This window comes from Misgurnus anguillicaudatus, chromosome 13, assembly GCF_027580225.2.
Source record: "Misgurnus anguillicaudatus chromosome 13, ASM2758022v2, whole genome shotgun sequence".
Classification (NCBI taxonomy): domain Eukaryota; kingdom Metazoa; phylum Chordata; class Actinopteri; order Cypriniformes; family Cobitidae; genus Misgurnus; species Misgurnus anguillicaudatus.
Window position 1 is genome coordinate 2,685,160 of NC_073349.2, and position 144,179 is coordinate 2,829,338.

The window sequence follows — 144,179 nt, forward strand, 5'->3', positions numbered from 1 at the left end:
AAAGTCATAATCCATCCGTTCTCATGTTTGTAAATTATCTTCACCAAGCAATCGCAGTATGACATCAACTTGCATTTGTAGTCCACAAAGGTAATAAATCTAAGAAATGTTCATATATTCTTAGATGTTTACATCGGCTTCATGGAAGAGAACGATCCGCGATTGTTGTTTCCACTAAAATATTCACACTGCGGTGTACACCCGTGTTAAAACTCCATAGTATGTGTGAGCTCGCTTTTAGTTTTAGTTTCAGTCTCTCTGTATCCGAACAAACAATCCACTCGCTCTGTGTCTGTCTGACAAAACAATCCACTCGCTCTGTGTCCGTCCAACAAAACAATCCACGTAGCCTACTCCGTTTTCTGATTAAATATCTTCCTTTAATCCTGTGTATCATTTAAATCCAACAGAAAACAAACAATATATGACCAAAGAGCGCAGTCCCTGTGTTCCAATGCAAGGGCTGCACCCTACTAAGCATGCGATAAAAGGTGAACACTCTGCTTTTCAAGGCGCTCAGAAGTTTGCGAAGAGAACTGAAATGAGACGGTCTAACCTTTGGAGGACCCATAGTTTGCCTCATCTGCTGCACGCGCAATCGCGCCTGTCAGCAGGACACAGCGGAGACGTTTCGAACTTATTAAAATAAATATGAAATCAGAAAAATTATAATTTATTTTAGAAAATATGACATGTTGACACAATTGTCTCCAAGTTTTTAAAGAGACACTACACAATTTTAATACATTATATATTTTTGTAAACATGCAGAATATTTGTCTAAATGGTCTAAATGATATACATAAATAAACTAAGTTTACATATTAAGATAATTTCTAACAAAAATATTCAAAGGTTGAATCTAAAGCAAAATAGGCTCCTACAGTATGTGATATATTAGAGTCTTACGTGTAAAATAGCCCATCCATATTATTTTATTGTTTGACTGTTCAGTACTGTTCATATTTACATTTAAAAAGCAGACATAAAAGTAACGTAAAAGTTATTTTTCTAAGTAACTAATTACTTTTGATATACAGTAAATGGTTAAGTAATTCAGTTACTTTTAAAAGAAGTAACTAGTAACTGTAACTAATTACTAATTTTCAGTAACTTGCCCAACACTGGTGACTATTGACATGTAGATGTGTTCAGTCCAGGACTATATTAATCATGTGAAGTTAGGGAAAGATCAGACATTGCATAATCAGTGTAAACATGTCACTTCCTGTTGCCAGCTGGTGGCGCTATAACCATAAGTGACTATTGAAATGTAGATGTGTTCAGTCCAGGACTCTTATTAATCATGTGAAGTTTGGGACAGATCAGACATTGCATAATCATTGTAAACATGTCACTTCCTGTTGCCAGCTGGTGGCGCTATAACCATAAGTGACTATTGACATGTAGATGTGTTCAGTCCAGGACTCTTAGCAATCATGTGAAGTTAGGGAAAGATCGGACATTGCATAATCATTGTAAACATGTCACTTCCTGTTGCCAGCTGGTGGCGCTATAACCATAAGTGACTATTGACATGTAGATGTGTTCAGTCCAGGACTCTTATTAATCATGTGAAGTTTGGGACAGATCAAACATTGCATAATCATTGTAAACATGTCACTTCCTGTTGCCAGCTGGTGGCGCTATAACCATAAGTGACTATTGACATGTAGATGTGTTCAGGTCAGGACTCTTAGCAATCATGTGAAGTTTGGGACAGATCGGACACTGTATGCCTGAGTTCCAGCAACCCGTTTCATAGCGAAACATCAAACTTTGGCTGGCCGAAACAGATACAAATTTTAATATAGAATCAAATCCTTTGCAATTTAGCATCACAAAGGCCTTAAGATGAGACTCGCCAAATATGATGATGATCCAACGAAAACTGTAGGAGGAGTTAGTTAAAGTATGACTGCTGGAAATGAGAAAAACTGAGCCAAAATCTGAGAAATAATTCAAAATAGCTGACTTCCTGTTTGGTGTAGGGCATTGCTCTATGAGACTTTTTTGTAGGGCTTGTAATAATACATGAGCATACCGAAATTCGTAATTGTAAGTTAAACACAGTCCAAGGGCTGCTTCATTCAATATTTGAAAGTGGCGCTAAAACATGTTCCTTCAGGTTGCCAGCTGGTGGTGCTATGGCTATAAATGAAAATTGTTATGTAGATGTGTTCAGGTCAGGACTCTTAGCAATCATGTGAAATTTGGGACAGATCGGACATTGTATGCATAAGTTCCAGCAACTTCCTGTTTCATGACAAAACATCAAAATTTGTCGGGCCAGAACCGACACAAATTTTTACGTAGAGTCAAATCCTTCGCAATTTAGCTTCACAAAGGCCTTAAGATGACACTCACCATATATGAAGACGATCCAACGAAAACTGTAGGAGGAGTTAGTTAAAGTATGACGCCTGGAAATGACAAAAACTGCACCCAAATCACAAAAATAACTCTGAATAGCTGACTTCCTGTTTGGTTTACGGCTTCGCTCCAAGAGACTTTTTTGTAGGTCCTGTCATGCTACAGAAGCGTACCGAATTTCGTAATTGTACGTCAAACACAGTCCGAGGGCTGCTTCGTTGAAAATTTGTAGGTGGCGCTATAGAGCCATTTTCCCACGCTTAATTCCAAATCCTACACCACATGTAAATTTTCATCACTCTTGACATCTGTGCAAAATTTCATGAGTTTTCGAGTATGTTTAGGCCCTCTAAAGTCCCGCTGAAGTCGGAGAAGAAAAAGAAAAAAAAAAAAAAAAAATAACTCCTTGAAGAACAATAGGGTCCTCACACCCCGGTGTGCTCGGGCCCTAATAAGAGTCATTTAAAAAATGCAGTGTATAAAACCTCACTCCAGGGGGACACTTATTTTTTTAAACTTATTATTTTAAACTTCATCATGAAAAAGGTAAAAAACATAAATCTTGGTCTATTTTATGTACAAACATTTGACCGACTTTCCCACTGTACACATACTGGTATGCCTCTGTGGCATAATCTAGAGAAGACTTTCTGCTTAAGATGTCATGAATGCTTGGATTCAGGTCTTCCTTATCAAACACAAAGTCTTGACAAAAAGTCAGATGGGATTTCTACCAAACCACTGCACCACCGACCACATTTACACACTACACACGCTAGTCGTCATTCAGTACATTGATCATAAAATCAAAGTCAAAATATATGCATGTTTCATAGATTTTAATAAAAGCATTTAGTCCGATATGGCATGAAATTCACTCACTTCACTTTTTTGCTTATTTTTTGCCATCAACCTTTTTTTAGTGTTCCTTTTTTCTGGGGCAATTTGAACATTGTTCTTCCTCCATTCTATCGCAATTTGTGCCACCTTCCATGATGACTACAGTATTCTGAAAGGCTTACCATTTTTGTCATCTTTTTGTTTATTTTTAAAGAGCCATGTCACGCACGCTGAAGCATTTACAGTAGGCTATTACTGCATCCGAAAGTAATTTGTGGGTTTTGTCGAACATGGGCAGTCATTATGCGCAAAAGGACTATCCAGCAACAGACTCACTGGGAGAAAGTGTGGCTGTCACTGCCACAGCCGAGCCCTTCAGAGACAGAACTAGAATTTTATAAATGGGGTTCCCATGGGGTGGCCAAGGCGACTTTAGGGGCTCAATGCAATCCATGAAAGAAAACGATGTGTAATATCAAAAAAGTATGAATGTTTTAGTCTAATTGGTAATTATCACATAACCCCACATTAGATATACAGGTGCGCCTCATTAAATGCGTGGTATAGTGTAGGTATACTGTTATTAACAAGAAACACTACTGTACTAACAAATGCATGTTCAAGTTGCTATAACTACAGATTAGTTGTTATAGCTTTATAGTTGAAAAAAAATCAGCTTGTAGCAACTCATCTTTTGCCAAGAAAAATAATAGTAAGTTGACATGACTTGTAAATCAGTTGATTCAACAAAAAAAAATAAAGGCAGCAAAGACTTTTTTATAGTGTGGCATTGTGTCTACAAGACATTGCAGAACAAGTGTGCTGTTTGAGACAGAGTGCGTCCTTTAACTGCATGATTCAGTCTATTCAAATGCATTCAGATATGGGGCAAAAAATATATTTAAATCATTTTATATAGGTAATATATTTTCAAGAAGAGTACAGTTTATTTTTTCTAAAAAAAATCTGAATAATTGCAAATGTGACATTTTGTAATTTTTGTGTATTTCCCTTCCTGTTAGACTGCCTATCCAGGAACCATTGCTGGGTTTACAGCCCAAGTTGCAACTAGGACATGGTTGTCCAGTCCTGCTCCTGGAAGACCAGTGACTCTAATCTAACAAATCTGATCCAGCTAATCAAGGTCTTCCTTGGCAGACTAAAAACTTTCAGGCAGGTCTGTTGAGGGAAGTTTCAGCTAATCTCTGCAGCACATCGGTCCTCTAGGACAGAGTTTGAACACCCCTGCACTAGGAGAATACTAAAATTTATTGTGCATTATTTAGCCACTCAAATGAACTAAAATGGCTCAAACCAAAAGAGATCTTTTCAGAACTTGAGGCTTGAGGGTTGAAACAGATAAACTAGCATGTGGTATATAGCATATATACCATACAGTGGTGTTTCATTTAGGCCTATTTGCTTTTCAGAGGCTGTAAGACCATGCTCCTTTCAGCCAAGTCATCCTGATTCTGAAGTTGATAGTGAGATAAAGGTGTGGATGCAGAATTCAAGACCGAGCGGGTGAAGGAAAGGAGCACTACCACCGTCTGTTTAGTTGAGAGACCTCGGAGGAAGAGTGACCTCTGTTAAAAAAATGTTGCGGGGACTTCCGGGAGGCAACATGTGAGAGCAGACGCACGTGAAGGCAGCTCCACAACTTTTATGTAATAGCCTATACATGAGCAAAACTAAATAATATTATACTTTCACATCAGCAAGTGTTGATCACATACTCAGGATGCCAAATAAACACAAAATGACTGCACTCTCTATGGAAACTTTACCTCTGATCGACCGCGCTTACAGATCATTGAGAAAACGATCGGATAACACCTCATATCCCGAGTCTTTATTGTTAAGATGCACTACTATCACGACTGGCAGGACATCATCCGAAAAGCAGCTCAGCTCAAATCCATCACATACAACGGTGAGAAACTTCTGATATTTCCAGATTTTCCAGCTGCCATATTGAAACGTTTTAATCAAGCGAAATAAATCAGGTGTCCGCTTCACATTTTTTTTTATCCAGCGAAGTTGTGAGTCACATATAGCGGAGAAGAAATGTATTTCATAGACCCCGTAAAGGTGATTGCTTATGCGGAGCAGCATTTTGGAGGGAGCAACGTGTCAACTTCATAATCTTTCTATAGACTGACACCAGAGCCGGGATATTATAATAATGTGAAGTGCCAACTGCATGTTTACAATTAAGTACATTCTCCCTCATTATTTTCTGGGTTTGATGTGACTTGTGTTGTATACGATGTTTATTATATACTCACACCTTGAATCTGAAAAAGCTGAACTGCCTATGTGCATGAGAACATTATAACACTTATAGGAATTGCTCACTAACTCCTGATAGTCAGCTAATGCAATTAGGCTGTTTATTTTACAGTCAAGTTTATTGTTTCAGGAAAATTCTGTTTTGATGTTTAACTTCACCTGGTTTGTCAGGTATGTTCTTTTTTACTTTTTTGTTAGATTTGTGATAAAATGTTGAGGGAGGGGATGTTTAATATGGTTCTGTCTGTGGGTGCGTTCTGTGGTGGAAGGTTACAATAAATGCAATAACTGGGATGGCTGCCAGTCAAAGTAATACACCTGATAGAGGGGCAGAAGCTTTGACTTTTGCATCTTGGAATGTTAAAGGGTTAAACCATCCCATTAAACGTGGTTAGAAGTTTTCTCATTTGAAATCTATGAATGCTGACATTATATTTTTACAAGAGACACATTTTAAAAACGACTTTCATTCCAAATTAATAGTCAGGTGGAGAGGCCAGTCTTTTTTCTCTTCATTTTTATCTAAGGCCAGGGGCAGTGCTATTTTAATAATAAAGGGGGTTCCTTTTAAACATGTCTACAACTACAGATAAAGAGGGACGTTTTATCATAGTTGCGGGAGAAATATTTTCCATGTCTATAACTTTTGTTTATATTTACTAATATCAATTTTGATGATCCATGCTTTTTTCAAAAATGATTTTCCCATGTTACTAATCTAATTATAGACCGTTTAAGCAGTAACAACATAAACAAGCGGCTGTCGCGGTCCGCACGTAACTTCCGGTAAACTCCGCTAAGAATAAATAACAACAAAGTTCATTAAATGTAGTTTATTTATATAACAAGCAAAAAAACAACACATAGATTACTTAGGAAACCAAAACATTTGTTATTTTCGACGAGGCATTTGTTCAAGAGATCAGTTTAGCAACTAGTCAGACCATTAAAAAAACGAAACCGGAAGTAAAGTTCGGATCCAGACGTGTATCACGTGCGTCCGATGAAACCGTCTATAGGGGGAGACTTCAATTGTGTTTTAGACTCATATTTAGACAGATCGTCTGCTCAGTGTGCTCCTCCTTCCAAAACTAGGGATTTCCCTAATTTGTATATTAAAAACTGTAATGTTGGTGATGTATGGAGGCTAGTTAACCCAACGAGGAGAGACTACTCCTTCCAATCACAGGTTCATATATATATAACATATATAGCTGTATATATTATTTTCTGGTTGAGTCAAAGTTAATTCCCTTAACTTCAACGTCTCATCAATACTAACACAAAAATATTAACAAGACTGTTTGACTGTTGTCCATAAACACATGAAAATAAAATGACAAACAATGCAATACCCTCCAAATACACAAAAACATGCACACTGTTAGATGATTGTTTGTTAAGTAGTAGAATGAATGTAAATTCCCTTACACATACACATGTGCCACACAAATGTGAAAATTTGTCATTTTTGTGTAAACACAAATAAAATGAAAAGAATAAATAAATATTTTTGTGCAAGGTGTGTGTGTGTGTGTGTGTAAGCATTTTGTTTTGTTTTGTCTTTTAAATACTCCAAACATGTTTTTTCCTGGAAAAAAATAAGAATTGATGCATTCAGTGCAGAATCATCATCTTGCTTTTTTAACCAAATTCCAAAACTTATAAAACTGGACCCTTGTGTGTCTTGTTTGAAGGCTGTTTAGTACAGCACAGAGACACAGAGGAGTCAGTATAAATCCTGAATCCAGCACACAGAGGTTTTGTGAATGTAAAGTTAAATGTGTGTAAGTGTGTGAGTTTCTTCAAAACACTGTAGAAAGACAGAGTGCCGGCCGGACAGTCCAGATACACTCCCACTCTTTTAGAAGCGGTTAAAGGAGAGTCGACATCAGTGCTGTTTTTATTGTGCCAAACAGTGAATCTGTAATCGGAGCAGTCAAGACTCCAGGACTTTTTATTAAACCCAAATCTACATCCATCATCTGCTCCTCTCCGGCTGATTTCTTTATCCATCACTGATATAACAACACCTTTACAGCCGCTCCATTCAACCTCCCAATAACAGCGTTCAGTCAGAATCTCTTTACACATAACCTGAGGCCAATAATCAAATCTCTCTGGATGATCGGGATATGACTCTCGCTCCTTTTCCAAACGTGTCACCTTCTTGTTCTCCTCAGACAGACGGAGATGAGGGTTTACTGTGTTTGGATCCAGTGTGAGATCACAGGCATCTGTACACCAAAAAAGAGATTAGAGAAGACATTAACAACATAAAAATGACTGTGTGTATTTGGGCCAATGTTGGCAACGTTACTTAAAAAAAGTAATTAGTTATAGTTACTAGTACTAGTTACTTCTCAAAAATAGTAACTGAGTTAGTAACTGCGTTACATCATTATAAAAGTAACTAATTACCAGGCAAAGTAACTATTGCGTTACTTTAAAAAAGTTCAAATATTTCAAATAACCTGAATGCCCCCAATATAAAATTAGTTAAATGAATGAATTGGACACTAAAGGCGGGCGTACACGGTGCGATTTTTGCTGTCGTAGGGGCTCGCATGCGATTTTTTTTCAGGAGCAAATCGTTCATGCTCGTATGGTCGTGGCTCGCACCGCGTGAGAGGAATTACGAGCCGAGCCGAGCAGGTTATGAGCACCTTACGACCTCCCGATAAGTTTTAAACATGTCAAAAAAGTTCGGGAGCTGTCGGTATAAATTCGTAGTGTTGGTGCGGGTGAACGAGACGATCTGGCAAAGCACTTAAAGTTGACCAATCAGAATGTACAAAACACAGAAGAAGAAAGACAAATGTGGCACTGCTACCTCAAATCTGGACGACAACTCTCTATAGCAGGCTATGTTTCGCGCACACATCGGTAACCGGACATCATGACAAATAGTGACGACCTCTTGATCAGCTTCTTTGCCTGAAAAACCTGTCATACGTGTTTTTGTTATGTCCGGCCACAGCTTTGAATGTGTGTGGAAACAGGAGAGAGCGTAGTTGTTTTAGGCTATACCGCTGTTCTGATTATAGAAAAAAAAATTATTAGACTCCGTGCAGAGACCACTGGTGTAAACAGTACAGGATATACAAAGAATGTTGCAATTTTTGTGTAATCCAAGCTGTGCCAAAGTCGCTGTAGTACAGTTTCATAAATGAATGGATATTAAAAGGGCTGTCGCGACAGAGGATAAAAAGCAAAGGAATGTCCATGTTTAGTAGGCTATAAGATATGCATTTATTGAGAGAGTACATTAAACATGGAGACAACGTTTTCCACATTATGGAGCTTCTGCTTTAACAAGTGAGCTTAAACGTTTTTGTTCTGTATTTTTTACCCACATATATATATATATTTTTAGATATTTTCGACCAAAGGAACACATGATATAGCCCAATGTAAGTTGTTATGGTAGCCTTAGGTTGTTCTGAAATGATGAAACATTTTTAATGACTAAAAATAGAGCCCGACCGATATGCATTTTTTGGGGCCGATGCCGATACAGATATTAGAGAGTAAAAAAAGACCGATAACGATATATCGGCCGATATTCATTATGTGAATATTATAGTACAGTACACATATACTACAGTATATTATAACTACTACAGTACTGTACATAGAATACACTATATACATTAACAGAATATACTATATATAAATACTTTTTGCAATGATCATTCTATGATCACACCACAAATGTGGTGATCAAACACTTAAAATGACATGACAAAGACATGTAATATAGGCAGGTGTGTTTTACAAGTTAACAATAAACTTTATTATCCAAAATGATTCTGATATAAGTGCACAAAACAGTAAATTTGACTTATTATAAATAACTTTAAAACACAAACAAAACAAAATACATATAACTTAAACCATTGTCAGTTTTAACGAGAATAATGTTATATTGGGCTTATTTTAAAAAATGGAAACTTATAAAGTCATTGTTTATTAGTTTTAGAGTAAGTTATGGACTTCACAAATTAATTAAAAACTTACCGTTAAGACGACAATGCTTGAATTACTGACAACATACTGATGTAGGCTAATGTTTAATGTACTGCACAACTTTTTTATAACACGAACCCACAGTGTTCTGCCGGGACTTAAAACTTTTATCAAACTAAAGCGTCTGCTCTCCGCGACTCCGCCTCTTTTATTCAAGAAAGGGTGTAAAGTTGCGCGAGCTTATTTAATCAATTGCTTTGAAATGAGCATGTAACAGCACAAGCAGCTGTACTCCCACAGACTGCGCGTCAGTTTAAGCGCGTCCTTTCGCCGCCTCGCGTCATTTCTTCCGCTTGCGTTTGAAACAACTCGCAAGTGGACAAAAAAGACTGATTAAAACCACCAAATGTAAACAGGAATGTGTCTCTCTCGTCCACTTATAATCCAATCGACCAAAGCGCGTCTTAATACCAGGTGTAAAATGTATTGAAGAAACCGCGTGACTGCCGCGCCCGCCACCTGAACTGAGAGACTGAATGAAGTGGAAGGGGTGGGGGATTGGCTGATGTCACTACAGTGAGTGACCTGAGTCGCCATTAGCAACCAATAGGGCGCACTCTGCTGGACAAACAAGTACTTACATCTTTCAAAAGCATTTAATGTGTTCTGTAAGGAACGTTCATACCGGCTTCATATCTGCGGCTTATACGCCGATATAGATATATCTGCGACATGCTCATATCGGCCGATAAAATCGGCAAAACGATAAATCGGTCGGGCTCTAACTAAAAATGTCTCTGAAACTATTTAAATAATAATTAATTTGTTTTCATACTATATTTGTATTGCTATGTATTCATTTACATAGGCATACTGTGAAAATGCCCTATATTAATATGCAATGCCTTCTGTATGGCATTTATTTTGTGCAGTTACATGAGCACAAATGCTGCTGGCTCACTTTTACTTTAAAGAGCCACTAAAATGACCACAAAAAAGTTTATATATTTGAAGAGTTTGGTTCCAAAACGCGATAAACGCCATTTTTGAAAAAAATGAGTTACTGCCAAAATCAGTATTATATCAGGTCAGTAGTTAAAAGTAAATTCTTAATTTTACGCAAAATCCAATATCCGCAGTGTTATTCTGTCATCTTTTCTCCCTTTTTCCCAAAATGCGATAAACGCCACTCCTCCTTTTTTACAGAACGCAATAAATACAGCCCACCAGTCACGCAATGTAAACAAACAATGGCGGCGCGCTGAGTACACAGAGTCCTAGTTTTCCTCATCTACTTTGTACTTCGTGATCAACAAACAAAACAAAATTATACTTTAAATGCATTGATAAAACTGTGATGGTTTTCTGTGACGGGAAAGAAACGTAAGCCATCAACATCTAATAATTTCCGCGAGAGGCACTCGGGTGCTTGTTCTCCCGACAGCATCAAGCTTCTCATGCTAACACATTGACCCCAGAGGATCTTATGAAAAACTTTACATTATTTTACTCAAAGTCAACGAAAATCGAGCAGGACCAAAACATTTTACAGCTGATCGCTTTGAAAAATGTAAAGAGACGACGTCAAGTATAACCGCAGCTGTCAGGGAAAACTCAGAGTCGAGTCTCATGCGAATGAAAGGATGTTTATTCAGAAGAGAAGAGAAAGTTAGATGAGAGAAAACACAATAATCCTCAGTCCACTGGAGGTGACGGAGACCACACGCGGCATCCAGCGAAATGATCTTCACTGAAGGCAGGGATTCCGACGGAGAGGTAATCCACACAAATCAGCACGAAACTCCTCAGAAAACCGGAAAGGCTGGTGTTCTGCCTAAAGACGAGGCAACCCAGCTGCACCGGAGAAGGACAGAGTTCAGATGAAGACAAAAAAACAGTCACACACCGGCTGAGGATCTCGGGCAGATGCAAGCATCCAAATGTCGGCGACAGGACCTGAGACAAGAGCAGAGAAGAGCGACAGAAACTACCAAACGACTGTCTGGACTGGACACGTGACTACGATCAACCATGACAATGAGCGCGTGATGAGAAACAGAACAGAGGACTAAAAATAGAGATAGGAAACAAGACAGAGCTGGCAAATGATTACAGAAACGAGCGGGAGGGGCAAGTGCACACGTGAGGAACCATCACCAACCGGTAAAAAACAAACGCACACATACTTCAGCTTCAACTTCAGCTTTATTTATATAGCACATTTCTTAACAGCCACATGGCTGACCAAAGTGCTTTACAGTGCATCTGACATTACACACACACACATAGACACAGTAATAAGAATAATAGCAGCAAGGATAAAAAATAATGGTAGATAGACTGTTAAAAAACACGGACAGAAAAATATAATAAAATACACAATAAAAAAAAAAAGAAATAATAGACCATAAAATGAACAAACATGAACCCCTGGGTAATCATTAAAAAGCTAGAGAGAAAAGATGGGTCTTTAACCGGGACTTGAAACTAGAGACGGTGGGTGCCATCCTAATTTCTAAAGGCAGAGAGTTCCATAAGCGCGGGCCAGCCACAGAAAAGGCACGCTCTCCTCTGCGCTTTAGCCGAACACGAGGGACCACTAGCATAGCCTGGTCAGAAGAACGAAGATGTCTACTAGGGGTGTAGAGATGAAGAAGTTCAGATAAATATAGAGGAGCAGTATTATGAAGAGACTTATAGACAAAAAGTAAAATCTTAAAATCAATTCTTTGAGAGATCGGCAGCCAGTGTAAAGATTTGAGAATTGGAGTGATGTGTTCATATTTACGAGAACTAGACAGAAATCTTGCAGCAGCATTTTGAACTAGCTGGAGACGCCTGACCTGAGTTTTTGATATACCACAGTATAAGGAGTTGCAGTAATCTAGGCGAGAGGTTACAAATGCATGTACCGCCATTTCTAGAGTCTTAGGGGTGAGAAAGTGTTTAACACCACAGATCACCCAGGAGTCGTGACAGTACCCCCCCCCTCCATGACCAGCACACGACGGACCTGAGGGGGGCTCACCTTGTCGCAGACGAAAGTCCTCGATCAGAACTGGGGGTCCAGTATATCCCGAGCCGGAACCCAACACCTCTCCTCCGATCCATAGCCCTCCCAGTCCACTAAATACTGAAAACCTCTGCCCCGGCGGCGAACATCTAGTAACCTCCTAACCGTATAGACAGGGGCACCATCCACTAGATGAGGGGCGGGGGGGTTGGGGGCAGAGACAGGAGAATTCTTGCAGGCAAAGATCACAGGTTTAACCTTGTATACATGGAAAACAGGGTGAACCCGACCAAGAGTAAGTGGTAACTTAAGCTTAACTGCTACCGGACTAATGACCTTAATAATGCTGTATGGCCCAATGAAACGAGGAGCCAGCTTACAAAACTGCTGCCAAAACCGAGAGACAAACTGAGGACCCCTATCTGAAATCACATCAGACGGAAGACTATGCAACCAAAAAACATGGTTAATCAGAACCTGAGCCATCTCTTTGGCAGAAGGGAGCTTAGGTAAGGGAATGAAATGAACCGCTTTAGAGAAACGATCCACCACAGTCAAAACGACAGTGTTACCATCAGACGCCGGTAGCCCGGTGAAAAAATCAAGGGCTATGTGTGACCAGGGGCGGGAGGGGATGGGCAAAGATTTAAGCAGACCAGCGGGGGGTTGATTGGATGCTTTATTACGAGCACAGACTGAACAGGCTAATACAAACTGTCTGACGTCCGTGGCCATAGAAGACCACCAAAAACGTTGACGATAGCAGCCAACATCCTCCGAATTCCCGGATGGCCGACAAACCTGGATTCATGACCCCACCGGATGACATCGGAACGTAAACACTCAGGTACCCATAGACGACCCGCTGGACACTCTTCCGGCACTTCCCCCTCTCGGCCGGACTCCCTCACCTGCTGCTCGATTCCCCAGACGAGGGCACCAACCACCTTCCCCTCCGGGAGGATGGTTTCGGTCCGCTCGCACTCGGAGCGATCGAACAGACGAGAGAGAGCATCAGGTTTAGTATTCTTAGAGCCAGGCCGGTACGAGAGGGAAAAGTTAAAACGTTCAAAGAAAAGTGCCCAGCAAGCCTGTCTAGCTGTTAATCTTCTGGTCGAACGGATATATTCAAGATTCTTATGATCCGTCCAGACCAGAAAGGGTTCCGAGGTTCCCTCCAACCAGTGACGCCACTCACCCAGAGTCTTACCGCCAGCAGTTCTCTATTCCCTATGTCGTAATTACGTTCCGCTGGGTTTAACCGGTGAGAGAAAAAGGCACACGGGTGCACCTTCCCATCAATGGAAGACCGCTGAGATAAAACGGCGCCTACTCCCACATCAGAAGCATCTACTTCCACAATAAATTGATTAGCCGGATCAGGAATAGAGAGAACCGGAGCAGAGATAAAACAGGACTTTAACTTATCAAAGGCTTCCTGAGCCTCTCTATCCCATTGGAAATGCAGCTTAGTGGAAGTGAGAGCAGTAAGGGGTTTAGCGATCTGACCAAAGTTTCTGATGAAACGCCGGTAAAAACTGGCGAAACCCAAAAATCGCTGAAGCTCCTTACGAGAGTCGGGTACTGGCCAATCTCTCCCTCGGCAATAACAAAACCCAGGACGAAACCGACTGTTTGTGGAACTCGCACTTCTCCGCCTTAAAAAAGAGCTGGTTCTCTAAAAGCCGTTGTAAAACTAGGCGAACATGCTGGGTGTGTATCTTCATGGATGGAGAAAAGATGAGAATGTCATCAAGATACACAAAAACAAACTTATTAATCATGTCTCCCACAACCTCATTTACCATAGTTTGGAAGACAGCCGGTGCGTTACAAAGCCCAAATGGTAAAACGCGGTATTCCCATTGTCCTGATGGTGTATTAAAGGCTGTCTTTCACTCATCGCCCTCTTTGATGCATACCAAATGATAAGCATTGTGCAGATCCAATTTGGTAAACACGCATACTCCCTGTAATAACTCGAAAGCTGAAGACATTAACGGTAAGGGGTACTTATTCTTAACAGTAATGTCATTAAGCCCTCTATAGTCAATGCACGGACGAAGAGACCCATCTTTCTTCTTAACAAAGAAAAACCCAGCACCCGCTGGAGACGATGAGCGACGAATGAGACCGGCATTAAGTGCTTCATTTATGTATTTATCCATAGCCTCTCTCTCTGGTTTAGCAAGGGAAAAACTTCGACCCTTAGGCGGAAAAGTACCTGGGAACAATCATATGACCGGTGAGGAGGTAGGGATGTCTCACTGAACACTTGATGCAGATCAGAGTAATCCGCCGGGACCCCCGAGAGATCGGCAGCAGGATTCTGAAAAGTAGAACACAAAGAAGCAGAAGAAGCTGGACCAAGACATGAAACATGACACGAAGACTTCCAAGACAAGACAACACTGTTCTGCCAATCAACGTGAGGATTATGTTTGGACAGCCAGTCATGCCCTAAATGACTGGCGATTGGGATGAATCCAACAAATAAAATTAAATTTCCTCACGATGATTGCCAGAAACAAACAAACTCACAGGGGGTGTGCGATGGGTGATCATAGCCATGTGCTGTCCCTTTAATGTCCAGGCAGAGAGAGGAGAGGTCAAAGGGATAGCAGGAATATCCCAGGATCCAGCCAAACCGGCATCCAGAAAACTCACCTCCACACCAGAATCCAGCAAGGCCTGCGACTGGAAGTTAGACTGATTAAAAACCACAATGACAGGGAGAAGTGCAGTTTACGGGAGGTTTGAGAGATGACATGCCCATCGAAACTCCCGAGGTCATCGGCGGGCAGTACCTTTTACCGGACATGAAGCGGCGATGTGCCCCGCCTTACCGCAGTATAGACACAATCCACTCGACGCTGTTTCTCAGCGGCGGTAAGGCAGAGCTTACCCAATTGCATAGGTTCCTCTGCATCAAGCAATGATAATGAAGCCAACTCCTCAGATGAAACAGCGATTTGGCGAAACGACCGGCGGAGCTCACGCTGATGGTGTCGTGTTTCGATTCTCAACGCCAATTCGATCGCCGCCTCTAGAGATGTAGGAGGATCCCGTGCAGTGACTTCGTCCTGGATGGAAGGGTTGAGACCCTCGAGGAACTGGGCCCGAAGCGCCGTATCATTCCACCCACTGGTGATGGCTAGCGTCTTAAATGAGATGGCGTAATCCGTTACGGACGACCTTCGTTGTTGTAGCCTCACTTGCTCGGCTGCCTCCATGTCGCCTCGGAGTGATCGATCAAAAAGACTCAGCATTTCCATCTCGAGAGCCTCAAATGAAGCCGTGCACGGGGCCTTGGCCCCCCAAGCAGCCATTCCCTCGCCCTCCCGGTGAGTAAAGTCAAAACAAATGCTACCTTGGACGTAGCGCTGGCAAATCTCCGGGGTTGGAGGGCGAAAACTAGGGAACACTGCTGCAGGAAGGCCCGGCAGGTGTTGGGGTCGCCATCGAAGGTGGGAGGAGTCGCCGCGTGAGGCACACGATCAACGTTGGGTAGAGTTCCGCTAGGCGTAGGAAGAGATTGCCCTCCGATCGGCTGGGTGATCTGGTCCAATCGGATACTTAACTCTGAAAACCGTTCTGACAAAGTGCAGAAGTCTCTGGCAGCCACAGTGAGCAGCGATGAGTGCTGAGATCACCCAGGAGTCGTGACACGCAGCAATATGACAGTGTTCTTAATATAACAAAGTAAGTGTTTTGGTTAATGCCATTAATGTTTATTTTTTAATCATTGTATACCACTATTCAACTAAATAAATATAAATGGTAAAGATGAATGCACATTTATACATTGATTTAAAAGATTTATAGCATTTTGAAATAAAAAACTGTCATGGATTTATTGCATTTTGTGGAAAAAATAATTCGTTTTTATAATAAATCTTTGAAAACCAAGTTATAGATTTGAATTTTTTATGTTTTTATAATCTAAAGATGCTATGTGAAAGTTTGTAACAGAAAATAGTGGTTTTCATCTTGTCACTTTCTTGGTATAGAAAACACGTTTTTACCAAAATTTGTCAAAATGGATTTATTGCGTTTTGGAACCAAACTCTTCATTTATTGTTGTGGTCTACCACAATACTGTTGTTTGAATTAATGTTCAAAAAACGCATTATTATTCTTATAATAGATATTTGCAACATCTCTCTCTAAAACGCTTGATTGCAGCGCGTGTCTCTTCAAAGCCCCACCCCCACAAACGCCAAGTATACTCTGATTGGTCAGGGGTTCTAAACGATTGTGATTGGTTAATCCTTGTAGCATTCAAAATGTCCATTACCATAATAGACCTTTCTCACAACTTCTGTATTTATGCCCGTAAATACGCAATCGTCACGGAAATCTACTTCCTCCGCAGTCATTGCAATGTAAAAAGCCGTATCTGTTCCATTAATTCCCTGTTGATGGTGAAGTTAGACAGAAGTGGATTCAGGCTGTCCGGCGAGATTAAGGACCTAACTTCACCATAAGAAAGGGGAGCACTTATGTATGCAGCAGACACTTCACTTAAGACGACTACATTTTAGGGCTCACTGGTCGCCGCTTGCAACCAAATGCTGTCTCTACCCATTTTTCTTGGAACGAGTTCACCCCGACACACAAACATACGATCACAGACATTATCAGACAAAAATGTTAACTGATGATGATAGCATCCGGCTAACGTTATTGTTGCTACACACAAGACGTTCACTTGGACAACCATAGGCAGTAATTGAAGGTAATTGGTACCATAATGCTTCATACAAAGCAGACTATAATGTTTTAGTAAGGTAGTCTATATCATCTACTATACATACATTATGTTTAAGTGGACACTCTAATAATGTGTTGTTTAGGTTAACAGTTCAGAAACAGTTAGACTCGCTCTCTACTTGCCTTGATATTTATAGACAAATTCTTCATGGAAAAAGATTTCTCTATTAGTCGTGTCACATCAGCAAATGTAATATTTGGCAAATCCGTTAACGAAGTTGTGTAGACTCTTTGATCCATTTTAAACTTGCCCGGGTTTGTGTTTTTCTAGTGTGTTGACGCCTGACAGGAACTCCGCTTTCACGACGATTACGTATTTCCGGTTACTGTGAGAAAGGTCTATGGGGTTTCGGCTTCTCATGCGTGTACAGAAAATTGTCTCTGTAAACTCCCTCTAGTAGGCTATTGCATCGGTATTGCCTTGCAGTTTGAGTCTGAATCAGATTCAGAGTTTGCAGAAATAAACAAATCTAACAGAAACTCCTTCCCAAGGACGAATTGAGAAGGATGCTTCACAGTGCTAATTTTGTAACCACCTTACTTTACACTTCGGATGTGTTATGGCTGAATCAACAGGGTCACAAAAAATGTAGACCTCTGTAAATTTTCCATATTCGGAAATAAAGATAAACCCCCTGAATAAATAATCAGTGTATTACAATTCTTCATTTAAGTGTCTGCATATTTAATAGATATTTAGTATATGTAATGTAAAATCGCTTTATGTCACAGCGGGGCTTTAGAGTAAGTGAGAGCACAGGTGCAGCAGTCTGATCGTGGCAACTTGTCATTTTCGGTGAAGCTCTGCTGTGTACTGAAGAGAACTGGACTAGTTGTCTGTCACATAATAACCTGTTACTCTCTTTCACTGTGTAAAAGCATAACGGCAAACATTTGTGCTTTATAATAAGAATAAACACAGTCGATGTCCAGACACCAAACATCTGCCCTAAAATAAAATACCATACACGCGTTCTCCGCAGCGCAGACCAAACTCTCTCGTGTAAACACACTACATTTATCTGAGTGTCGCGCATGGGATTTAACACAAAGTGCAAGATAATTTCGCGCCTACTGTTGTTGTACAACGTCAAGTTTATTATGAAAGTAGCCAAATACTTTCTTGCCAAAAAGGCGCAGCGAATACAAAATATTTTTTACTCTCTTTGAATAGACAATCTATCTATCTATAAATAAGTATGAATACATGCCTGTTTGAAATATGGATCCAGAAAGATCGCTGTCTACCAATTCAGCACTATTCCCATGGACAGCAGCCGCTAACATCGTAAGCAAGAAAGGTTTTAAAGTCTTCATAGCACGCTATGTTCAATTAGAAACAACGTTATTGAGAAACAGCACAGAGTATAAATGTTACAGGTGTTATGAGGTTTATAGAAGCTCCGTCTCTCTCCACTTAACAGTTACTCGCACTTTTACCGCGGCACGGATCTTGTCAAATGAGTTTGTATAAGCGAGAACTGCTTCATTCGTTTTATACACCAACAATAGTATTGTCGTTGTTTATGCATTTGCTTGTCGAATTAGAGCTACACAGGTTTAAACAGCGGTTGAGTTTAGAAATACAGCAGGCTTGTGAACAGGCTTCATTTAACGTGCAAGCACAGGAGACAATCTATTTTACAGTCCTCTGAAGTTTACAATGTAATACTGCATGATTTGAAACGATTACACTGTAACATTGTATGGTTTTGTATGATTTACTGAACAACATGGCACAAATACGCATGAAAAACTCACATATATGATGTCAGTTTATTAAATTTTTTTAAACTATTTGTTATGTTTTCCACAGCATCGCGATCGTACACAACTAATAAATCTACACATATTAATGTATACTGGTTGTGATCCTAAAGCGCTAGGTTTCAACAAATTAGGAACAGATTAATCATTTAGGTTCAAACGTTGCACAAATCCAGCCTCAAGCTCTACATGTTTAAGGAAGCAGTGATCCCAAAAATGACGAGAGGAGAAATATAGTTTCTGGTTTCAGTGCGAAGGAATTACATTGCAACTGTTTATTGCATAAACTGTAACCACTATTTAACTTACTCTTCATACTGTACATTATTATTTTACCCTCACATAAAAAACAGCTTCTTCTAGACATACTGAAATCAATAACTCCGCAATAGCAAACAGACTTGGGCCTAGCTAACAAATCAGGTCTCTTTGATAACAGCAAGTGGGCGGGTATAAGCAGTTAGTGGGCGGGCATTATTCAAATGCCACGTCCACGTCATCAGGTCACGGAAATAACTGTAGAACTACATCTCAGGCGTTTACGTAGTACATTAAAAATGCCTTCGGTTAAAGGGAATATCTTCCTTTAAATTGGACTGTGAGCTTTGTAACTCTGCACATCCCTTTTATGCTCAAAACTGCTACATTATACTGTAACTAGAGTTAAAAAGTTGAAATCCATGAAAGGGGCTCTTTAAGACACGGCACTGACCGAGGGTCCGTACATTTGCACTTAACAAGCCTAGACAATGTGCTTTATATTAAATTAAATTATTTTCATTTTACTAATTAATATTTGGCTGTAGATGTATTGGGTTAATAATTTAATTATAAAGTGAAAGACGTGTAATGTTAGCTTACCTTGCGTTTTACCTCATTGCTCCTCATTCTGCATGTACAAATAAATAAATAGGCCCACTGAATTTTTTTTTTAAACGCTCATATTTAAAAAAGCAACAATATATGTAACATTAATAATAGCAATATAGATATTTACTTGGCACTACAAACATGATATATTAAGTAAAACTGCATATGCGCTAGCACGAAAAATCACTGCCAGAGAAATTCCTTCACCGCCACAGCACTAGACCTATATTGCAATTTCGGAATCCATAAACAGAAATACAAAAGAACAGAAATTCCAGGCTGTTTTCTGCACTTACGCCAATATCTTTACCGTATTCTTCTTGTTTTATTTTTGTACATTCTGCCACAACGAAAGGTAGCCTACTTCATCCTCACAGGTGCAAAAATGCTTACGTCAGAATTCGTCAAGTCTTAAATCTTGTCGTGTGTGACTGGGTCCGAATTATTTTTGCATTAACTCACTCGTGTCGTGTGTGAGAGCTCACGACGTTCCGACAGTCAGAATTCGCACCGTGTACGCCTAGCTTAAAGAGAAACCACTAATTTTGTGGCAGCATGTGAAGATGTGAGGTGCTTTATTAGATCAGAATTGCAGACATGAAGAGGCTCTTTCCTACTCTGCATAAGATGCACATTACATAAACATTCTTGCGTTTTACCTCAACGGTGGAAAAGAAGTGCTTATTATACTTTGTATTTGCGACTGCTACCTTTGAGTTTGATGTACTTGTCATCGCGCTGTCGTTGCGGGTGTGTGGGACTCGAACGGACTGCAGGGCGAGGACAGCTGCCTGTGAGTGGCTAGCAGCAGCATCCGCTGCTCGTTGAGAAGAGAGAGCGATACATGCTCCCGCATCAGTCTCCAACCACGCCAGAAAAGATCGCTAGATTTGTCGCTAAAGGGGTTTATAAAGTTGCTAAATCTAGTGACAAAGTCACCAAGTTGGCAACACTGCACTGCACTTCTCAGACTGTGCATGTGTTTGTGTATGAACTCTGTCTGCCTCTGGTTGGCTAACGATGGAAATTAAGCCAATCATCATCGGTTATGTAGTTGTCCCACCCCCTTTAACACACACACACACACACACACACACAAACACGCACACACACACACACACACACACACACACACACACACACACACACACACACACACACACACACACACACACACACACACACACACACACACATACACACACTATAGAAACACATAGCCTGTCTGGATGAGAGAACATACTCTGGTGAAAATCGCTTTAGTGAGATTAATTATAGTAACGCGCAGCATTTATTGTCAGTAACGGCATTATAATGGGGGGAAAAGTAATTTATTTGATTACTCGGTAAGGAAAAAAATAACGCAGTTAGTAACGCTGTTTATTTATAACGGCGTTATTATCATCACTGGTGTGGGCTGGTATATGTGCTTTATGTGGACATGAATAGTGACATGTTTACTATGCTATAAACATGGTTTAAGGAAGTGTCCCCATAAACTGAACAGCTACAAAACATACTATATAGTACTTTTTCATAAAGACTTGTTTTTGTGACTGGGGACTGGGGTAGGTTAGTAGAATAGAATGCACAGTTTGTTCAGTATACAATACAAAGTGTGAGTGTGAGTGTGTGTGTGTGTGTGAATAGTGAATGAATAGTGTATAATGACATGTTAACTATGCTATAAACATGGTTTACGGCAGGGGTCTTCAACTACTCTTCTTCCGTGGCCAGATTTTAAAATTGTAAATATGACGCGGGCCAAACTTTTACCCCTATTTTTACTTTTGATATATGTTTTATTTTTACCATATATGTGTGTGTGTTGTTGTCGTTTTTGTTACTTTTGTTGTAGTATATTTAAAAAAAAACATATTAAAACATGCATTTTAAAAAAATGAAATTTAAAAGCCTTTTAATTACTGAAAATTCATATTTTCTTTATTAATATTTAAAAACAATTGCGGTTTAACATGTAAGAGCCAAATGTTAATAGTAAAAGTGTAAAAGATCAACACTCTTAAACATATTTAGTTTATAACTGTTTCACTTTCATTAATTGTTACATGTCAAGTATTCACAAAAATTCTCCTAATGACTAAAATTGCACTACATGTTTTCTTTTTTAATATTTTATAGATATATAGCTAAACAGCATTTTTCATTGTACATTACATACAGATATAAGTGTCGGGAGTTCGCCTAGTGGCAGTCGTAATGAAAATGTAGTTTAATCGTAAATCTGTCATGGGAGAGAACCTTTAATCTACGAATATATGTATAGTTAATAATTTACTTACCAGTAATTACAGTATTCAAGTGTTACTGATAAAGTAAAACAAAAAAATAATTCATAATTTTAACTTCGCACACAGTGAAACACACTGAAATACATCACTTCCGGTCGCCGCGTCACATGTGGTGTGTGGTGTAATGCATCCAAAGCTCGAATTGGATCAGATAATTACGCACCTGCAGATGGTTGGCACCCCACTCAGCCCCTTTCTGTGTTGTCTTGTACAGTGGAAAGGTAAAAGTAACCACGCTGAATTTAAATCAGACTATAGACGTTTCTCAATAAGGCTGCAGCCTCCGGAGGTCGCATTTCCAGGCTGCATACATCATTAAGTCTTATTTCAGAATTTTAACAATTATAAAATTTACTATTATTCTTAGTTAATCGTAAATTGTTGTAATATGCTTATGATTTGTGAATGTAATGCTCAGTTGACTTAAATTTGATGACGTATTCAGTCTGCATATGTGACCTCCGGAGGCTGCAGCCTTCCGTTTGAGAAATGGCCAAAGGTGACCGGCGGGCCGGATAAAGATGATTGGTGGGCCGCATTTGGCCTGCGGGCCGCCAGTTGACTAGCCCTGGTTTACGGGGACACAGGAAGTGTCACCATAAACTGAAACACTAAAAAACAAACTAAATTGTAGTTTTTCATAGATTAAAGACTGTCAACAGGTTTTTGTGACATTGGGGTTAGGGACTGGGGTAGGTTAGGGAAATAGAATATAACAGTTTGTACAGTATAAAATGCATTGCGCTAATAGAAATGTCCCCATAAACCATGTATGCCTGACTGTGTTTGTGTGAACATGTGTGAGTGTGTGCGTGCATGTCCGTGACCTTGTCTCTGTCTGTGTACACTTACACTTGCGTGGTCCTGCTGTGATCATGATCTCTCCAGCATGAGCCACACTATAAAACAAGAAGTCACATTTTGCTGATGCTTGATGAAAATTGTATATGAACATGCAGCATACACAAAACGTCGCTGTCCGATGAAAACCATGTCCATTTTGCCAATTTTGAGATTTTTTCGACGGATTGAACGTCCAGGTTCATTTCCGTATACAGTATGCTTCACATACCTAAATGGCCAATGAAAAGTTGTGAAATCATGTCATCTGATTTTCACGTATATCCATTTGGTGTCAAAGTGTAAATCACGCCGCATATCTCCCACCTGTGAAGCGTCTCGCCGGTCTCGTAAAGTTTTATGGAAGCTCAGCACTGGATATAGCCGAATACATATGTTGCGTTGTTATGGTGGGTTTTCTTTTACATATGTAATGAAATTCATTGTAATCATTGACTAAACGCGCTGCTGTTTTCTACTGTACTTTGGCACTGTTCGGTTGAGCTGGTGTTGCAGGGACTGTTACATGTGTGCAGTCGACATTGTTGAGGGTTTTTGCCGAGTATTTTCGTGTTGTTGACTGGCCTACGCTATGCCCATTTTTGATTTTGCCGTTATTCAATATTTTTCTTATCCTGCAGTAATGTTTTTTATCTAATCTTTTGTCCCCACCACTTTTCAACACAAACTGACGCCACTGCTGTCTAGCATTACCATGTCAGTGTATTGATTCATTGTCCCTTCATAGTTTGCAAGAGACATTTAATAAATTTATAATTAATATTAAATAAAGTAAGCGTATTTAACTAAGGCATAGGCTATTTAAACTGAGCGTATTCATCTGTCAATATAAAACGCGACTTGGCCATTCTAATTAATGATCGGAAGAACGCGTATCGACCACCGTTCATTTAAACTCAATTTTGGTCAAATGTGGATTATATTATTACACTGGCAAGAATATGGTTACATGTAAAGATGCCGTACCAAGTATGACAACACTACATTCAACTGCTTTTGATATACTGTGTTTTTTTCACTTCCTGAAAAGTAACCGTTTTGGACAAACGTGAGTTTCATCGGGCAGCGACAAAAAAAAAAAAAACATAAATAAATCAGATGCAAAATCCTCTGACATGTGCATCTGACATGTTTTCTTGTTTTTATCAGCCTCTTATATTTAGGTTCAGTAATTTCTGTTTAATGGCAATGAAAAGATTATTACTCCTTAATTTAAAAACCTTATTTTCACAAATCTCACTTTAGTCATTGGTATTTAACCAATTTGACTGCCTTTTGCTGCAAAACCCTCTAAGTGCATGACAACCCTCCTAAATTCACTTCTTAGCACAAGACATAGTAAACAGTTGCAAAATAAGTAAATTCCCAGGTGAAAATGAAGTACACTTCCATAGTGTACATTTACTACATCTGGTACATAAATAGATTTTTTAAATACATTTCAATCATATTTTAGTTCACATTAATGGTGTCTTAAAGGCTGCTTATACATTGCATGTTTGAAGTAACACATTTTTTTCCACATGTTGGAACAGATCGGATATGACAAAAAAACCCAGAAAAAATCAGATATGAATTGGATACATGCATTCGCATCCACAATGTAAATGAAGAGACTGGATATTTCCGTCTCAAGAAGTGCCGTACGTTATTGATAAAGTGACGTTGGTCAATGACGTCAACTCAGGTGGACACTACACGTGATCACATGACTTGCAGCGAAATGGGTGACGACAGCTTAGTGGAGTAATGCTGAAGTTTTATGTTTTGTTACAGAAGTAAAGGGGGTGAATTTATTCTCTTAAATATATCTTGTATTTAAACATTGTATAATAATTTTTGTCTAATGCATATTGCAACGTTTTACTTCCTTGGTGGTTTAAGCTGTTCCCAGTCAGTACGTCTACCTTGAATTGTTTTGCCAAGTGTTCAGTTGGTGAAAATGTTGATATCGGATATGAGTTGCTTTTAAAAGATGATGTAAGCTGGTCGTAGGGGTGTGCCATATCATACCGTTCACGATAACACCGGTATAATTTTTTACATGATAAAAATGTCATATAATGATATCAATGATATAGCGACGCGATGACGTATGCCATAACACCTGAAAGCAAGAGTAGCAAGGGGGAGATACTAGCAGCGGGTGATGTGCGGCCAAAAAGTAAACTAATGACTCAGCCGAGCATCACTGCCTAAATTACTTTAGTTACTGTTAAACTGAAGTGTTAAGGAGTTGTGTTATATAGGGAAAACACTGTACCACTGTGATGACAGTAACTTACTTAACTGACTGAATTTAAATCCAAAAAATGTTCACAAATGTTAACATTCTAGTTGTACTGAACCCCGTTTACTTAATATTTAATTAGACAGATCTATCTTTTCTATTCATTTTCCATTAAATGATGTGATCTGATGAGTTTAAAGCTCCGTTTTACCCTGTTTGTTTCTTCATCAGCATCGTCCGCTACTGTGTCCTAAAGTACACCCTATTTTCTACAACATACAGACCATAGATACAGACAGATGTCTTGCTGATTTCTTCTGTGTTTATATGAAAATCTGATTTATTCAGTTGTGTTTTATTTTAACTGGATTAACATTTATCTCACGACCCCAAATGTGCCATGATTAATGTTAATGTTATTTATTTGATGTTTATGCGAACAAAAGTGCACGTACATGTAAATAATTTTAAATTCAGTGAATTTAAAAATCAGTGAAATAAAACAAAGTGAAAATTACTGAAAATGTGTGGTAGTGTCATAGTGATGAGTTTTTTTTTACCAATTCATCTCTAGTTTGTACTTTGTTTACATTACGTCGCTGTCGGGCGGAAACCTCGTATGTCCAAATTTTGTCAATTTCATATTTTTTCACAAATCGATGCTATTGGTCAGTCCCCACGTGGGTCTGTTACTTTTAAAATTTATTAACCAATCTAAAGTCCTGAAAAAGCTTGAGCGCAAACCTCTTAACTCATTAAGATTGGACATTTCAACTGTCTGAGAAACCTCGTAACTTCACCTCTTCTTCACTCCGCGGGAGAGCTTCGCTGCATATTTCTCTTCAAGATTGAAAATCGCAACGAAATCCTCGTCGAGCAACACGTCCACTGAGGTAAATGTCCTCAAAACACTGGTTATTTATGTTTCAGTTATATGAATTATATAATAACAGTTTTTATATTATGTATGACAGTTTTATTTCGAAATGGTAGTGCTAAAGTCTAATGTATCGTTTCTGAGGCTGCTAGATTTTTCTTTACGCTATTCACGTTTCTGAAGTCAATTTAAAGCACAAATTGCCTGCTGTTGACTTAGTTAGCCACTATGCATCGGTTTTGTCATCATGTTTGGTGAGATATCTAACATGATTTTCGTGGGGCTTAAACAAATCTTGACCCCGCTAGTTCAGCCATTGCAGTCATGAATCATTATGCAAGCTAACTGTTTTTTTTGCTCGCTATTATACGTAAACATGCCTTATATAACGTAGGGAAATGATCGTTTGTCCTTTATAATTTTTTTTTTTGCAGCAACCTTGCTTGTGTCCTTAAAGGAACTCTGTCAGTTACAACAACAATGGAACGATGAACTTGAAAATCAACCATTCTGATGACTGGCGTCCCCATCTGAGTCACCAACTTTGAAACTCCACCACAGACAACAACACAGTCACAAACTCACAAACACAAATACACACAGTAATGGGCTTAATAAAGTCTGTGTTAATCTATGATATCAGTTATTGATGTATTTTAAATATTTATGTATTACTAGGCTTATCATACATGTGCACTGAAGTTTTAAAATGTATCTAATATAACACTTGAATTAAATTGAATGTTTTGGATACCACCATTAAATTATTTTGTGCATGTAAAACACAAGTAAAAGTTTTTATTTATTGGAGAAAAAAGGGCTGTTTAATTAATATAATAAGTCTGTTTGTTAGACACTAACAAGGGAAAAAGTTAGGTTTGAGTACATTTATTAAAACTCGATAGCTCTAATGCTTCTGTGCAGAAGGAAGCCTGTGAGCCACGAAGGTAAGTATGCGAGCAATATAAGGCATAATAAAAACTTTAACGATACAATGTTTAACAACTTAAAAAATATGGCGTTTTTTAATTTCCTGAAAAATAATGCTTTTGGAGATACGCAGATTCCTCCCGACAGCGACGATTTGACTCATTCTGTGTGATTGTGTCCTTACTACTGAACTTTAATGCTGTTTTTGCCTCCTTATGACAATGGATTTAAACTTCGAATTAGGTAGTCTGTCATCAAGGGAACCAGACATTGTGTCTCTCATGGCACAATGTTGACTGCCCGCTGACCTGCTGGTCTTTGGATTGGCTCCAGTCCCTACCAGGCCTTTTATATCCGGTGCTCTGGGCGGAGTCACGGTATGGACATTTCATTAGTACTTCTTTTGCCAAGTTGGCTTATTACATAGAGAATCAGAGTGATTGGTCTCCCAAGGTCGAACCCCTAGTGTCACTTCATCCACAAAATGTCTCGTTCTCTCCCTCATGGAACGAAGGTTACATACATAACCAAGACATTTGTATAGTGTGAGTGTGCCCTAAGCCTCACTCCCAAGAAGAAATGCCCTTTAGCCTCCTTGCCCGAATACCATTCTGGACCAATCACAGGTTTGAATCCCGCTACAGCTGGGTTCGAGTAGGCATGGTTATAAAGGGACAGCTTGACTGACAGTATACAAGATGGTGCCGAACATGTTTACCTTCTTAATAATAGAAGTCAAAAACACATGAACTCTGTTTTAAAATGCACCTACGTACTTGAGTATCTCCAGCTTACAGTGTGAATCCTCCAACAGATCAGAGAGCAGCTTTATTCCTGAATCTCCTGGGTGATTGTAGCTAAGATCCAACTCTCTCATGTGTGATGGATTTGATCTTAAAGCTAAAGCAAGAGCACTGCAACCTTCCTCTGTTACCATACAGCCAGATAACCTGCAAAAACACAGACAGCATTATATAAAACACTCTGAAACAAAACAGAGAGGAATTTTGTAATATGGTTTTGTGCAATATAGATCTTATTTATTTTAATATTCATGCAGATGACAAAGTAATCCACAGTACATTCAAGTTATACATTTGATCAGTATGTGTGCTTACTGGGGACCAAACCAAATACGTTTTGCGCTTCTAACGCAATGCTCTACCAATTAAGCTACAGAAACAGTACTGACAAAACCACCAACTTAAATCTTAGGAGACTTCATAGATTCACAGGAGATTCAGTAAAACACAGAAAAAGGCAGAGAAGTAAATGTCCTGAAATACCTCAGTATCTCCAGTTGACATTTTGGGCTCGTCAGTCCTTCAGAGATGAGCTTCACTCCTGAATCCCACAGGTCATTGTTACTCAAGTCCAGTTCTTTCAGAGAAGAGTTTGAGGATTTTAGGGCTGAAGCCAAGCCTTCACAGGAATGATAAGTGAGATTACAGCTGGACAATCTAAACAGAAGAATATAACATTGAAAATGACCACATAACTCTTATTTATTCACTTATGTTTGTTACAACCAAATTTGTTTCAACTTAACCTGAGAAACCCCCTACACAATGTACACTGATGAGCCAAAACATTATGACCACCACCTGCCCAATATGCTGCTGGTCTTCTGTGTGCTACCAAAACAGTGCCAATGTGCCAAGGTATGGATCCTACAAGACCACTTAAGGCAGGGGTGTCCAATCCGGCCCGCATGATGATTTATACAGTTTTATTAAATATTAAATACATATTTTAAAAACCCTTTCAGGCGGGTGACTAGTTCGTTTTTTAATATGAGAGACTTGCGGAAAGCAGCAAAACGCGGAACATAGACTAAACACGGTGCCCAAAAATCTTGCCGTTTTATTGTTACCGCTCCGCTAAAGATCCACTGATTCCGGCTATCCACTTTGTGTTTTCCCGCCCGCTCCGCAGCATCTCTGTGTCCACTCTCTGCCTGGAGAGCGAAGACGACAGTTTCCGAAGTTCGTTGCATTAACAGGTAGATTAATTACATTATATCAGTTGTTAAACCGCAGACTTAGTAATTTGTAAGTTTGTTTATGTATTTCTTCCGGTAATGATTTGCTGTCGGTGTTCTAAAAGTGCTAACAACTTAGCAAGCAAACAACAACAACAACAAAACATCCACATTCTAGGTATTAACGTTACAATGCTTGTCTTATCAATTTAATGTTCCCGATCAGATCTAAGTTAATATAAACACTAAATTTGCTGTTGTTGGCACACTCTGAGTAAAAAAATACAAAAAACACCAATGCCTTCACAAAATAACGACAGAGAACGGAAAGAGAGGCTGCTAAAGGCAGTTCAACATTGCAAACATGGATTCAAAGCTCCATCAAGCCAACAGGTAAATCATATTGAATGGTTAGCAGACTTTAATTCTTGTTATTATATTTCCCATTATAATCACTTAAGTTGATGCTAGTAATATAACACATCATATTTATAATACTTCATTAAAACCATAATAATAGTACCACCCCCCAAAGTGCCCTTTTTGCTTTTGGGCCACTGCCCCATCTAGCATTTTCATTTTCTAAATGACTGTTCTCATTACAAAGAAAAGTGAATGGTTTATAAAAAAATTTGGCATTAAGGCAAAAGAAGTTAAATTAAAGCTTTTCAACCTAAGGCCAGTGGGTTTTGTACAGATGTAAATTTGTGTGTATAATATGTACAAAATGAGTGTGACTTATGAAATGTAGTTTTCACAGAGCTGTGTGTTTCTCTGGTTTTCTTGCTAAACAAACTAATGAATTGGTTTGTTTAGTTAATTTTAAGACAATTACCAGCACACTAAGGTTTAAAAAAATTATCCGGCCCTCACTTTGTGGCGTTATTTACCATCCGGCCCTCAGCCTAAAATGAGTTTGACACCCCTGCCTTAAGGTGCCCTGTGGTATCTGTCACCACAATGTTTGCAACAGATCATTCAAATCCTGTATATGCTGTAGTTTGAATTTGTTAATCCAGCACATCATTCAAATCCTGTATATGCTGTAGTTTGAATTTGTTAATCCAGCACATCCTACAGATGTGAAGAAATCTGATTATTTGTTAATTACATGATTGCCCAGACCTTAATATGTGGCATTGTTAGAAGATGATCAACAATATTTACTTCACCTGTGACTGCTCATAATGTTTTGACTCATATTCAGTACTGTAAGTAAGCGCAGGGATGCCATATGATCAAGCATATCATTCCATTGTTTTTTGTTCGTCTATGACCATTAAGAAGTGGCTCATGCCAAGAGTCCAGCATTTTTAACTAGGGATTCAAATTTCCTTTGATCTATTGAAATATATTTACTTAAAAATAGACTCTAAGTTTTAGAAACGTTCTTAGCCAACCATTTATAACATGTGTGTAATTCAAACTAGTTTACTGCATACAGTATATCGCCCAGCACTACTTTTTGTTTGGCTTTTATTACAACCAAATTGCTCAAATTGAGTTGGTATTTTCTTATTAGTCTGAAACCTTGTTCCTTTTACCTAATCTCATCTTTGGCTACTTTTTATTGAACTACCTCAGAATCTCCAGTTTACAGTTTGGATTGTTCAGTCCATCAAAGAGCAGCTTCAGTCTATAAAGAACAAAGTACAAAAACTACATTGCATCATCACAATCATTGCATTCCAAAACAAACAGAGTCAGGAACAACACACACATCTCTAATTAGTGTAGAAACAGTATTTACTTTTTATTCAGGTTCTAGACCGTCAAGAGCTTATCCGCCATATTTTAAAAGAGTGGTAGATTCTGATTTACATATACATTATATTGTGTCAGTGCCTACATATTTTGTGATGAAAACTCCCAAACCTCAGAATTCCCATCTGATAGGGTCGATTGTGGACTCTGGAATCCTTAAGGTTATTATAACTCAGGTCCAGCTCTCTCAGGGGGGAGTTGAATGACTCTAGAGCTGCAGCCAAACTTTCACAGCATTCATCAGTGAGACTACAGCTTTCAAATCTACAGTGTAAAAGACAAAAGTTCAGATGCAAAATCCTCTGACATGTTTTTTTTTGTAAATGAACATTTGTGGCTCTTATGTTTTGGTTCAATGATAATATATAAACAAAATGCCTTGTTTTTTTTTTTTTACAAATGTCACTTGGTGCATTTAGCCTTAAGCGCATGCAAAAATCTCCATTTCTAAAAAAAAGTCTCAAGTCACTCTTCACTTTGCAAAAAAATGCAATGTGCAGTTTAACAGATTTTGCAGACAAATCGGTGTCTTAGAAACAAAACAATATCATAATCTGAAGGTGGAATTGCAATTTTCAATACTCACAGAGCTTTTCTGCAGTTAATCACAGCTGGTACAAGTCTTCTTATTCCCTCTTGTGTTGTGTTGTATTTTTTTAAGTCCAGCTCATCTAGCACTTCCTCAGACATTTGAATCATGTAGGCTATTGCTGAACAGTGAGCAGCAGAGAGTGTCTGTGATGGCAAAAACTCTTGAATCTGTCTGTGCAGAGACTGAACCTTCATTTCAAGCAGACAGAGAAGCAGATTGATGGATCTTTTGGGTAACAGACAATAATCATCATTGATTTTGTCTTTAATGTAATTTGTGGTTTTTTTTATTGTCTCCAAACTCTCCTCTGTGTGTGGCAGTAAATCCTGTAAGAGTCTCTGATTGGATTCCAGTGAGGTGCCCAGCAGGAATCGCAGGAAAAGATCCAGATGTCCGCTTCTACTTCCAAGGTTTCTATAAACTGCTGATGTTAGTAACTCAAACAGAGAGCTGTCCTCAGACTTATATCTGACATAATTACATCCAAGAAACAAGTGCAGTGATTGTTTGTTCTTAGTTAAATGGGAATAAAACACATAGAAAGCAGCCAGAAACTCCTGAAAGCTGAGATGTATGAAGCAGTAAATTTTCCTCTGATGAATCACAGATTCCTCCTTAAAGATCTCAGTACAGATCCCAGAATACACTGAGGCGTCAGTAATGTCTATCCCACAATCTCTCAGCTCCTCCTCATAAAACATCACATTACCCTTCATCAGCTGTTTGAAAGCCAGTTCAGACAGTTTGACAATCATTTCTCTGTTAGACTGCAAGAGTTTCTGTGGATCTCTCTCATCATACTTCTCATTCTTTATATTCATCTGAATCAGCAGGAAGTGGATGTACATTTCAGTCAGAGTTTTGGGGATTTCTGTTTTGTGATCTTGTTTTAGGATGTTTTGAAGCACAGTGGATGAGATCCAGCAGAAGACTGGTATGTGACACATGATGTGGAGACTTCTTGTTTTTTTAATGTGTGAGATGATTCTGCTGGCTTGATGTTCATCGCTGATTCTCTTCCTGAAATATTCCTCCTTCTGAGGATCATTGAATCCCTGGATTTCTGTCAGACGATTGATGTATTTAGATGGGATCTGATTAGCTGCTGCTGGTCTGGAGGTGATCCAGATGTGAGCAGAGGGAAGCAGATCTCCTTTGATCAGGTTTGACATCAACATAGCCACTGATGAAACACAAGTCACATCAGAAATCTCACTGTCTGAAAACATCAGTGTTATTCTGCTTTCATCCAGACCATCAAAGATGAACACAACTTTACACTCATCATAAACCTTTGAGTCCAGATCTTGAAGTTCAGGATGAAAGTCAAGCAGAAGTTTGTGAAGACTGTACTGATCATCTTGAATCAAGTTCAGCTCTCGAAATGGAAGCACAAACATGAAGTCTATATCTTGATTGTTTTTTCCTTCAGCCCAATCCAGAATGAACTTCTGCACAGAGACGGTTTTTCCAATCCCAGCGATGCCTTTAGTAAGAACGCTCTTTATATTAGTCATCTTTTTTCTCTTCTCAGTTTTATCTTTTGGTTCAGGTAAAGGTTTAAAGATGTCATTGCAGTTGATTCTTGTGTCTTGTAATTGTTGTGTTATGGGTGTTCTCTCCATCTTTATGATGTACAGCTGTGTGTAAATTCTGTTCAGGAGGGTTTTGTTCTTCTGTAGTTTGATTCCCTCAAATAAGCTCTCATATTTGTTCTTTAAGATGGATTTGTGAGTATGTTTGAGTCTCTGTTGTCTGAAGAAGGTCTCCATTAAAGCAGTGCATGTCAGATGGGATTTCACAGAGTTGCTGGAATAATCTTTCTCCTCTCTGTTCAGACAGCAACAAGTTAAGCAAACACAAAAAATACATTTAAAGTACAATTTTAATTTAAGTAATTTAATAACATGAGATGCCCCAAATATAATTCAAATATATTAGACTAACCTACAGTACAATGTAGTGATTCAGGAAAGAAAGATTATTTAAACACTACTCCATACAGGGAAATACATTTAATTAATTGGAATTAACTTTACAGATCTGTAGTATCTGATCAGCTTTAATAATGATCCACTTGTTGTACTCGTCCAGTGAATGCTCATGTTATATTAACTCCAAGGAATGTTAGCTTCCTGAGAATGTAAAAAAAAAGTTCCTCTGCTTTAAAGTACTTTAAAGCCGGTAACACACTCAGGCAGTTTAAGTGAATTTGTTTGTAAGCAATTGAAATGGAAGCATTCAAGGTAAATACAAACATGGTTTATTAAACTAACATACAAAAAACATAACATCTAAAGATGGCTGCTTGACTTGGAGTGTGTGAAGCAGGTCCAGGGGTTCTCTGATATAAATTGGCTACTAACCATTGATACTCTGCATTTTTGATCGGTCTGTGAAATAACCAAACAACAAAGCTCCTTCCTTAATTAAGTAAATTTAAGGCAACTACACTGAGAATACCTAAGACCACGATAGCAAACAATGGAGCACGCCGCGGATATTACACTTAAGAATATCTGGGATGCAATCATTCAGATTAAAACTGACATCTATGCACATATTGATGCAAAAATTGCACCAATACAAGTAAGCATTGAAAAAATACAAGGCTCCATGTCAACAATAAGTGACCAGATAAATATGCTTGAACAAAGAGTGAGCTCCAACGAGGACAATGTCGAAGATCTCAACAAACGCGTGAAGTTACTTGAAAAGGAAAACATTTACCTCAGAGCTAAAGTTGACGATGCTGAAAACAGGAGCCGTGCTTGTAATCTCCGGTTCATAAATATTCCTGAAAAGTCGAAAGGCAGGGACACCATTGCATTTATGAACCAGTTTATCCCACAGCTTCTGGGTAAGGAAAGTTTTCCGACTTCGGCTTCTATTGAGAGGGCGCATCGTACTCCAACTTTCATGCCTGGGAATAAAACTGACAGACCCCGGCCGATTCTGGTGAAGTTTCTCAGCTTCCAGGATAAGGCTCACATCCTACGTCTGGCTAAAGAAAAAAAGGAACTGCTTTTCCAGGGATCGCGAGTCCATATTTTCCCGGATTTTAGCGCTGATCTGACAAAGAGACACAGCGAGTTCGATGCTGTTAAAAAGAAATTCCGGGAAAAGGGGATCAAGTATTCAATGATGTATCCATGTACTTTGCGGGTACTTGAGGATGGAAAAGCCAGAAGCTTTCGCTGTCCAGACGACACGGAGAATTATATTTGTCGGGACGAGTCTCTTTTATCTACGGAGTAGTGAGTACTATGAAAGGTCAATGTGGCCTTATCCATTAGGATGCGATACTGAACTTGTTTGGAGACTGAACACTGTAAATACTTGCTTCCATTAGAAAATAAGCCATTATTTCTATTTTTTCCTTTATTGATACCTAGATCTGCTGAAACGTTTAAGATTACAAAATATGTCTCACGCAAGTCTTGTCTTTGTCTTTGTATGTTTATGTCAGAATGTATGTCTACGTTTGTTTTGTGTGTGTATGTCTCTCTAGGTTGCCCTGCTCTCCATCGCCTAACTCTTATCCCAGTGAAATCCCACCTTTTAAGAATATATTAAATTAGATAAACCTTTTACTAGTTCTATTATATTAAAAATAATTCATTTAAATATAAGGAGTTTACCCTCGGAAATGAATCTTCTACGGGCCTGGGTCACTCTCTATAAACCAAATATCATAACAATTTCTACAACTTGGTTACACTCTAATATTGCAGATACTGAAATAATAATTGAAGGATTTACAGTATATAGAGCTGACAGAGGTACTAGAGGAGGTGGGGTAGCGATCTATGTGGACATGAGCCTCAGTTCCAACCGTATTGTATCTTCAATTGAGCCAATTAATTTTGAAAGTATTTTTGTTAAAATAACATTTTATGCCAATAAGTCATTAATTGTGGGTAGTATTTATAGGCCTCCCTCTGCTCCAATTGACTCATTGTCAAATATCCTAAGTACAATTGGCTCATTAGAGAAAAGCAATACTAAAGAATTAATAATTTTAGGTGACTTCAATAGGAATTGGCTTGACCATTCATCTACTAAGGACAAAAATTTAATTAAAAGTGTAAATCTATCACAGCTAATTAATGAGCCTACCAGGGTTAATGGCCAATCATCATCACTTTTGGATTGGATTTTGGTCACCAATCCAGAACGAATAATTACTTCGGGGGTAATGTCGGATTGTATGAGTGACCATTCCATTGTATACTGTGTATGGAAAATTAGAGTACCAAAATTACTGCCTAAATTTATAAAATTTAGGCAATGTAAAAGATTTAATTTAAACCACTTTAGAAATGACTTGCTCAATATACATTGGGATCGTATGTCATTAATTCCTTCAATTGAAGATGCCTGGGAATTTTTTTATTCTGAAGTAATGAATGTGATTGATAAACATGCTCCATATAAAATTCAAAGGGTTAAGGGAAGGACTCTGCCATGGTTGAGCTCTGATTTACTGAGCCAGTATAAACTAAGAGATAAAGCATGGGATAAATATCATAACAGTAAACACCCTGATGACTGGGAGATCTATAGGCGCTTACGTAATGACTGCAAAACTAGGACTAGAAATGCTCAATCCAATTATTATAAAAATAGCCTGTCCCAAGAAACCAATCACCCACGGCAATTTTGGAAAAAGCTAAATGCAGTTCTTAATCGCAACAACAAAAATCTGATTAAACAGATTTGTTTAAATGATGATTTTGTCTCTAAACCAGAATAAATATCTCATATTTTTAATGAACATTTCTTAAATATTAGTCAGTCCCGACCAACCCCGTATTGGAATGCAACTTACCAAAATGAAACACTGTCACATTCTTTTTGTTGTAATATGACTTCACCACAGGAAGTGCTTGAAGTTATACGTAGGTTGAGTGCTGGGCCTGACGGCATTGAAGCAAAATGTATAAAATATGCTGATTACATTCTTATGTATCCCTTGGCAGAGCTCTTTAACTTGTCTCTTATAACCAATTCACTGCCATCTATATGGAAATGTGCCAGAGTAACACCAGTGTTTAAAGGGGGGGATTCTACAGACATTAACAATTATAGACCTATCTCAATTATATGTGCTGTTCAAAAGATATTTGAAAAACTAATCTTTAATCAACTATCATCATATGTCAACAATAATAATATTTTATCTCCCTGTCAATCAGGGTTTAGACATAACTACTCCACAACAACAGCTTTACTTAATCTCACCAATGATATCTATACAGGTTTTGATAAGCAAGAGTCTACTGGGGCAATTTTTATAGATTTTACCAAAGCCTTTGACACTGTTGACCACTACCTTTTGTTGGACAAGCTTTATTCAGTTGGTGCCTCCAGAGAAAGTACTACTCTGGTTCAATTCATATCTACATTGTCGAAAACAATTTGTTATGGTACAGGGTAAATCTTCAGAGACTAACATAATTACGAAAGGTGTTCCATAAGGCTCATCTCTGGGGCCCTTACTATTTTCAATTTACATAAATGATATGTCTAAAATAATAGAAAAATGTAAAATCCATCTATATGCTGATGACACCGTTATCTATAGCTCAAACAAAAATGTATATAATATACAAGAGTCACTTCAGTTTGATTTTAATCAAATACAATCTTGGCTCACTCAGCATAATCTTATTTTAAATAATAAAAAATCTTTCAGTATGCTTTTTTCAAAGTGCCTGGGTCTAAATCTGCAGAGCATGACCATATACTTATCAGATGGAAAACAACTTGAAAGTACAAACTCTTTTAAATATCTGGGGGTGTGGGTTGACCCAGAACTTACATTTAAACCACACATTGATTATATAACTAAAAAAAAGTCCATGCATGTATTGGTCAGCTCTACAGATCAATCAATAGCTTTACACAATTGATTAGGAAAAGAATAGTACAACAACTTATTCTGCCAATAATTGATTATGGGGATGTAATTTACCAAAATGCAACAGAGTTTGCTCTTAAACCTATAACTATATTAACTAACTCACTATGCAGATTTGTTTTAAAATGTCATTACAATACTCATCACTGCTTAATGTATAACTCTCTTAATTGGCTGCAGCCGAAAGAAAGGAGAGTATTCCATTGGTTAATTTTAATCTTTAAGTGCATTTATAATGATTTTCCTTATTATCTGAAACAATACCTGGTACCATTTAGATCATCACATGCTCTTAGAAATTTAACATCTCCTTTCTTTCAAGTTCCTTCAGTTAAAAGAGAAACTGGAAAGAAGGCCTTTTGCTTTAAGGCTGCGTCTGTCAGGAATAGCACAGATGAACCCAATAGCGTACGATGAAGGGGTTAACAAAGGATTTTAATAATAAACAAGACGGGGGGAGGAAGATGGCGTCGTAGAGCGAACACGCGTTTTGGCGAGCTCCCGTGACATTTGTTCAAATATTCGTTTCAATACATATTTTCACTCAGTGAAGTCATTCTACTTGATTGGAGGGTTAATGTGCCATGTCTTTAGATCAGTATTTTTTAAAAGGATCTGACAAAATGCCCAGAGCCAAGAAGATTCCGGCGAAAAGTTCTACTATCAGCGGCGCCGAGCAGGACGTCAATATGGACGAAGCGAGCACGAGCAGTCGTGAGGAGGAAAGTTCCAACTCCGACTTTGCTCAAGCTTTGGACAAATTAACTGAAAACATAACTAAGGTAATTGATGACAAAGTCAATACTGTCCTATCCGCGATAAAGGATCAGACGGTTCAGTTCCAGACCTTGGTCGAACGAGTGGGCGAGGCGGAGGAGCGGATCGCAGGTGTGGAAAATTCGACCGAATCCTTGCAAGCGTCTGTGGCTGATCTTCAAAAAAAATTGAGCGAAATGACAGAACATAGCGACGACCTGGAGAATCGCGGGCGCAGGTGTAATCTGCGCCTAATCGGACTACCAGAGGGAACTGAAGGCAATGATCCGGTGCGTTTCTTTGAAAAGTGGCTGCCCGATTATTTGAAGATTACAACAAAAGCAGGGAGAATCAAGCTTGATCGTGCTCATCGCTCTTTGGTATCTTTGCAAGGACCCGCGCAACGACCCAGACCTGTCATCATAAAGTTTCATAACTTTACGGATAAGCAGCGAGTGTTGGACGCAGCTCGTCATGTTGGCACGGATCCCATGAGAGGCGCCAACGCAGGTCCGAGGATTTCATTCTTCAACGATTATTCTGCGATGGTGATAAAGAAACGTAAAGCTTTCAACGATGTCAAAAAACGATTGCAGAAGATGAAGATCGAATATGCACTGCTGTATCCTGCAACTCTGAGGCTGACCATTAACGGAACAATGAAGCGTTTCGCTACACCAGAGGATGCCACTACCTTCCTTGACAGCCTGGGCTGAAATGGTAAACTTTCGCGAGGGCTTGTGCGGTACATGAACAAAATAGTTCACTGAGTGAAGTTGTTCACCATGTTGCTGGGAGCTTGGTGAGGTTTGTGTTTACCCTATGTTAAAGGATGTGAGTGGTGTTTGGAGGGGTAGGCAGTTGCCTACAGAAGAAAAGAGTAAGAATAGTTCTTCCTGCATGTTTGGCAGGTTTGTTCCCTTAAATAGTTTGTGTCTTTTTTCTGGTATTTTGTTTTGTTTTTGTTTAAAGCTCAGATTTCTGAAAGTTACACTTACAAGAATATATTTTATGTTTATCTATATTAGGGCTCCACTGACTGTCTGTACAGCTTTTAATGTCTAGAGTGCTCAGAATTTGTACTTGGAATATTCGAGGTATCCATAATCCTGTAAAACGAAGAAAGATACTTACTTTTTTGAAAAAAGGAAATATAGAAATTGCTCTTTTACAAGAGACTCATTTAAGTGATGTGGAACATTTAAAGTTACAACAGGGTGTTTTTGGGCAGATATACTTTTCATCTTTTACATCTAGAAGTAGAGGGGTTGCTATTCTCATTAAACGTAATTTACCATTCAAAGTTCTAAACTGTATTAAAGATAGGAACGGTCGTTATGTTATTATTGAAGGTTTGTGGCAAGGTAAAACTATTCTTATACTAAATATGTATTATCCCCCAGCTCACCCATCTGAATTTGTTACTAAAGTGTTTTTGGACATGATTGCCAGGCCAGCAGATTTAATTGTTGTCAGGGGGGATTTTAATTGTGTTATGAACCCTCTTGTAGATAGGTACCCACATAGCTCGGCATCTCTAACCGCTCAGGCGAGATCTCTTCAGAATATTTGTAATGATCTTGGTTTTGTAGATGTCTGGAGAACTCTTCATCCTGCTGATAAGGAATATATTTTTTTTTCTACTTCCTATCATTATCAGTCAAGATTAGATTCCTTTTTCATGCCTAAAACAGATTTGCATTTAGTCCTATCTTGTAATATAGATAGTATTTTACTATCAGATCATGCTAGTGTCACTATGGAGCTTCAACTTGGGAACACTGTGGATTATTCTATACAGTGGAGACTTAATATTGCAACTCTTAGGGACAGTGCATTTTCGGTTTACTTTTCTTCTGAATTTAAATCTTTTCTATCTATTAATTCTTTATCCACAGATAACCCATCTTTATTATGGGAAACCTGTAAAGTTTATGCAAGAGGACTAATTATTTCTTATACTTCTTCCAAAAAACGTCAAAGAATGGCAAATTAAAGGGCCTTGGAATCTCAGTTATTGGTTAAAGAAAAAATGTATAACAGCTCTCCTTCAGCAGAATTGTTGAAAGAATTACAAGCAATTAGAGCAGCTTTGGACTGTCTTCTCACTGTAGATGCAGAGAAGAAAATACGATACTCAAGACAAACATTTTATGAGCACGGAGACAAGCCCGGGAAATTTCTAGCATATATTGCTAAACAACGTGCAGCATCTCAGTACATTGATACAATTGTTGATTCAGGAGATAATATTTTCCATGATAATAAGAACATTTATAATTCATTTAGGGATTTTTATATAAATCTATATTCTTCTGAGAAAACAGATGATTATCTTAAAAAAAATGGAAGACTTTTTTTCTGAGATTAATCTTAAAACAATCTCATTTACACAAAAAGAAGTCCTTAATGGCCCTATTACTACACAGGAGGTTATTAATGCTATTAATGCTCTAAAGAATGGTAAATCACCAGGGCCAGATGGGTTTTGCGGAGAGTTCTTTAAGGAGTTTCAAGAATTACTGGTGGACCCATTGCTTAATATGTTTAATTATTAATTTGTGGTTAAAGAATTGCCAAAGACTCTTGGAGAAGCTTATATCTCGCTCATATTAAAGAAAGGTAAAAGTCCTGACACATGTTCTTCTTACAGGCCAATTGCATTACTGAATGTTGACCGGAAATTGCTTTCAAAAATATTAGCAATGCGCCTTGAAAAAATTTTGCCTACAATAATTGGAACTGACCAAACAGGATTTATACAGGGTAGAAACTCATCTGATAATGTTAGACGCCTTTTAAATATTATTTACACCTTTAAGATGAAGTCCATAGATGGGTTAGTACTGTCTTTGGATGCAGAGAAGGCGTTTGATCGGATTGAATGGTCCTATCTTTTTTTTGTTTTGGATAAATTTGGTCTAGGTGAAAATTTTGTGCAGTGGATCAGAGTGCTGTATACAGACCCATGTTCTGCTGTATTGACAAATGGCTTAAGATCAGACTATTTTCATATGAATAGAGGCACCAGACAGGGTTGCCCCCTATCGCCGCTTTTATTTGCGATGGCTATAGAGCCTCTGGCTGAAGCTATCAGATTAGCAATATCTATTTTAGGTTTACAGATAGGACATATACATCATAAGATTGCACTATATGCTGATGATGTATTGCTTTTTTATCTGAGCCTGAAAAGTCAGTTCCTGCACTAATTGAGTTGATTAGCTGGTTAAGTACGTTCTCCGGTTATAAAGTTAATTTGACCAAATCTGAAGCTATGCCTTTAGGTACTCTTATTTCTAAGCCTAATATAGTGCCCTGTTTTCCTTTTAAGTGGTCACCTCTAGGTTTTGTTTATTTGGGCATTTTTATCTCTACATCTTTGAAACAGATGTACGAATCTAATTTTGTTCCTTTATTTGAGAAAATACGGCAGGATTTAGAACGTTGGAATTCCTTGCCAGTATCTTTACTAGGTTGTATAGCACTTGTAAAGATGATTGTGTTACCCAAACTGTTATACCCTATTCGTATGGTTCCTATACTGTTTTCAAATAGGACATTAAAAGACCTAAATAGCTGGATGACTTCTTTTATATGGAGTAAACGTAAACCTAGATTAAAATTATCAGTTCTTTATCTACCAAGTTCTATGGGGGGGCTAGATTTTCCAAATATTAAGATGTACCAGTTAAGTTCCCATTTGAGATACATTGCAGAGTGGGTTAGGAATGACTCTTCCTCTACTTGGTTAGATATTGAATCCTCCTTTTCACATTTTCCTTTAAGAGCTCTTCTTTTTGTTAAAAACTTTCAAAACATAAAAGAGATATATAATAACCCAATTATAGTTAATACTCTGAAAGCATGGAGATCGGTCTGTAGCCTTGAAGGTACATCTAAATTGACTTCTTTCTTCACCCCAATATTAAACAATCCGGATTTTACCCCAGGAATTTTGGATGATGGTTTTAAACGTTGGTATAATTTGGGACTTACTAGGCTTGGGGATATGTTCTTAGATAATAAATTGATGTCATTTGTGGACTTAACTCAAAAATACCAGCTGTTTAAACATGATTTTTTTCGATTCCTCCAATTGAGACATTATATTACTACTAGCACAACACTTGTTACAAACTGTGAGATATCATTTATTGAGAGGTTATTATTTTTATCTTCGGGAAAAATGTCTTTGGGAAGATTTTATGGTGCTATGTGTTTAATTTCTTCTACTGATACACAGATTACCAAAACTAAATGGGAGGAAGAGTTAGCTATTGATATTGATGATGAAACATGGGATGATATTTGGTCTTATGCTAAGAGGATATCTGTTTGTGCACGTACGAGAGAAATACAATTTAAAATCATTCATAGGCTTCATATTTCTCCACATCGCAGGCATTTTTTTAATTCCTCTCTATCGCCCATGTGTTTAAAATGTAAAACTGAAGTAGGCACTTTAACACGTTGTCTGTGGTCTTGTCACAAACTGCAAAGGTATTGGGGTTTGGTGATGGAGGTAATGGAAAAGATTTTTAATAAGCAGGTGGATTTTGACCCAATCTCACTGATACTGGGTATACCTAATAAATGCATTGTTTCATCTGCTAACAAGAAATTGTATAATATTCTTTCCTTTGCTGCCAGAAAAAATATTTTGCTTAATTGGAGAAAATCCAATAAAAATAATTATAAAAAAAAAAATAAACAAGACAAAAACAAAAGCCCACGTGGGGGCATACAGCATAGACAGACACAAAACACTAGACTGGACTTGACAATAAAACACTTGCCTTGACAATTAATAGATATTTGACTGGAAAACATCCAACTTGATAACATGGACAATACAAAAAATGAACCTGCACAGAACTAAGGACAAGAGAACGTTATATAAGAGAAACTAAACAAGATAACGAGGAGGGAACAGGTGATGGGAATAAGTAATAATTAACAATAAGCAGGAGAATGAGGGGGCGGGGACAAATGACAAGACACCGGAGGCAGATGCCACAGTAAACAAGGCATGAGCCTCCACATAAGGCCTTGGACTGCCAGAACTCTGCCACCATGACAAAATACAAATATAACACAAGACTTCAAGGCAGAGTCCTGACAGTCCCAGGCCTTATGTGGAGGCTCATGCCTTGTTTACTGTTCCCTCCTCGTTATCTTGTTTTCCAGTCAAATATCTATTAATTGTCAAGTCAAGTGTTTTATTGTCAAGTCCAGTCTAGTGTTTTGTGTCTGTCTATGCTGTATGCCCCCACGTGGGCTTTTGTTTTTGTCTTGTTTATTATTAAAATCCTTTGTTAACCCCTTCGTCGTCCGCTATTGGGTTCATCTGTGCTATTCCTGACAGACTCTGTCATGGTTCTGCCATCTTGTCCTTTGTTTAATCTAGTCTTGTGGCAGAATCATGACAGACCCATGTTTTGTGTGGGTTCACGTGGTCTCAGTATTGGTTTACTAGACCACGTGTTCCCTGTGTCTTGTCTCTTTTACCCCGCTCCCTTGTCATCCTCCTCATTATTGTTTGATTCTTATCACCTGCTCCCCTCTTGATTTGTTACCCTATTTAATCCTCTTGTATTTATTGTCCTGTGCTTGCGCATTGTGTCCATAGCTGTGTCCCAATTCAGGGGCTGTGACCTTCTAAGCATGCAACCTTAAATATGAGCACTCGGTCTTTCAAGGTGGCAGCCTCAGAATTCCGCGAAGAAAACTGAAATGAGACGGTCTAACCTTCGGACGACCCATAATTGGCGTCATCTGCTGCGCCTGTCAGCAGGACATAGCGGAAACGTTTCTGACTTATTAAAATAAATATGAAATCAGAAAAATATTAATTTAGTTTAGAAAATATGACACGTTGATGTAGATTAAACTATTCAACAGTATATTAAATTAAATTAATCAACCTTAGAAATATATGCATCATAAAAAGAATAATATTAACACAAAACATAACTTGTAATACTAAAACAGTGACAAACTTTTTTTGATAAATACACACTTTTATTTAATGAAGGTTTTAATTGTTTATTTTAGAATATCCAGCCGCCGTTGCAGGCGCGCAATGAATCTTCAGATATCCTCGGCTGTTAAGGAGCCATTCGTTCTATCCTTAACAGCGCGGAGAAATGAGGACGCATTTTGAGGCTTCATTCTAAGCATCCTTCGAATTGGGACGGCCTTACCAGCCTGAAGTCGCGCTGCTGTGACGCAATCGGTCTTAAAATACGTCCTTAGAAGGTCGCAGCCCCTGAATTGGGACACAGCTCATACCTGTGAGTACATTGTTAAGAAGTCTTGTCTAGTAGAGTTTAATGTATTTAGTCTAGTTCATTGTTTAGTGTTTAAGTGTAGTATAGTTCTTGTGTCTGTCTATGCTGTATGCCCCCACGTGGGCTTTTGTTTTTGTCTTGTTTATAATTAAAATCCTTTGTTAACCCCTTCATCGTCCGCTATTGGGTTCATCTGTGCTATTCCTGACAGCGTCAGACTGGAATAATTTGCCAGTTGCTCTTCGTTCTTTAACGACACTACAATTGTATAAATCTTCATTATATATTTTTTTAAATACGCCTTGCACTTGTTACTGATGTATTATATCATAAATGTCATGTTTGGTATTCTTTCTTACTACAGATGAATGTCTATCCTGTATATGTATCAGAAATATGTATATGTTGTCTTAACTCATACTAAATAACTTGTCTGAATTATGTGAAATCTTATAAAGAATAGTGACTTAATGTTTATGTAATGTAAATTATTATATCACCATTAAAAGGCGAGGATTCTGAGGGAAGAGGGTTGGGGGACGTGTTAAGCAGGACAATGGTAAATCGTTTATTGGGTATGTGTTATTGTTATGAGTTTGTTGTATATTGTGGGACGTATTGTGATGTTGTACATGAAACAGCTATCCTTGTGCTTCCCCCTCGAAAAAGAGATGGATCATCTCAAGGGGCTATCCTTAAATAAATAAATAAACTAGACCAAAACACATCAACAAACATTAAACACATCTAAGAGTGTAAGGAAAGCATAATGACAGGGAGAGAGAGACAATTAAACAACTACAACTTTTTTTATCTCAAGGACTGACGTTGCCTACCCCTGCTCTGGACCTGCCTATATGATTTAACCGTCTCATAATTTATATTTCTGTCGTTACTGCTGCTTCCTGAAGGGGCACTTATTATGTTTTGGTCCGCAGGCTAAAATTGCACTGAACACGCGCCTTCAATAAGCCTATGCAGCCGTGCACTTGCACAACTTAAAGGGAACATGTAACGTTTTGTTCATGTTTTACATTTTTAATACAAAAATAGCTTGTGATTAAACAACATTTGGCAGACCCCCTGTGGGCCACGGACCCCAGATTGAAGGCCCATTGTGTAGGGCATTAAGCACCTTAACTTCAATATAATTATTGGTTATATTTACTGTCAAACTGTAATTCATTGTGATTTAGGAGGCTTCAATATTAAATCGCTGTTTATAATAAAAACGGATACAGTGGGAGTAATTGCACTTATGATCAGAAGTGGAAAGGAAGGTGCTACTGTCAGGATTCTGTCAGAATCTTGTCTTGTTTTAATGTCTAGTTCTATTTGACAGGATTCTGACAGTACCATGTTCTGTGTGGGAACATGTGACCATGGTGTGTTGATATCAGGCCACGTTTTTTCCTTGTCTCGTCTCTTTTACCCCGCTCCCTTGTCATTCTTATTGGTTTGATTGTTTGATTCCTAGCAGCTGTTCCCCTCTTAATTTACTCCCTAATTTAAAGCCCTTGTGTTTCTTGTTCTGTGCTCGTTCATTTTGTATTTGCTGTTTAAGTCTAGTGTCAAGTCAAGTTTTGTTTTAAATCTGTCTAGTGTCTATTTACCCTGTTTACTGTTGTCGTCGTCGTCCCCGACATCGCTTGCTTTTGGGTTTATTTGTCCGCTGTTCCTGACAGCTACATCTACTTCATTACATTTACTTGGGTAAGATTTTGGAAAACATGTACTCTTAAGAGTATCAGCATTATCAAAAGTTTAAAGAGGGTACTTTTACTCTTACTCGAATATATTTTAAATGGAAAATGTGTAATTTTATTTTGTTAGACTATGTGGCGTTCCTAAATGTTTATAAATACATTACAAAATGCGTATTTTATTTTAAAATTGCTGTCTCATGTTCCCTTTTTGTTGTCCACTTAACGTACGGGTGTGCTCTTCAGATCCCTTCCTATCTTGCCCCCAGTCAGGTCCCCACGGGGGCCTGGTGCCCATCAATAAAGAGCATTTCCATCTGTCCTCCCTGGGCAATGTTTTTCTTTTCTTTAAAGCACTGCATAACGGTCGTCGGCTATGTCTCTCCCCTCCGGTGATGTCATCACACTAAGTCAAGCTGTGGTGGGGAAAGCTTGCCTTCCCCCTTGCTCCACCGTCTACACTCACCGGCCACTTTATTAGGTACAAGTATATTTTACTAGTACTGGGTTGGACCCCCTTTTGCCTTCAGAACTGCCTTAATCCTTCGTGTCATAGATTCAACAAGGTACTGGAAACATTCCTCAGCGATTTTGGTCCATATTCACATGATAGCATCATGCAGTTGCTGTAGATATGTCGCTGCATATCCATGAAGCAAAACTCTGGTTCAACCACATCCCAAAGGTGGATCTGGTGACTGTGGAGGCCATTTGAATACAGTGAACTCATCAACTCTGTCATGTTCAAGAAACCAGTCTGAGATAATTAATCCTGCTGGAAGTAGACATCAGAAGGTACACTGTGGTCATAAAGGGATGGACATGGTCAGAAACAATGCTCAGGTAGGCCGTGGCATTGACACGATGCTCAATTGGTACTAATGGGCCCAAAGTGTGCAAAGAAAGTATCCCCCACACCATTACACCACCAGCAGCAGCTTGAACCATTGATACAAGGTGGATGGATCCATGCTTTCATGTTGTTGACGCCAAATTCTGACCCTACCATTCAAATGTCGCAGCAGAAATCGAGACTTATCAGACCAGGCAATGTTTTTCCAATCTTTTATTGTCCAATTTTGGTGAGCTTGTGCGAATTGTAGCCTAATTTTCCTCTTCTTTGCTGTCAGGAGTGACACCCAGTGTGGTTTTTTGCTGCTGTAGCCCATCCGCCTCAAGGTTCGACTTGTGCGTTCAGAGATGCTCTTCTGCGTACCTCGGTTGTAACGAGTGGTTATTTGAGTTACTGTTGCCTTTCTATCAGCTTGAACCAGTCTGGCCATTCTCCTCTGACCTTTGGCATCAACAAGGGATTTGCGCCCACAGAACTGCCGCTCACTGGATATTTTCTCCTTTTCAGACCATTCTCTTTAAACCCTAGAGATGGTTGTGCGTGAAAATCCCACTAGATCAGCAGTTTCTGAAATACTCAGACCAGCCTGTCTGGTACCAACAACCATGCCACGCTCAAAGTCACTAAAATCACCTTTCTTCCCCATTCTGATGCTCAGTTTGAACTGCAGCAGATCGTCTTGACCATGTCTACATGCCTAAATGCGTTGAGTTGCTGCCATGTGATTGGCTGATTAGAAATTTGCGTTAACGAGCAGTTGGAATGGTTCGATTCAGTTTTGTGACAAGCTTAAAAGCCAGAATGAAATTTCTCATAGATGGAGTTATCGGACAAAATGACCTAAGTTGGCCTAAGACAACTTTCAAGATTTTTGAAAAAAAAAACATTTGAAATTGGACGAAAATTACAAAAAAATAGTTTAAACATTGTTTATACTCACATGGGATCAGAGGTCATCGTTCCATTATTAAGATTAGGAGGCTGACAAATGGATTCTTTACTCTTCAAAGACACACAGCTGAGTTCTGAACATTGTGTTTTGTGGTACTGTACACCGTCCTTTCTCTCCTCATAGAGGCTCATTTTTAAAACTGCAAGTGAGAAAAACAGAACATGAATGGAAAAACTTGTATAAAAATATATATAGTCTTTAACTGGTGTAAGAGAGGTTCTATTGCTAAGGAGTATAACATGCTGGACAGCGAGCACACCTCTGCAAGCATTAAAAGGAGCACATAGACTTCCATTCACCTTAAGTAAACTCTGTGCTCCACTATAGAGAACTTTAATAAAATCAATGAACTTCTGATCAAAACCAAAGGCTTCTAACACTCTCCATAAGTAACAGTGTTCGACCCGATTAAAAGCCTTTTCTTGATCTAAAAGAATTAGGCCACAATCTACGTGAAATATTCTGGAGATATCAAAAATGTCATAAATCAAAAAAACATCAACAATGGACCTACCGGGAACGCAATAGGTCTGATCAGGATGAATAATGCCCTCTATCACCGCTGACAATCTATTCGCCAATGTTTTTGAAAGCAGCTGCAGACGAAGCTGGTCGCCAGCACCTTATCTCTGTTAGGTCACATTTTTAGGCAAGAGGGTCTACACTGCTCTACGGCAGCTTAAAGGTAACTGCCTCTCCCTCAAACTTTAGTTTAGTACCTCTAGCAAATCATTGCCCAGTACTTTCCAAAAAGACTTATAAAAGTCAGCTGGTAAGCCATCGATTCCGGCTGCCTTTCCAGACTCCATTTCTTGGAGGGCCTTATACACTTCTCCAAGGCTCAAGGCACCTGAGATTTTGGTTTTGGCTTCCGGTGACAATTGGGGTAAATTATCAAAAAAAACACTATCACTCTCAAAATAATCCCCCAGCTCATTTTTGTATAGGTTCTCATAAAAGGAAAATGCCCTCCTGCGAATATCAGCAGGCTCTGTCAACAACACTCCAGGGGCCTCATTTATCAAGCGTGCGTACGAACAGAAGTGTGCGTAAAGTGTGCGTAGGAACAGTTTTACGCAAAGTGTGGAATTTATCAAATTGCACTTATACTTAGAAATGTGTGTAAATATACGCACACCTCGGAGTATGCGTACGCAGAGCATCTAGTGGTAGAATAGCGATACTACACAGGACCCTGTTCCAGTGAGTAAAGAAGTGTCTATTTATTATCCACAAGCAGGTGTTAAAAATGATTAATGTCAGTATTGTAACAGCAAATAAGTATAATGATTTATTTGTGATATGTATATGTATCTGTGAAAGCTCTACATGTGATTTGTATTAATGAAGTCTCCGACAAATGTTTGACACAGTGCAATGGCTTATCTTGTGTTATTGGAAGACTTGGCAAATAATCCATTCCGCCGGTAGCGCGTTTTCAAAGATCGCGCCAATGATGCTGGTTATATATGCTGCTGTCCAAGGTGGAATTTGTCTGTCCTCCTCCAGTTGCACTCGTTTCACGTCGGTGTGCTGTGACGCGTTTTTTTTTTTTTTTTGGCTGATAATTTAATGTCAAACGACCTTTTTTATTTCTGGAAGTGTTCTCTCCTCATATTCAACGGAATTAAACTCACTGGTAACATGTTCCCATGCAGATTTGTTTTCTTTTGTTAGTCATTCCTCCCGCACTAAGTAAAGCAAACAGGGTGTGTTATTAGGATTTATCCACCAGTAACTCAATTTCTGTGTCTGTAAAATTCCTCTTTTTCGCTCTCTTTGTCATTATTGCGATGAGGGGAAAAAGCAAAACCACGTGACATATAACGGGAGGTGTTGTCACCATATATGGCTCATTGGAGGCGTTTCGGAATGCAAATGACTATGAACGTGCACGAGCATGGTGCTTAAGAACAAGTGGGATTTATCATCAAGGATTACTTACTGATGTGCGTACGAACCCCGTCCGCACGTTTGATAAATCCCGATTTTTTTGTACTTAGGCACATTCTAAATTTCATTCGTAGGTACAAAAATAGAACATTTTCTACGCAATGTTGATAAATGAGGCCCCAGATTCTGAGCGCAAGGCATGTATTACCCTGCTCTACCCATTTTTTATCTCTAAATTAAAGAAAAATTTAGACAGAGCATCAATTTGGTTAAAATTCTGAAACCGTGATCTGATCAGAGCCACTTGCTTCTTAAGGCCCAGCAGTTCAGCCAACTGAACTTTCTTTTTGACTAAAGAATCTAAATAGCAACGATCCCCAGATCTCCATCATTTCTATTTACAATGTATATGAAATATTACTTAAGTTACCGTTTTCTTCCAGACACTTTGTCACTTTTCTCATTTAGGGCCATGAACATGCATGCAAAGTTAGGATACACTGATGTGTTTTGAAGAGTTTTTTTAGCACAAATAATGATTTTTGTTACGATTTTGATGTTCGTGGGTCAAAAGAACATCAAACAGAAAATCCAGAGGTGAATACAGGTGATGCCAGTTACTGCCAAAATCAGTATTATATCAGGTCAGTATTTAAAAGTAAATAATTAATTTTACGCAAAATCCAATATCCGCCATGTTATTCTGTCATCTTTTCTCCCTTTTTTCCCAAAATGCGATAAACGCCACTCCTCCTTTTTTACAGAACGCAATAAATCCATTCCAGAAATTACAACGGACCATTCACGCAATGTAAACAAACATGGCGACGCACTGAGTACACAGAGTCCTAGTTTTCCTCATCTACTTTGTACTTCGTGATCAACAAACAAAACAAAATAATACTTTAATGGCATTGATAGACCTGTGGTTGTTTTCTGTGATGGGAAAGATTGTCATCAACATCTAATAATTTATGCGAAGCACTTGGGAGACTGGTGCTTATCTCCCGACAGCATCAAGCTTCTCATGCTAACACATCGACCCCAGGGGATCTTATGAAAAACTTTACATTTTTTACTCAAAGTCAACGAAAATCGAGCAGGACCAAAACATTTTACAGCTGATCGCTGTGAAAAATGCTGAGCATATAACCGCATCAATGACAGTGTTCTTAATATCACAAAGTAAGTGTTTTGATTAATGCCATTAATGTTTATTTTTTATCAGTGTATATTACTGTTCAACTAAATGAATATATCATGGCAAAGATGAATGCACATTTATACATTGATTGAATAGATTTATAGCATTTTGAGAGAAAAAAACTGTCATGGATTTATTGCATTTTGTGGAAAAAATAATTAGGTTTTTATAATAAATCTTTGAAAATCAAGTTTTGGATTTGAATTTTTTATGTTTTTATAACCTAAAGATGCTATGTGAAAGTTTGTAACAGAAAATAGTGGTTTTCATCTTGTCACTTTCTTGGTATAGAAAACACGTTTTTATAGAAGTTTGTCAAAATGGATTTATTGTGTTTTGGAACCAAACTCTTCATATATATTTTGTTTGTCTTATTAACTTAATCACGCGCCAATCGGGATTCTGAACAGCATCTTTACTTCGGTTTTTAAAGCACCCTACACACACACATAACATCCGGCCCCCGGCATGCATTGCGCTTACATTTCTTAAAGACACAGAACATCATTTCAGTACATGACATCCCCCCCAAAATCGAATATGAACATGTAAACCGCATTATTTGCATTTACCAGTTTAAGAAATCAACCAATTACAAAGTCAGCAAATTTCTGAGGCAATTTCTTTTGTCTTTGGGGCTTAGAATATGCCATATTTTGATTACACTCAGCATTAGGTGTCAGCTTTTCAGAGTCATCTGAAATTGTCTGTTGCTCTGCATTTATAGCACCATCATCCTCTTTCTTACTGTCCTACATGTTTTCTGCTTCTCTCTCTACATATTTTTTCACAAATGTTGTGTTATGAGTATACTGGGCTCCAGTAGGTGATTCAACAGTTATTTGGTTTCTGGCTTTCCTGACCACAGTGTGAGGTGTTGCATTATACGGTGTAGTAAACTTGTCAATATTGTCCTGTTTCAAAAGAACTCTGTCTCCAACTGCTAAATTTGAGTATTCTGCCTTGCGATGTTCATCCGCATACAGTTTATATTTCCCTTTTTTCTCTGTATCGTAGTCATGAACTTCAAGATCAGTATCCACAGATGTAAGATCAGGTAGCTTGCCTCTCATCTTTCTTTTGAACAGAAGTTCAGCGGGACTTTTGCCTGTAGTATTATGCACAATTCCTCTGTACACTGTGACATACTTCCTGAGTTCTCTTTGCCAGTCAAGTCCTTCTGACTGTGCAATTCTGATTCGTTTCATGATCGAAGCATTTTGGTGCTCAACTTCGCCATTAGCTTGTGCCCATTTAGGCGTCGTTTTCAGGTGTTTGATTCCGTTTGCCTCACAGAAATCCTTGAACTCATCAGACCTTAATTGAGGTCCGTTGTCAGACTTTAATGTGAGTGGAAGTCCATGTCGGCTTAATATCTCCTCAAGACTATCAATCACTTTTGTTGCGGTGGTGGAGGTTAGTATGTCATACTCATAGGGGCGGTTTCCCGGACAGGGATTAGACTAGTCCTAGACTAAAACATTTTTAAGAGCTGTCCAAACTGAAAACAACTGTAACTTACATATCTAGAAATCCATCAGTGCCCTTTGTTTTGCCTCAAAATGCACGCAGGTAATGTTTTTAGTAAGGCATGTTTGTTAAAACTAGTTATATTTCCTAATTAAACTAAGGCCTAGTCCTGGATTATGCTAATCCCTGTCCGGGAAACCGCCCCATAGTATCTACTGTAATAATCCACTACAACTAGGATTGAGTGTTTTGATGGCAACGGTCCAAGCAGATCCACTGCTAGATCTTGCCACGGTCCATCTGTCAATGGTTAAGATCTCAATGGTTCTGGAGCATCAGGGCGAGAAACTATTTGACAACCATGACATGATTTGCAAAATGTTTCGGCAGCTTTGTCCATGCCAGTCCACCATATTTTTGTTCTCAAATGTTGTTTAGTTACAACAATACCTATATGTCCTTCATGTGCCAGTGAAATGGCTCATGCTTGTAGTGTTCTTGGAAGAACAATACGTGCTCCACGTAAGACTTAAAACCCTACAACACACAGCTCCTTAGCTACAGGTGCGTATGTCATACACCTTTCAAAATGTCCACTCTCTATAGCGTTTCTCAGCTCTACGAGTTCTGGATCTTTTTCTGAAGCTTCCTCCATTACCCTTGTAGCTAGGGCTCTCAGAGTGGCACTGATGGCTACAAATTTCACATACTCATCTGATTCATGCAAGTGTTTTTCTCTCATTGCTGTGCTTCCCAGGAGTCGTGATAATGGATCAGCAATGTTTTCTTTTCCAGAAACATAAACCACCTTAAAGTTGTATGGTTGAAGGCGCAAAACCCATCGTTTCACACGGTCACAGGGCTTGAAGCGTGGACCATACATTGACTCTAATGGCTTATGGTCTGTGACCAAATCAAACTGTCTGCCATACACACAGGGGTGTAGCCTCTCGCAGGCCTATACAAGAGCAAGGGCCTTCCTCTCAGTCTGTGAATAACGTCTCTCACAGTCTGATAAACTTCTACTGATGTAGCAAACTGTCACCATTTGTCCTTTTTGATGCTGCGTCAATACAGCACCCAACCCTACAGGGCTAGCATCAGCGATGACCTGCGTTGGGGCGTCCTTGTCGAAGTATGCTAAAGTCCCTGCTCTTGCAAGTTAAATGCATTTTTCTGTTCTGGACCGAAGATAAACTCAGAGTCTTTTCTGGTAAGGCGTCTCAAGGGCTCTGCCAGCGTTGCAAATTGTGGAATAAATCTACTGCTGTAACTGACGAGTCCAAGAAAGCTCCGAACTTCTGAAGCGTTTTGTGGTTCTCTGGCCTCTGCCACAGCTCTGACTCTCTCCTCAGTGGGACCAATGCCTTTTTGTGTGAGCAGAATTCCCATGAAGTTTAAGCGATCCATGCCAAACTGGCATTTCGAAGGATTCAGGGTTAGCCCACACTCTCTCAGACGCTTCAGAATGGCATGCAGACGTTGCGTATGTGTTTCATAATCAGCTGCGTGAACAATCACATCATCTGAGATGTTTTCAACTCCCTCTATTCCAGCTAGGGCAGACGCTATCTCATGTTGGTATTGCTCACTTGCAGACGATACTCCAAAATATCTGTATACCCCATTATGGACTGCAAATGTTGTAATCTGACGAGACTGTGGTGTCAACTCCAGTTGATGGTATCCCCACTTAAGATCTAGCTTACTAAAGAACATGGATCCGTTCATGCTTTGCAGAAGCTCATCGACAGTGGGGATGGGGTATCGTTCTCTGATGATTGCTCGATTGGCTTGTCGCATGTCAAGACACAGTCTGATTTCATTATTAGCTTTTGGCACTATTACCACTGGATTAACCCACGGTGTAGGTCCATTCACTTCCTCTCTGATGTCCATTTTTAGGAGTTCTTTTATCTTTTCCTCCACATGACCTCGTACATTAAACATATTCGCCTTAAAGGCTGTGCCACTGGCTGAACATTCGGGTTTATATATAAGCTGATTTGTTTAGTTTTTAGCTTACCTACTCCCTGGAAAACTTCTGGGTATTGTGAATGGAGTGTTTGTTTGAGGTCTGTTATTGCTGCAATGTTTGTGCCTATCTTCAGTACTCCAAGTTTCATAGCAGTGTCTCTCCCCAATAACGGTTCTACAGTCCCTTTGATGACAATGAACTCGGCAGACACCATCCGGTTGTCTATTCTAGCTTCACACTCAAAAGCTCAGTTTATTGGCAATGGCTTATCAGATGAGTAAGAGAACAATTTCCTCTCCATTTCTGGTATGTATGAATGGCATTTGATATTCATTGATTTTAGTCTTTCCCATGTACTTTCATCAATGATATTGCTAGTTGCGAGTCTATCAGCATTTTTAAATTTACATTTCCCATGTAAACATTCAGTCTTTCGTCCATGTAATCACCTTGGATGACGAATGCATATTCAGGTTGACTTTCAACTTGATTTACTGTTTGCTGCTTTACATTTTTAGTTTTGCACATTTTTGAGAAATGGTCACGTCCTTTACATTTATGGCATGTCTGACCTCTTGCGGGGCATTTTAAATCCCTCCCTAAGTGATCAGAATTACCACACCGATAGCATGTTTATTCATCTTACTGTATTCTGCGTGTTGTTTTCCCTTGAATTTTCCTTTCATTTGCTTTCCTCCTTTATTCCAGATGCGATTCACAGACTCTTTGTCAGGTGTAGATGTCTCACTAACCGATGATGCACCCATTTGTTCCTCTATCCTTTCACAAAGTGCAGCAACCTCCAATGCGTGATTTAGTGTGAGGTTAGGTCCCTCCTCCAAAAGTTTGCGGCGCACATATGTTGACAAACATTTACCTACTATGGCATCTCGAATTTGATTGTCCATGTCATCCGCAAATGCACAGTCTCTTGCTGCCTGTCTGAGACGCGTTGTAAACTGCTGAACCGTCTCTCCGCGGTTTTGGGAAAGTTTATAAAATGATTGCCTTTGTAGGATTACAAATTTATAAAATGTTATATCTAGGTTCCAATGTAATAGTATTTAAACTGAAAAAGTGATGTACATTGTGTTTTAGGTAAAGATTATGACATTCTACAATCAAGTCAGGCAGCCCGGGTGGTTAAGACATTAACCTTTTGTCTTTATGCTACCAAGTTAAAGGTGATTGCTAAGCTCAAGGCACAACTGTAACTTTATCTCTAAGCATTTGAAGGTATGGGCGATACTGTTAGGATGAACACTGTAGGACACTGTTATGCTGATGAGACCAGGGCTGAAGCAATTCCTGGTATCGGGCTGATTCCTTGACTGAATTTACATGCTTTGTTTAAAGTTGAGTGTTGACTGCCCCCTAAAATGTGTATAATTGCAATGTAGGGCTACTGTAAGTCAGACTTGGTGACTGCAGCGCCCCGAGCTCTATGCTCTGATTTGAAGATTGCTTTCTGCAATAAAGACTACTGCTCGAGGAAATCCAAGTCTCCTGGTCTTCGCTAAAAAGGTTTACTACACCTTGCATACGCATTGTTTACGCGTGGCACGAAGTACGCATTCAAAGCTGTGACGGCCGCATTATAATCAACAGCATCTCCCGTGTCCGGCAGAGTCGAGAAAATATCCTGAACATTAGGTCCAGCATGATGCAAAAGAAGTGCTCTGCATCTCCGAAAAACTGCCACTGTTGCGTCGTCCTTGACTATCAGTACTTTCCCGTCCGCGTAAAGTTCAAATGATGTCAGCCACCTCGTCCATCTTGGACCGAGAGTTGCGGGATCTTTGTAGCACTCAAACGTAGGAATACCTGACTTTTCCATCGCGTATATTCAGTACTAACATCCACACAGCTGCATCCTCGTCGCCAATGTTGTGAATCTGTTTTATATATATATATTTTGTTTGTCTTATTAACTTAATCACACGCCAATCGGGATTCTGAACAGCATCTTTACTTCGGTTTTTAAAGCACACTATGCACACATATAACATCCGGCCCCCGGGATGCATTGCGCTTACATTTCTTAAAGACACAAAACATCATTTCAGTACATAACAGTATGTTAAAAAAAACATGTTGAATTAAAATGTAAAATGTTACAACAGTTTTGTGCAACATTTGTTAAGAAAGGAGACATTTCACAAGACTTTTTAAGATTTTTAGTTCCAACCCGAATCAAACACACCTGAACTTGCTAATCAAGTTGTTCAGGGCTACCTAAAAATTAAAAGTAGGTGTGCTGGAGTAGGGTTTGAACTAAAATATGCAGGGTAGGTGCCCACTACGAACAACACTGGAGACCCATATTGTATACAATATATATTCTATATAGTATAACTGTATATAATATAATAATACAATACAAAAAGAATCATTGAAAATTCATACAAATAATAGTAATAATAAAAGTACAGTGAGGTATCAGTAAAATCTGCATGTAGTGTACCAGATAAAAATTTTGTTGTTTTTAATGGTTATAAGATGTTCTATCGGTCTTTAGCTTTTTGCATCTCTATAACTTTAAACAAAGCCAGGAAAGCTCAGATTTGGCACACCTTTTTCTCCTATTTTTAAGTGATTACTGTATGAAGGCGTAGTTAAAGGGATAGTTCAGCCAAAAATGATATTAAACCCATGATTTACTCACTCCCAAGCTGTCCGAGTTGCATATGTCCATCATTTTTCAGACTAACACATTTTCGGATATTTTAGAAAATGTTTTAGATCTTTCAGTTAATTAAATGTGAAGTCCACGACCTTCAAGTCCAAAAAGTGTGCATCCATCCTTCACAAAATAAATCCAAACGGCTCCAGGATGATAAACAAAGGTCTTCTGAGGGTAATCCGTGCGGTGTTGTTGTAGAAATATCCATATTTAAAACTTTATTAACGTAAATAACTACCTTCCGGTAGCGCCGCCATCTAAGACTCCTCTGTATTCAGGAGAGAGTATTAGCGTAGTGTACGCACTTTTCTTAGTGACGTATGACAAATTCGGAGGGTGGGGGCAAAGAGCAGCAGCAGAGTAGCCTCCGTAGGCTGCGTAAGCTCTCATCCTGAATACGGATGCGACTAAGATGGTGGCGCTACCGGAAGGTAGTTATTTTAGTTCATAAAATTTTAAATATGGATATTTCTACAACAACACCGCGCGGATTACCCTCAGAATTACCCCTCAGGGGTGAGTAAATCATGGGTTTAATATCATTTTTGGCCGAACTATCCCTTTAACTCAATGTTGATTTTATGTTCCCTTTCAGTCGGTCACTACGACGTCACGTCGTGACCGACGAATTGAACTCGCTTAGAGGGACCAATCTGCTTCGATAACTACCAAAACGCCAATGAACTTGGCATTGAGATATTTGCATAATGCTGGCGCCGCCCCGCCAGGTGCGTATATAAGCAGCAGGTGCAAATATGGAAATTAGCTTTTTCGCTTCGAAAGCCGGCATTATCTGCTACTGAGAAGCTACTTGCTCTTCTGGGAACGGTTGATGAAGTTGGTTGACAAGCAGTACTAACACAGCGGACGCTCGCAGTATTCCACTACTCTGCATCTTTTTTGTTTTGAGTTTAGTGTGTGCGTTGCCTCTCCCTGTGCGCATCATCAGCTGAGCACCTAAAGAGTGATTTCCCTAAAAGAGTGATACGTGAGAGCTCTGTGTCTTTTTAAAGACAGCCACTCTCTTGTATATTCAGAGATCAGTGTCCTTTTCAGGATAGCTTTCCATCCATGCGATCCTGGATGCGAGAAGTATAAGGGCTCCAGAGACGGTCACGAGCGCTTTCTTCGTGCTTGGTCATCGAGCACTCCGAGGCTGCGTTCGTGGAGAGTTTTTGTTCTCTCTGTGAGAGCATAACCCTCTTGGATTGCGGGGACGACTGCCGTTTCTACGGGATCGAGCGCCTTTTTGTTACGTCCCCTGTGGACGTATTTGTTATATAATTTGGGGTTTGTGACATCTATTGGGCATGTGTTTTCTCTCTCCCTTTCTCTCACTCTCTCTGTGTGTGTAGCAGGTTGCTAATTAGGCTCCAGCTGAAGGACATCAGTGAGTGAACGGCAAACCAGCATAAGAGAGCAGTGAAACCACGTTTGGGTGCTGACGGCAACGCGCTCACTCTTTGTCCTGATCCAAAAGTGTTCAGACCAAGTGTGGTCTGACTTTGACTTTGTGAATTTTGAAATAATTGTTTATTGATTCAGCAATCATTGATGTGTACTTTATGTTTTTATTTTATTCTTTCTTACTTTCTGAGAATGCGTGTTGTTCTCAGTTTATGTAAACACTTAATTTCTTTATGTTGATGAGCGGTAGGGAGAGGGCGCCATGTAATTTGTAAACTTTTGTAGACGTTTATATTTAGTTAGGAAGAAAGGTAAGCCTTGCCCTCTCCTGAAGATTTGCTTACTCTATGATTATTTAACATCAACAAATAAACTAAGTTTGTTGGTTAATTTTGTTGTGTCGTCTCTTCTGGATCAGGGGATTGATGTGACCGTCAGCCATTTAGGTTCATTATTATTTTAGTTCTTTATTTAATTGTTACAACCCCTCCTTCCCCTAGACTTAAAGGAGGGGACGTAACACTTTGCAGTGCTGAACGCCGCCATGGTGCGGCTGCCAAGTGCTCGCAGGACGCTCTTCGCATCACTATGCTGAGTAGGTCGGGGGATGCGTTCTCCACCTCCCAGCCTTCTCGTCCTCAGCCGGTTGAGGCTCTGATGGAGACCGCAGAGTCGTGTTCTATGATTTCTGCCAAATCCACTGGACCTCCTTCTGGTCCCACTACTGCAGCAGCATCAGAGGGGAGCCCCCCTTTTCCCTCCGAGGCAGACTTCGACCCGGGGATGGCGGCCGTGCCCGCTCGAGCGGCGGAACCGGTAGGGTTGGAGGGGTTAACCCCCCTCCACCCAAACCAGCCCGTCTTCATGATTGGTACTTTGGAGCTGCTCTGGCCTCTCGGTCCTCTCCTCCTGTGCCTTTCTTTCCCGACGGCACAAAGAGCTGACTCAAACATGGATTCTCGGCCGTCTACGGCCGTTCAGCCTTCACCCCTCACCTCCCTCACCAGCGGAGCCACTAAGGGTTACACAGGGATCCCTCCGGTGGAGTGGGGGGTCGCGATGCAGCTGTGTCCGGCCACCGCTGCCTCATGGAAGGACCGACCAACCCTCCCCTCCCATGCTTTTAGACAGTCGTCCAGTTTAACGGGTGCTGCCCACCAGGCATGCGGAGTGGCGGCTTCAGCACTGCAAGCAATGCCGTTGCTGCAGGTTCACCAAGGAAGGCTTTAGAGAGATTTGCACGAGGGAGGCCGCGACCCTCGCTCGTGCGATGTCCACTACAGTGGTCCAAGAAGGCCACCTTTGGCTGTGTCTGGCTGACACGATGGACGCAGACAAGAATAACTTCCTGAATGCTCCTGTCTCACAGACCGGCCTCTTCGGTGAGTCTGGGGAGTCTTTCAGCTCCGCGGCGCAGACTGAGGCGATCTCCAAGGTCGTGCCCCGGCGGAAGAGAGCTGCCCTGGTCCACCAACGCCAGCTCCTCAGTCTGCCTCTTGCCGTTGGCGTCCTGCGGCAGCCCCCTCCGTTCCCCTCTTCGGACCCCATCTCGGCAGCGCAGGGGAACCGGTCGTCAGCAGCTCGCCCCGCCCACTCAGCCGCTTCCCGTGGCAATCGGGAGTTTACAGTTTTTTTTATTCGCTTTGGTACTATTTACAGTATGTAAGTATGTGGTAAAACCTCACAACTGTTAGTACAAAACTCAAAGCAGATCATCAAATAGTCAGTTTTTTTAAACATGTAATCACATGTTCAATTGACTTCAAAATTATACATTCACTTTTTCACCACACTTAATCATTGTGTCATCAAATAAATACTTTTCATATGAAGTAATTGTCTTTCACAATGCAATGCTTACAATACTTTTGATATGCTTCTCATCTTATTTGCGTAAATACATTTGACCAGCACTAAATCCAACTGATCTTACAGTTTTTTACAATTACTTTGCTACTATTTTCAGAACCTTGATGTCATTTTTCACAACTTTAGACACAAAACTCACAACCAATGATTCAAAACTCTAACTCTTTTCTCAATTGCTTGGATACAATACACATAAAACTTGGATCATTTGTTCATTCAACAAAAATCACCTGTTCAATATGACACAACTTAACATCAAAGTACAACTATTTCAAAAGGCAATTCGCACATCACATTTCAAATAAATGTCTATTCATTTTCTTACAATGATTTAACTATCCATCGATACAACTGCCCAAAATGATAAGTAACTGTTGCATTACTCTTAATAGTTGTATGGAAACAGACAAACAATCTTCCATGTTTACTGAAAATCATGAAAGTTTCAAGATAATGAGGTTCATTGTAACCAATAAGCATGGAGCATGAACCAATTATCACTGTACTGTATAGATGCAGGCCCTTGAAATTGCTTGTCCAATTCTGCCAACTTGTTACTGATGATTGAGTGCAGATTGTGGAATGATGTGACCTATGTTGTGATTTTACTGTAGTGTTTTCATCAATACATTACAAACTTTGTTCAATGATTTCAATGTGTCTGTAGAATTCTCTCTACTACTGCAGAACTTTTACAGATATGTATTTACATGTACCATAATGAAATCTGTATCACCAATTTTGTTCTATAATATTTAATGATTGTATAAACAATCACACAGTGAAACTATCAGTTGCTTGTGTGTGGGTGATCTATAGTTTTGTTTCAATGGTATTTCACAGTAAATTTGTGTTTTGAAACAATGATTGTCCAAGTGCACAATGTCTTTAAAGATGTGAATGCACAATGCATTGTTTTGAACACTAGACAACCTGTGTAACAAGTGATAACCGTTTTGAGTTTTGTATCTAGAGCAGAGGTGGGTAGAGTACCCAAAATCTGTACTCAAGTAAAAGTACAAGTACTTATACAAAAAATTACTCAAGTAAAAGTAAAAGTAACAATCTAATTATTTACTTGAGTAAGAGTAAAAAAGTATTAGATGAAAAAACTACTCAAGTAGTTAGTTACTCGTTACTTCCAATTTGATTGAAAAGAAGCGTAAAATCCCTGAATTTCAGACTACTTGGAGGGCTTTCACAAACCTCTCCTTAAAAGTCTCATTGTTCTGCTTATATACTACTAATAAACCTAGGTTAAAGTAAAGCAGTCTATCTCAGTCCTCCAACACCACATAACGTGTCATTAAAAAAAATCTTAAACAAACACTGACTGTTTTCTGACAGTTAACTGTGTCTTTATTTTCACGTTCACAACAAAATTTGGCTGGATCTGCCTTTAGACAAGCTTACAGTAAGCAAAAAAGAATGTGTGTGCTGTTTGTTATCATGTTTTTATATGAATAGGTTATTTTCGTTGTCATTAATGTGCAATTAATGAACATAAGGAGCTTGATAAAATGCTTATTTTAGAATTTCAAATGGAACTTTTCTGTTTTTGCAAATCAACTCTACATTTATTATAATATATAAAACATGTTTCTTTAAAAACGTACTTTATTCTTTTATTTTTATAAGTATATAGATTATTTAGGAAGGAATTAAATAAAATACAATCCAGTTATTATTCGTATGTATTTTCCACATTTAAGTAAGGTGTCCGGTTATGTGTAGGGGAGAAATTTTTCAGATTTTTTTAAAGTTTTTTAATTTTTTAAAGATAATGTTTCAGACAGAGATATATTTTTGCTGTGGTCAGTAACTCACAAGTGTGGTCTATCAATACCAGGTGGAATTTTGAACAAATGTAAAATGACTAGTATAATTTCACTTTGAACATAAGTGGTGAATTGTTACTTTTTTTTAACACAACAAAACAATGTAGATTTTCGTGTTACACTTGTTTTTATTAACTATACATGACTATGACCTCTTTAATATGTAACTGCAAACATATTTTGTAATTTATCTTTGTAAAAAATAATGAAATTATATTTTCATTTTAAATTTCAGTTTTATCAAATGTTTCAAAAGCAACAAACAGTACAAACTTAAATTCAACAGTTTGAACACTATGAAAATTAAATTAAATAAAATTAGAATAATATAAATGGTACAAAAGTAAGTGTTACTTTCGTCCTGACAGGATCTCCTCACATTTAAACCAGATTTACTTTTATTTTGAAAAACTCTTGAGAAGTCAAACTTCAGGATGTGTTAGAGCACTAAATAACCTGAAGATTGATGAAACGAGAAACATAACGCGTTAAGAAAACAATGACCGCTTTTGGAATTTACTTGAAAACACCTTTCTGGATCTACACCCGGAAAATGGTGAGTAAATAACGCGATATTTGTCAGCTCTGTCAAAGGTTGCAAAGATGCTGTCATAGTTTGGGATGCAATGTTATCAGTCCTCTGAGAAAATCGCTTTGTTACTTTCGTCCAGCGTTACTTTTGCCCCGGTTCTCCCGTATTATATTAATGCAAGACTTAACACTATGCTGTTCAATTTGTTTAGTTTTATGAGGAAATGATATGGAAATGTGCAGATGTGAACGTGTGTTGTTTGTAAGGTTAGAGTAATTCTCATTGCTTGCACAAGAGCGCATATGACAAAAACAGTGCATGAAATTATATTACAATAAGGCACTGCACAAAGTGACACGTACCGCCGTGTTGTTTCAGGTTGGAGCTTGAATACCTGTACGCTGAGATGTCAGTTCGTTTTGGTGCACAAAGCATACATTGCATTATGAAACTATTCTTTTTTACCTTTTGTAGTGTAAACATAGACCAAACTTGAGGCCACGCGTGATCTGCCTCCGATAGCTTGCATAGGTCATCCTCCGCTTCAGTCATCTCCTTTCATCTATGTTTCATCTAGGCGCGCTAAAGGGTGATAGTAGCCACCCCTCGCAACGCACGCAGCCTCTCTAACGTCTCGCGAGACTTTCGAGCAAGCCATATAAACTTAAAAAATAAAATATATTCATTCATTATTACCATTTGAAAGTAGCGTAGTAACGCCACCGAATGTAGCGAAGTAAAAGTACAGTTTTTTCATTAGAAATGTACTTGAGTAAGAGTAAAAATTACCCATCCTTAAATTTACTCTAAAAGTACTAGTTACCCAAAAAATTTACTCAAGTAAATGTAACGAAGTAAATGTAATTCGTTACTACCCACCTCTGATCTAGAGTTGTGAAAAATGACATCAATGTTCTGAAAATAGTAGCAAAGTGATTATAAAAAACTGTAATGGTTAATCACTGAACTGTAAACCTATATATTTTTATTTCAGCAATATACAGTATATGGATTTTCAGAACTACAGAAATAAAATGTGTGTTTGTACGAACATATAAATTATGTGTAACCACACATGATAAAATACTCTTTATTGCTAATTGATTTTACATAGTGGTAACCACAACTGGTCATTACAGTAGATATACTCTAAAAGTAGGGGTGAAACACTGGCAATTTCTTTCAACATGAAGCAGGACAGATAGCAAGGAATAAGAAGAGCTTGTGGACAAGTGATCCATCAGAGAGGTGGGCATGGGCACCCACAGAGAGGTCAAAGAGGTGGACGAAAGTCTAAGGCCAAATGCTCAAGGCTTGATCCAAATTACTGTAATGTAATGTGTGCACTAAATTTTATATTTTCATTCAGTTACATTATAGAAAGTATAGCTATGTTACAACTATATCCGAAAAATAAAAACTACTATAATTTGCTCAAATGATTGTAGAAGATGTTTCATTGATCCTTCACTTGATTATTGATAAGTGTATTGCCTAATGAAAATATGTGTAATATGTATTTTATAGTACTGTAGCATATTAATTTCAGCACTTTTAAGGTTGATTTGAAACATGTATCTTGCATTGTTTGCTGTTGGATGAACTGATAGTTAAAAGTATTAAACTGAAAGAAGACCATACTGTTATGTTTCGGTGATTAAACCAAATGTTCTCATTACATATTACAATAATCTTGTATTTGAAACAATGATAATGTGGACTGAAAACATGTGCAACTTACTGAAAGCATTACATCATGTTTTGAAAGAATGACTAGCTGCGTTACAAGTGTGATCAGTTTGGATTTTTGTCCAAGTTTGTCCAAGGATTTTTGTAGAGTTTTGAAAATGTACACCTTACTTGTGAAAATAGTACCAAAGCGAATAAAAAAAAAACTGTAAGTGGCCCCGAGACGGGCGACCCGGAGTTGGAGAGGATCACTCCCGGTACCCACTTAACCACACATTAGAGTGCATTCCTCTTCCCTCTCCAGGTCTCCTGAGGATCGAGAGAGAGCCACAAGCGGGCACACACCAGCTCACCCTCCCTCTCCTCTATCGCTATTGTTTTCCGGAGTCTGCTCTATCCGCTCAGGAAAACACCCGCTGGCGATAGAGGAGAGGGAGGGTGAGCTGGTGTGTGCCCGCTCACGGCTTTCCACGCAGGAGACCAGACGACCATCACCCTCATCGGAGTCTGCGCTCTCCGCTCAGGAGACCAGATGACCGTCACCCTCAGCGGGCTCAGGTCAGTGTCACACACGCACACACTGTAGATGTTTGTGCTCGCAAGGCACACGCACTGGCAGTCACACCTGCCCCGCTTGGCTGCCCCACCGCAGGTACTTCGGTAGTGCTGTTAATTCTCCTCGTACGGTCCCTGGGTGCTTGGCTTCAGTTCCCAGCCCGTCTCGTTGGGTTTTACAAACAATCCGCCTCGGTTACAATTACGAAATACAATTTTCCAGCACAGCCCCAAATTCTCGGGCATTCGTTTCACTGCAGTGAAAGCGTCCGATGCACATGTACTGCGTGCAAAAGTCGATGTCCTGCTGGCGAAGGACGTATTGAGACGGTCCTTTTTACCGAGATGATGATAGGGTTTTTCCAGCCTTTATCTCATAGTACCCAAAATACGCGGCGGATTACGACCGATTTGATTTATGCCCCGGCTTAACAGTATCTAACACCATCTCTGCAGTGAGAGCCGTCTAATAGACACGCGTAAACGCTTAAATAATCTGTTCGTCGTTTGGTGATCTTCGCAATGTGAAGACCCCCGAGAATGCCCCATTAATATCTTGCTCTCATACCTTCAACTGACCCTACTAGCATTGGCCTCCGTGAAGAGAGTAGGGGACCTACACGCATTCTCCGTTGACGATTCGTGCCTTCAGTTTGGTCCTGCTGTCTCGAGCATAACACTTAGACCCAGGCCAGGCTACGTGCCAAAGTTTCCACCACTCCCTTTAGAGATCAGGTGGTGAGCTTGCAAGCGCTGGCCCCGGAGGAGGCAGACCCAACCATGGCTTTGTTGTGCCCCGTACGCGCACTGCGACTCTACGTGGATCACACGCAAAGCCTCAGGACCTCAGACCAGCTCTTTGTCTGTTATGGTGGTCAGCAGAGAGGGAAAGCTGTCATTAAGCAGAGGATGTCTCATTGAATAGTTGATACTATCGCCCTGGCTTATAATCTGCAGGGCATTCCTTGTCCATTTAATTTGAGAGCGCACTCCACACGGAGTGTTGCCTCATCTTGGGCTCTCGCTCGTGGTTCCTCGCTAACAGACATCTGCAGAGCTGCTGGTTGGGGGACACCTAATACGTTCATTAGATTTTACAGTGTTTGTATCGAGCCTGTATCCTCTCGTGTTCTTTCCTCATCAGGGGGGAGCATGGAGAGCAGACTCGCAAGTCGGGTTGCAGCCTCTGACTGGTGCTTCACAATAAGTGTCCGTATGGAAGGCCATCAGAACAAAAATGCATAATGGTTTAAATTCTTCTTCCCCCACTGCCTTGGCAGCCTATGTTGCGGAGCATTGGCTGTCAGCCTCTCACTAGCTGTATCCTCGCGAACCTACATGTTTGGCTCGGGCTCCACATTGTGTTCCCTAAGCGGGGTTCCTTTGTGAGTGTTTTTCCGTGGGGTTAATCCTACTAGCCCACGTTTCCCTCAGCAGAGCACTGCTTTGCTTACACAGCCACGGCTGTCCTTTATCAACTTAGGTTGTCTTTCGCCCACCATAAGCCCTTAAAAGGGGCGGTGGCTTCCGCAGCGTTCCTATCCTGCTCAGGTAGGGCGCTTCCCAGTCGCTGGCACTTCTGTGGGGTTAAAGGAACATCTAGTGCCCGCCTTCTGCCTTAATCCTATTTCTCCATCTCCTTAAGTGGAACCGGAGGGCCTTTTGCAGACACTGGAAGAGGTCAGCCCCTAATGGCGTTTTGGTAGGGATTCCCAATTCGTCAGTCACGACGTGATGTCGTAGTGACCAACTAAAAGGGAATGTCTCGGTTACGGATGTAACCCTCGTTCCCTGTAATAAACTTGCTGTGCAGAGATAAACGCTTAGATGCAACTAAATAAGGATTGTATTGTTTGCAATCGCGTATTTTATAAGAATTTCAAAAAACGTGTTGAATTTCCTGACTCGTGTGTTTGTGTGTGTGCATTTCCCTTCGCGGGAACTGTTTGACAGAAGACAAAGAAAACACACGCGTCTGGAGATACTAACACATACACAAGTAAATAAGGATTTAGATGTTATGTTTGGTGCAATCGGATGAAACAACAAGGAATGGAGAGACTGGATTGTGGATTGCGTATCCATTGACTCTAGGAGGCACGAGTTATGCATATGGATGTTTCTGCTCATTCACTTCAATGGTTCGGGGGTGTGGCGATCTCTTCTCATTAGAGTTAAACAGGTAACAGGAGAAAGACAGTCCCTCTCCTCGTTCTCATACAGTTTACACCGAATGACAATATCTGTTTTCTATCTCACTTACATCATTTAAAACCTGACATTCCAAGCATTATGTAGACATTTATCTTTTGTTTCTATGACAAGTATTCGTTAAGTTACAGTTTATTTTTCTGACACGTTTCTGAAAGGACTTCACTGAGGGAGAGAGAACAAAACGAGGATCATGTTTATTTTCTTATTTTTGAGAGAAGCACATTCTGTTTTTATTGGGGGTGGACACAAAAAAACTAGACATTTTAACGTTTTAAATGATGTATAAATCATATCTGTATGTCCAAAATCAGCAGAGTAATCTAAGTCTCTTTGCGGAGTGATTTAAAAATAGAGTTTGCGGCGCAGTCGACCCCAGAGTGTTAATGTAAAATTGATAGGTACATTCTCTGAAGGAAAGTAAAGTGGTGTTTGCTGTGTCAAAATTCGGGATTCAAACTAGTACAATAATGTTAACATGTTTCAGAAGAGCCCACTCAGGATACCTCTGTTTGGTTGCTAGGAAGTACATTGGCATCCACCAGTGATTATACTCCAAGCCACAAGTGAAACTATCCAACCTCCATGTCCATAGGCTACCTGCCAATTTGAGTGATATAAACTAACCGCCATGTCTCTACGTCATTCAGATATGAAGAATCTATTGGTTATATAGAGAAGTGGTGTATTGATTTAATTTTATGACAGGAGTGGGGAACCCTGGGTCCTGGAGAGCCACTGTCCTGCAGAGTTTAGTTCCAACCCTAATCAAACACACCTGAAAATTTTCATTTATTTGTGTTTTTTGAGAAACCTGAAAAAATGACTTATTATATTGGGAAGGTGACGATATGCTACTTACCTGATGCAAGTGTACACTGTAAAAAAATTCCATAGAAATTGCGGCTGGGTTGCCGGTGACTTGCCGTGGATTTGAATGTGTGTTTTTTACTGGCAACATTTTGTTCAAAGTTAAATGAACATTGAACGTTTACGGGTCTTTGTCTTTACAGAGTAAAACTAAAAAAACAGCATCAAGCAAAACATTCTGGGAAACAAAATCTGAAGCAAAAAAACAGAAAAAGGTTGATGATGATTTCTGGTTCCCAGAATGCTTTGCATGAGGCTGTTATTGTATAGTTTTATTCTGTTAAGATAAAGACTTGTTAATATCTATTTTTTTTTACTTTGAACAAACTCTTGCCAGTAAATAACGTACATTTAAATCTACGGTAAATTACCGGCAACCCAGCTGCAATAACATTGTAATTTCTACAGAATTTTTTTACAGTGTATATTGTAAATGTATACAGTTGATGTCTGTAAGCAAAATATAAATATAACACATCACTTTAATGACAGTATACATACTATGTAACTGATAAGCTATTAATAGCAAAAGTGCATCTGATTTAATTTGGTTATCCTTGTTTCAAAGTAAGTAAAATAATCTCAGTAATTACTGTGGTAAAATATCTAGTTGCTCCAGTTATAGGGTAAATAAGATTTGCGTGCTGTAATTTTAAGTGATGCCCCGTTACACCCTTGTTATATAAATATACCCATATTATATTTTGACTCTGTAGCCTTTTTTTTAAAAAACAACTTATTTCGAAACATATTAAGGCTACAGCACGTAATTTAAGTCAAAACGTAAAAAATTAATTTCAGATAAAAAGTCATGACAATGCATTAACACATTTTCTGGTCTTCAGTCTGTTCTGTGTGATATATTAAAATTATAAAAGCCTTCAGCAAAGACTTTCTTCAATATAACTTGACAGTAAATTAGTTTTTATAAGCCAGTTACTGTTGTATTGTTAACTTTAAGCTATATGATGCAGCTAACCTAACATTATAGCTGGCAACCTTCTTAACTTTATTTGAAATGCATGGGTCACGTTTTAACAAACATTTTAACTCTTGACCACATGCGTTTTTATTCTTTTAGACATGTTCAATCTTGATATAACAATTTCTATACATATACATATATACACTACTGTACATATTGGCATATAAATGATAAAATGATAACTGCGAACTGTTGGACAAAGTTTCCTCCTGTTGAAATTATATAAAAGACAGGATATAATCTGATAAGTACATACTTGAAGACTTTACATACCTTATTACGTCAATATTTTTCCCCCTGCAATGTCTGTGTTGTGTTTCCATAAAATGTTGTCCTTTCTACAGGTTAAACAGAAGTTTGATTTCCGTCTGTGAGTGAGTAAATCAGCTGCTGTTCATGAGAGAGAGAGAGAGAGATAGAGAGAGAACCTGTTTCAGGAAAACTATATTTTCCGGAAGTCTATTGTACAGGCTTAACACACCCACTATCCACCTGTTTTAATGTAAATGCGGGTGTCACCATCTTTGAGCTCTTTTGTATAAGACTTAAGAGTAGCTGGTTTATTTAATTATATTATATATTACTACAAAAATGTTTTCTTTCAAAACAGATTACAGTATAGAATATATACAACATTAACTGCTTAATAGTTGATGTTAATAATAGTTCTTAATGTTTTGCACATAGTTTTGTTATGTTTTAAATAGGGCTGTCAAAATTAACGCGTTAATAATGCGTTAACGCAAATTCATGTTAACAGCACTACTTTTATTAACGCACGATTAACGCAACACATAGTTTCTGTTTGACCCACAGCTGGATGAATTGAGGCGCAGCAAGTGACCCGCGCTGTTTAGATGAGTCGGAGGTTTTCATAGGTTTTTCTCACTCCCTCTAACTTCTGAGACATTGGCCGAATGGCCGTATATTGCAGACAACTGGACAGTGACAACTACAGCAGCGGCAGAGGAGGTCGTTTGACGCACATAGAGGGATTTGATGGGGTTTTTTTTTAATATCGATAGTAGAGATTGAATTATCGATACACTATCGATACAGCTAACTATCACGATAGTTTGCTGTATCGATATTTTTGCACAGCCCTAGTCTGACGCAGACGTCTGAAGCGCATGCATACAAACGCGCGAGGGCGCAACCCCGATATATATAGACATTTAACACAAAATTACAGTTTTAAAAATATCTGTTTTGACAAGAATTCACGCAGGTATGACCTATAATCTGTTATATCTGAAGTGAATGTTTGGTTAAACTGTTGAGGAAAAGTATCTGATGTGTATCATTATATTAAACCCTTGCATTAGCCTACAGTATCTTAAAGCAGTCTGTCTCAATGTCAAAATTAAACAATAAAAGAAAAACATATTTAACATTGATATTGTTTTTGCTCTGCGTAAACAGGTGTAGTTATGTCATGCTTTGTCAGATTACAACAATTGTTCCAATTTTTTTGAAGTTTTATAATAGAGAATGTTAAAATATAAATGACTAATTTTTGAAAATTTGCTTATCCCAACTCAATTTGCCAGCACATGTCACAAATGATCAGCAGCAATCAGAAATGGAGAAAGAACAAGGTCTTCTAAAGGAAAAATCATATATAAAACTATGGCTGATGGTTCTGTTGAAAATGTAAACAGGCTGTTGTAGACATACATTTGCATATAGCATATATATTGACCAAATCCATGCTGATTAGAGCATTAAAAACTTGAAGAGTGTTACATTTAGGTAAATTAAAACACATAAAAATGTGTGATTAATTTGCGATTAATTGCGAGTTAAAGCAACACTATGTAGTTTCCATGTAAAAATGACTTACAGCTCCCCCATGTGGTTGAAAAGCGCAACAGTGCCTTGTATCAGACACTCTTCTGCAGGCAGGGGGAGGGGCGGGGCTGTGTTTCCTACCCTCCACCGCCACTTTCAGAGTGTACTTGTAGCAGCTAGGAGGCTGCTCAGGTTGCAGCAACAGTACAATTTGTCCAGTTAAAAGTTGTTCTATCATTGAAATAATTTTAGAGACATTATTTAAAGGTAAAAAACTACATAGTGTTGCTTTAACTCATGAAATCATGTGATTAATCTAGATTAAATTTTTTAATCTATTGACAGCCCTAGTTTTAAATGATAAAGGAAATAATTTCCTAAATCACCAGGTCATTTCTCCCTCTAGTGCGTATGAAGCGATGCAATATAATAAACACAAACTAAAAAATAACTAAATAAATGTAATTAATGTTTATTGCATATTGAGGTTTGTTTGTACTTGTAATCATAATGTCAGTGCACTGAAAAAATGATTCATTGAATTTAATCAAATTTTTTTTAAGGTAAGTGGTTGCAATCAATTTATTTAAGCTACATTTAAACAAAAAGATTAGGAAAGTAAAATAAAATATAAAACTTTTGTTTAAATGTAGCTTAAATAAATTGATTGCAACCACTTACCTTAAAAAAAATTGATTAAATTCAATGAATCATTTTTTCAGTGTGGCGGCCGGTGACTTCTTTTTTGAGGGCGCATGATGAGAAGTTTGTCTCAACATTTATATAGCCTGTTATGTGTGTGGCTCGTCATTTCAAAATACGTGTTTGGCGTATCATGTGAACCTATGTGCATCACACAGGATGTCAAAATACGAGCCTGCTGCAGACGCTTCGAAGGGGTTTATAATAAGAGACGCTCGCGTTTGCCAGATACTCACTTAATCGCATATGAGTTTAGTATTAAATTAGTGTCTTGTGGGTATTTTGTCAATGTGAGCGTCTCTTTTATTATAAATCCTTTTGATACGCGTGCAGCAGGCATTGCCTTTTTAGCAACTAATAAAGAGTTTGTCTGGTTAATATATTAGTTAATGTATGAATTGTTATTAATTAAATATGTAATTGTAGATTAATTCTTCTTTTATTAACTAATAATGTTAACTAATTTGTTAATTACCACAATGAGCCAAAGCCTTATATTTCAACTTCCAGATAATACAGATAAACTAATATGCATTAATACATTATTAATTACAGCATTAGTAGTGTGTTAATTACGACAATTACTAAATAATGAGTTAATGATGTGCCTCAACAAGTAAAGTCAACATAATGATATATTTGCAAACCATTAGATAATGATTAATTAATAATTAAAGACCATCACTAGAGTTTATAAAAGCTATTTATTAAACACTGGTTTCCAAAAACATTGCCAAAAACACATTTCCATAACACACTACATTTAAACACAAGATTAAAACATTTAGAGAATCCACAATAAGTAATCCACAAAAAAAATCCACCGGAAAACCACTGTCTGATGAACCCACTGGCAATCACAGGAGACTGCTCTATGAGGGAAGGCAAAGTTCACAGAAGGAAGTAATCCACAATAACTGGAGAGTGGAACTTGAGTAATCCACAGATATGAATAGAGAGGAACTTTACTGGGTGCTTCACACGCGACTCAACAAAGTCCCGAGAGCGAAACCACAGTAAAAAACAAACACTTGACAAGGCAAGAAAACTAACATCAGGCTAAACTGGAGCCGGGCAAAATGTGGCAATGATCGCCTGGGAGAAAAAAAACAGAGTTTGGTCCTTTTCCCCGGAGAGAAGCCCTTGAAGTTCACCACCTGATCCTTAGGGATTGGTGGGAGCCATGGCCAATTAGACAGGCCAAGGTCTCAGGACAACGTGAGAGTCACCCAGCACAAAGTCCAGGCTCTTGTGGGAGACAGAGAGTGCCTGCAGGTCCCCCATACTCTTGATAGAGATGAGTGCCACCAGGAAAGCAGTCTTCATCTTGAGGTGAGGAAGATCAGCTCAAAAGAGGCCATTCTCAACATGAAGGTGATGGGCTGCAATAACAGCCACCATGAGAAAAGATGCCATTTAAGGGAATAGAGCCGCCTGTTGGATGGGACTCTAGCCTGGGCGATGGTCTTAGGTGATGCTATTTCCATTCAGGAGGCAGATATGGAGATTCCAGAGGTCTGGCCTCAGGTGCCAGATTGTGCCCGGCCCCTGAGACAGAAATTCCTGCCTCAGGGGAATCAGCCAGGGAGAGGTAGTCCCTAGAAGCGAGAGCTCAGAAAACCAGGTTTCATTGGGCCAAAGTGGCTCACTGGGGGGAAGGCATCCTTCCTCAGGTTATGTGGCCAGGTATGCATTAAAGCATCCATGATGAGGGGACCCTTAGCCAAGGCAAACCATAGCAGGCAATGGGTGTTGTCCGGTGAAGTAAAAAGGTCGACATTGGCATAACCGAAAGTATAACAAAAATCTATAATGAGGTAACATCCTGAACGCATGCAATGAATATACTTCAAGGATCCAGGATGGATGGGACGCAAACCCCCTCTCCTCTTCGGTACTATACAGTGTGGACTTTAAAAGACCAAGGACATTGTGAATAAATTATTTTAGGCATATGTTTGTGTTCTTATGCATTTTGAGTTGTTTTGTCTTTTAAATATTTCATACATGTTTTCCTGAAATCATGTAGAAGCATTGAATCATTGATCCATCAGCTGTTACAGATTGGATAAGGTTTTATTGGTAACCTACAATTCAATGCAGAATCATCATCTTGCTCTTTTAACCAAATTGCAAAACTTATGACTCTGGACCCTTGTGTGTTTTGTTTGAAGGCTGTTTAGTACAGCACAGAGACACAGAGGAGTCAGTATAAATCCTGAATCCAGCACCCAGTGGTTTTGTGAATGTGAAGTTAAATGTGTGTAAGTGTGTGAGCTTCTTCGAGACGCTGTAGAAAGACAAAGTGCCAGCTGGACAGTCCAGATACACTCCCACTCTTTTAGAAGCGATTAAAGGAGAGTCGACATCAATGCGGTTTTTATTGTGCCAAACAGTGAATCTGTAATCGGAGCAGTCAAGACTCCAGGACTTTTCATTGAACCCAAATCTACATCCATCATCTGCTCCTCTCCGGCTGATTTCTTTATCCATCACTGATATAACAGCACCTCTCCAGCCGCTCCATTCAACCTCCCAATAACAGCGTTCAGTCAGAATCTCTTTACACATAACCTGAGGCCAATAATCAAATCTCTCTGGATGATCGGGATATGACTCTCGCTCCTTTTCCAAACGTGTCACCTTCCTGTTCTCCTCAGACAGACGGAGATGAGGGTTTACTGTGTTTGGATCCAGTGTGAGATCACAAGTGTCTGTACACAAAATAAAGATATAAGAGAAGACATTTACAACATAAAAATGACTGTGTTTGTGTACGTGCATGCATGCCTGTGATCTTGTCTGTGTAAACACTTACACTTGCGTAGGCCTGCTGTGATCATGATCTCTCCAGCATGAGTCACACTATAAAACAAGAAGTCACATTTTGCTGATGTCCAATGAAAATTTAATTTAATAAACAAGCATACACAAAAAATAAATCAATAGATTATACATAAAATCCTCTTCTGACATGCATCTGACATGTTTTCATGTAAATGAGCCTTTTTATCAGGTTCTTATATTTGGGTTCAGTAATTTCTGTTTTATGGCAATGAAAAGGTTATTAGTCAGTATTTGAAATGCCGGATATTGACGTTGGTCAATGATGTCAACTCAGGTGGACACCACCCGTGATCACATGACTCTTCTTAGCATTCCATTCAGCTGATCTCCAGATCTGCTCTGATATCCCATCAACTTGGGGAGTTATACATGAAACAGGGCCAGAGGAAAGCTAGAGTTGTAGCTCAGTCACAGGATCATCCCCTTAAAACAGAGTTTCAGCTTTTGCCCTCTGAGCAGCACTATCAAGTTCTTAGTTGCAGAACAAAGAGGTTGCAAATATCTTTTATTCCATCCGCTGTGAGGCTCTTAAATGCCACTTAGCACTTTGTAATAACTTGCCCAAGTTGCATTTTTGCACTTGATCGTGTTTTGTATTCCACCTGTTATTTGCACATCGGCAATTTGGGGCATAATGTGAATTCCATCTCTGCTGGTTCGTCTCTGTTGGTAAGTGTTGTTTGGATGTTTATGTATTTTATGTGGACCAATGCTGCAAATCCAGTATACCCTTGTATGACAATAAAGGTAGGCTACTTTGACTTTGATATGTCCGCTTACATTGCGAATACTGTGCACTTTGAGGACTTTCCTAAAAAAAATCAACATGGCGTTGAACCGATTCTGCCAAAAAAGTGATATTTCTGAATGGCCTGAGGTCGCGATTAAGCGGATTTGAAGCGAAAGTATTTGATGAATGTACAATACGTGCAGAGAGTATTTGGTTAGTGTAATTATATCCTTTTAGCTGCTTTTGCATCGGAGCTTCTCACATTAATTTGTCTTTTTTTTAACAAAACAATGAGTCTATGTTTGTGTCTACTTTAGTTCTTGTCGGCTCCAGCCTGACGATTTTGCTCTAGTCAAAAGATTTCACAGAATATCAAATCTAAATAATACATATGTCAATGTATTTGGTTTTATTTACTTTTACTATAGAGAAAATATAATCTCCACAACACAAATATGATGTCATATGGTAACCAGTAATCAAGAAAACAGTGTCATAAAACTAAAGAAATAATGATGGGTTAGTCTGTAGATGCTGATGTGTACTGACTCATTAAAAGATAAAAGCAGGTTATATTAGAGGGGACGGGCAGGGGAATTACTGTACAGGGGAAGATGATTGTCTATACCTGAGCAGCAGAATTTTCTACTGAACAGGTTTTTCAAGGTGAGGCTGAAGTCTGCAATCGCAGCACACAAACACAGTTTATACACCCTGTATAGTGTCTGTATTAAGTAGGGCTTTAAGTTTGGCTAGAAAGTTAAGACAAAGATTGTATATAACTTCAGATTGTTTTCTCTGCATTGGTTTCTATATTGATTGTTCTGTGATGTCAGTAGTTTCCCAGTCAACACGTGAGATCACGCAAGATCACAGTGACGTCACACCGTTCTCATACCGTGATAATCACAGTGTGAGCTATATGTGAGCTCATTGTGAATTCAGAATGTTGAGTTCATGTTATGAGTGCAGAATGATTGTGTTTGAGTGTACCATAACCTCACATCGTGACCATAGTATGAGTGCACAGTGAGTGTGGCGTGACCTCACATTGTGACCATGATATAAGCGTGCAGTGAGTGTATCATGATCTAACATCGTGAACATAGTTTGAGTGCACAGTGAATGTGCTGTGACCTCACATCATGACAGTAGCACTCACTGTTCACCAGTTGCTGATCTAGAAAATTATATTATGGGGTGGCAAGGGGGTGGCATGAGAACTATGAGGGGTGGCAATGAAGTAAGCATCCTTGCATGGTTGTTGTGGATACATAAATTATATACTGTATTTTCTATATTCGGTGTATAGAAACATAAAAAAACACAACAACAAATGTTCCTATAAGTAGCCAAGCAGCTACCTTTAGCATCTCTACTGTAGCACCCTTTGTCTTAATACTACGTTAATACATGCATCTTACCATTATCTAAAAAACACTGACTGTAACCATGATGAACAAGGTTGAACATAAAGGTATAAAGACTGTTATATAAATAAAATAGGTTTGCCTAGTTTATATTAATGTAAAACATATTTGAAAGGCACACATCTCTTTCTCTCATAACCCTCTTCTTTAATCCTTTCACTCACTTCATGATGGATTTCTGGCTTTTCACTTCTTTTTAGCTCTTTGCCATCCATTTCTGTGTTTCTTTCTTTCATGACTTCATCTACTCCTCTCCCTTCCATAACATATTTTTCTGTTTTATTTGTACCTTCCACTCCCATAGTATTTGATTTTCCTATTCTTTTAGGTTAAAAAAATGGATATCAACCTTTCTTTTCATAGTATCCTGGAAAATGCAGCATTAAGTTGTCTTTCAAGCTTTCTAAACATACACAACACTGAATAGTTTTGTCTCCTTAAAGCGACACCATGTAGTTTTTCAACCTTCATAATAAATTTTCAAGACCCTTGTGATAGTACATCGACTTTAAATAGGTTGAATGACATGTCTACCATAGCCTGACGGGGTCTGTATCGCTTTTACTCGTACTTTAAAACTTAGGGTTTCTGGTAGTAACCAGAGCACAAAAAAACTACAAAATTTGACTGCTTTACGGCATCCGTCACTTCCTCCACACATTTTCTTTTACGTGAATTTTGCTGGAGGCTACTTAAAGGAATATTCAATTTTCTTAAAAGAAAAATCCAGATAATTTACTCACCACCATGTCATCCAAAATGTTGATGTCTTTCTTTGTTCAGTCGAGAAGAAATTAATGTTTTTTTAGGAAAACATTGCAGGATTTTTCTCATTTTAATGGACTTTAATAGAGCCCAACATTTAATACTTAACTCAACACTTAACAGTTTTTTTCAACAGAGTTTCAAAGGACTATAAACAATCCCAAATGAGGCATAAGGGTCTTATCTAGCAAAACGATTGTCATTTTTGACAAGAAAAATCTAATATATGTACTTTTAAACCACAACTTTTTGTCTAGGTCCGGTCCAGCGCGACCTAACGTAAATGCGTAGTGACGTAGGGAGGTCACGTGTTACATATATAAAACGCACATTTGCGGACCATCTTAAACAATAAACTGCCACAAAGACATTAATTAGTATCAGTTGACATACAACAATGTAGGAACTGTCCTCTTTCAACACACTTGTAAACACTGGGGCGGACGTCATGACGTATTGCGTGGGGTCAGCTGGCGCATCGCGACCAGATCTAGACGAGAAGTTGTGCTTTAAAAGTGTATATTTGTCATTTTTCTTGTGAAAAATGACAGTCGTTTTGCTGGATGGGACCCTTGTGCCTCGTTTGGGATTGTTTGTAGTCCTTTGAAACTCCGTTGAAAAAAACTGTTACGTGTTGAGTTAAGTATTAATTGTTGGTGTCTATTAAAGTCCATTAAAATGAGAAAAATCCTGCAATGTTTTCCTCAAAAAACATAATTTCTTCTCGACTGAACAAAGAAAGACATCAACATTTTGGATGACATGGTGATGAGTAAATTATCTGGATTTTTCTTTTAAGAAAATTGACTATTCCTTTAAGGAGTGTAGAGAGCAACTTTTATTATGTGACTCTTTGGCACCGTATTAGTGTCATGGACCTTTAAGGCAATTTTTTATATAAACTCACGATCTTGATTCATACATAAATGCGATCTTCTTTGTAAATGACGGCGATTATCTTGCATATAGTTCCCTGTATTCAGATTCTGCATTCACGTATTTACCTTTCTTTTACTGTCTATGGTATTTACATTACAATCCAGGATGCTATAGCAGTCAAACTTAATCAAACTCACACAGTGTAAAACCAAACCCTATTCATTCACCAATCAGATCCGAGCGTTTCTCTCGTCTCTCTTCCTCATTCGCTGCATTCCGCTGTCACTCGCGTGACGTATTACAAAGCGGCAGACCTAAACACATTGGTTTACTTGAATTTGGAGCGACAATTTTCACACAAAAGAGAGGAAAAACGAGCGCTATTGCGGAAAATCCTGGTGGCGAGGGAGAGAGAGATGATGCAACAATATTTGTTTGGAAAAAGGCAAGGAAATACTTCTGGTCGTTTCTCAATTGGAAGCCTGCAGCCTCCGGATGTCAAATATGGAGGCTGCACACGTCATCAAGCCTGGGTTATTAAGGTAAACTGAGCATTACATTCGCAAGTCAAAAGCATACTGCAACAATTTACGATTAACTAAGTATAATAGTCAACATTATAATTGTTAATATTCTGAAATAAGACAGTCTTGATGACGTATGCAGCTTAGAAATACGACATCCGGAGGCTGCAACCTTCAGATTGAGAAATAGCTTCTGCCACGACGAGTTCCTCATCAGAAAGTTGAAACATGACTGCGTTTCTCCCTGTTGTCTCAAAATGTTGATCGTTTAGCGTTTTAAATGTTTAGTTTTTAGTTTAGTTTTAAGGTTGGCCAGTTCTTTTCCTTTGCGACAGTGCTGCGGCGCTTGTGGCCTCTAGGGGCGCTAGGCGTGAAAAATACATGTCTAGCGCCCCCTAGTGGTCAAAAAGTTCTGCGGTGTGCCTTTAATGAAGGCAAATAAAAAAGTGAGGCAATATCATAACAAGCGATTTCATATGCACGTATGGAATATTTTGATTGCTGCAGTAGCTAACAAGACATGACGGGCTAACTCTAGAAAGAACTGCTTAAAAGATATTTACTGCTTACACAAACCTGCAGTTCAGTTGTTTTAACTACCAAGCAACTATCTCAGGCAATATTAAACAATCAATTTTTGTATTTTTATCCTGATGCAACATTCATCTGTAAAATATGACCGTATTCAGTCCTCTGATTTGCTGATGTGATGCTCAACTTAATCACTTAAAGACACTAAAGAGAAACCACTAATGCATTGCCAGCATGTGATGATGTGAGGTGCTTTATTAGATCAAAATTACGTGCTACAGAGTAATAGATTGGGACCTGACCCGGCTAATCATTTAAAATATACACCCGAACCCGTACAGGTCCCAGGTCAGGTCCTGGGTCCTCGGGTCTTCCATGTAGACCCCTCCCTTCTGTCCTGGATATAAAGGTGTGACAGAGGCCAGTTAGTGAGTGAGAAAGTGATCTCTAGCTCCTTGTTAGTGCCCATCTCCCATTCTGGATCAATCACAGGTTGAAATCCTCTGGCTGTGTTTGAGTAGTTATGGTTACAAATAGGGAAGCATAACGATTAATCAATAGCAAAATAAAATCATATATGTGTGTTAACTGTGTATAATAATTATGTTTATTTACATATGCACACATGCATATATAATTTTAAGAAAAAATATATATCTATATATTAAGTATTTTCAATTCAATTCAATTTTATTCAATTCAATTCAATTAATTTATACATAAATATACAAATGCATATACACATGTAAACATTTCTTAAATATATACATGCATGTGTGTGCATTTATCTATAAAAAAGCTATTATTCACAGTTCACACACAAATACTGTATGATGTAAACAAAAACTTAAATTTCTTTGTTCTGATGAACACAAAGGAAGATATTTTGAGAAATGTTTTGTAAACAACCGTTCGTGAACCCCATTTACTTTCATAGTATTTTTTCCCCTTTTTCTCTCAATTTTTTGGGTAAACTATCCTTTTAATAATGGTCTTGGTTGTGTTAAATATCATCATACATTTCCACCAAAAATCCTGTATGAAGTCAAAAGCACATGAACTCTCTTATAATGCATCTACGTACTTGAGTATCTCCAGTTTATAGTGTGGATCCTCCAACAGATCAGAGAGCAGCTTTATTCCTGAATCTCCTGGGTGATTGTAGCTCAGATCCAACTCACTCAGTTGTGATGGGTTTGATCTCAAAGCTAAAGCAAGAGCAATACTACCTTCCTCTGTCACCATACAGCCAGATAATCTCCAAAAACACAGACAGCATTATATAAAACACTCGGAAACAGAAATGAGTTTTGTAATATGGTTTTGTGCAATATTGATCTTATTCATTTTGATATTCATGCAGATAATATAAGTAATTTACGGTGCATTCGAGTTATACATTTGATCATTATGTGTGTTAACTGGAGATCAATCAGATTATGTTTTGTGCTGCTAATGCAATGCTCTACCAATTGAGCTACAGAAACACTACTGACAAAATCAACAACTTAAATCGTAGAAGATTTCAAAAACGCTGTAAATTTCTACTACAGTATTTGATAAGATTCTGTCATAATGTGCCTATCAGTAAAGCAAAACACAGAAATGGCAGAGAAGTAAATTTTTGTATATGTTCTTAAATAGTACCTCAGTATCCCCAGCTGACAGTTTGGGCTCTTTAGTCCTTCAGAGATGAGCTTCACTCCTGAATCCTGCAAGTCATTATTACTCAAGTCCATTTCTTTCAGGGAAGAGTTTGAGGATTTTAGAGCTGAAGCCAAGCCTTCACAGGAATGATCAGTGAGATTACAGCTGGACAATCTAAACAGAAGAATATAACATTGAAATTGACCACATAACTCTGTTGGGTGATTCTCTGAATTGGGTGCCCTTTAAGTCCCCCAAACTTACTTCAAAGATTTTTAATTAAAGGAAATCACAAAATGCATTTTAACGCTGTCAATTAATAGAACCAGGTGCCTTTGCATTATAATGCAACAAAAAATGCTTTTATTTTATTTTAATTTATAGATATGGGTTGCCTAAGTAGTAGACAACAAGCATACTTGCATGTCCTCCTCACTAACCATCATTACATTTTCATTGAATATCAAACAAATAAAAACTGCAATTACTGCAAAATGGTTACTGCTAATTTAATCATACGTGGGTTTACTTTAACTAAAATATACATATGTATATAAAAATGCATTAATTATATATGAAATTGCAATATTTATACACGTCCTCCAGTTTGTTTTCAACCCCGTCACGCCATACTATTTACCCCCCTATAAAAATAACGGATCAATCCCTGTGGCATCACACCCAGAAAGTGATATCACACAAGTCTCTTGAAGAACATGCTGCAAAGAAAGGCAAGTGTCAGAATCTTTTCTTACATTTATTTCATGTTTTTCACTGTCAGATTAAGATTGTCAGGCTCAACATTTCAACTCTGTTGTATTACTAAATGATAGTAAACAACGGTTTAAGAAATTAAATAAATGTTTTTGCAAAACATTAAACTTGTATGATTTCCTAAATGCCATGTGATGCTACTGTCTTAGTTAAGTACGGAGTTACAGCTACTGTTAGGCAAAAACTTCAACCCCGTCACATTCAACCCCGTCACATTTTTATTATAACAGGGTTGAATCGTTGTGACGGGGTTGAAAATTTGACACTTTTTAGTAGAGTACTCAATTGTAGACTTGTTATATTGTTATGTGACCTGTTAGAAATAATCGACTATGGTATTTATGTTCAATAAAACCAAATTGAAAGATCGATTGATGTTTTTGATCAAATAATCCTTAATTCTTTTGATTTAATGTTAAATACTTATTAAAATGTTTGTTTGTTTTTGCCAACTTTAATAAAATACAATTTTATTGAATGTGATATCATTAATTTTACAGGTAAGAAATCCATGCTATATTAAATAATGATCATCACTTCAACCCTGTTATCATTTTCAACCCCGTTATGCTGAGTTTAACCCTGTTATTTGATAGTTTTTATTAATATTTTGGTGATAAAACGACAAATTAGGTCAATGTTTGTTTTGCTGTGTGCAGAATTTACAGGACAGTCTGAAAAAATATGAAAGCCTGATTAAATTCTAATGTTAATGCATATTTTGTGATAAGATATGAAGACCAATGTTAGATACAGTTTTCATGACCTGATTTGGTATTCAAATGGTGAGTATTAAAAAAAAATTCTACATGCAATAAATGATATCAAACAAGGGACATCTCATTGAAAAGCTTCTACAAGAATTTACTTGAAAATCTTTTTAAATCATATTTAAACAGGGTCCAAGTCCAAGTGGAAAAAACACTCAATATTGATTAGAATTTCATGCCTGAGGTGGGAACATGTATTTTCTTAAAGGTTTGACTCATCCACTATCACAGGAAATGATCAAAAATATAACTATTTAAGGTATATATTTAAAAAAAAAAGTATGACCCAAAAGGCACCCATCTCAGAGAATGACTCTGTTACTTATTAACTTATGTTTGTAACAATCTAATATGTTTCAACTTAACCTGAGAGACTGCCTACATACTGTAAACTGATGAGCTAAAACATTATGACCACCTGTCCAATATGCTGCTGGTGCTACCAAAACTGTGCCAAATAGGCCAAGGCATGGATCCTACATTAACCCTTAAAGGGGACATTTCACAAGACTTTTTTAAGATGTAAAATAAATATTTGGTGTCTCCAGAGTTGCATGTGAAGTTGTTTGTTGACCTACTAAAGAAGATTGAACCCTTTTGTTTACATTTACACTGATATATGCATACACCGTTGAATTAGGTATTTAAGTTGTAGCCTATTTAGAAGGATAGAAGATCCTATGTTGTTTCAAGTTTAAGTTTGTTTGAACGTGCGTCCAACCAGTTCATAGCATAACATTGCTTGATAAACGTTGAGAAAGTTAGATGCTTTGTGCTTTGTATTGAAATTTATAAATGTTGAGACTGTAATGTTTTAATATTGTGCTCTATATGCATTCCACCACATCTGAAGAGGTTGGCCGTAGTACTATAAAGCTCACACATCTCTGCAAATGAACCATAAAAGTTTATTGGACTAGGAATAGTTGACTTACTTGGTAGTCTACGGTTTTGGAACGTTTCATAAAGGGAATTTGTTTCGCAAATCACGCTGCATTTAAAGGCCTAATAAACCGCATCCTTCAAGCCTAAGACTATTAATGGTCATGTTGGATGAACATATTAAGGAATTAAAGGAAGTAAAGAAGGTCAGAAAAGACAAATTAGCAAAATGTACACGCAAAATGAATGAAATTAAAAGGATGATGCAACAGAAAGATGAAAAAGAAGAATAATAACCATAATTATGTGCAAAACGTATTACCAGAAAAGGAAAAGCAAATAGATAAAGTTGAATGGTATGAATCTGGGATAGAACCATTTGAAGATTTCCTGGAAGAGGTACAGGTTTGGGAGGACTTTAAAAAAACAGCAAGGTGATTTGGATGAACATAAATCTCCTGTAGAAGAACAGGAGTCTGTTGAACCAGTGGCTGCATCACAGCCGCAAGAGGTTAAATTATATCCACCAGAGTCAAGAGATCTGCAAGATTCCACAGGTCCAAATTATAGTATTTCTAATGTTAGTAAATCTAAATCTTCTTCAGTGACATCTGAACATAGGAAGGCTCTTGCTGAGAAAGCTGCATTGTTGTCAAGTAGAGAAGCGTTGAATGCCAAGCATGCACTTGAGCAACAGAGAATGATTTTAGATACAAAGATTGAAAACGCAGGACTCGAAGCAGAAATTGCTGCATCAAGATGCCAAGATAAAGGTTCTGGCAAGCTTTGATTTGCAGTAAGAAAATCTGAAGACGGCATGAACTCCTATTTAGAAAGCCATAGACCATTTTAAATGCAAAAGTCAAAAACAGTCACCAGTAGAGTTTGCTAGAATATCTACAGTCCCTAAAACCCCACTGCAAACAATTCTGCAACAGCCCAGATCTGCTACAGTTTTTACAATCCCTAAGCAACAGGAGATAATTCCAAAGAGCTCAGTCTCAACTTTAAAGCAGTCTGTCACAATTGCAAAGACACCAATATCTTTTAACATCAAGCAGGATAAGGATTTAAAAGGCGGTGGTCAGACTATGACGATTTGTCTTCTGTCATGCAAAGACAAAATTACAATGTTGATTTACTTGTACTGCAACATAGGCAAGCACTATTACTTGTTAGAAAAATATCCACCTTTCATGGTGATTCATTAAGTTTCACAACATTCATGAGTGCCTTTGAATATAGCATTGAAGACAAAACACCAAACAATCAAGATCGCCTTTACTATCTTGAGCAGTATACGACAGGACAACCCAGAGAACTTGTAAAGGCTGCTTCCATATGTATCCTTCAAGAGGATTTTGTGAAGCTAAAAGACTCCTTCAGGAGAACTTTGGAGATGACCTAAAAGTTACAATGGAATACATGGATAAGACCCTGAAATTGACAAATATCAAGTCCAATAATGGAAAGGAACTACAGAGCTATGCAGTGTATCTTAGAGGCTGCTGTAACGCAATGCAAGACCTAAAGATCATGGAAGAATTAGATTTACCCTCCAACATGAAAATGATTATAACCAAATTGCCCTATAAACTGAGAGAGAAGGGGAGATCCACTGCAGCCAATATCCTGGAAAATACAGGTCGCAGAGCTCGTTTCCATAACCTTGTAGCCTTTATGGAAAAGCAGGCCAAGATTCTGCCGGACCCTCTGCTTTTAATAGGTTTGATTGCCCTGTACCCCCTGACCCTGCTACAGGGGCCTGTAATGGTGACTTTCCTGCACTGTATCCCCTTACTCCCTGCAGTAACACTAACTGCTCAAACAACACTAAGATTGCTCAAAGTTGGTGCTAAAGATGCAACAGATCCTTCAAATCTTTTTTCAGAAACTTTCTTATCCAACCATAATTTCTACCCTGTGTATAATTCAAAATAGTTTACTGTATACAGTACATTGCCCAGCAGTACTTTCCTGTTTGGCTTTAATTATAACCAAATTGCTCAAATTGAGTTGGTATTTTCTTATTAGTCTGATACCTCGTTCCTTTTACCTAATCTCCACTTAGGCAACTTTTAATTGAAATACCTCAGAATCTCCAGTTTACAGTTTGGATTTTTCAGTCCATCAAATAGCAACTTCAGTCTAAAGAGAACAAAGAGAGATACAAACAAACAGAGTCAGGAATAACAAACATCTCTAATTAGTGTAGAAATAGTATATACTTTTTTATCCCCTGTTCTAGATTGTCAATGGTATATCCCCAATATTTTAAAAGAGTGGTAGATTCTGATTTGGATACAGTATTTATTGTGTCAGTGCCTAAATATTTTGTGATGAAAAACCTCAGACCTTAGATTTCCCAGCTGATAGTGTGCACTGTTGACTCTGAAATCCTTTAGGTTATTATAACTCAGGTCCAGCTTTCTCAGGGGTGAGTTGAATGACTCTAGAGCTGAAGCCAAACTTTGACAGCATTCATCAGTGAGACAACAACCTGCAAGTCTATATTGTAAATGACAAGACAATTGAAGAGTTCAGATGCAGGAAGACATTTCAATAATAGTGTTTGGAATAATATTCACAGAAAATTCAAGGAAAAAAGAAAAAGCTTTGGATGAAGTAATGGAGACAGCGGGAACATGGTCCTTCTCTGTTGTCCACATCAACTTCACTTTGTGCTGCATGACTGCTTCCGTCTTCCATCAACTCGTTTTTTGATTGGATATTGCATCGTTTCATCATTGTCAAATACTTGCTAAATATGACATACTTAGCATGAATAATTTAATAAAACACTCAAATGTGACCTTGCTTCATAAAATCATATATGGTGCTACTGCTCCTCCTTTGAAAAAGTTTGTAACACTTTGCTCTGAAAATTCAGTGCGAACAACTAGAAGTCTAACAAGGGGGGAGTGTAGCCTTCCAAAACATAAAACCAAATTTGGGAGTTCCTCCTTCTCATGTGTGGCCACGAGACAGTGGAATACCTTTCCCACTAAATACATTTTATGTACAGATTCTCACACTTTCTCATCCATGACCATGACAAAGAGTTGGCTGTTAAATGAACAAGTTTGTACACATCGATGATATGATTCATTTGTGTGGGAGTGTATGTATGTGTGTGTGGGGGGGGGAGGGGGGGTATGCGTGTGTAAGGAAATGAATGTTTAAAGTTATATTGTATGTCATTATGCTTCAGATGTTACTAAACTGTGTTTTGTTGGAGGAGGAGATAGAAAGACAAAATTTTAGTGAATGGCTTCCATATTTCTGCTATTTTATTGTATTACAAAATTGTCTGTTTTAATAATAACTGTCATTATTTTATTTATTACTATGTAAAAAGGTTATCCGTTATACCTGCCCAGGGACTACAGGTGAAAATTAGCAACTGTTGCTACAACCTGGCTCGAGACATGTTCTCTTGTTTTTTTAACAAGTTTAATGTTTAATTGTGCGTTGTCCCTGTTTCAAATAAATACTTTTCATCCATCCATCCATGATAATCTCAAGAGCTTGCACTCGTTTGTCCTCGGGATTCCCCAACACATCAGTATTTCTGATTGGGGCGGCTCCGATGTTGTTCCAATCAGGTTCGGACACTCTTAACACACCTCACACTAAGGGAAATCTGATAAGATCATCTGTAAAACCATCAAGATAATCAGAACATAGCTAGGATAAACTTTTGGTGTGTACTTAGCATGAAATATAACAGGTGCCCTCCAGGAACAACATTGGAGAGCGTCTCGGTTACGTATGTATCCCTCGTTCCCTGAAGGAAGGGAACTGACCCTTCTAACCTGCATAAAACCTTCCGTCTTCTATCTACGAGAAGCGAACCTGGGCTTTCAGCAGAGGGTCAGTCACTGCTTGTTCCTAAACCCATGGTAGTGAATTAGGCAAACTGGGAAGCGAATCCTGCCTGGGCTGATTAGCTCCACGGAAAATACATGCATAGGACACCTCAAGGGGGTGCTATACAGGCGCCTAGCCAAACACAGGTTTTCAAGAACACACCTAGTAAGAGCCTGACAGACGATGCTCCGCAACATCAGCCATCAAGGCGGTGGAGGAGTACTTAAAAAAGTTTTTGTGCCGTTTTTGCACCACAGGCCTTCTATAGTGGTGCAACCGTGCAGCACCAAAACAGAGGCTGCAAGTCAACACAGGAGCCGACACTGATTGTCTCTACCAGTTTGAGGAGGGAACACGAGAGGATACTGGCTCAATATGAACACTGTAAAATCTGGTGAACGTGTTAGGTGTCGCCCAACCAGCAGCTCTATAAATGTATGTAAGCGAGGAACCACGAGCCAATGCCCAAGATGATGCCACACTTCTTTTGTAAGCAAGGGCGATTGTGTCTACAATCGAATGAGACATCATCTGCTTGGTGACAGCTGTCCCTTTCTGCTAACCACCAAAAGAGACAAAGAGCTGCTCTGAAGTCCTAAAGCTTTGAGTTTGATCCACATATCTACGCAATGAGCGCACAGGACATAACAAAGCCAAGGCTGGGTCTGCCCCCTCTAAACGAGAGACAGCAGTCGTGGCCATCATGAGGATTCATGTACAGCCCGCATCCAGACGTTGCACATGGCCAGGATGTCATCCTTAAAAGGATGCCACCCGACCTGTGACACGAGAGAACGGCTGCCTTTACAAAGGCACAAGTTCAAGCTCGTGCTGCTCTTTTAGGAAATTAAAGAGGTGGAACTGAAAAAACTGTGAGTCTCTGCTGAGGTGCTGTCTGCCCTACCAACTTCGACACACAGAGGTTCCAGAAAGAGTAGCTTCTCAGGAGCAGATTTCTGCTGGCTTTCGAAGCGAAAAAAGCTAATTTGATTATTGCACCTGCCTCTCATGACATAGTAGTGACCGACTGAAAGAGAACCATGGTTTCAGGCCATTCAAAAATCTTCACTTCTAAAAGTGTCTCCAGTCACTCTTCACTTTGCTGAAAAATGTATGTGTCATTTAACAGATTCTACCAACAAACTATTATTCCCAAAACAAAACAATATTATAATCTAAAGGCAGAACTGCAACGTTTTATACTCACAATGCTTTTCTGCAGTTAATCACAGCTGGTACAAGTCTTCTTCTACCCTCCTGTGTTGTGTTGTATTTTTTTAGGTCCAGCTCATCTAGCACTTCCTCAGACATTTGAATCATGTAGGCTATCGCTGAACAGTGAGCAGCAGAGAGTGTCTGTGATGGCAAAAACTCTTGAATATCTCTTTGCAGAGACTGAACCTTCATTTCAAGCAGACAGAGGAGCAGACTGATGGATCTTTTGGGTAACAGACAATAATCATCATTGATTTTGTCTTTAATGTAATTTGTGGTTTTCTTGATGCTCTCCGAACTCTCCTCTGTGTGTGGCAGTAGACCCTGTAAGAGTCTCTGATTGGATTCCAGTGAGATGCCCAGCAGGAATCGCAGGAAAAGATCCAGATGTCCGATTCTACTTCCAAGGCTTTTATAAACCGCTGATGTTAGTAACTGAAACAGGGAGCTGTCCTCAGACTTATATTTCACATATTTATATCCAAGAAACAACTGCAGTGATTCTGTGTTCTTAGCTAAATGGGAATAAAACACATAGAAAGCAGCCAGAAACTCCTGAAAGCTGAGATGTATGAAGCAGTAGATTTTCCTTTGATGAATAACAGATTCCTGCTTAAAGATCTGAGTGCAGATGCCAGAATACAGTGAGGCATCAGTGATGTCAAGCCCACAATCTCTCAGATCCTCCTCATAAAACATCACATTGAACTTCATCAGCTGTTTAAAAGCCACTTCAGCCAATTTCATAATCACTTCTCTGTTTAACTGCAAGAGTTTCTTTGGATCTCTCTCTGGATCATATTTCTCATTCTTCATATTCAACTGAATCAGCAGGAAGTGGATGTACATTTCAGTCAGAGTTTTGGGGATTTCTGTTCTGTGATCTTGTTTTAGGATGTTTTGAAGCACAGTAGATGAGATCCAGCAGAAGACTGGTATGTGACACATGATGTGGAGACTTCTTGTTTTTTTAATGTGTGAGATGATTCTGCTGGCGTGATGTTCATCACTGATTCTCTTCCTGAAATATTCCTCCTTCTGTGGATCATTGAATCCCTGGATTTCTGTCACACGGTTGATGTATTTAGATGGGATCTGATTAGCTGCTGCTGGTCTGGAGGTGATCCAGATGTGAGCAGAGGGAAGCAGATCTCCTTTGATCAGGTTTGACATCAACACACCAATTGATGATGCCTGAGTCACATCAGAAACTTTCTCATTGTGAGAAAACCTCAGTGTTATTCTGCTTTCATCCAGACCATCAAAGATGAACACAACTTTACACTCATCATAAACCTTTGAGTCCAGATCTTGAAGTTCAGGATGAAAGTCAAGCAGAAGTTTGTGAAGACTGTACTGATCATCTTGAATCAAGTTCAGCTCTCTAAATGGAAGCACAAACATGAAGTCTATATCTTGATTGTTTTTTCCTTCAGCCCAATCCAGAATGAACTTCTGCACAGAGACTGTTTTTCCAATTCCAGCGATGCCTTGAGTAAGAACGCTCTTTATTTTTGTCTTCTTCCCTCTTCTCTTCTCTGTTTTGTATTCTGATTCAGGTAAGGGTTTAAAGATGTCATTGCAGTAGATTCTCGTGTCTTGTAAGTGTTCTGTCTTGGGTGTTTTCTCCATCTGTAAAACCTCATGTTCTTCATTCACTCGTCCACTCTCTCCCTCTATGATGTACAGCTGGGTGTAAATTCTGTTCAGGAGGGTTTTGTTCTTCTGTAGTTTGATTCCCTCAAATAAGCTCTCATATTTGTTCTTTAAGATGGATTTGTGAGTATGTTTGAGTCTCTGTTGTCTGAAGAAGGTCTCCATTAAAGCAGTGTATGTCAGATGGGATTTCACAGATTTGATTGAATAGTGCTTCTCCTCAAACTCCTCACTGCTCAAACAGCAAACAGAAAAAAATACAGTTAAAAGACAATTTAATATTTCAATAATTTAATAACATGAGATGTTCCCCAATTATTTTAGCAAAACATTCCTCATTGAGGCATTGGGGATTTGGGTCTTTATCTCCTCAGGTGTGAATCACAACAGTATTTATGACCATTGACCATCCCTTGCATATTGCCTTTACACAACAAAAAGTCTCTTACAAAAGTTAAATCAATATATTGTTTCATGTGAATGAGGGGGTAAAACATTACAGCCCGGAAGTACTGCGTAAGTACAACGAATTTACAATGTATGTTTATGTAATTATAGTATTCTTATGAAGTATGTACGTGTAATTATAAGGGAACAATTTATAATATTTGGGGAACAAAGGGTTAACAACCAGGAAAAATACAAATAATATATGCAGTAAGTATTTTATAACTAAGGGCTAAATATTTTAATATTACATGTGTTAGGGTGGAGGAAAACAGGCAAATGGATCCCAGTGAGGATAACAGAAAAATCTTTATTTAAATAATAATGGGTGTAAACAGACAGAAGCACGTCTGGGCGCTAAGGCCACTCCGAGGCAGACGGCTGAGGCGGGAGCACACACAGACACTGGGGAGAACAGCCACACATGTTCGGGCTCCGGCCAGACAAACGAACGGTGGGAGAGAGTATCTTACAACAGTTAATTAAATCCACAACACCACAAAATGTTTCACTGCTTACTGACGGGCTAAATGATCCTCTGAGGAGAGACAGGGTGAGATGAACCAATGCCGCGGTGAATACACCAGCCAAGCTGGACCGCGGCTGCAGACCCTGAATGGGTATGCTGGACAGCGCCCAACCAACTGGCAGTCGGAGCTGAGGAGGAGAGCAGAGCAGTGGACAACTCGGCAGATAGCACTGCAGTCCTTAAAGCAGGAAGATGGAGAATCTTCAGTCTCTATAACAGTCAGCGATCACAGAAACAGTATCTAGAGAATGATTCCTGGGCAGCAGAGAGCACAGATTAAGGGAAACAATTAAAGAACAAACTAGACGTATCAAAAGCACACAAGACAGGACTAGAAACTAGCAAAGCTAGTAGCTGGCGAGTACATACACAGACGAACTTGCAACGAGACACTGAAAACACAGGGAATATATACTGAACAGATGAGGGGAAAACAAGCTACAGGTGAGGATGACACAATGAGGAAATCACACAGAGCAGGAACACCTGTGAGGGAAGCACATGTGAACCTGTGAAACAAACACAAAAACACAGGACAACAAAAGCACTAACAACGCAAAACACATAAATATATTAGGGCTGTCAAAATTAACGCGTTAATAACGCGTTAACGCAAATTCATTTTAACGCCACTAATTTTATTAACGGAGATTAACGCAACGCGCAATTTCTGTTTGACCCTTGGTCCAGCCCATAGTTGAATGAACAGAGACGCAGACAAATGTGAATCTCTCTAAATGAGTAAAAGGTTTTATAGAAATAAGAACATTAAGCAAATTGTCTACCAAATACAATGCTCTAAATGCTTGTTGGACATCTGATATGATCTTTATTTATACGTCTGAGAGGTGTAACGTTACCGTCCTCCTAATGCTTAATCTAATACAGTCCCGGCGCCATGGGCGGGCTTTAGGGGGCCGGGCCCGCCCTGTGAGTCACCAGTGCCCGCCCTGGACGAACCTGCGGTCTCCCTTCACCTGTTCACCAGCTCCATGTTTTTATTAATAGGCCACTGTTATTAATTAAAAGTTATTGTTTTGTACATATATAACTCATGAATAAAAATAAAAATGTGTTTGGTCTGATTTAAAAAAAATATATATTTTAAACGAATTTGATTGGTTTGTCAGTAGTGAGCGCGGATATGTTTGGTTGTTTGCTAAGCGCGCCACCGCTTAATGTTAAGACACGATTGAGTGCTGCCTGCAGTGAGACAGACACGTTATGGTTCTGCTGTTATCTTTCACTATTTTCGCTGCTGAAACAACAAAAACAGTCAACATTGCGTCTAAAATGTAAGTGGCTTAATATTAATTACTTGTAGTGAACTGTCATTAAATCTGTCACATTTTCAACCGTGATGTGATGCTGCTTAACTGTATCATTAAAAATTCCACATTTTTACCGCAGTATGTTTAACCCACTTTGTTAACACACTTTGTGTTTGCTGTGCTTATTTGTTTAACTTTGCGTTTTTACATTATGCACTTTCGGTCGCCGTTGATTAAAGGATGCAGAATCATCATCCTGTTTTGGTGATTGTTATTGGCGTTTTTAATCAGACTAGGCTACTTGTTCGGTCGAGCAAGTAAAATTCTCTTTCACTTGGCCTCTTAAAAAATCCACTTGTCTCTGATATTAACCGGACAAGCGTTGATGTCGAGCCCTGCGACGTGTTTTATTTGCGTTTAGATTGCTTCAGTAAGCTAGGTCCAATCTTTACGACTTCTCCGTATTGCGTTAATGGAGAGGTATGTTCGTTCTTCCTCGCTTTTTTGTCCACTTAATGCATAACTAATGATATTATGCATTGCAGTGACGTTGCTCTCATTTGTGCCCCCCCTAAAAAATGAAATGCCCGTCCGTGAATTTGTGTCTGGCGCCGGGTCTGATCTAATACAAAAATGCGTCTCAATTCATTTTGGTTTCACTTTTATGCATGACTTAGAAAATAGACTGCAGGACTTGCTTGATGTTAAAAGAGTCATTAAGAGAGATAAAGTTCGTTACCTGATTAATGTTAAAGAGTTATTAAGAGCGCCAAGACTCAAAAGCGATCCCCTCACGCTGACTGACTGATATCTGAAGCGCGTGCACACAGACGTGCGGGTGCGCGACCCGGATATATAGACATCTACACAAAATTACAGTTTTACAAATATCTGTTTTGATAAGAATTCACGCAGGTAGGCTCTATAATCTGTTATGTTTTAAGTAAATGTTTGGTTAACTGTTGGGTAAAACTATCTGATGTGTAACATTATATTAGATCACTTAGATTTTAAGCAGTCTGTCTCAATGTCAATCAAACAAAATGAAAAAAGTTGATTACATACATTGATGATGTTTTTGCTTTGTGTGTGCTAAATCTATTAGTTTTACCAGTGATTTTAAGGTATTGATGTGGTAATATAATGTATGGATGTGGAAATGTTTGTGGTAATTTGACTCTTTCAACTTCAAACACGTGTAGTTCTGTCATATTTTGTTATATTTCAACAAATCATGCATTGTTCTATGTTTTAATAGAGAATGTCAAAATATGAACAACTATTTTTTTAAAATTTGCTAATTCCGACTCAACTTGCCAGCACAGGTCACAAATGATGCAGCAGCAAACAAAAATGGAGAAAGAAAAATCTTCTGAAAGGAAAATTCATATACAAAACAATGGCTGGTGATTCTGTTAAAATGTAAACAGGCTGTTGTTAACATACATTTGCATAAAGCATCTATATATGTATATATGATTAGAATATTAAAAACCTGAAAAGTGTTAAATTAGGGTAAATTTAGAATGGATAAAAATGTGCGATTAATTTGCGATTAATCGCAGTTAACTCATGAAATCATGCGATTAATCTAGATTAATTTTTTTAATCTATTGACAGCCCTAAAATATATTCATATATATATATAAACATACATATACATACATACATACATATATATATATATATATATATATATATATATATATATATATATATATATATATATATATATATATATATATATATATATATATATATATATACACACACACACACACACACACACACACATGAAAACAGTACACTAGACTAAACAAGACATAAAAAACAAAGACTAGAGGAAGCAAGGGAGCAGGGAAAAATGACAACACACAATGACAAGAGAATACAAGGGAGCGGGGAAAAAGTCACAAGACACGGGAAAAACGTGGTCTAATATGACAACACTAAAACCACGTTCTCCCACACAAAACATTGTACTGTCAGGACCCTGCCACACAAAACTAGATATAATAACCAAACAAGATTATGGCAGAGTCCTAACAACATGGTATGTATGACTTATATGCTAAAAACATGGAAATTACAAATTATTTATACAGTAGGTAATTCATAACTTCGGACTAATGATTTAAATATTAGGCCTACGTGATATGGCATAGGCTACATGCAAAACAATCTTATGTTTGAGAGTAATTTAGCGAGAACACACACATTCATTGAATTGGCTCGATCACACTCCTCTCCACATATAGCTGGTGGGTGGTGATCGCACTGGTGTCATACATGGATTCTGCAAACTGTGGGTCTTCATTCAATCATAGTCATACACCACATATATTTTTGGAATAATATAGGTAGCATATTAAAATATATTTAGGCATAGGCTAAGTATTTTTTAACCACGGGGGTACATATTTTATCATATCATGATGCATGATGATGGAGATTACTAAACAACAAAACTTGAAATTCAGTTAATGTGTTTATGCCATTTATTAGTACGATACAATTTATTTAGAATTTTCAATAAAGGTTACTTACCTTAAGAAAGAAAAAGAGTACAGGAATTTGTTGGGTCATCAAGCAAAAATAAAAATAGGCAAGGCAACTATGGTGAAAACAAAGCAAGCTGTGTAACTGTGTAAATATACCATTGTTTTGTGTTGTTACAGTCTAAGTCAAAAATTTTAACCCCCTTGTTTCACGTAGTTACAGAGTAAGTACAGCCTCTGCGGGCTGTAAATTAAAGTGGCACTTGTTACCCCCTTGTTTCACGTAGTTACAGAGTAAATATAACATCTGCGGTCTGTAAATTAAAGTGGCACTTGTTACCCCTTTGTTCCCAAAATATTTTAAATTGTTCCCTTAAAATGACACGTATGTAGTACTTTATAAGAAAACTATAATCACAGAAATGTACGCTGAAAATTCACTGTACTTACTCAGCACTCTCCGGGCTGTAAACTAAAGCATTACCAATGGTTTTTATATCTTCTTGTAGCAAATTCTCAACTCTTCAAGATCTGGTACTTTTTTGTGTGTGAACAAATATTTAGTATGTGTTCCTTGGCCTGATTTCAGCAATTTTCTTTGTACTAACCATGCATATACATAATTTACTTAAACATACAAACATGTACATACATGTTACTCACATATTATTGTAGCACAGTTTGTGCTGAATACAGTGTTATGTGATATTAGCCATTAATATGTTTGAAGCAACTGAAAAAAGACCAAATTTAAGAGAATGTCAAAACCGCTGCCAGTGTCCCAAAATGGTTGGACCCCAGGTGGTTAATCGATTGTTTGTAAGCAGTTAACACGGTACCATTTATGGTGAATAAAAAAGGGTTGCTTTAAAAAAAACTTATGGGGAACATAAAACATCTAAATAGACAATGACACACACAGATGTTACAAATCTAAGAGTAAAGTGTATCGTAAGGGACAGATTGCAGCTGTCACAGGTCGGAGCGGACCACAGACTGTGTGAGTCACGCCCCTTCCTAGGTTCCACCTCGAGGAGGGCCCAAAAGCACCCCAATGACCAGACACACGAGAGAGATAAGTAAAATTTAAGCAAACGTTATTTAAATAACTTAAAATCAATTTGGGGAAAGGGAAATCTAAAATATGGTCTCTCTCTCTCCTCCAGGGAGAGACGGGGGTCCAGAGAAGGGGGAAAGGAAGACCAGCCCGCAAGAGTAAGTGCCTGCAGGAATAGGACAGGACGGAGCTCCTTGTCCCTGTCGCACCGCCTGTGGTTTTTGTTGCTCTCGTGGCGCCCTTCTCTTCTTCCTGAAGGCAGAATAAACACACTATGAGATTTGGGGAAAAGGTGAACAGCAACTACCTGGGTCCAATGTGTACTGAGGTTCCTCGGGCCCGTCTCCAGCGGCCTCGTTCTCCAACTCAGGGTTCTGGTAAGTATTGGTTGAAGTAACTATCCTTCCACGTTAAGCCTTCAAGATACACAAGATGAATTAACTTTGACTCGGGGTACGGCTAAGTAGCAGTCACCGTTCTATGTCGCCCTTCTGATTTACAGAATGCACAAGGCGGGGTGGCTTTAACTCTGTGTACAGGTAAGTAACGAGGGTCATTATATTTCTCCACTCTAGGTCTCCGATGACACAAGGTGAGTTAGCTTTAACTTTAGGTACGGGTAAGTAACGGTTAACGTGATATTTCTCCACTCTAGGCCTTCAGAACGTACAGGGTGAGTTAGCTTAAGCTCTGGGTACAGGTAAGTATCGATTGTCGTTATAGGTTTCCACTCTAGGCCTTCAGAACGTACAGGGTGAGTTAGATTTAGCTCTGGGTACAGGTAAGTATCGACCGTCGTTATAGTTTTCCACTCTAGGCCTTCAGAGCGTACAGGGTGAGTTAGCTTTAGCTCTGGGTACAGGTAAGCATCGACCGTCGTTATAGTTTTCCACTCTAGGCCTTCAGAGCATACAGGGTGAGTTAGCTTTAGCTCTGGGTACAGGTAAGTATCGATCGTTGTTATAGTTTTCCACTCTAGGCTTTCAGAACGTACAGGGTAAGTTAACTTTAGCTCTGGGTACAGGTAAGTATCGGTCGTCGCTATAGTTTTCCACACAACTCTGTACAGTACCTCAGTCGATGACCCCACACACCTCTGTTTCCTCTGGGCCAAGGTGGTTGCGGGCGATCGTAGAATTTGGCGTTTTGTTGTGGCAGCAGCTCACGCTCGTTCCAGCAAGGGCTCCCTAGACCTGGGGGCGAGTACAGACAACAAAGAGACGGCACAGCACTGCAAAGCTTCAAGTGCACACACGTCAAGGAAAAGCTCACCCACTGCACTCCACGCACACTCCAGTGATATAGTAGGGTCCGTACTCTGCACCGGGTTGAGGTCCGCCCTGAGGGAAAACTTAGGTGCACTGTTACACACAATATTCGACCAGTCAGGTTAGGCCCGCAAGACCACAATGATTTAACTCTGCCACTTCGGCTCCCCCAATGATCTCCACTTACACGGTGGGGCTGTTAGACAACAGCTAGACTTTACGACACCGATGCACAGGTCAGAGGTAATAGCAAGCATCAAAATCCGTTTTACTCACAGTCTGTATCAATAATCTCCTCTCTCTCCACAGATCGCTCACCGGATGCTCTCCCGTTCCGCTGTAACTTCACCCAAGCCGCCTTCCTTCTCTGTGTCTTTGCTACAACACACACAACGCTAAGTATATTTAATTCTTAATGTTCACGTTGCTCACCCCCTGTTAACTCATTTGTTTCCCATCCTTCAGATCATTTAACAAAGTCCTCCAAAGCCTCACTCGTCCTGCTTCCTTCCGGGTGGTGACTCAACGCTTCGCCCGTGGCACTACTTCCCCAAAACGTGACGTAACACACCTTCCTTTCGTCCTTTCTAGCCCCGCAGTCTTTCCGCTCGCGTCCCAGCGATCCCCGGATCAGCGGGGCCTTCCGACTCTTCAAAAGGTATGCGTGTTGGGTCCGCCTTTGGCGGAAATGAACTCGCCCCGTAGTCAACCGCCCCTTTCTTTGTTTGTGGAGATCTATTTATATGCCTCCTCTTTGTCAAGTCGCCCAATCATAAGCCGCCGCCTTCATTAACACACCTGTTGTTCATAGAGCCCATATTTGGCACTCCAAAAAATGACTTTCTTACTTAGTATTTTTGTCTTGTTTTCAGTAGAAATATCTAAAAATTCTTAAATTAAGATGCTTTTTCTTGATGAGCAAAATGACCTAAGTAAATAAGTCTAGTTTTAAGACAAATAATATACAATTTAAGTGAAATTGTCCTTAAAACAAGCAAAATTAACTGCCAATGGGGTGAGAAAAAAATTGTGAAATAAGATTTCTTTTTTCTTAAACACTTAATTTAAGTAAAATTTTCTCACCCCATTGGCAGATAATTTTGCTTGTTTTAAGCACAAATTCACTTAAATTGTATATTTTTTGTCTAAAAACTAGTATTATTTTCTAAGGTCATTTTGCTCATTAAGAAAATACATCTTGATTTAAGAATTTTTTGATATTTCTACTGAAAACAAGACAAAAATACTAAGTAAGAAAGTAATTTTTTGCAGTGGGGTTGCCATGGACAGTAGGAAGTGACTGGTGTTTTGAAATTTTGGTCCGGGCGGAACCAATCTCCATCACTTTTGGTTCCGCCCTAAAAGTCACTCTGTGACACAGCTGTACACTATAAAAATGTGGGTTATTTTGTAACCATTGGATTGTAATTTAACCTATACTGGGTTGTTTAAACCCAAAATGCTGGATTGTTTTAATCAATTATTTGGTCAAATATAAACATTTCCTAGCTTAAATTAACCCAACCACTGGTTTGGTTGGTACACATTATTTTGAGTTTAACATACAGAGTAGAACAGACCCTCATGGCTAAGCCTGCTTTCTCTGAAAAATTGTTAAAAGCGCTATACAAATAAATTTTGCTTTAATATATGATTGGAAGGTTTTTGATGACCATCAGCCTAAAATTGTAATCGGGAGTTTTTAAGCAGCATGTGAAGCATCTATACAGGAGTCTTGGCTGGAGTATTGACTTTGCTGGGATGCTAAATCTAACTAGGGTTGATCTGAGGTGATTTTGGAACCAGTGTCTGGTAATGGGGTTGTTTTCAACATCAATAAAACGGAGATTGGTAGAAGAATGGATTTGTAAGCTTTGATGGGCTAAAGATAACAAAAATGATTGGTAATGCATATTGCATGGCCATGGACCAATCACTCTAATTTATTGTGTTTAATATCAAAGCAGATAAATGTTGCTGGCTGGATTTTAAAGGTTGGAGAAGGATAAATCAGGTGATCAAATTAAGAATTGCAAGTGAACTCTGGGCATCTAAGGAATCAGATGTATGCTAGAAAAAAATAAATTGGTTCCATGGTATTTTATCTTAAGCAAATGGAGTGGTAAGCAGGTGTCTGGGTGAGTGGGTTGGGATTTTTTAAGCCTATGACGAGGAAAGAAATTTAGGGGTTATTAATGGCAGGGCATTGTTGAAATTGTAATGCTTTTGTCTTGTGTTTTGTTGTCAGGTCTTTTATTTTGAAGTTATGTTTTAGTTCTGGTCTTTTATTTTGTAATCTTGTCATGTCACACTTCACATTTTCTTCCTGTTTGTCCTGTTAAAGCCTGTTCATTCACACTAACACATTGCGAAATATTGCCAGTTACACCTACCTTACCAAGCGTTTCTTGAATTTATCTTGTTTTCATGTTTCATGTTCTGGTTCTGACTCATTGCCTGTTACTTGGATTGCCCCTTTGGATGTGTTTGCCTGTTTTTGGATTTACTTTTGGTGATAAAAATTAAATGACTTCAGACATTTCCATGCTGATAGGTGTATAAGCTTTCTGGGAAAACTGCTTGACGGATGCCATAGATAAAAAGATTATGAAGATGTGGTCGTGGGTAATGTGGTGGAATATTCCACAGTCCCACAAAGGACCTTAAGTGCCCCCTGACCGTCTATTCTTCCTCATTTTGTCTATTTGCACTAGTCTTCCTTAGTCCCGCGAAGCACCTAAAGTGCCCCCTGACATCTATTCTTTCTTGTTTTGTCCAGGAATTGCCATAAGCTCCCACTGACCACCTATTTGCACCATAGTATTTCTCAGTCCCAAAGAGGGCCTAGAGTGCCCCCTGGCCACCTTTCCCTGCTCATTCTGTCCAGTAAGCACCTAATCAGGTGATGGTTAAGAATTAGGGCCTACATAAGCTGTTATTGGGCAAGTAATTTTTAGCTTACGTATGCATAATTTTTTATGTAAAATACTTCAGTACATCAGACTTCAGTTTCCTGATCACTGTTCTGCATGTTCAACCCAAATTGTGCTAATGAATTATTACCAATTGACTCTTTCGCCGCCAGCCTTTTTTTAAGTTGCCAGCCAGAACCAGCATTTTTTAAGATTTTCACCAATGTTAATGCCTTCTAGAAAATGGTCTTTAAATATATAAACATAAAATATATCACAGTGGAAAATGGAACAGAGCTTCCATTTTCAAACAAAACATTTCATCCTACCTTTTATCACCTCTCAAACATGGTTGGGTTTCTTCAAAAATAACCAATTTTAAGCAAAAAGCTGAAATAATAGGGTTTTTGTGAAAGACTTCTGATAAAAATCTTATTCAAAGAGATTATCAAAACACACACTGTGTCTGAACTCTTTGGGGGGAGGGGTTGCTTCCTGGTTGCACAAGTTGGGTATTTACCATCTGGTGGATAATAGTGGTATTGCGGATTGCTGGTAAAACTTGGCAGGGAAGCGCATTTTCTCTTAATTAACTAGTTTACTCGTCAATGGTGGGGAAAGAGTTAAGCAACAGCCTACGTAGGTCCCATCAAATAAGTTACAACTGCACAAAAGCAGCTGAAAAACTGTCTAAAACAGTATCCCGCTCATAGCTTATTCAACATTACCTCCAAAGGCCAAAGTCAAAAAAGTATTAAGCTTCATGTGCACTTTATGTTCAACCCAATTAATCTATTATGTAAATGAATTATGACCAAATAATGTAATTTCCAGCAACAGCCTACATTTGGTATCGCACCTGTATAAACAGTGTATAAAGCATTTAACTGTACTCCACTGGCTCCGTCTTTTGCACCCACGCTTATAGCAAAATTCCAACATCCACAAAATGACGTTTTTAATGGAATAAATTGATGGTGTGCCGTGCAATATCTCAGCACTGGAATGTCCTAAAAAGCCAAAAAAAAAAAAAACCCACTGCTCCTGTCTACGTCACACCATCGTCTAGCTATGGTGTGAATTTAAGGAAGATCAGAGAAAGTCAAAATTTGATTACCTCATTACTCTAAAATGGTTATATTATTTAAAATTAACACAGAAACTGTCTGAAACAGCATCCCAATCACAGCTTATATAAATTACAAATGTACATAATAAGCAACATCATCCCAATCATAGTTTATATAAGGAACAAATGTACATAATTAGCAACATAATCCTAATCATAGCTTATTTAAGTTACAAATTGGACATAATAAGCAATAGCATCTAAATAATGGCTTATATGTGGTACAAAAAGACATGATTAGCTACAAAAACTCCAAAACAGCATACCAGGTGGAACATAGGCGGTCATTGGGATGCATAGGCATGTTTGCATAGGCATAATGTTAAGACCTTCCATGGAGTGGTAGGCAGCCAGGGGGATGCTCAGCCATTGTTTAGGCACCTCGCGTCATGTACGCAGACAGGGGACGTTCTGCGGGAGTACAGGCAGCCAGGGGGACGCCCAGCCATCGTTTAGGCAGCCCAAGGGGACTTTGGCCGACCCCCTTGCCAGACGGAACCAAGATATTCGCCTGTAAAAAGATCATCTTGAAGATGGTATGCGTCATTCAGTGGCCCAGGTCAGGGGTTTGGCATGCTTCTGATGGCATATATACACGGTTACGTGTAAATGAACACCTTTCTGAAAAACGTACATGTGTGCACAAACTGGAGAGGTTGAAATGTCTGCTTATGGAAATAGCCGCCCACGTGTAAACATAGCATTAGTGTACCTTGTGCTCTCCTGACTTTAGTATTGACCCCAACCACTTGGGTGAACGTGATTTCACCAAGTAAGAAGTGATCCTGGATCAACACCATTGTTGGTCCTGGATCAACATTTTCATTAACCAATCAGATTGGAGGATTAGGATTAGTGTGCATGTTAGTTTTAGGTTTAGAATTGGGTTAGAGGCTTTTAAGAAATACTTCTCAAACTATTATTTCACACTAATTGGAGGGTTCAAAAATGGTTTTAGTTAAAAAACTCTGTGTTTGAGACGATCCTTTATACTCCTCTCTTCCTTCGCATCCTCCAATCCCCCGCCGCTATGTTTAATAAGACACACCTGTGTTTAATCGGCTTGACTTCATCCCGCGGCGTTTACCAGAAGTTCCGGTGTTTCTACTCTTCCGTCTGGGCGGAACCAACCTCTCCTATTTTTGGTTCCGCCCCCGAAAAGATCGTCACCGTGTGACATGTACATACCGTTTTGTGTGGCTTGAATAGTCCTGTCCTGTTTATATTTGAATTATAGCCTTGTAGATTCTACGTCAGATAAGCAATTCATTGAAACTGTTTTGTGTCTCCATCAATTCTGTAACAACAGCTTCTTTAAGCAAGCTCACATTTGACCTTACTTGATTTTCAACAGCCAAATCATTATTTTTCAAGATTTTAATCATGGTTTGGACAGTTTCAACACTCTGTTCACACGGCACCTTGTTTGTAATGCAATTTGCATTCTGTACCGGATTCATAGGTACTGACATAGACATACCAGCAACGATTTTCTCATCTTGTACCACCTTTTCAATTATCATATTTTGGTTCGTGTTTGGTTTTGCCACATCCAAAACACTTAATCGTATCAGTAGATACATAGGCAGTGTAATCAAAATCCTCAAGTCTGAATTTCAGATTTAAATTCAGTTTTGTTCTGTTCATATATGTGAATCTCCTAAAAGACACCATATTTGATTAACTTGAATTTGTTCCTGATCGCAATCTTTTTCACTGGAGCAACTAATTTTCCAAACGTGACAATTCTTTGACCAAAACCTCATCTTTATTAAAAGGTGTGGTATTTGACAGAATAACGTTTTTTGCCGTGTTGAAAGAGGAAACACAGGTGTAAAAAGGCCACAAATTACCACACCTTTTTTTAACCACAAAATTAGCATGTTCTACAGTATTCAAAAAACAAACAACTGCATTGCTCATCCATGATGCTGCTAAAATGCTCTTATGTCTAACTATTTGATACAATCTTCTACAGTCTTGCAGCAGCCACAACTTTAACTTGTTAATGAACCAAATAAGTTAACATTTTGGGCCACCATACCCCCAGTGAAACACTGGCGAATGTCTGAAATAAATAATATGCTTTGTCTACTCAATGCAAGTTAAAAGTCAGAAAAGGCAATAATTATACGAGAAAGAAAAGGCAACGCAGACAGAAAAAACATGTTAAACTCACCACACACTCTTCGCACTCGCTCAGAGAACAGCCATGCACGTGCACACGAGAGAGAGAGAGAGAGAGAGAGAGAGAGAGAGAGGAAGGGAGAGAGGAAGGGAAAGAGAGTGGCACAGAGACGGTGTTTGATTAAGAAACGTTTTACTTGTGTTTTGTTTAATTAAGGGTAAAGAAAGCAGACATTTATATTTAAAACACATCTTGCGGTTTTATTTTCTGAGGGAGTTTTGTAAAGGTTCTGCTGCTTTGTATGGACATGAGGAAACAAGGCTTAGCACGTCAAAGGAACTTTGAACCTCTGATATGAATAATAGGCACATTCAGGAAGTAAAGCTTAGCCTACGAAATAAGTTAAACCCACAATGTGTTCAACAGGAATCAAGTCATATGTTTAGAATTACATAATAGAGTAGCTGTAATGAAAGGGTTGAAGTAAATTTCTCATGTAGGCATCTGTTCAACATGCCTGTTCACATGTTTGGTAATGATTTATCAAAATAAATTTTCTCAGTGTATTTAAGTGATGCTTGTAATGGTGGCAACACCAGGTAAGTAAAGGTTATATAAATTAATAAATTTGGAGTTCGGGCGCCAGACAGTATTTACTGTCAATTATACTGTTCCGAATAGCTCCTTTTTAAAAAAAGCCACCATTACATACAAAACAAAATAATAATAATAATAATAATTTGTATTTGTCAGAGAAAACAACCAACAGAGTATGATACATTTAACTTTATTAATCGTTTTTTTTTTTATAATATGGAAGAGTGAATAAAAAAACAACAAACAAAACATTTAAATTCACAACACAGTGATAAGCCTTTAAACAGTGATTTGTAATAGCAGGGTTTTAGGCCTTTCACAGCTTGCACAAATTACAAACACACTAAGCACGGTTATATTGGATGTAAATACATGAAAGAATTATAAAAACTCATTATAACCACTCAGCTTTTTCACATGAATGTGCATATATTAAGTCAGTTCAAACACAGTAAATTACACAGTAATCACATTGATATTGGATGTAGATGCATGAAGTGAATTAGAGGTTTTAAATACCCCAAGACAGTCCTTTAAAGTCTCTGAAATGTCATCTAAATAGACAGTCTTGAAATAGTATGCCAGTTAAATAATGCTGGAAATAGTGGGCGTCCTTTTCACAGCAGCAGTCTCCCAGTTTCTCAGCAGATCACGTATCCTGCTGAAGATTTGCTTTTGGAACACCGCCACCTAGGCGTGCTATTTTCCCCCTTTTATTCAGAATATTTTGCTTTCTCACGCCCCGTCATGATGTGTTAGCAGAGTAAAAGGTAGAGAAAAAACTCATAACATCTACTACCTGCTGCTCTGTTACAAGCTGATGCATTTTTAAAGATTTAAAGTCACAATGAAATTGAAATGAAAAACTGTTATTTGTTTTGAAATATTGTGTTGTTGTTGTTTTTTTTTTACAAATGACTTATCTATGAGCTTCATTTTTTTTATTATTTGCCCTCGTGTAATGGAAACCCCCTAAAGGGTACCAAAAAAACATATGGCCAAATTAAACAGAGACAGTGTGAGAAATGTCAAAGTGTTTATTCCAAAAAGAAGTCAAAAATAATCCAAAAATAGCAAAAACATGTCCAATAAAGAGCAAAAATGTCAGAAAATATATTCAAAAGTCTTCCAAAGTAAGTCCAAACTAATGTTACAAAATACTAATTCAAAACAAGTTTAAAAAAATTCCCAAAAATTAGTAAAGCAAAATACCAAAAAAAAGTAACAGAAAATACCTGCAGCCTTCCGGCCACACTTCACAGCAGCAGACACAAAACCAAAAACAAACTCCAAACACACACACATTTATACTGGCGGCCAGCGCCATTTTTCCCCATGGGGAGGGCAACTCACAGAAAACACTTAATACAATCCCTATAAACATTAACTCTGAGAAAAGTATTTAATCACAATAAATATAACACTTAACTTCTTTTGCAATATTTTACCAAGTAGTTCACAACATCCTGAACAATGAAAAATCTCAAAAGCAACTCGGCCGCGTTGTCCCTGAAACCCCCATGTTCAATTAACATTGGTAGACTCCCAAACAAAATGGAACAAAGGATTCCCGCCATTACTTTCCCAGAGATATACAACTATGAAACAAACACAACAATGACAAATAAACTCATTTTACTTGACAATTAATGATTATAATAAAAATAACAATACAAAACTCTTGTGTCTTATTTCTTTGTGTTTGTGTGAATGTATAAGTGAATATATGTCCATGTTCAAGTCCCAGTTCTCTGTGTGGTCATAATGTGACCATCACACCTCGTAATTTCCTCCCTTCCTCAAAACCCATCCTCCTCCCATCTCTCTTTACTTCCGGCAGGTGGGTGGGGTCAGGGAAAAGATTGCAGCAATTGGCTCATAGCAACATGACCCAACTTCAAACTAACAGTTCTCAATGGACAAATTCATGTCCAACCTTACCTTTTATTATTTCAGAAGCCGTTTCACTTGGATATATGTCACCACTGGGAAAATATGACAACATCATCTTTAGTTTCATAGCTACTTTAACAATACTTCCATCTTACTGTTACCAAGGAGAACAAGAGCACTCTAAAACTAAACATTTACACTGAAAGAGAGAATTCTATAAGCTTTTGGGGAAAGCATGGCGAGACTACTGTATTTATATAGCACATTTTATACATAAAGGTAATTAAAAGTAGTTTACAAAGAAAAAAATTGACATAAAAAATAGATGAGGGTAAAATAGTAAAAAACATAGATACAGAATATATTAAAATAACAATGGAAAGGAAAAAATGGACCTGAGAACTGATGTGATGTGCTCAAATGATTTGCTTCTAGTCAGAATTCTGGGAGCAGCTGTGTTTTGTATGAGCTGCAGCTGTCTAATGGTCTTTTGAGGAATCCCAGTAAGGAGTTCATTGCTATAATCAGTAGTAAGCTGATTTGCTTATTGCTTTGACATGACTACTGAAACCAACATCTGTCACGGTTAGTCTGTGTCATGTTTTGTGTCTGTTCTAATTATTATCACCTGGACATTCATTAATTAATTACCTGATTCATCCCACCTGTTTGTTATCACTGAGGCTATGTTTACACGTGGGCGGCTATTTTCATAAACGGACATTTCAAGCTCTCCGGTTTCAAAAATAATATCGTGCACACATGTCAGTTTTCAGAAAAGTGTTTATGTACACGTACCCGTGCATATATGCCGTCAAGAGAAGCTCAAGCCCACGTAAGCCAATCACCGGCAGCGCTAGTGGTGACGCGAACTGGTTCTTCATGTTGGAGGGAGGAGCTGTTGCAGTAGGTGATCGATGACGTCAAATTACCGCGAGAGCGAGTTGAGGAATCACACGTAGAGGTCTAATTTTGAATTGCTCTCGCGGTACTTTGACATCATCCGTCCGTCGGTTCTTGCAGCGCCGCATGAAGTCAAACACGCGTAAAATTGCTGACCTCCGAGCACTCGTCTCTGCTCCTCGACATAATGGAGCAGCTCTATTTGCAAATACAAACACACGAAACGAGTTTGCAAGAACATAAATGTGATCTTGGAAGCGTTCAGAGTAGCAGTCACATGTAAACATAGGTCGCACTATTGACGTAGGTGCGTTGCCTGCTTAAACTAGCCTGACTACGTCAGACTTCGTACTTCCGCTAAATTTCATTACGCTTCTGTACTCAGTCTGAGATACCTCCCATTCAAACCGTTTTCCTCCGGTCTCAAAACGTCCGTCCAATCAACGAACAGAGGGCGGGCTGAGAGCCGTGACGTAGATGCTAAACGCCGAATCACGGTTGTAGTTTGTTGTGGACATGGAGATACAGAAAGCTATTTGCTCTGTTGTGGAGAACCGGCACTTGCCAACTTAAACCCGAACAAGAAAAGTGTTTGTTAAACATTTGAATGGAGATTATGTTGTTGCCCTACTCCCGAGAAGTTTTTGGAAAAGTTTAATTTATCAACTTTACCGATCGTCAGCGAGAAACTGTGTGCAGCACAGGTTGACGTGCACAACGATCGAGAAATCATGGAATGGAATTATATTGTTCACAGTTAATGGTGGAGGACGCGTGGGCAAGCATTCTTTGGTGACATTCCTGATTAACCAGAAAATAAGGTAGGAAGATTTAATTTACATGTGGTTATGGTTGTCGGGTGGAAGAGTTTGAGAGGAGAGCGGGGCGTTCCTCCCATTAGACGTGAGTTGAAAGACACCGTAAGGATAGTGTTTAACTAGCTCTGGCCCGATTTACTTTACATAATCTGCAAAAGTCGTTCATAGCCATGTTAACTTTGGTATTTCGCTCGATGGGTTTATACGTGTATTTTACAGCAGAGATTCGATGCGGCTGATCCGGCGCATAAAGCACATCATATCCAAATGTTATGTGTGATTGGCTTACGTTTAGACCAATGATTTTAAACTTCAGACAAGCCCCTCCCACGAGAAGGAAAACGATTGTCAATTATGCCCAGCCAGACTCTGTCTATGAAGCGAAGCAAAATAGCAGAGGATGGTATTACCAGGCTATGCTTAAACATCCGTTTGTCTCAGTTTACATGCAATCGTGCAACCAAAGGTTTTCAAGATCTCCACTCTGGCCGGAGTTTTTAGAAACAATCGGTTTCAGAGGCGAGTTCTCCGTTTGCGTGTAAACGAGGGCCACAAACAAAGGTAAATCTCTCCGTTTTTAAAAATAACCATGTACGTGTAAACAGAGCCTGAGTCTGTGTATTTATACCTCTGTTTGTGCAACACTCACTGCCGGATCATTGTTGTTACTACCACGTCTGTACCTGTTCCTTGTTTTATGTTTCTGTATCCTCACCTACATGTTATTTGTGCATTGATGACAAGAGACCACATGTGGTTGAACTGAACAACGTTTACTCATGTCTGGATCTATATACAAGATGGTAACTCAATAGCGCCTCATAGCGTACACTCATAACATTATAACATGTACACATACATGACATCTCCCTTCCAACATGTACAGATACATGACACTCCTGTTACTAGTGATGGCCAAATGAAGCGTTTCGAAGCATTATTGCTTTTCTGATACAATTGTGCCAAAATAGTTCATTACTCGAAGCTTCATTTAAACAGAAAATGCACACCACCATCTGCTGGTGAAGTAAATGTAATGCAACAAAGCTGACAATGCAAGTAGGCTAATGTTACCGTCCCATTTGGGCCGTCAGACCTTTGACACTGTGTTCATGTTTCAAACCCTCAATAAAACATGAGATGCGTTTGTGTGTGAATATTTAGCTGTAGGATACAGCACTCTACAACTTACTAACTGGACATTTATGTATTTAAAAATGTATTTAAAATGTGTCAGAGGGCAACTGGACAGGGCTTGTACAATGTGGAGGAGGGTATACATTAAATGTTGTGGTTTTTATTCAGAAATAAAATTCTATGGTTTGGCTTCACTTGCGTGAAAAATTAAGCCGCCAAGTTTCAAACCTGTCAACGCCAGATTGGGCTATCAAAGCAGTTGTGTGGTTCACTAGAGAAATGAACCAGTGTGTTTGCTTCAGACGTCGTATTTCACGTGACTAGTGACGTAACGATACAAGCTCCAAAACAGTGGTTCATTGCAAGGACTTTTCTAGTCTGAAGCAAGCATCGAAGCTTCGATGTCAGATGTAACATCACAACTTGATACCAGTCATGACAGAATGATCCGGCCATTCAAGGACGCAGCGAGTTCGAGGAGGAGAGCTTTCCCTGAATTTTTTTTTTAAAGGGGGAGTAGTGGACATCGGGATCTGCGTTCTTCGAGGTCTCGATGCCCCTTGGAGCTGACCATGAGGGAACGCTCGGAACTCCAGGACGGGCTCAAGCGAGCGGTCACCATACCCGATTCATTCCCCGGGGTGGTTGCCACGACATATGGGCCTGTTCCTCCGAGGGTCGAATCAGTGCAGTTGGTTCCCCTGCTGGTCGAGTCATCTGGTGTGGTTCCTGGGAGGTCCGAGATGGTGGGAGTCGACTTCCGGGGGCATCGGATACCTGTCGGTTCCCAGGAGGGTCGAGTCGTCTGCCTCAGTTCCTGAGATGGCCGCTCCGGTCTTTCCAGCTTTGTCTCAGCTTCCTGCCCTGCCGGTTTCACTACGGGTCCCTCCGCGCTGCAGCGTTTGCCCCGGCTCCCTACCCTGCCGCCTTCACCCTGGCTTACGCCGACCCCGCCGTGGTCTCCAAGCCCTCCGTCCCTCCCCCCAGACTCACCCTTCACTCATATCACCTGGACATTCATTAATTAATTACCTGATTCATCCCACCTGTTTGTTATCACTTAGTCTGTGTATTTATACCTCTGTTTGTGCAACACTCACTGCCGTTACACTGCTACTATCACGTCTGTACCTGTTCCTTGTTTTACGTTTCTGTATCCTCACCTACATGTTATTTATGCTCCTCGTGTCTTATTTATTATTAAATGTTACCATGTCTTGTGAACTGCGCAATTGTGTCCTTACTCCTGCTACTAGTCATGACAACATCAGGATCTAAAATTACACTGAATTTATTTTGTGTCTTTGGATCCCTAAAAGTATGTATTTACTTTGAGTGTTTCATCTTTGTTTCCAAATACATTGACTTCAGATTTGTCTTTGTTTTTCTGGAGGAAGTTTTGACACATCCAACTGTTAGTTTCAGCAATGCACTGATAGAGGAAGTAAATTGCACTGCAATCATTGGGTAATAGTACTAAATATATCTGAGTGTCATCTGCATAGCTGCGCTAAGCTGTTTGATTCGTTTTTATTGTTTGGCCACTTGTGAGCATATACAAATTGAACAGAAGTTGTGTTAGAATTGTCAGTTTCCCTTAAAGGGAAATTCCGCCCTAAACGGAATTTAGGGTGTTTTTTCGTTGTTAACGAGTCAAACTTTCATTTAAAAGCATATTTATGACTGAAGAGCAACATTTAAGATATTTAAGATGTTCGTTTTCTGGTAAACTGGCCTTTGAATGGGAGTGAATAGGGCATGTCGCATGAGTGCACAAAATCTCTATTTTTACAACACTAAGAAGGCTCGACACAACGTGATACTTTACTCGAAGTATCACGTGGGTCTCTACACATGAACGCGAGCATTGAGAACATTGTTTGTGTACACAGATTTTAGTAAAAGCGAAAAGTTTGGAACAACTTACCGTGCTGTTAAACTGCGTCCCGCCGCCATATTGCCAGTCATGAGCAATCGATTTCAGAATGCGATTGAATGGACTCCATAGGACGCTACTTTTTCAACTACAGGGTCAATATTGTTTTTCACTTGAGACAAAACAACAAATTATCCGTGCATTTATATGGAACTATGCTTTAGGAGCTATCCATCTTTACTCTCCTTCCTCCTTATGTCGCATTCTGAGATCGATTGCTCATGACTGGCAAGATGGCGGCGGGACGCAGTTTAACAGCACGGTAAGTTGTTCCAAACTTTTCGCTTTTACTAAAATCTGTGTACACAAACAATGTTCTCGGTGCTCGCGTTCATGTGTGGAGACCCGCGTGGTGCTTCGAGTGGAGTATCACGTTGTGTCGAGCCTTCTTGGTGTTGTGAAGGTAGAGATTTTGTGCGCTCATGCGACGTGCCCTATTCACTCCCATTCAAAGGCCAGTTTACCAGAAAACGAACATCTTAAATATCTTTCATGTTGCTCTTCAGTCATAAATATGCTTTTAAATGAAAGTTTGACTCGTTAACAACGAAAAAACACCCTAAATTCCGTTTTAGGGCGGAATTTCCCTTTAAACTCACTCTCCTTCATCCTAAGTCAGTATGCCTTTTTGATTACCTGCCTACCTACCCCATTATTCTCAGTTTCTTTGCTATTCCCTAGATCCTGGCTCCTTTCTCCTCACTGTTCCCACTCAGTTTCATGGCTCGTTAAATCCCACCCAGCTTCTTAGCTTCTTCATTCCTACTTGTCCCACCCAGCTCCTTGTCTCCTTTGTTCCTCCTGCTCCCACCTAGCTCCTTTGCTCCATTTATGTTAGCAAACTAATTTTTGATGAGCCCCTCAACAATTCATTGTGTGCCCTAGAAGAATCAACTAAGAATAAAACAGCTATATACAGTTTTTTTATTCGCTTTATTTTCACAAGTAAGGTGTACACTTTCAAAACTCTGTACAAAAATCCAAACTGATCACACTTGTAACGCAGCTAGTCATTCTTTCAAAATGTTATGTAATGCTTTCAGTAAGTTGCACGTGTTTTCAGTCCACATAATAATATTTGACAAATTACACTATTTTACAAATTAGACAATACACTTACATTACCCAACATTTACATAACTATAATTACCAAAATATCCATTATGTGTAATCAAGTGAAGGATCAATGAAGACATCCTCTAGAATCATTTGGACAAATTAGTTTTTATTTTTCAGATATAATTGTAACATAGGTACGTATACTTTTTTATAACAATATCATGTAACGAGAACAAAACATAACAATTAGTGCATACATTACATTAATTTGGATCAAGCCTGTCTTGAGCATTTGGCCATAGATTCTCATCCACATCACAATGAATGTTATCATTGTTCAAGCACCTTGGAAAAAACCTTTTGGCGTCCTACAACACCATCTTCACAGATAGCTGCGCACATAGAGATGTTTCCTCCACGTTGTCCAGGCACTTGGACAGTGGCTCGTTGGCCGATGATGTTCCGTCCACAGCTACGAGTTTTAGCAAGGTTAAAGCCCGCTTCATCAACAAAAATGTACTTGTGATGGTTCACATCAGTGTCAAGCACCATAACCCTCTAAAAATATATATTTTGGTTAGTTTTTTTAGAGTGTTGTTTCAACATACATATGATGGAAGTGATGCTTAAAAAGTAACAGTAAAACAATATACAGTATAGTGCTGTACCTGAACATACTCAACCCGTAGTTGTTTCACCCGGTCATTGTTTCTCTCTTTAAAAGGCAGGCTACTGTTGGTAGGCTGATGGATGCCACATTGGCCAAGTTGTCATTGTTCTCCTCAATTGCAGGCTTTATTTCAGATAAGCCGTATCATTCCTGGCCCTCACCATTTCCACCATTGCCAACTCTTGCTGGTCGGTTAGCACATGGCCACGGCCACCACTATGGGGTTTTCTGTCAATTCTAAGCATAGAACTGACAATACTTTCAATAGATCATACTGTACAAATACTGTAATATGTCTTATGAATTTACATGAATTACAATTAACTGTGAATGTAATAGTTTACATCATCCACACTTACCGGTTTTCTTGGCAAAAGGTTCGGATGATAGAATTGACAGTTGATCTTTTTAGATTTGGATCAACCAATCTGGCAGCTTCTGCCATAGTAAGGCCTTGGTTCACCACATGATCAACGATGATGGCCCGGACTTCATTAGAGACAACAGTTCTGCCTACCGTTTGATGGGCCCCATGCCCACCTCTTTGACCTCTCTGTTGGTGCCCATGCCCACCTCTCTGACGGATCCCCCGTCCACGAGCTTGTCCTATTCCTTGCTGTCTATCCTCCTCCATGTTGAAAGAAATTACCAGTGTTTACACCCTCACTTTTATATTTGACCAGTTGTGGTTACCCCTATCTGAAATCAATTAGCAATAACAAGTATTCATCAGTTGGGTTTAATTTATATGTTTGTACAAACAAACATTTTATTTCTGTAGTTTTCAAAATCCATATACAGTTTATTGCTGAAATGAAAATATATAGGTTTACCAAACGTTTCAGTGATTAACCATTAAGATCAGTTGGATTAACTGTTGGTCAAATGTATTTACGCAAATCAGATGAGAAGCATATCAAAAGTATTATGAGCATTGCATTGTAAAAGACAATTACTTCATATGAAATGTATTTCTTTGATGACACAATGATTAAGTGAATGTATAATTTTGTGTGTTGTACTAAGTCAATTGAACATGTGATTAAATGTTTGAAAAAACTGACTACTTGATGATCTGCCTTGAGTTTTGTACTAACAGTTGTGAAGTTTTACCACACACTTGTGAGAATAGTACCAAAGCGAAGGTCCCATTTGAAAGGATTTGTGACAGAGTCAAGAACCTTTGACATAGCTTTGTGGATGTATGCATACATCACTTTCTCCAATTTATCAGACTTGCACCTACCAAGTCAAGCTATTGGGTTGTGCATCTACTGATCTACATGTTATTGTGTCTTTTATAGAGAATTTTCGTAATCTCTATGTCAACCTGACAATTCTGCAGGCACTGGAGGAGGCATATGAAGACATTGATGCCAGCTCCATCCAAGGTTGGATACGCCATATATTAAGGTTCTTTCCATGATGTCTGGCAATAGAGAACATAGCATGTGACGTGAATGAACTATTATGGCCGGACCCAGCCCGGATCCCCTTCCCCTAAACTTTTCTGCTAACTTAGATTTTTAAGAAACATCGTTCTGTTTTATTTATAAGCTTGTTTCCTCATGGGGACCTCAAAATGTCCCCGCAAGGTCAAAAATGTAGTGGTATTCTTATATTTGGTTTCAATTTTGCCTTCGTGTTTACAGTGAATTTCTCTGACAATTACTTTTGATCTTTTACAGAAATGTCCATAAGGAGCTCATGAAAAAAGAGTTTTAGGTTTTGAAGTACTGTGTGTTTAAATATATTGTTATTAAAATATATTATTATGGCAAAAGTGTTTGCAACGTAAGACATGTGCTTTTGAGATGTATTTGTGACCTTTAGAATGCAGTGTGTCATTTTGCAAGAGATGTGAGGCATTTTGCATTCTGTGTGTGCAATTTTTGGATTTGTGTGTTAAGTTTTAAAAAAAGAGGTAAAGTTTAGAAAATGTTTGTAAGCTATTAAAAGAAAAAAACTGTAGTACAAAGTGCAAATTTTGGAAATGCGAGGATATATTGACTGATTTTACCATGCGGAGAGAAATAAACATGTACATGTCAATGTACGGTATTGGTGTTGTGATTGGTCAACCTTCAATTCATCAATCGTACAATATCAGTGAAAGAAAAACAAACCCAGACTATAAAGTGTTTCAGATTGAGCATCGCAGTGTCTAAGTGTAAAAATAAATTTTTATGAATACATTTTTAAGATAAGTGTTTAATGTAAGTAATTGTCTGTCTGCCATCTATTTGTAATATAAACGTCAATAATGACTCTTTGTCGCCATCTTCTGTCATATAGATGTCACTACAGTGGGGTTGCTACTATGCTGCTGTATCAGTATTTATAAACACTTACAAAGCAATTTGTCTTAGGTGCTCTATTATTTACATTGGTAATTAAAATAGTCATCATTTTTTATATTTGTAAAGAAATTCTAATGGTTTTATTTGAAAATGTATTGATTATATTGTAGCAGTGTTTAAAGGTTTTCATATAACTTTTAGCAGAATCTTATTTATTTCATAAATTGAAAAACTAAACCTTTAAACATGTAAATTTGTTAATATATCCACCTGCTGGAGATAACACAATACAATTTTTTAATGGTTTTCAATTTCCATTACAAATATACAGGAATGGAAATGGCTGAAAATAACTGAGGGGGACTCTTGTTTGGAGGGGGGGGGGTGATTTTAATGTAATTTTAGATGGCTTTTATAACATTATCATTTTTATGTTTCCTCCTAAGTATGTTTTCTTGAGTATTTAAACGTTTTACAATTTAACAATAAATTTGTCCTCAGGATAAAGAAAAAAATTCCAGAGTGTGAAAATTTGGATATTTAAGTAATAGATTAAAAAAAATCTGAAATGAAACCGTTACATCTACAGTGCCACTGTGACTTTGAAGTGTCATGTGATAAGAGTGATGATGCCTATGCATTATAAAATAATAGTTGCAATAAAACTAATTATGAACTAATAAAATGTTTAAATATAATTCCTTTTCAATTCCACCATTTCAAATCACATTTGTCAAGTATATCACTGATCTCAAGTTCATGGCCAGGGAAAGCTATAAACCTTGCCCAGGCTTACACACGCTCCACCCATGCACTGCTGGAAAACTTAATGTCTTAATCTTTGGTCTTGTTTTCAAGTACATCTATTTTAAAAAGAAAATGTAAAAAAGAACAACCAAGTAACTTATTCTCTGCAAGCATGTGAAAAAATAGCTCATTGAAAATTTGGCTCCCCTTGTGATGTCAGAAGGTGATAATACCGCCCCTTAATCTGCACTATCCAACCACAGCACTGCCATTTAGTGCAGATAGAAAAATAATTGACAGCACAATTAAGTTCATTTCAACAAACATCCATTATGGCGATCAGTTCATTTGCATTTAAAAGGACACACCCCAAAACAGCACGTTTTTGCTCACACATACAAAGTGGCACTTTTAAAATCTTATAATAAATTACCTATAAATTATGATTTGAGCTAAAACTTCACATATGTACTCGGGGACAATCAAAGATTTATTTTACATCTTAAAAAAGTCTTGTGAAAAAATGGCCCTTTTAAATGAAGATACATTTTCATAATGAATCAAGGTGACCTGAGAAATTAAATCTCGTTTTCCTCAAAGATTGTAAAAATCAAGTGGGTTTACATATAAAACAAGAAAAATATATATCTTCCAGTGGGATAAGAAAAACAAAATAAATGTAGGTTTCAACTTAATTCTAAAAGTTTCTTTTACCCCACTGATAAAATACTAAGTACAGTATATCCACTGGATGAGTTTCTCTTTCCTGATCCAACTGTGCTTGCTGGTATATCCAAACATTTGGTTTTCAATCTCCTTTACTTTGACAGACTGACCCTTCAAGAATGTGATTTTTATCAAGTTAATGTGACAGAAACTGTAATAAGTCATTGGTAAGGTAAACGTGTTCTTGTAAGGCCATTTTCTTTCATCTTTGTACAGTGGTTGCTGGTATCCTGGGTGTTGTTTTTTTCTTTAAAATGTTTTATAAAACATAAATCCAATATCACCTTAACATATTTTAAGTTCAGTGTTTAAAAATAATATATATATAAAGGAGTGCACTATTTGAGTTATATAGGTTACTATATAGATAAATCTAAGCAAGGTTGCTGACATTACACATCAAAGCGTTAGGTCACTCAGTTCTTTTTCATAAAAGTGTGTTCATACACGCCTACAGCTGGACTCATGCATTGGACTCTATGTAAAAGTATTGTTAGGTCAAAGCATTGTTTCTAATCAGTTAATTGCTAACTAAACCTGATAATTTCAGCTGTAAAAGCATTTTACAGGTTTTATTCTACTTAAAATTATTTAACATACTCATATACTGTAGATGTCTCTGGCTTGTTGGGCGTTTGTAACGCACCTTAGCTTGCCAAACCCACAAAAGCTCAATGAGCGACCAATGAGCAACAGAATTATTGTATTTATGTTTTAAGATGTTTTGATGCCCTGTCACTATGGTGTATATCATGTTTTTAAGGGTTATATTATAGAATGCCTTACAGTATCAACCTGCAAGCAATGTGTTTAAAGACTCATTACCCACCAGCAAAAGTCATAGTCAGATTTCAGGATATATTAATATTGATTTTATACATCCAGACCAGATCAAGCCCCCTGAATGCACCTGGTTTCACTTTAAGGGGCTGTAGATAGTTTTCAGCGGCCTCTAGCGGTGATGGTTCAGATTGCAACCAATAAGTTTACAAGCGCATGCTCGAACTCATGAGCGACGGCCAGATAACTTACCTGTCCAAAAGGATGAAAGCCAACTCCGGATCCGTTTTTAAACCCAAAACAAAGCGGAGGTTTCTCCATAATTCAAATGCCCTGCCGATGTTAATCCGTGTTTTTGTACGAAGTTGATCCGATTCACGTTTGGCTTTACGAGCTTCAGCAGATAATTTTTTTCCTTGACAATATGTGGAGTTTGTGTTGGAGTCTGTGTTGTGCTGGGAGCAGGTCGTTTCTTAATGTTATCAGACATGTTGCAGTGTCGTTGCTGTTGAGTGCAAAGTCAGTTGACGAGGCGAGAGGCTCGGGAGCGCGCATGCAGGTGACGTTACTGGATTTCGCGTCAAATCAGGCCCGGTACTTTCACATAAAAATGTTTTTTTCAGCGGTAATAGCAAAACCCGCAAAAGGGATAATTTTAATGTGAGATTACAACCCCTTCACACAAAGGCAATTGAAAAGGGATTAGTTTAAGTAGAAACACTGTGTACAGCTCCTTTAAAGTTTTTTCTCTACAAATACAGTAAACGGATAGTTCACCCAAAACTTTATCATTATTTACTCACCCTAATGTCATTTGACAATAATCTAAGATATTAGTTGATATTTCTGCTATATATTACAGTATTTTCTATTAATATTACAGTTTTTCAATACCTTTAACCAATTTGCTATACGAAGTCTGTGTAAGGCTGTTTTCACATATGTTGGTGCGCACCGTGGTGCCGCCTCGGAGCGCACCAAAATACATTGTATAATTTTTCAGTTAGTGCGGTCCGTGTTGACATATTATTTTTTTACTGTACTTGAAATGCCACGTGACAACGGTCAGCGCTGTCATTGGTCTCTGACAGCTCTTACCGTCTCATGACCACCCCCACGTTTCCACGACAACCAGCCTGACAGGGAGAGCGCAGCTATCAAGATCTGAAGATAAAGATGCATGTCTTTGCGAAGTTTCTTTGATTTAACACGAAATTGCGTAGCTGTTCTATTAAACCCTTTCTCACGGAGCCGTTTGCAAAAAGCCCGTAATGTCACTATTTGTGTGTGGAGGACAGCTATGATTTATAAAATCATCAGCTCAAACGTAAAGAGACAGCGAATTTCTGCAACGGACCAGGATTGGCTTGTTTGTTGTTAACCCACATTATAACACCCGGCTCACGTCACGACGGAAGCCCAGTGGCTCAAACATGTGGAGAACTTCCTGTATTTGGTTCGGCCCGAGGTCCGGCAGTGTTTTCAAAAGAAACTGCAGTGCAAAACACAATCTATGCTCAATACACTATTGTATAAAGACACACTGTAAACCCCGACAAGTTCATAGTATTTTGTGGAAACCAATTACCTAAAAAGTTTAAAAGTGCAGCGTGTAACTTTTAGAAGGATCTCTTGACAGAAATGCAATATAATATAGGCTACAATAACTATATTATCAGTGGTGTATAAAGACATTACATAATCAACTGTTATGTGTTTATTACCTTAAAATGAGCCATTTTTATCTACATACACCGTGGGTCCCCTCACATGGAAGTCACCATTTTGTGCCGACATGTTTCTATAGTAGCACTAAACCAGGGGTGGGCATCGAGGGCACAGTCCTGCAGAGTTTAGCTTCAACCTTAAGGCCGGGATACACTGCACAATAATTGGCCGTCCCAGACGAAAGATTGCCATCGTGAAACTATCGTCGCGATTTCTGTGATCGTGGCTCTCCATCGGTGGTCCTATGTCGTACAGTGAGAGAGGTTTAAAGACGGCCGTTTTCCCGGTCTTGCGTCCAAAGATAGCCTACGATAGTTTTCTGGCAGTGTCAGAAATTCGGCATGATCACCGCACAGTGTGTTTGCTGCTACGACCTGCGCGCCGGTATTTGTTTACCACGAGCGCATGCTGGTGCGATGCGCAACGTGTGACGCAGCCGCCGAAGCTTCCGTGTCATCACCGTACAGTCTGCACGCCTCTCGTAGCCGAGTTTAAACGATACATGTCACACAGTGTGATAAGGTAATGATCTTATAAGAGGACAAAAATCGTGCAGTGTATTCCGGGCTTTAATCGAACACACCTGAATGTCATTTCCAAACGACTTCAATTAGATTTTTCAGGGTCCGAAATTAACTTTTTGGCTCACCTGCCACGGGGACTGGTAGATGAAAAAATCCACCAGCCAAACACATTTTTTACCGGCCAGAATAATAAACAGCCTTTTTTGTCACATGTACATTAATTTAATTTGCTGCATTCATGGCAGGGCTCGCAAAATTTCAAAATCCCTGGTAGCCCTTGGGCAGGCACTCTTCAGTTTTTGGTAGCCCGAAATGAATGCAAGTAGCCCGAATAAAAAATACAGTACTTTTAATGTAGAATATTAAGACAAAACATCTATCAAAACACAAATTTGTTGTTGTTTTGATGCTGTTGTTTTTTAAACAAACAAAAAGACTGGATTTCCATGTAAACCAACTTTTCCTGCTCATCCCCACACACCAGATTTAATCACCATTTAAAAGTGGTTTAGTGGGTCACGAAACTCACAGTTTGGATCATCCAGTTACAGATTGGATCATTTTTTCGATCAGAAAAACAGGGGCTACTGTCGCTTTAAGAGAGATTCTGCACAGAGTGACTCTCTTCACTGCCCAGCGAGAGATTTAATTTTCTTACGTGAGGATAGTAATGACTGACAGGACGAAGTTGGAGGATTTGCCAAACAAATCCATGACAAATCATGACGGATTGCTTCCTGTAATGCGTCTTTTCGCGCGATCGCGAAAGTGAAAGTAAAACTCGAGCGCGCGCTCAAACGTAATTTAAATTCCCAATGCCTGAATTTCATACACCATTATTACCCATCCAAATCTGTGAAAGAATGCATAAGCATTTAAATATATTTTTTTCCTCCCTATAAGTCAAGATAGCCCGACGGGCAGGGCGGGGTGCATTTTGATAGCTAATATGCAGCAGATAGCTGCAGACCGCAAGTTACCTGCAGTACTAGCTAGCAACAGACCGTCTCTAGTGCGAGACTTGGAGCGTAGAGACGTTCATTGGCTAGCTCACCTCGTTCCCAGATCAGTTACTGGCAAACACATTATATTGCATTAATATTTTGGTACGAAAATCACCCGCCAGTATGGCGGGTAGCCTTTTGAATTTAGTCGCCAAACGGAAAATCTACCCGCATTTGGCGCTTGTTAATTTCGGACCCTGCCTGTGTTTGATTCGGGTTGGAGCTAAACTCTGCAGGGCTGTGGCCCTCAGGACCAGGAATTGCCCACCCCTGCACTACATGGACAAACTGCTCTAGAGAGGGCGTTTTTATTTTGTCTTAGACAACAACATGTTTGTCCTTTAGCGGCTACCGTAGCTTCTCTATGCATTCTGGTGAACGGTAGACTGAGCCGTTGGTTGCGATTCACAATCTCACTGCTAGATACCACTAAAATTTACACACTGCACCTTTAAGTAAACCAACTCAAAATTAAAAGTAAATAATATTTCTAAATTACAATGAATTCAAACTTAAAGGTATATATTTCACTGTATTTAAGTACACTTAAACTACTGTTTTACCTTAAGTAGGGTTTTTCGATTTTTTCCACAGAAACAGACAATGTGAATTGTGTATGTCAATGCATTACAATATTAAGTTACTCCCCAAAAAGTAACTAATTGCATTACTTAGTTACTTTTTATGGAAAGTAATGCTTACGTTACTTTTTAGTTACTTTTGTGTGACTTTTTCTTACTTGGCTGAGGCTTGATCTCTTTTCAGGTTTTTTATGATCTCAAAAATGTCCAGCTCTGGCCTGCCATCTCCGTTTCTTACTTAAACTGTTCCCGCTCAGGCACACAGAGTGCGTAATTCTATGTTAATATGTTCAGTTTAATTCAGTACATTATTTTATTTTTAAGTTGAATTAATTGCAATTTAATTGCAAAATTAACTAAAAAGTTACTCGCATTGCCTTTAAAAAAAAATAACTCAAATATTAATGTTTACATTCATAAAGTAATGCATTACTTTAGTTGTTACTTCAGAAAAGTAATATTATTATGTAATGCACCTTTCTTGTAATGCGTTACCCCAAACACTGAAGCACAGCAAAGCAATAGCAAACTTTTCTAAATATCTTACATAAATTAATATTTAACACTATTAAGTGTTTCTCTTTACTGAAACTCACATAAAATCACTTCAAAATCAAAAAATGCTCAATAAATAAATAAAAAAATCTCCGGAATGCAGGCTCATGCAAAGCATGCTGGGAACTGGAAATTCTCCTCAACCAATTGTGTTGTTTTAACGTTAAACTGAAGTAAATCTGCAGTGCCAGAATCTTTTTTAGCTTGAAGGCGGGGTGCACAATTTCTGAAAAACGCTTTGGAAAAGGGAGTCGGGCCGAGTACCAAAACACACTTGTAGCCAATCAGCAGTAAGGGGCGTGTCTACTTACCAACCTCATTGCCTGGGTTGCGTATGTGTGCGGCAGGTCTATCAAAAGAAGGTCCAGATTCTATTGGGGTAGGGGCGTGTTTGTTTAGGTGATTTCAAATGTCAACATTGGCCTTTAAAGATCATGCACCCCACCTTTAACTGGCAGATTAAATTGCCATGAGCCTCATCACAACCACCAAAAGTTTGTAAATATTGTGTTTGTTAAAATGAGGCTGTTGTTTTGAATTGACTCTGTTTGGAAGTAATAAATAAAAAAATTGAGTTAGCTTTAAAAAATGTTTTGCTTATTGAGTAAAAAAGTACATTGTAAAATTGTAAAAAAAGTACATTGTACTGTTCAGGTTTACAGAGCAGACCTGACAAATAAAATAGTACCGTTTCTGTTTTTCCATCTGATGTAAGTGTTTTTTATGACATTGTGTTATGATTGACTAAATGTTTCTGTTGGAAGAGAACATGTGTTGGTGATTTGGTATGACAAGTTGTTTCTGAACATGTTTGTGTCGTGTTTTGGTAGAAATTTTAGTTTACAATGTGTGTTTTTGAGCATGAAATGAACTGTTTGGCAAGTTGTGTGTTGTATGTGTGTGTCACGGTAGGCAAACACACTGTTTCCTCCATGTCATGTGTGTGGTGTTTACTCACCGGTGACGTCATGTTCGTTATCCCGATTCCCTCCACCTGTGTTGATTGTCTCACTCCAGCTGATCATCATTACATGCTCTCCATATATACTCACTCAGCTCTCTGTTCCCTGCCAGATCCTTGTTCTCATGTTGGTCTCTGTATCATTTGGACTGTGTTTCGTAGCGTGTTGGTTTGTTTTATGTGCAGTCTTCGTGTTGGATGTTCCGGTTTTCACAGTTTGATTTATCACCACAGACCTACTCCACCAAAGTCACCAGCAACCACCAGTACTCGCTCAATACCATAGTCCTTCGATCACCATTACCATCATCTGGACTCTGTGTTTATTCCTGTTTCCTGTCTGTATATCCAGTGTTCAAATAAACTTGTGTTTATATTCCTGCGACTGATGGACACATCACAGAACCAGTGTCTCTTATCACGTCAGGCAACCATACTGAGGACATCTCTTTTTAGGTCACGGACTCTCCACTCTCACCCATTGTTCTTGGACACACCTGGCTCCATAAACACAACCCCAAAGTGGACTGGCGTTTATGTTCTGTCACCAGCTGGAGTGAGGGGTATCATAAGTCCTGTCTTTTGTCTGCTTGTCTAACTGTTTCTAAGTCTGTGTTTCAGAGGGAAGTAGGGGATTTGTCTAACGTGCCCACGGAGTACCACGACGTGGAGGAGGTGTTCAGTAAGTCTCGGGCTGATTCATTTCATTTTCATTTCATTTATTTATTTATTTCAAGCAAATAGTATAACAATAGAAGCAGACTCAATAATAATAATAATAACTTGCACTTATGCTTGAAATGGAGTGGGGAGAAGTAAAACTTATTGAACCCCACCCCAGTCTATTAAAGAATTTGTACCAACCGAACAAAATGCTTCTTCTTCATTTATATCCATGGGAAAAAAGAAAGAAAAAAACATATAAAATAAATAATAGTAATAATGATACCTTGTTAAGAAACATTATTCTAGTTGTATATGTGCACAACCATACATACATACATAATATACCTATTCATAATATTCAAATATTACCACAAGTAACAATGATTTATCAAATACCAACAATGGTAGACAGAATACTCACAAGGGTACATAACAATGAAGGACAGCTACCAACAATGGTAGACGGAATACCACAAGGGTAAATAATCATGATGAACAGCTACCAACAATGGTAGACATAATACCACAAGGGTAAATAAAAATGAAGATTTTCTTCCTCCTCGTTGTCGCTATGATTGTGCTATAGTTTTGTTACCCGGTACGTTTCCGCCTAAAGGCAAGTTATACTATATGTTTCTGAGATGAAGGCCATTGAGAAATACATTTCTGATTCTCTAGCAATGGGGTTCATTCATCCTTCCTCTTCTCCAGCGGGGGCGAGGTTCTTTTTTGTGGGGAAGAAGGACGGATCCTTGCTACCTTGTATTGACTACCGAGGGCTGAACAACATAACGGTAAAGAATACTTATCCTAACTTTGTCTTTAGCTTTTGAGAGGTTGCAGGGAGCATCCGTCTTCACTAAATTGGACTTCTGTAATGCTTATCATTTGGTCCGCATCAGGGAGGGGGGTGAATGGAAGACCGCTTTTAACAGCCCTAGAAGCCATTTTGAGTACTGCGTCATGCCTTTCGGGCTAACAAACTCGCCTGCGGTCTTCCAAGCACTCGTTAATGACGTGTTGCGAGACATGGTAGATCAGTTCATATATGTCTACCTGGATGACATAGATTTTTTCTTCGTCTCTCCAGGAACATGTGCAACACGTACGACGAATGCTTCTGTGGTTGCTAGAGAATGGGCTTTTTGTCAAGGCGAAAAAATGTGTTTTTCATGCACAGTCTGTTTCTTTGCTAGGGCACATCGTTTCGACTGAGGGTGTCCGCATGGATCCTGATAAGATTAAGGCTGTGGTGAATTGGCCATCCCCAGATTCTCGAAAGGCCCTGCAGAGATTTCTGGGAATTGCCAATTTTTACCAGCGTTCCATTTGCAATTTCAGCCAACTAGCCACTCCTCTGACTGCCTTGACCTCCCCTAGTACTATGTTCAGGTGGTTAGACGCAGCCGAGGCTGCGTTTGTCAAACTCAAGAGCTGTTTAGTTTCAGCTCCCATTCTCGTTACCCCTGATCGCTCACGTCAGTTCATAGTGGAGGTATGAATTGAAGGTTTTGACAGCCTTAGAAGGGGTAACGCCTCCGTCTCGTTGCCCACCGAACTGCTTATTTGTGCCGGAGGAGTTACGGTCCAAAGTTATTCAGTGGGGCCATTGTTCCAATGTAGCTTGTCATCCAGGGGTGAGTCACACTAAGTTTTTAGTCAAACAACGATTCTGGTGGAGGGTATGGCTCGTGACATTCACAATTTTGTTTTGGCTTGCTCGGTTTGTGCCACTGGTAAGACTTCCAATCGCCCTCCTGACGGGTTACTTCTACCGCTGCCAGTGCCTTCGAGACCCTGGTCCCACATTGCGCTAGATCTCATTACCGCCATCGGTCAAAAAGTGTGGCTTTCTACTTGATGCGTCTCGAATAAGCTTGCTCCCAAATTTATTGGCCCATTTGCTGTCGCCAAGATCTTTAACCCGGTGACAGTTCGTCTTAACCTCCCTCCTGCGTACAGGAGAATTCATCCCTTGTTCCATATTTCTGAATGGACTCTAAAACAATTATGTATACTATAATACAATAGTGGATTTAACATGGTTTAAGTTTACAATTCTCACTATTAACTGGTTGATTATTATTAGCATTAATATTAATGAGATGCTGGCTGTTTATTAAAACTTAATAGTACTTATTAATGCCTGATTCTGCAAAACCTTATTCTACGTCCTTAACCCTCCCCATTTCTACCAATACTTAAAATTAACAACTTCTTTAGTATTAATAAGCAGTAGTTGGAGTATATTGAGGCAAAAGTATAGTTAGTTAATAGAGAGAATTGGACACTAAAGTGGGACCAGAATAATTTATGTACTTTTATATATTATTTCTTCGAGCCATTTCAAGCCTATCCTTGTATCATTTACTAAATAGGATTTAATAATAAGTAATTAAATACTTTTTGGAGAGAGTAATTTGTAAAGTAATCTAATGACATGATTGAAGATGTAATAAGTAACTAGTAATTAATTACTTTTTTTGAGTAACTTACCCAACGTTGGTCTAAATAGAAGCTCCTGCCCTTTAAAAGATTTATTCTTATTACAGTAAACAGTCATTCCCTATACACCTCAGTGACTTCTTTTGGAGTAACTTGAGGTTAAGAGATAAGGACACAGTCACTATAGCTCATAAGTGGGCATGAAAGCATTATCCTGATCATGCACTCTAAAAATAGCTGGGTTATTTTTAACCCATGCTGGGTTTTTATTACCCATGGTTGCATAACAACAACCCAACATTGGGTCAATTTTAACCCAGCATGGGTTAAAAAATAACCCAGCTATTTTTAGAGTGTGGGGACCCACAGAACTCATTTTTTTCTAGATTAACACATCTGATGCAAATTATCAGCTTGTTGGAGGATCCCAGACTGAACTGGGTGTGTCAGATAAGAGAGAAGTACAAAATACAGAGTTTTTGGTATCCAGGACCAAGGTTAAAAGTAGCTACTACTATAGATTCTGAGACAAGCTTTAGGTTCAAAGTCTTAAGTGACACAAACCATAATGAGGTTGACAGTCAATAGCCATATATTCATGAAATATATAACACTAAACAAAAAAGCCTAAAGTTTCTTATAAAAAATAATTAAGCGTTTAAATGGCTGTAGCGTGTCTGAACCTTATAGATGTGACTACTAAAGGATTATTGACCAGAATGAGTTTCAGCTTTGCTTACTTCCAAGAATTAGTGGAGAAAAATGATTCAGTAATCTGTGAGCAGCAGGTAATCACGTGTTCTCAATTCTACATTTGACACACTTGTCTTTTTATGACACTATGGAAAGAGGCGGTTTGTGTTTTTATATTACAGGTCAAGTGCTTTAAAGTGGAAAGAATTATTTTACACAATGATCTGTATAGCTTCTGTATAACTCAGTGGTAGAGCATTGCGTTAGCAGCACAAAAGGAGCAGTAAATGAATGCACTGCAAAATGCATAAATGTAAATCTGCAATATTCGTTTGATGTCATTTGACATCGAAAAGCATTTGTTGAAAAGCATTTTATTTTCCCAATATGATTTTGCAAATTGTAATTGTATTTGGCATTGGGTTACTTGATGAGAATCATTCTTATACTTTCTGTGTTATTTAATATAAGACATAAACTAGAGCCCGACCGATTTATCGTTTTGCCGATTTTATCGGCCGATATGAGCATGTCGCAGATATATCTGTATCGGCGTATAAGCCGCAGATATGCGCCGATATAAACGTTTGTTACAGAACACATTAAATGCATTTGAAAGATGTAAGTACTTGTTTGTCCAGCAGAGTGCGCCATACTGGTTGCTAATGGTGACCCAGGTCACTCACTGTAGTGACACCATTCAATCCCCCACCCCCTTCCCTTCAGTCAGTCAGTCTCTCAGTTCAGGTGGCTGCAGTCACGCAGTGTCTTCTTCACAACATTTTTACACCTGGTATTAAGACGCGCTTTGGTCGATTGGATTATAAATGGACAAGAGAGACACATTCCCGCTTACATTTGGTGTTTTTAATCCGTCTCTTTGTCGACTTGCGAGTTAAAACGCAAGCGGGAGAAATGACGCGAGACGGAGAAATGACACGTTTAAACTACGCGCAGCCGTGCACTTATATATCACTATATGAGATTACTGCTGCTTGTGTTGTTAGTTAACATGCTAATTTCAGAGCAATTGATTCAATAAGCTCGCGCAACTCTACACCCTTGCTAAATAAAAGAGGCGGAGCGAAGACGCTTTAGTTTTATAAAAGTCTAAAGTTTGCACGGAACCCTGGGTTTGTGTTATAAAAACGTTGTGCACAACATTAAACATAGCGTACATTAGTATGTGCTCCGTCAAGCATTGTCTTTGTAACGGTGAGTGGCTAACTAATTTGTGAAGTACACAACTTACTGTAAAGCTAATAATCAATGACTTCATAAGTTTCCCTTTATAACGTTATTCTCGTCAAAACTGCAAATGATGCAAGTTTTATGTGTTTTGTTCTCGTTGTGTTTTAAAGTTATTTATAATAAGTCAAGTTTACTGTTTAGTGCACTGATATCCAACTAATTTTGGATAATAAAGTTTATTGTTAACTTCTTGCCTATAGTACATATCTTTGTCACATCAATATAAGTGTTGGATCACCACATTTGTGAGTGATCACCACATATGTGAGTGATCATTGCATTGCATTGTATTTATTCATATACAGTATATTATGTTAAAGTATATAGTGTATTCTATGTACAGTACTTTAGTATAATATACTGTAGTATATACTGAACTATAATATACACATAAAGAATATCGGCCGATATATCGTTATCGGTCTTTTTTTACTTTCTAATATCTGTATCGGCATCGGCCCGAAAAAACGCATATCGGTCGGGCTCTAACATAAACTAAAAAAAAAGTATAAATATGCACTGTAAAAAATACTTTGGTGACTTAAATTTTTTTGTTAAATCAACTCAGATTTACAAGTCATATCAACAGAGATGAGTTGTCACAACTTATAAAATAAAGTTGAGAAAAGTCAACTTAATTTTATAAGTTATAACAACTCACCTGTAGTTATAACAACTCATCTCTAGTCAAGATAAATAATAGTACGTTGAAATGACTTGTAAATCCAAGTTGATTCAACAAAAAAATTTAAGGCAGCAAAGTATTTTTTACAGCGTGTGAGCTGTTCATGCCAGTGATGTAATGTATGATTGAAGTATATTGATTTGAGGCCTTAGACAGGTTTTACTTTTTAAATAAAAATTGAATTTTAATGAAAAATTATGACATCAAATAATAACCTCGGTGCTTACAATAAGTTTGTTTTTAAGCATTTATAAGTTATTTTTAGTTATACCACGGATCTGTTGAATGCTTTATTCTGATTGGTTGAGAAATGTTTTACAGGTGCTGATCATTTTTCTGTAAAACGCACACCTGACCTGTCAAATGTCTTTAAATCAAGGCTTTGAACCGGTTCACGGAACAAAAAACGAAAACCAGAAACTTTTGATGTTTTGCATGGAACAGAAACGAAACCAGAAACTTTCAAAAAATATATGTTCCGGAACAGAAACGTTTATTTAAAATAATGGTTAATACAGTTTTTTTTTTTCGTTCTTTGACAAGGTTTCTGTGCAATATGACTCGGTGAAGTTCACTTCCAGTCGTCGTTGACTCATTGATAAAATGAGAAGCTTGCCACCAGCAAGTAGTCTACTCAAGCCCAAATCTCTAATGCTCAATCATAAGAGGTAAATATTGTAGGCTACCAAGTTTCTCAAGATATTTGTTTTCTAATACTATTTAGTGGTGTAACAGATCGCAGTTGATCATCACGGCCCACGGTTCTGCTCGCATGCAATTCGTGGATTAATACGCAAATTTAAATAGGGTGAGAGTTGGCTTGCACGTGTTTCAAAGGCTTGCAAATGTTAACACTTAAGTGATTTTAAACAATTTAACCACAAAAAGGCGCTAAAGTGATCAATTTTCTTTACGCACAGACGCACATGTGGTTGAATGTGTCCTTGAGAGAGAGTTGCACTACTGTGTCATTACTGTGTAAAATACATTTGGTGAATAAAGCACTTGAAAACCAACATTATTTTCACTTTATGTGGAGCGACTGTTTATGCTGCATCTTCTTCCCGAAGCGTCGTTTGGAATTCGCCCTCCGTCTGTGTGTGTGTGTGTGTGTGTGTGTGTGTGTGTGTGTGTGTGCGCGTGTTTAAGTGCACTCAACAAATGTAGGCATGTCAGAATTACAGTTATGCCGCTTACATAATGTAACCTTTTTTAATGTTTGATGACAAGATAGAGACTTAAGGAAAATATGTAAACTAATAATTTAAGTTTAAAGTCCTAATGATCAGCTTACTTATTTGTATGTCCCACAGCTGACATGGTACGGGAACTTTATTTTTTTGTTCTAACCGGTTCAGGAATGTCAATTTTAGGGTTGAACCGAAAACTGGAAACGTTAAAATACTGTTTCTGTTTGGAACGAACCAATTGGGGAAAAATCTGGTTCAAAGCACTGCTTAAAATAACCAACAGAGCAATGTCTGTGGTAACCAAGGTATAAGCGGAATGATTGACAATAGACACCAGTGGTGTACCGTTTAGGAGGGTAAAATAATACGGTTTCAAGTTTTCTTTTTTATATAGTTGGCTATTTAGCTGTTTGTGCATGTATAAGATCTGCATAGTTACAAAGTTCGTTCTCAATTCTGAAGAGATCGCTGATCCGGAGAGCTAACTACAACACCTCAATCTGAAATGTCCCAAGGCATTTCAAACTTTGCTAGGAAATTCTCGCTCTTGTGATTTACAGACTGTAACGTAATGTTTCAATTATTTAATGTTAACTCAAAACAAAAAATTCAGCTCACAGAATATGTTAGTTTAAGTTTGTCACACGTAAGATTAACTTCAAGAGGATAACGTTTTACCCTTAGTGCAGGAGTCAAGTGTTTTGTTTTAGACAGATATAAAGGTAATGGTTCAATTAAAGGACTGTCAAACTATTAATAAACCTGTTGCCAAGCATACGAGTTATACATTAATAATATTTAATTAGGAGATAAGTTATTATTTTAACAAATGGCTTAAATACACTATACACAAAACCATATCCTCACTGCGGCGACAGGCCATCATTTGTCCTGTATTTCAGAGTGAGAAAGTTGGCAACCCTTATCTAACACCAAAAAAGCGAATTTCTGTCACAAATGTGTTGTGTCACTTCAGATTAACATTTATTAACACACTAGACTAAAGTCATATGGATTACTTAATTAATAACATTGATCTTTATTCAATGTCAAAGCCAAGAAGAGCAAGGATATTATTTAATGTAACTCTGATTCTGTAAGTACAGTCCCCATGTGGGGAAAATCGGTTTTTTATTGTGGTTTGTGTCTATGTGGTGTTTTTTTTTTATATGTTTTAAGACAAGCCATGTGTACATTCATCATTAAACACCATTGCTGAATAGTTTTTCCATAAAATTAGAGATTATTATTATTATAAAATTAGAAAATTCGTTTCATTCATGCAGTTTAAAATCGTCTTTGTTTTCAACGTCACAAACATGCAGCCAATCACATCACCACTGTTGATCTCGTGGATTAGTTATAGATATGTTTGGATGCTGCATAGGCACTGAAACAAATGCACCGCAGCTGCTTCAGCTCTACAGTAGCTCTGCAGTGTGAATGCTGTAACGTGTTAACATCAACGCTTAAAGATTGGTGCTGCAAATGCATAGTTTACTTATGCATTGTGTGAAACTGAACCTAGCACTTATGTGTCTGAAACTTCCGAATGTAGCATCTATTTACATATATATCTATGGTCCAAGGTTGTGTAAAAGATGGAGGTGGGGACTAATTTACATATTCATTGATCCCCATATGCTAAATGAGGCAAGGGTGTAGAGTTACATTCAAGCTATAAAAAAGCATCAAGAAATTACTGTGACAGGAAAAACTGTTACATAAGCTATTATGATGCTCAAAGTTTTAAGTGATAAAAGTTTTGACCTTAAGAAAGCGTTTCCTTTTATTTTAATTTGATAATACAAATAAAAAATAAGTTTTTAGAAATGCTTTTATTTAGTAATCAAATAAGGGAAAAAAATGAAATTCAGAAAAATAAAATTAGAATTTGTGAAAAAATTTAATGGATTTCATAGGGCCTTAGTAAAGTATTTGCTTTTTATTTATGCCTATAAATATGTTGATTACAAAAATCTCCACTAATGAAAAAGGCCTTAAAACATCCTGCATTATTAAATTATTTTAAATAACTGACATAATACAATAAGCATGCTAAAAATCCCACAAACCTTTAAAGACATATTTTATTGTCCCCATCCCTTGCATTTTTTTTGGGGGGGGGTATTGAGCATTAAATAGATCTGACAATATTTCAGCAGTTATGTTGAGTGTCTGTCTTGAACATTGCCTAACTGGTGAATGATTCATTCAATTGAATCTGTTATTTTCATAAAACAAGTCAAATCATCGAATCGAGTGGTAAAACACTAATGCATACATTTTCATAAACAATTCTTTGTCGGGTTTGATGGTTCCATAAAGGACCTTTAACATCTGTGGGGTTTTTTAACTTTTGTGGTATGCGGCCCCCCTATTGTACAATGCACCCCTTCGTGGCCCCCACAAAGAAAATTATGTCAAAACATTCTTCAACTTAAAATTTAAACTAAATCTAACATATTAAACTAAACAATGTAGTGCTGTTGGTTAGTATTTTTCTGAGGTCTAATTACACAGAATTTATGATGAATTAATGTATTATATAAAATGTCATAAAACTGGGGCCCCTCTGGCACCATCTCACGGCCCCCAGTTGGAAAATCACTGACCTACAGACTTTGGTAGAGCACAAATGTTGCCCAGACAATGAAGAAGTAAGAAATAATTTTGGGGGGGAAACAAAAATGTTGCAGAGGTCAGGAAACCGGTCAATCGGCTGTCCCATAATCCATGACATCAAACCTTGTCATGTTTCCATGTCAACTTTTACTTTAATTTTGGTTCCTGTTCTTCCATTTTTTTTTTTAAGTTTAATCAGCTGATCGGCTAAAGCCTGGTGTTGGCATTTCTCATAGACGCATTTCTTCTAGTGCTGATTGATTTCCAGCTTTTCCAGAATTTCTCTCAATGACCAGATGGTGAGGACAGTGTTGGTCTCTTCTTCTGCCCACTGTTCTTTTAACTCAATGCTTCTTTGTCTTTAAAGTTGCATGGTGGTTTGCTTACTACTATATGGTGTTTAATTATTTTAAAAATGGCGCCTTCAAAACTGGAGGCGGCAACTCCGCTCACTGACGTCATATGTTACTCGGTTTAAGACCACTGTATTTTGGGGTCAATTTTGAACCAAGATTTAGGCAGTTTTTGTTTGTGGAAAGTGCAGTACACTTCAAGATTGAGTTGCAGCACCAGGATCAGCTCCTGTGTGAATAATTTCTAGTAATAGTGATTAATATGTGATACAGGCCTTAGCAAAATCCTTAAAATACCTTCAAGAACAAAAATAAAATATGACTTACTAAAGATTCTCGGATGGGTGGGGAAATTTCCAAGCAGTATTGTGAGATCAGGACCTTATGATTCACCTACAACAACTTCAAACTCAGTGAACTACAGCAATATGTCAATTAATAAACTTCTATCTGTATCACTTTATTGTGAAGTTGACAACAACAATTATGTCTAATATTTAACTAGTCAGTATAAGCATTTTTACTTTTATATGACACTTTATCTGTTATCATAAAGATAAAACAATCTATACGGGTATGTGCAAAAACTTTATCATATATCCAAAAATGTACATTTATGCAACAAAAATAAAACAATGATACCTCAGTGTCTTCTAAATAAGTTATTTTTGTATGTCTGACTTGTAATTAATGCTGTTTCTGGTATCTATAACATTACATTAATTGCTCTGCTATTATGTTTGGTACATTTTTATGACAGTGATTAATATTTCAGGTCAAAGTAGGTCATATTTATATATATATAGACAAGGTACATACATATTACAAACCTCCTGTTTGTTCTTTTATTTCTGTATAGCATCAACAATATGTTTCAAAGTACTGTGTCTTCTTAAGTGTCTAAAGTTGTAAAATAAAAGTGCATGGGTTAAAAAGCTATGTGCATTAATATATACACTATCTGTTCTTTACCTTTACCACATTACTGCATGAACACATCATGAGATGGGAGGAAACTTCAGGGAAGTAGCTGTAAATCATTTAACATCATTTTAACATCCCTAGACCTTGCTTCAACCGTAAGTATTGAGTAGTTTAAGGTTTGAACAAAACCTGCCTTGTCTTCTGTACAGACTGAAATCTGAAGCTGCGGAGGGCTTTCGGACCCCAGCTCTCTTCTTTGACAGAGGGCAGATCTTGATTAGTCCATTGTGCTGTTAGGAAAGAAACTTCAGTAACATCATAAGAACATTTGTGATTTAAATTTGCGAAACCTTTCTGAAAACTCTTTGCGGTTATAACTGATGTGTATTGATGCATAAGTAAATCTTCAAACTACTGTTAAGATGCTGTGATTTTTTAATCGGACGTAGAGATAATAGCAGTTTGATAATCAGACTAAATGTACATCCCTGTGAATGAGATGACCTGTTGTACCACCTGCACCGGACTTTAGATCAGTGACACGCTCAGCGCTTCCCTGCTGCAGGTGTATATAAGACACCTGTTTTACCTCTACAGGTAGATCCACTGGATTCAGGATTAACATCAAACAGACACTAGCAAGAAAGGTAGGGAAATCTGTCTCATAAAGTCTGCTCAGTTCTTGGAAAATCATGCATGGTAGTAAATTACTTTCATTGACGTCAGTCCAATGATGTGATAGATGTATTTTATGTGCAAATAAAAAATATGGGTTCTTGAGTTGTTTTTAACCCTTTCCAGTGAACCTCAAGTTAGAGATTTTTTTTTCTTTAAAGAAGGATGTGCTCACTGCTGATGAGTTTACAATCATGAGTTTTAGGGAGTTAACAGCTTTATATAGGCTCTTTCATTAAAAAAAAATGCATAATCTTGCGGTGGAATTGATGAATACTTAGTATAAAAGGTCTCCTGACAGACTTGTTTTAAAACTTAAATGGTTTCGGTTTCCTCAAATGGTTTGAGTTGAATTGGATTTTTACAGTGATTGAATATAAATACGCAATAACAAAGAAGAGCATGTGTGAGTAGGCTACCTGCGTGAAACGAAATAGCCTACCTGTTTAGTCGAAAAAGAAAGAAAGAAAGAAAGAAAGAAAGAAAGAAACAATTTCTTTGAACTTTTAATACACACTTTAAACTGTTTTACTCAAAAGAAACAAACAAACAAAAAAGAAACTGTTGGTGTTTACATTTTTCTTTAACATTTTTATACAAACTTCTGTTTACGTTTTATGTTTAGGCTACTTTTTATTTTCTCACTGTTTAATACAAAATCAAACATATGATGCATGTATAATGTCTAAATAGTTTTTTGTATGTGTATGAAGTTAAGGTAATGGCCCCTCTTAGTGAGAAGGAAGCTCATCCCGTCACGCTACAGCCAGACCTCGGTACGTGTCTCTCACATCCACGTCAACGCATAGGCGCAGTTTCTTCTTCCCGCCTTTCCCGCTTTCTTTCTTTTGTCTCTCGCTCACTCGCCGTGCCTTTACTCCCACAGACACTAAAGATGCTCCCGAACCGTCTTCTCATCCCGTCGTCTGTCCGGCTGAAGAAGATGAAGTGGACCCGTGGGATCTGCCCGAGCTGCGGGACAACGGGATAAAATGGGCAGGTAAGATCAGAGCCCGACAGGAGCCGAAACCGACACGAACGTGACACGCACCGGCTCACATAAAGTGCTGCTGTTCTCCTGCAGATTTGGACACAAAGGGGAAAGTTCTTCGGGTTTTCACGTCTATAGTGAAGTTTATCCTGCTGCTCGGTCTGCTGTACGTGTTCGTCTGTTCTCTCGACGTCCTCAGCTCTGCTTTCCAACTGGTAGGAGGTAAAAATAAACTTGCTTTAACTTACTTTGTGTTTCTGTTGTGGATCTTTGTTTAGTTTAATTCACGCGTGTTTTGTAAGTCTTGTGTAAGTCTATGGCTACTGTTTATTTTTAAAGTCGTGTAAGAAAATATGAATCCGTGAATTGTGCCGTTTTTAATTGTAGAATGCATGCTTTAGTATGCTGTATAGGCTACCACAGAACTGTTACAATGTTATAATGAAGTGTTGAGAAGTATGCTATAAAACAATACTACATCAAACAGTAGTAAATAAAAAACTTTCGTAAGAGCTCTCTCTCTCTCTTTTTCTATCTCTCTTGCCTTCAATCTGAAGGCCGCATCCTCCGGAGGTCGCATTTGTAGGCTATATACGTCATCAAGACTGTCTTATTTCATAATATTAACAATTACAAAGTTGACTATTATTCTTTCTTCATCTTAATTTTTGTAAAAAGCTCATGATTTGAGAATGTAATGCTTAACTTTGATAAATTAGGCTTGATGACGTATGCAGCCTGGAGGCCTATGGAGGCTGCAGTCTTCGGATTGAGAAACGGCCTCTCTCTCTCTCTCTCTCTCTCTCTCTCTCTCTCTCTCTCTCTCTCTCTCTCTCTCTCTCCGTGTGCATATGTGTGTAAAAAAAATCGCAATTTCAAAGCATGTGCCAGAGTTAATGTGTGAGTTAATGTGTAATTGAAGGATCCTCTTATCTCTAAACAGAAATAGATGTACTGTGGGCAGAATTGGCACAGCTTGATGTTTTTGTAATTGCACACAGGGAAAGCAGCTGGTGATATCTTTAAAGACAATGCGGTACTGTCGAACCCAGTGGCCGGTTTGGTCATTGGAGTTCTGGTCACTGTTCTGGTCCAGAGCTCTAGCACCTCCTCCTCTATCGTGGTCAGCATGGTCTCATCTGGACGTGAGTTTCTCTGTCTTTGACTCATACAGATATCTTCATGCTCTTGATAAGCACTTGAATCAGGTGTAAAGGTTGGACAATAACACAAAGAACAGAAAGTACTAAAATATTGATAAACAACTCCAGTTGTAATCCTTAAGGAGTTGATCTGTTAATATCAACACATTCTCATAAAGTGTGTATAAATAACACGCAGTGTGAAAAGTTGTGCAATATATACACCAAATTCCAATTTTGCGTGCATATGATATGCCAATCCTTCCCGTTTACTTATATGGTGCATCTTTCGTGTTGTTTTATGTATTGGTTTCTCTTTTTTCTGTTTTTTAAACCATTGTCGCTTGGGTTTGGGGTTAGATTTGGGATTTGCTTTAGGATGTCATTTAATATAGGTTTCTCCATGTTTTTGTCTATTTTTAAACCATGATCACTTGGAGTTGGGGTTAGAATTTGGATTTGGGTTCGGATGTAATTTTATGTAACAAAAACAATAACAAGCGACAATGGTAAAAAATAGAAAAAATTAGAAGCCAACATGTAGAACGACATGAGTAGATGCGCCGTAGTGGGTGAACGGAAAGGACTTGTGTATCATACGCACGCAAAATTGGAATTTGCCAGTTGTATTGCATGACTATTCACATGAGAATGGGCTGGTTAATATAGAGGAACTAATATAGATGGTTTCAGCAGTAACAACATATCCAATGGCTTTTGTGGAACGAACGTAACTTCCAGTAAACTCTGCAAAGAATCAATAACAACAGAATCCTTTATGAGTAGTTTATTTCTGATAACAAGCAAAATAAACAACAAGTAGATTACTTTGCTAAAGCCAGGCTTGTGCACAATTCAGAATTGAATTGAGAATGACTCCTTAATTCCAATTCAATTCTTGAATTTGAATTGAATTTGAATTGATGTCAAAAACAGGATCTAGAATTTCAATTCGAATTTGAATTAAAGTAAGCAGAATTGCAATTCAATAGAAATTCAAACAAATTCATATACATATTATAACTGAAGTGCTAAAAATTTAGCTTTCAGTATATGATTGCTGCATTACATATTCTATAAATTAAATTAGTTTGAACTACTTGTACAGATTACATTAACAGGAATTTCCCCCCCAGCAATTAATGTTAAAAACTCACACAACAAATAATTAAGTTTGATTTTTTTGTAATTGTAATTTTGTGGAACACGATGGAACATAACTTAATTTCCAATAATGCTTTACTTTACGTATTTAAAATGGTTGCCAAACAATTTCCCAAAGTAACTTTCCTAACACTGAATGTGAGATTCTTTCTGTGACTGTGGAATTTCTTTGAATTACCATGAATTTAATTCCACTTCCTGTCATTCCAATTCCAATTCAACTTCCTGTAGGGCGGAGTAAATTCAATTCAAATTCCAATTCATGAATTGAATGGAGGCCAATTCTGAAATTCTGAATTGTGCACAAGCCTGGCTAAAGCGTATCAAAAACTACACTTTGCTATTGTTACTGTGTAAAATGTGTACTGTATAATGTATACAATGTTAACTACAGATCGGTTGCCAAACCTCCCTCTGTAGCAGTGATCCATGATGGCCATCTCCCCTCGTCTTTAGGAAACAAAAACATTTGTTATTTTCAACGAAGTATTTGTTCAATTTAGCCACTGGTCAGACCACTAAACAAACTAACGCTATCTCACAAGAATTCGTACATATTTTATGAGTTGGCTAACTCGTATTAATTAAGTTTTTGTATTATTTGCCTTGACCCCTGTGAAGTTGGGATTAGGTGCGGGGTTAGAGGTTTGGTTTCGTTGTTGTTGTTGTTTTTTCATGAGAATTGTATGTTTTTGCACGATTAACTTCGTATGAATTAATATGAATTAGCCAACTCATAAAATATGTACAAATTCTCATCAGATTAGGCTGAAACAAAAGAGACCGGAAGTTAACTTCCTCCCAGAAGCGTAACTGCGACAACGCACGTGCATCCGATGAAACCGTCTATAATGTAGTTCTGTAGATTGATTCTTAAGCCAAATAACTTAATACTAAATTACTCATGAACTCTAAATCACAACAAATAAACACAAAAAAAACAAGAAAGTGAATTGTATGTTAAGAGTTGTTTTGAATTGTGAATTATAGTGCTGGATGTAAAGTCTGCAGTGCCAATCGTCATGGGCGCTAATATCGGCACTTCTGTGACAAACACCATCGTAGCTGTGATGCAAGCAGGAGATCGCAATGAATTCCGCAGGTAATGCCAACTAAAAAAATTATTTTATATATTAAACACAGATTTTACTCTTACTGTTGTCCTGGACTTAAGAACAAATGTGATTCATAAAGTTATATTTGTAGTGCTATTAAACAAGTATGTGAATCAAATCTTTCTTATTATATACGACTTCTGCCAAATATCTGTAAGATTGTAATCAGTTTCTAAATAGAAAGAAGATGGAATTTATGAAAACAAAACATTTAAATATAAAACATTTCATGAATAGGCATGAAAAATACTTGTTATTTCATCCAAAAATGTTGTACTTAGCTTTGTGCTTTGTGAACAGACAAGTCTATTAAAGCAATATACAATTGAGGTCATGTTATAGCAGACATGCCATTCTAGCTTACCTGAGCATGGGCGTGTACATTAACGTTACTAACTGAGAAAAAATCATTATCCATTATATTTAAAGAGATAAAAAGTATAAAGTCCTAAACCTGATGTCAGCAGTCTCCCAGTATATTAATAATAATAATTTATTTTTATATGGCACCTTTCCAGAGCTCAAGGACGCTTTACAGAGAACAATTAACAAGAAGACGATGATAAGTGACAATGAAGTACAGGGAGGTATATAGAAACAGAGTCAAGTTCAAAAATACAAAATCATAGCATAACATTCAGAGAGATATGGGTAATAAATACAGAGTAATCAAATCAGGAGGAATAGCATTCAGAAAACAGGTGGGTTTTGAGTAATGATTTAAAGTCAATTATACTATTAACACTACAGAGAGAGCGGGGAAGAGAATTCCAAAGATTGGGTGCAATAGTAGTAAATGATTTGCCCCCCATTGAAGAAAGGCGATATCGAGGGATAGCGAGAAGACTAGAGACCAAGGAACGTAGTGAACGAGTTGGAGTGTAGGGAACGAGCATATTGCAGAGATTTAAAGGTGAGCAGTAGAATTTTGAATTTAATACGATAGACCAATATGATCTCACAAAGTTCTGTTCTGCTCATTTTTCCCTGGCATTCTCACGGATCTCCGCATTTTACTGTCTTTTTCAGTGGCATTCTCACAGATTGGTTACTCAACTGCTTTTTCCTGTTTTCAAACCATTGTCGCTTCGGCTTTGGGTTAGATTTGGTGTTTGCGTTATGTCGTCACTTTAAGCATTGGTTTATACTATTTTTTCTGCTTTATTCTTTTATATTTTCTAAACTTTAAACAATTGTCGCCTGTGGTTAGAGTTGGGTTTGGGTAAGGATGTCATTTTATGTAAATCAACAAGGATAAGAAAATAGGACAAAACAGTTGAGTAACAAATGACTGCCACGGATTGTCTGAGGGTCACGGAAAAATGCGGAGATCCGTGAGAATGCCACGGAAAAATGAGCAAAAAAATGATGTGACTATCCCACGGAAATTCGTAAAATTAGGTTGGATAGACTACTGGAAGCCAGTGGAGATCTTTCAAAATTGGAGTGATGTGAGCAGAACGCTTAGTGTGATTGAGTAATCTAGCAGCTGAGTTTTGGATGTATTGTAATCTGGAAATAGAGTTGACAGGTAGACCAATGAAGAGGGCATTGCAGTAGTCGAGGCGTGATGATACAAATGCATGGATGACAGTTTCAGCGTCTTTGGTACTGATGAATGGACGAAGTTGTGCAATGCGGTGTAGGTGCAGATTTTGTAATGGAATGAATAAGGGACTGAAAGGAAAGTTTTTAACAGTATTGGATGTTTTAATGTGAGAACCAGCAATTTCACAGGTGCAGGAGTTCCAATGAAAATGATCTCAGTTTTATCCATGTTGAGTTTTAGAAAATGTGAATTAAGCCAATCTTTTATAAGCAAATCAAAGGTAGCAGTGTAACCAGACTCAACTGGGAGGGCAAGTTCTCCTCTGACATATTAAGATAAGACTGATGCTAATAGATGAATATGGCTTATAGAGGTTAACTGAGCTATTACAGTAGATCATACAGAAACCAGGCAATCACATAGATAAGATTTTTATGATGACACAGAGTTGATAAAATGAAACAGATTTGATCATTAAAGTATTATTTTTAAAACTTTGGTCTTTCCTTTATATGTCACTAGGCCAGTACATCTTTGTGCCTAAAGGGTGGATATTAGTACCTCAACTGTACAAACAGTACCTCATGGCTACATTTGTAAATAATGTAACATATCAGAGGACCTTTTTAAAGGGTACCGTCCCAGTGACAACTATTCTACCTTTATTTCTGACAGTGTATGAGTTACAATGGTGTCATTCTTCATCTGAATTATTATTTATTCAAAGCAAATTTGTGACCATGGACCACAAAACCAGTCGTAAGGATCGATTTTTAAAATTTAGATTTATACATCATCTAAAAGCTGAATAAGCTTTCCATTGATGTACGGTTTGTTAGGGTATGACAATGTTTGTCTGAGACTATTTTACAATCTGGAATCATAGGGTGGTTTCCCAGACAGGGATTAGCTTAAGCAAGGATTAGGCCTTAGTTTAATTAGGAAATATAACTAGTTTTATCAAACATGCCTTACTAAAAACATTACTTGTGTGCATTTTGAGGCAAAACAAAAGGCACTGATGTATTTTAAGATATGTCAGTGCAAATGGTTTTCATTTTGGACAGCTCTTAAATTTATTTTAGTCTACTAGTCTAATCCCTGTCCGAAAAACCGCCTGAGAAAATCGCATTTTAAGTTCAAGTCACATATTTTACACAAGTTTTAAGTTCACATATTAGTGATGAAAAGGTTTGTATCTAACCCTAAACCGAAGTGACAATGGTTTAAAAATAGGAAAAAGCAGTTGAGTAACCAATACGTGATAATCACACGAAAACAGGACTTCGTTATACGATCACAAAAAACGTGAAAATTTGTGATAATAGCACGAAAAAAGAAAATACGTGACTGAAACGTTGTGAGACTGGGTAGGGTAAGTATAGTGTAACAACCATGTTTTAAAACTTTCTAAACTCTCACAGTTATGGTAAGAGTTTTGTGTATTCTTTATGCTTTGTTTTAAACATTAATTGAACATTCATTTGTTTTGTTAATCTCAGGGCGTTTGCTGGTGCCACTGTCCATGACTTCTTTAACTGGCTCTCTGTGTTGATACTGTTGCCTCTTGAGGTGGCGTCAGGGTTCCTCTACAAGCTCACCGAACTTCTCATTGATTCATTTAACATCCAGAGTGGTGCAGATGCTCCAGAACTACTGAAGGTCATCACTGAACCTCTCACCAAGAATATCATTGAGGTGAGATCATTAAGTACACATGGGACTCATACAAATTCCAAACTTTTGGGAGTGACAACCGCATTCAAATGTGGGAGTGAATCCCCAGAATGATTTTTCCTACTCTGTATTGTACAAAACTCCCTGATGAAAATTCAGGAGTTCTGTCATCTCGCATGCTTATCATTCACAGCTTTGACCAAAATAATTTTACAGCGTTTTGCAATAAACCACCATCTTGGTGTTGTGTGTTATATCCATTTGTGAGGCTGCTTCACAGAGCGCTGTCTTGCAGTGTTGCCAGGTCCACTTACTTTTATGGCGCTTAATCGTTTAACTGGCTTTGGCTCATGAAGGGATCAAGTTTTTGGTGTAAATAAAGTGGGAAGGTGCTGGTCTTTGAGGTAAAGAATTTGGATTTATTTCGGTTTATAATGGGATTTTATGTGAAAGATCTGGCAACACACATAAGCAAACAGTCATGCCTCACTGCATTTTCTGCACTGACATACAGAAAACTTTTCCCCTTTATTTACTGCATTTTTGCAGAGAAGACAGATGTGTCATGTCCATTATGCACGTTTACTAAATTCTTTTAATAACAACTAGTTGTTCAGTTTGGTTCTGTACACACTATGCAGAGTTTCTGTATATGCGGTTATCACTACCTGCATTTTGCGGGAGTTGGGGCCGTGCACACCAAAACTTTTACGCCCACGGCCGGCACATGTTTTCAATTGTTCCAATGGAAGCTCTGCGTTTTTCAAATAAGCCAGCAGCTAGCGTTTTTCTTTCGCGCTTAAAACCGACGCTGAGCGTCGAGAGTTGAAAGAGATTCAACTTTGGGTGAAAAGCTCTGCTCGTCAATAGTCCCTTTCACACATGCAGTCTTTACCGGTAATTTACTGGTAAATTGCAGCTAACATATCATGTGTGAACTGAACCTTTCCAGTAAATCAGTGCTCCCAATTTACCAGTAAGACAGGTTGTAAGATTACTAGTAATTTACCGGTAAGCGCTATGTGTGAACGAAAAATATAGGATTACCGGCATTTAGAACGGACGACGTCAGATCGCGCTGACAGCTTCAGACCAATCATAATTTTTTAATACAGATGACACGTTTACCCCCGCACTGTTTTAAGGACGTTTCCACACACACGCTGCTTGAAAGTCAAGCACACCTGAAGTTTACGTCCACATTTCTTCACCAAAGTTGTGTAAAACAGCTTTCCACCTACTTGCAGGATTGCCGATGTCCTTAGCGCGCTCTCTGTGAAGCCTAAAGTGCAAACAGTACTGTTGTTTAAAACGCATTTTCGGTTTGACGTCGCCACATGCAATGCAATGTTGTTTGGTCATGAGCAACTTCGCGACTGTCAGAGTTTACCACAGACGTAAAAACAACAAAATATGGACCGTGGATATGAACAACGTGGATTGTTTACAAATACAACACTGAGCTCAACGCGCGCCACAGGTACTTCCGCTTTCTCAACGAATTTACCGGTATTTTGATACTGATGTGTGAATGATGTCTTACTGGTAAAAAGACGGAATGTCACTGCATGTGTGAACAGCACATTTTTGTATTTACTGGTAAATTCATTCTGGTAAATTCATGGTAATTTACCAGAATTACTTTGTGAAAGAGGCTAATGTCAGTTCTCACACGGCCTTTCAATCACAGTGGAGGAGGGGCGGGACATTAACACAGCAACCAACCGTCTCACAGCTGAAGTATCACAGCTACCAAAGCGCTCAGCTAAAGAAAGCTTGCACTCAGCTAAAATACAGCTGGCATTCGGCGTTCTCCAGGCGTTTTCAGCCGCGTTTAAACGTTTCGGTGTGCACAACCCCTTAATTCGGTAAGTAGAAGGTGGTAGTCACTCCCATAAATGACTGAAGTGTGTGTGTACAGAACAGGATTAAGCACTAAACATTTAAATGCAGTGTGTACGAAGCTATAGTCACTGATATTGTAGTTAGATGTGAGCCACTTTTTACAATGCAAAGGCAGCAAATATACAGGAAATAGAGTAGTCTTAAAACACTGTAGGAGCAGTCAGATGTTTTCTTTCAAATCAGTACACCGTAGGCACCGTAATCAGTGCTGTAGCCAGATTTATTAGATTTACTTAGCCAGATTTAAGTTCAATAAAGACAGAAACATAGAAGATGATTACACAGAATATGAGTTTCATCACCAATACAAACACCAGTGTATGATGTCACTACTTGTGGGCGGAGTTATTGAAATGTGTATAAACATAACTCTATTAATTATTTACATTTATAATGTGTGTTGATCAAACCCGATGATGGCACAATGCTGTACTAACTGAACTACAAAAACATGCAACGTAATAAGAACTACAATTTTTTTTTAAATTAGCTGAATTCTTTGAAATATCTGGTATAGTTTAAAACCTCTATTCATAGTCATGTGACCGTGACTTTGCCATCCCTCTGACTGTTTCTTTTTAACACTTTCATCATTGAGCTGGACAGCTCTGTGATCAGTGGCATTGCTACAGGTGACCCTGCCGCCCAAAACAAAAGTCTGATTAAGATCTGGTGTAAAACCCAAAAATTCACGGTGAGAAATGTGTTATTGAGTTAATGATTCGAGCACACGCTCTGTTTCGTATCAATTACTTGATGTTGACAGTTAAACACAAGGACATTTTTTTATTCTGAAAGGAATTTTAAATGATTAATATAGGGCCTATATATAAATCAACACAGATAAGGA

The 144,179-nt window shown here is 38.4% G+C and overlaps 3 protein-coding genes across 4 annotated transcripts in view; 1 reads left to right on the forward strand and 2 right to left on the reverse strand.

Moving 5' to 3' along the window:
* Positions 1–7,037: 7,037 nt before the first annotated feature.
* On the reverse strand, positions 7,038–69,526 carry LOC129431383 (NACHT, LRR and PYD domains-containing protein 12-like). Its single transcript, XM_073874828.1, has 9 exons — positions 69,382–69,526; positions 47,913–48,063; positions 31,439–33,274; positions 30,964–31,116; positions 30,668–30,724; positions 28,394–28,567; positions 27,884–28,057; positions 23,062–23,108; positions 7,038–7,742 (listed from the first exon to the last, which is right to left on the reverse strand). Exons 2-9 carry the CDS (start codon positions 48,053–48,055, stop codon positions 7,168–7,170), a joined length of 3,159 nt encoding a protein of 1,052 aa, XP_073730929.1. The 5' UTR covers positions 48,056–48,063; positions 69,382–69,526; the 3' UTR covers positions 7,038–7,167.
* A 3,862-nt stretch (positions 69,527–73,388) lies between these two features.
* On the reverse strand, positions 73,389–103,466 carry LOC129431384 (protein NLRC3). The gene is made up of 8 exons (XM_055189248.2): positions 103,412–103,466; positions 88,458–90,353; positions 85,736–85,888; positions 85,472–85,528; positions 80,955–81,128; positions 80,392–80,565; positions 74,420–74,466; positions 73,389–74,315 (listed from the first exon to the last, which is right to left on the reverse strand). Exons 2-8 carry the CDS (start codon positions 90,284–90,286, stop codon positions 73,741–73,743), a joined length of 3,009 nt encoding a protein of 1,002 aa, XP_055045223.2. The 5' UTR covers positions 90,287–90,353; positions 103,412–103,466; the 3' UTR covers positions 73,389–73,740.
* A 29,797-nt stretch (positions 103,467–133,263) lies between these two features.
* slc34a2b (solute carrier family 34 member 2b) overlaps positions 133,264–144,179 on the forward strand; it is a 19,080-nt gene continuing 8,164 nt past the window's right edge. Inside the window, exons 1-8 of one of the 2 annotated variants that reach the window (XM_055189251.2) lie at positions 133,264–133,758; positions 134,500–134,562; positions 134,673–134,786; positions 134,871–134,999; positions 135,779–135,922; positions 138,074–138,185; positions 141,250–141,445; positions 143,928–144,023. In XM_055189251.2, coding sequence (XP_055045226.2) covers positions 134,508–134,562; positions 134,673–134,786; positions 134,871–134,999; positions 135,779–135,922; positions 138,074–138,185; positions 141,250–141,445; positions 143,928–144,023 — 846 coding nt within the window. In that variant the 5' untranslated portion in view covers positions 133,264–133,758; positions 134,500–134,507. Of the gene's footprint in view, positions 133,759–134,042; positions 134,193–134,499; positions 134,563–134,672; positions 134,787–134,870; positions 135,000–135,778; positions 135,923–138,073; positions 138,186–141,249; positions 141,446–143,927; positions 144,024–144,179 lie in introns of those variants that run through there. The other variant, XM_055189250.2, reaches the window with a different exon arrangement.

Bases quoted from the DNA above. Each gene is read 5' to 3' on its own strand.
- LOC129431383 (XM_073874828.1), bottom strand. From the start codon at position 48,055: ATGAGCCTCTATGAGGAGAGAAAGGACGGTGTACAGTACCACAAAACA. The intron at 30,725-30,963 runs GTTTGGGAGTTT...TGTTCTTTATAG, and splicing joins TATCAGATGGGAATTCTGAG to ACTGAAGCTGCTCTTTGATG. The intron at 7,743-23,061 runs GTAAGTGTACAC...TTTGGTGTACAG, and splicing joins CACAGCAGGACCACGCAAGT to ATGCCTGTGATCTCACACTG.
- LOC129431384 (XM_055189248.2), bottom strand. From the start codon at position 90,286: ATGGAGACCTTCTTCAGACAACAGAGACTCAAACATACTCACAAATCC. The intron at 80,566-80,954 runs GTACTATTTAAG...GTGTTTTTGGAG, and splicing joins TGTCAGCTGGGGATACTGAG to ATTATCTGGCTGTATGGTGA. The intron at 74,467-80,391 runs GTACGTAGATGC...CTTGTTTTATAG, and splicing joins TATAAACTGGAGATACTCAA to TGTGACTCATGCTGGAGAGA.